At 31.6% G+C, this 144179-nt stretch overlaps 14 protein-coding genes, 2 long non-coding RNA genes and 2 pseudogenes across 30 annotated transcripts; 10 read left to right on the top strand and 8 right to left on the bottom strand.

Annotated features, from left to right (window-relative positions):
- The first annotated feature begins 4472 nt into the window (after window positions 1-4472).
- LOC124431583 lies at window positions 4473-4927 on the top strand (annotated as a pseudogene).
- A 5986-nt stretch (window positions 4928-10913) lies between these two features.
- Window positions 10914-13058, top strand: LOC124431582. The gene is made up of 2 exons (XM_046979652.1): window positions 10914-11836; window positions 11984-13058. The coding sequence occupies exons 1-2, from the start codon at window positions 10914-10916 to the stop codon at window positions 13056-13058; spliced, it is 1998 nt and encodes a 665-aa protein (XP_046835608.1).
- Window positions 13059-19517: 6459 nt separating this feature from the next.
- Window positions 19518-20627, top strand: LOC124431581 (piggyBac transposable element-derived protein 4-like). Its single transcript, XM_046979651.1, has one exon. It carries the CDS (start codon window positions 19518-19520, stop codon window positions 20625-20627), a length of 1110 nt encoding a protein of 369 aa, XP_046835607.1.
- A 5568-nt stretch (window positions 20628-26195) lies between these two features.
- Window positions 26196-27769, top strand: LOC124431580. The gene is made up of 3 exons (XM_046979650.1): window positions 26196-26483; window positions 26536-27202; window positions 27606-27769. Exons 1-3 carry the CDS (start codon window positions 26196-26198, stop codon window positions 27767-27769), a joined length of 1119 nt encoding a protein of 372 aa, XP_046835606.1.
- A 664-nt stretch (window positions 27770-28433) lies between these two features.
- LOC124431579 lies at window positions 28434-30172 on the top strand. The gene is made up of 2 exons (XM_046979649.1): window positions 28434-29284; window positions 29488-30172. Exons 1-2 carry the CDS (start codon window positions 28434-28436, stop codon window positions 30170-30172), a joined length of 1536 nt encoding a protein of 511 aa, XP_046835605.1.
- Window positions 30173-41410: 11238 nt separating this feature from the next.
- On the bottom strand, window positions 41411-50718 carry LOC124431447. Of its 2 annotated transcripts, XR_006944011.1 has the most exons (3): window positions 49783-50718; window positions 43852-49383; window positions 41411-43733 (listed from the first exon to the last, which is right to left on the bottom strand). XR_006944011.1 is itself a non-coding variant. In XM_046979380.1 (2 exons), the coding sequence occupies exons 1-2, from the start codon at window positions 50716-50718 to the stop codon at window positions 49129-49131; spliced, it is 1191 nt and encodes a 396-aa protein (XP_046835336.1). In that variant the 3' UTR covers window positions 41411-49128. The 2 variants fall into 2 exon arrangements, 1 of the variants encoding a protein (XP_046835336.1); XM_046979380.1 differs by having other exon boundaries at window positions 41411-49383.
- A 2923-nt stretch (window positions 50719-53641) lies between these two features.
- On the bottom strand, window positions 53642-54160 carry LOC124431578 (piggyBac transposable element-derived protein 4-like). Its single transcript, XM_046979647.1, has one exon. It carries the CDS (start codon window positions 54158-54160, stop codon window positions 53642-53644), a length of 519 nt encoding a protein of 172 aa, XP_046835603.1.
- Window positions 54161-56289: 2129 nt separating this feature from the next.
- LOC124431577 lies at window positions 56290-59192 on the top strand (annotated as a pseudogene).
- Window positions 59193-59685: 493 nt separating this feature from the next.
- On the top strand, window positions 59686-66274 carry LOC124431477 (telomerase reverse transcriptase-like). Of its 3 annotated transcripts, XM_046979443.1 has the most exons (12): window positions 59686-59871; window positions 62521-62573; window positions 62692-62748; window positions 62831-63003; window positions 63073-63623; window positions 63712-64034; window positions 64109-64311; window positions 64565-64821; window positions 64895-65088; window positions 65170-65400; window positions 65487-65746; window positions 65826-66274. In XM_046979443.1, the coding sequence occupies exons 3-12, from the start codon at window positions 62696-62698 to the stop codon at window positions 66005-66007; spliced, it is 2427 nt and encodes an 808-aa protein (XP_046835399.1). In that variant the 5' UTR covers window positions 59686-59871; window positions 62521-62573; window positions 62692-62695; the 3' UTR covers window positions 66008-66274. The 3 variants fall into 3 exon arrangements, with proteins under 3 accessions (XP_046835399.1, XP_046835398.1, XP_046835397.1); XM_046979442.1 differs by lacking the exon at window positions 62521-62573 and having other exon boundaries at window positions 63076-63623; XM_046979441.1 differs by lacking the exon at window positions 62521-62573.
- A 3698-nt stretch (window positions 66275-69972) lies between these two features.
- On the top strand, window positions 69973-70796 carry LOC124431576 (histone-lysine N-methyltransferase SETMAR-like). The gene is made up of 3 exons (XM_046979646.1): window positions 69973-70091; window positions 70186-70246; window positions 70347-70796. Exons 1-3 carry the CDS (start codon window positions 69973-69975, stop codon window positions 70794-70796), a joined length of 630 nt encoding a protein of 209 aa, XP_046835602.1.
- Window positions 70797-79001: 8205 nt separating this feature from the next.
- On the bottom strand, window positions 79002-81616 carry LOC124431446. The gene is made up of 3 exons (XR_006944010.1): window positions 81494-81616; window positions 80343-80558; window positions 79002-79767 (listed from the first exon to the last, which is right to left on the bottom strand). It is a non-coding gene; the product is annotated as an uncharacterized LOC124431446 (long non-coding RNA).
- On the top strand, window positions 81513-84629 carry LOC124431444 (haloacid dehalogenase-like hydrolase domain-containing 5). The gene is made up of 3 exons (XM_046979379.1): window positions 81513-81737; window positions 82458-83275; window positions 83350-84629. The coding sequence occupies exons 1-3, from the start codon at window positions 81690-81692 to the stop codon at window positions 83660-83662; spliced, it is 1179 nt and encodes a 392-aa protein (XP_046835335.1). The 5' UTR covers window positions 81513-81689; the 3' UTR covers window positions 83663-84629.
- On the bottom strand, window positions 84167-87762 carry LOC124431445. Its single transcript, XR_006944009.1, has 2 exons — window positions 86068-87762; window positions 84167-85523 (listed from the first exon to the last, which is right to left on the bottom strand). It is a non-coding gene; the product is annotated as an uncharacterized LOC124431445 (long non-coding RNA).
- A 3610-nt stretch (window positions 87763-91372) lies between these two features.
- LOC124431478 lies at window positions 91373-96326 on the bottom strand. Of its 2 annotated transcripts, none has more exons than XM_046979444.1 (4): window positions 96257-96326; window positions 95591-95884; window positions 92876-93849; window positions 91373-92347 (listed from the first exon to the last, which is right to left on the bottom strand). In XM_046979444.1, the coding sequence occupies exons 3-4, from the start codon at window positions 93843-93845 to the stop codon at window positions 91815-91817; spliced, it is 1503 nt and encodes a 500-aa protein (XP_046835400.1). In that variant the 5' UTR covers window positions 93846-93849; window positions 95591-95884; window positions 96257-96326; the 3' UTR covers window positions 91373-91814. The 2 variants fall into 2 exon arrangements, with proteins under 2 accessions (XP_046835400.1, XP_046835401.1); XM_046979445.1 differs by having other exon boundaries at window positions 96304-96325.
- An 817-nt stretch (window positions 96327-97143) lies between these two features.
- LOC124431451 (patched domain-containing protein 3-like) lies at window positions 97144-102185 on the top strand. Its single transcript, XM_046979388.1, has 12 exons — window positions 97144-97357; window positions 98155-98401; window positions 98482-98552; window positions 98627-98839; window positions 99409-99986; window positions 100069-100692; window positions 100775-100905; window positions 100973-101134; window positions 101198-101468; window positions 101547-101668; window positions 101754-101925; window positions 102008-102185. The coding sequence occupies exons 1-12, from the start codon at window positions 97257-97259 to the stop codon at window positions 102031-102033; spliced, it is 2718 nt and encodes a 905-aa protein (XP_046835344.1). The 5' UTR covers window positions 97144-97256; the 3' UTR covers window positions 102034-102185.
- Window positions 101946-103137, bottom strand: LOC124431453. Of its 4 annotated transcripts, none has more exons than XM_046979391.1 (4): window positions 103005-103129; window positions 102754-102838; window positions 102604-102685; window positions 101946-102520 (listed from the first exon to the last, which is right to left on the bottom strand). In XM_046979391.1, exons 2-4 carry the CDS (start codon window positions 102823-102825, stop codon window positions 102186-102188), a joined length of 489 nt encoding a protein of 162 aa, XP_046835347.1. In that variant the 5' UTR covers window positions 102826-102838; window positions 103005-103129; the 3' UTR covers window positions 101946-102185. The 4 variants fall into 4 exon arrangements, with proteins under 4 accessions (XP_046835347.1, XP_046835346.1, XP_046835348.1 ...); XM_046979390.1 differs by having other exon boundaries at window positions 102945-103123; XM_046979392.1 differs by lacking the exon at window positions 102754-102838 and having other exon boundaries at window positions 103005-103137.
- Window positions 103138-103299: 162 nt separating this feature from the next.
- Window positions 103300-110327, bottom strand: LOC124431336 (hemicentin-1-like). Its single transcript, XM_046979118.1, has 6 exons — window positions 109371-110327; window positions 108288-108417; window positions 106648-106847; window positions 105606-105923; window positions 104464-104964; window positions 103300-104174 (listed from the first exon to the last, which is right to left on the bottom strand). The coding sequence occupies exons 1-6, from the start codon at window positions 109783-109785 to the stop codon at window positions 103624-103626; spliced, it is 2115 nt and encodes a 704-aa protein (XP_046835074.1). The 5' UTR covers window positions 109786-110327; the 3' UTR covers window positions 103300-103623.
- Window positions 110328-112163: 1836 nt separating this feature from the next.
- Window positions 112164-127182, bottom strand: LOC124431322 (calpain-A-like). Of its 8 annotated transcripts, XM_046979072.1 has the most exons (16): window positions 126836-127182; window positions 126604-126736; window positions 118888-119064; window positions 118612-118799; window positions 118080-118383; window positions 117823-118004; window positions 117344-117594; window positions 117118-117275; window positions 116832-117049; window positions 116723-116765; window positions 114898-114942; window positions 114593-114722; window positions 113574-113708; window positions 113090-113217; window positions 112809-113004; window positions 112164-112732 (listed from the first exon to the last, which is right to left on the bottom strand). In XM_046979072.1, the coding sequence occupies exons 1-16, from the start codon at window positions 126913-126915 to the stop codon at window positions 112647-112649; spliced, it is 2454 nt and encodes an 817-aa protein (XP_046835028.1). In that variant the 5' UTR covers window positions 126916-127182; the 3' UTR covers window positions 112164-112646. The 8 variants fall into 8 exon arrangements, with proteins under 8 accessions (XP_046835028.1, XP_046835029.1, XP_046835032.1 ...); XM_046979073.1 differs by lacking the exon at window positions 114898-114942 and having other exon boundaries at window positions 112189-112732; window positions 126836-127181; XM_046979076.1 differs by lacking the exon at window positions 113574-113708 and having other exon boundaries at window positions 112189-112732; window positions 126836-127180.
- Between the last annotated feature and the right edge of the window lie 16997 nt (window positions 127183-144179).

Genomic DNA, 144179 nt, shown 5'->3' with positions numbered 1-144179 from the left:
TTTCATTTTCACAAAAAAAGAACGAAATTACTTTCCGAAGAACCCATTATTTATATATAAAATTGTTAGACAGAATTCTTGATGCACAAGGATAGCATACACTGGCATTCATTTAGCAGAAGAATTTCTAAAAATGAAATGTCATCTTATTGGTACATAAAAGTTAACCGAAAAAGCATATCTATGCAAATATGAAAACCAAAATTTTCAACAAAAAAAAACAGTTCCGTACAGAAAGGATAACATGCTTCTTGCGTGGAAATATAAGAGAATCATCACAATGCTCAGCAACTACAATACTTCAGGAATGCAATCTACCCTCAGAAGATTACACGGTGAAAATAAAAAGTGTTCCAAGATTTGAATTTGCCACCATTCGTGCAGTAAAGTCTTGGCAACTCTATTAAGAAACCATTTGACAGCTAATACTATAAGGTTAGTAAAATATTACGTCCCAGATGGTCGGATGAACAATGAAAATTTAAATTACTTGAGCTGCTAATACGATCAGGTCAAGGATTAAAACCATTTACTCCGTCTTCGCAAACTTTTCTCATTTTGACACGTAGCTCAGGGTTGAGAGTAGTAATTTATTCCTTTTTATAAAAATGTCTGGTATCATAAAAACTGTCCACTGTTGCTATCAAGATGGTTTGTTGAAGTCTCCTTTGACTTACCAAAATAATCCACCAGTAAAAATTTATTCCTTGAGTTGCCTTTCCTTGTGCCCAGAGACCCTTGATTACCAAGAAAAAGCCGAATGGGAGAAGGTTTGGGTGTTGACGTAAGTGATGAGTGATGTACACGTAATTCCAACAAATAAAGTATATAATTGTTAATAAAATGATGTACACAAAATAACAGTTCATTTTTATTTATGTTAATATTTAAATTATCGATACCGTACACGAATGAGTTTATTTTATTAATTTAAATTAAATTGTACTCTTAAACTCTTCACTTAACCAAAATAATGTTTTGTTTTCACTCAAAACCTGATATTCTACGTATAAAGGAAATATTCGATTAGAACAGATCAAAAACTAAAAATTAACTTATAAAACATAAGAGTCATAATGTCACTTCTTCAAAATGATTCCAAGAATAATTCCTTTATTCGATTCGACAAAGAACTGATCTTAATTCATAGGAAATACTGTCCAAAAATAATTGTTAATAACACTCTGATCTTCCTTAAGATCGTTGTAAATTCGTAAGAACTTTACGTAAAAATTAACCAAAAACTTCTTAAGTCTTTTCCCTAAGACTTGTATTTTTAAAATTATTATTTTTATTAGAAACTATCTGAGACTTTTCCCTAACACTTTACTTTTAGACCAGAATATTTCCAATATTCATAGTAAGAACTTATTCCGTATGCTTTCTGAAAACGATTTGTTTCGAACGCTCGCTGAAATTCGACTAAGTAGTATTGAAAATATGTGAAGTTATCGACACTTTATTCCTGATTTAAATAATCTTTACCCTGGATATAAGTTCATCCACGTCGTCAGGCGCCTACGTGACACCTCCCCTCTTAATTGAGTCGTTCTTGATCCTCGTAATCTGACGATTTTTGATATCTGCAAAAAGTCAGTAGTCGCTGGGGGCCAGATCTGAAGAGTACAGTGGATGGAAAAGCAATTCGAAGCGTAAATCATTCAATTTAACCATCATTTTCATCGACTTGTAACACGGGGCATTGTCTTGGTGAAACAACATTTTTTTATTTTGCATGTGAGGCCGTTTTTTCTTGATTTTTACACTCAATCGATCCGATAATGCCATGTAATATTCGCTATTGATAGTTTTATCTTTCTCAAGATAGTCAATGAACAAAGTACCATACGCATCCCAAAATACGAATGCCATAACCTTGCCAGCTGACTTTTGACTTTTTGGTCGCTTTGGACAACTTTTACCGGCTGCTGTCGACTCAGCTGGCAATCTTTTTGATTTAGTTGATTTTTTTATCTATTTCAACACTACCATGTAATACCTTTACTGTTTGATACTCTGATGATTGTAACAATTGAACATATATGATATTGTTTGAGTTAGTAGTATCCATGTTTCATCCATTATCACATACCAACGCAAGAAATTCTTTTTATCTCGTTTTAACAACTCTAAACAGCACTCTGAATCGTCGATGCGTTGTTTTTTTTAGTCCGGTGTGAGCAAACTCAACACCCACTTCGAAAGTAACTTATGCATGCTCAAATTTTTATGTAAAATTGTAAACACACTACTTTCTGATATCTTTAAGGTGTCAGCTATCTCACACAACTTCACTTTACAGTCTTTCAAAACTATTTTGTGGACTTTTTTTATGTTTTCCGGAACAACTTCCGATTTTGGGCGACCAGAACATTCAGCATCATCGGTGTTTGTACGACCGCGTTTAAATTCAGCATATCAGTCAATAATAGTTGATTTCCCTGGTGCAGAGTCTCTGTAATGCTTATCAAGCCACTGTTTGGCTTTAACAGTATTTTTCCCCATCAAAAAACAATGTTTAATCAACACATGAAATTCTTTTTTATCCATTGTTTTGAAAATTAAAAAACTGGGGTTACTAAAACCACTGTAACCTGTAAACTAATTATCAGAATATCATGAAATTTTGACATGTATCGTTTGAAGGATGAGATGGGTCTGTCAGCAATGTTGTCAGATATGTGTCAGACCGGAGACTTATTGAATATATATCTAAATCAATCAATTAATACTCTACGTCCATTTACGAAACCTTCATTATAAATTCTTACCTTAAGAAAACTTTTATGTCAAGAACCTTTTTTACAATACCAGATTTTTTAAGCCCTTCATTGTTAGTACAGATGCTTCGAATTACGCAATAGAATGAATTCTGAGCTAAATTGAAATCAGCAAATATCGCATATACCTTAAGACTCTTAAACCAAGCAAAACAAAAGTATTCAACGAGTGAAAAAGAACTATTCACCATAATTTAAATTATTTTTAGGTATTTTTAGGTATTTATAATATAAATTATTTTCGCCAGTACTTGTATGAAAATCAATTTAATTCAGTGGCAGATCACAAACTGTTAATCTGGTTAAATTCAGTAAAAGATTCAACTTTTAGATTGATTCGTTAAGGTCTAAAATCGCCAAGTACGAATATAAGATTGTTTACAATGCCAGTAAGAGAAACATAAACGGACGCGCTATCGAAGAATCCCGTAAATATGCGTATACAAATACTTCTGATAGACGATGACGAATGACGAATGTCTGATGACGAATTCTACTCCCCTAAATAAACGCGAAAAATAAAAATCTATTTAATAAACCAAATGATGAACGCAATAACATACACGTAGGAAATAATTCTGAAAACAAAATCGAAAACGATTCCGAGAATATCAATTTCAATTGCGAATATAAATGAAACTAAAGATAATAGTGATAACGAAAACAACAAAGACGAAACAGACCTCAAAGAAATACTGTACACTAATATAAAGTCAAATTTTATAAATTAGAGACTGTATAATCATACATAACATACACCGCGCGTATTTTTTAACAACAATTGGAACACCCATAGACATAAGTGCGAAATAACTAGAGGATAACGAAAAGTTATCTTCAATAACAAATATAACATTGAAGAGAGTAAAAGTAATTAAACGAAAGATATTTCATAGAATTACTCGTCAAGGAAAAATTTCCAAAAATTGAAAACTCTCGATGAGCCCCTTCATTTTCTTCTGGACGCAATTCTTGAACTTCAACTGGAAACAGTAGCTACAAGAACGTATATAAATTTAAGACAACAAATTTTTATTTCGATTATAATGTATATATATGTAATTTGTAATTTAATACATACATCTTTCTATTCAATTTGTTATTTCGTAATAAGTAAGATACATGTTTGACCTTTTTAATATTGATTTTTCGGGTATCGATTATAAACAAAATACGACTTTTTCCATATTCACTTCTTTCGAGCTCCTGAAAGGAGCGGTCATTTGATTAAGACGATCAATCGAACAAGTAATTTGTAGTCATATCTTTCAACAGTATAACAAAGATTTATTAAAAATCAGACAGATATAGCCGTCATTTGCGGCAACGTGTTAAAATCAATATATCACGTTGATTGCCACGCGAGCTTACAAGAAAATATCCGTCAAGCTATGCACTTCTAAGATTGATGTAGATGTGTTAACATATTGGGTTTATTGTTTTTAAGAACAAAATGCCTAAGAATTTCCATTGAATTGAAAATTTATATTGGAGAATCGTATTGAGCCTATTGTTCTTTATTGTAACAGAAGCATGTTTAAAACAACATTTCAGGATAAGCATTCAATTGAAAATCTTTCCTCAAAAACGAAACATCTAAGAAAGTGTGTGAGATTCAAAAATTATTTTTTCTTTTTGAAATATTTTTTCTGTAATGACGAATTGTTAAAATTTTTATCCTAATTTTTTGGAATGTCAAAAAGAGAAATGGAGAAGTTATTTCTTAATGAATCATATAGAAGTGAAGAAAAAACCTGTTACGAGGCTTACAAAAATTCGAATAGTAGCAATGAGATTTTTCAAAAAGAGACATAAATAGAATTACATCGTCAGATTCTGATTCGGATACTGATAAATGCAGTGATAGTGAATGTGATATAGATATTATTGATCATATTTTACAAGAATTAGTTGTTTAGGAAGAAAGAAAAGTTGATACTGAAGAAAGTACAATCCACTTTAGTGAATATAACGAATTTAGTTGTCGGCAATCATCATTTTCTTTCACTGACACAGCCGACCTTATTAGGGAATTACCTGGCAATATCAATCTCTACGATATGCTTACTTTATTCGTTGATGACGAAATTATATTATGCCTGCTGGTATTAGAAATAAATAAATATGCTGAATATCAGAAAATTTAGAGAATTATTAGCTATGAAATTAATAGGGCTAACTATATATTGCTATTCGAAAAATGCGACTGGAGCACTTAGCATTAGACGTGCTTGTAAATTATGCTACTCAAATAAAAGACTTTATATGGACCGATCAAAGGGATCAGAAAATGTAAAAAAGGTAACAATGTTTTGTCCAGATTGACCTAACCAATTGCAATTTTGTATAGAATGTTTCAAAACATTACATTGTAAATAATTTTTTTAATAAACCATGTTTCTATATTACTTTTATAACAATAGTTTTATTTAATAGTTTTATTACATCCTGTGAAATATCTTTCTAAATACCTTCTAACTTACCTCGCAAGTAGTCAAATAAGCGGCAGTCAATATAAGTGACAATAGTGTGTTTTTTGTTGTTCTAAGTTTATTTACGGCTTATTAAAGTATAAGTAAATCTCAAAATTTGCTCCCAAATTTCGAAAAGGCACAAATTATGATGCTACGAAAGCAAAATAAAACATTTACTGAAATATCTTCTATTATTAATAGATCAGAAACTGCTTGCAAACAAAGTTGATATAAATTTTTAAAGACTGGCATATATTCTGATTGGTCAAAAAGTGGTAAACCACGCAAAACAACACTGAAAATAGATCGCAGAATTCATCGCTTAAGCGAAAAGAATCGTTTTTTCTCTGCAATCGATATTGCGACTGAAAGATAAATGTCTCCTGGAGAAACCCTGGTGGCGATTAACAATCAGGGTAACACTGGAGCGTTAGATGATGGCGACACCCTATTGGAATACATCAACATGCATGAGAATTGGTATGAAAAGTCAATGAAATTGGATCAAGATTGGCAAGCCAATAGAAGCACCGATACAAACCTTTATACGAGCGATGGTTTTCTTTACATTGCTCAAATATGGAAGATCGAGTTGAGAAGTTCGTGTAAATCGGCTTGGAATGTTTACAAGTTTTTTGTGCGCGCGCGTTTGTATTGAAGCAAAGTAGTAATTTACCAATCATAGTTATAACAAATATTTTATTAATTATAATTAGGAAGAAAACAAACGAATTTATCGAAGACAAATCTCCGCAATAGTAATCTAGAAATTATATATATTTGTTTTATTTTATTTGCAGATCTAGAATTGGTGTGACAGTGAAAAAGAGAAACATTTCAATAAAATCTTTTGTTGACGTTGAATGGAGAAAAATTCGATTTAGTCATTACGATCCCTTCAATCTTTCTGATTATTCATCCTTAATAATTCCCACCGGTAAGAACTACCTAGCAACGCAATATATCCGACTATAATGCTTTATCTTCAGTAAATCTTCAGCTACAGTTTCTACGAACAAAAAATTGTTAATATGTTATTTCCATAAGGTTAATTTGAATAGTTCAGATGGTCTTTCGTACTATTTTCATAATTTACGCAAAGAAGAATTGCATTTATCAAGAAGGCAAATGAGCGGAAATATCATGGTATTGGTCGCAATAGATTACAACGGAAGAAGCGAAATAAAATTTGTTACAAATAGTATGAATGTTGCAAAATATATAAACATATTAGAAAAGCAATTAACTCGACATGCCAATAGCATTGGTTGCAAAAATTATTTTTTTCAATATAACAATCCCACTGTACATACAGTAAAACACGTAAAATAATCTTTCCAAAATCATAATATACAAATTTTACCATAACTTACAAGACTTAATATAATAGAAAACTTTTCGGGATTGTTAGTTCGTGCTGTATATGGAAACGGAAAACAGTTCCTCATTGTGGAGAAATTAAAAACTGTATTAGAAAGTATTGTGTCAAATTTAGTTAAGAACAAATTTAAAAATTATATAAATCGATTCTGCAATGTATAATAGAGGCCATAAAAATTCGTGGATAAAATACCATGTACCTGCTTCTGAGCAAAACTTGGAGGTTACCACTACATCGCGTATATCTCATCATGATCCGGTTGACAGACTTTCCGATCACATAAAGCAACACCAACTAGTACTTATTTCTAAAAGAAATAAACGAAAACGAAGAAACTGCCATGTATGTTCCAAAAACAAAAAAAGAAGAATAACAAACTTAATGTGGAGTTGCGTTACATCTTGGAAACTACCCCCCTGTGGGTAGGAGGTAGTAGAATATTCCCACAGTACTTCCTGCTTGTCGTAAGAGGCGACTAAAAGGGACTGTGTGAATGGTGTGTGAATATTCTTGAATAGGTATTCCTTTTTTTGTTTTTCTGTCATATCTTTTTCTATTCTTTCTCTCTCTAGCTCCCTTCCGTTCCTTTCCTTTCCTTTGGGGAGCTTAACTCCCTATAATACTAATTTTTGCAGAATGGATAGTACAGCTAAAGGAATAAACGGGCGAGCGTGCTACACGGTCCTCATCTCGGTTACATCCGCGTACCGCACAACCGCCACGGAATCTCTCTGCGTCGTAGCAGCAGAGCCCCCGATAGACCTCCAGCTATGTAAACGAAGGAGAATATATGAAATTAGGAGAAATAGGGACACAGAGATAGCTACGCAGAGACTGAAGGCACGAAGATTAAGCGCGCGATACAGAGACAGGTTGAAGAAGAAATTTTCAGGGATTGGCAGTCTAGATGGGAGAACTCCCCCAAGGTAAGGACAACGTACGCGTATTTCCCGGACATCAAGGAAAGGATGGGTGCCCGTTTCGTCTCTCCTAACCACTTCACATCTCAGCTTATTACAGGACATAGAGCTTTTAAGGCCAAGCTGACATCACTGAACATCACCACGGAAGGAATATGCGAGTGTGGCGAAGAGGACACGGTTTCGCACCACATCGTCGACTGTCCGGTTTTTGGACCACAGAGAGTGGCTTTGGAAGAAATTCTCCGTGGAAGAAGATGGCCAGAGGTAGCGAGGCATCTTGTCTCCACGGCCGAGGTTTCTCCCTCTTCGCGGAGTTCTGTAAGGAAACCCTCCTTATCAAGGGTTGTTAGTTCGCAAGTCCTGTTCAGCTGGGATTGTCGAAGTCCTGGTGATGGGAGTGGGAGCTTGTAATCTTCTCAGGTAAACCCATTCTCGAACAGGATAGGGTCGGAGATGCTCGAACGCAACTCCCTATTTTTTTTTCTCCTCCCTATCACCCAACTCTCTCCCCTAAACCTACTATCCTTCCAAACCCATCCCATCCTACGGAACAAGTGCCAAGGATCGTGGCACTGTGAGTGGACCTCCCCGTGGTTCCCCGTGGGCGCGGCTGGCATCACCGTGGTGATCCGTTGCTGCGAGGATGCTGGTCGTGGCTAAACTGCTCACCCTGCCCACTGGCAGGAGTTTTGGGTTTTTCCGAGTCGAGTCACTTGGCCGTGGTGGTTGCTGCTAGTGGATGGTTCCGTAGCGTATGCCCGAATGGGCGAGGTAGCATAGGTGCAGGCACCCTACGGGTGTCCACCTTCACAATATACTGTCCCGAGGGGATGAGCGGCCTTCCAGACCTTCGCAGGGCGGTTTATACGTACAAAGGAGGATACGTGCTGAGAGGCGCAAGGAACGGATGCAAGAAGATTGAGCGTACGGGTGTGTATGTAGACAGGAGTATGAACGATAGGCCGCATAGGAGAGTAGCTCCAGTGCAGCTACCTCGGGCAAGGTTCCGAGCAGCTCAGGCGGGGTCTGGCTCACGCGTCGCCTCCCTCTAGGTGTGAGTGTGTGTATACATACAGTGTGTGTATACAGGCGTAAATGAGCCTGGTCAGAGCACCATGGGGTGGGGATCAGGTCAATATGTATGTATATAGGCAGAGAGTAATTGCGTCTCTGGGGGCTCGTGGGCCCCTGTCGAGTGCGCCGTATTTAGTTTTGGTATGAATGTAGATGAATGAATGAGAGCAAGGCGTATACCGTCCTGGCTCACCGAGGAGGGATACTGGGCGAATTTGTAATACGCTTATGCGCGATACCGCCCACCCCCTCTCTCCTCAGCCAGTTAGTAATAAGTATCGGGAGGTTTTTTAGTCGGTAGGCAATCCGAACCTGAGAGTATGCTCAGGCGATTTGAATCCGACACTCCCTTGAGTACCGGCCTCAGGGGGCCTATGAAGGTTTTTCCTCCTGACGAAACAAAAAAAAAACAAAAAAAAAACAAAAAAAAACATCTTGGAGACTGTTTTGCTGCATACCATATGAAAAAGAAATACTAAGTACCAAAGAAAATGCAAATAAACAAATATATAAAACAAACAAATTTTGTATTTATTTACGTATGTATATCTTCGATATTTCATGAAAGTAGGGGAACAGGGTTGAGAATTTATGAGAACTAACGATGAGGTTAGTAAAACTTAACGCTTTATAATCTTCCAATAATGTCAAGAACGGCCGGCGACAAGCCAAGTAATCCGAATTAGCGCTGCCGGCGCCAAGCGAATAAATTTTTACGAGAAGTGCGGACGGCAAAGTGTTAATAAATAGAAAATATATGTTTTCATTGATTCCTTTCCTATTTCTCTATCCGAAATATGCAGTGTCTTATACAGTCCCGGATAAAATGATAACACGCGTGTGTTATTTTTAATTTCTCAAAGATAGCTCAAGATTTTTTAATTTTGAAAAATATTACATGTAACGATGCAAGACAAAAAAACTGGCATTGAATCGGTCGAATTTGATTGCCCTTCCTAGTACAAAATGTAAACAGACAAATGTAAAGAATCTTATTTGGAAAATAAGACTCAACTTCAGACAAATAAGCAACAACTAGTGTCGCGTATTTTAAGCATTTTGAAAAATGGGCCGAGGTAATAAACTCAATGAAAAAGAGGTTGCAAAAATTATTACTTTAAGAACTCAAAACTTGACAATTTCAAAAATTTCGAGAATAGTACAAAGAAGTCGTAAGGTCATTTATAATTTATCCGGATAATTTATAAAGATCCGGATAATTATGAAAAAAAAGGCCACCAACCTTATCAAACTGTGAAAAGCAAGCTATTCTTTTATTGTCAAATTCAACTTGTACAACAAGAAAAATTGAGAAATAATCCATTAACAAAATAATAAGGAGCAACGTTTGCAGTTTGCAAGAAACTGAGTACAGTGGAAAAAGAAATGGAGAAAAGTATTATTCACTGATGACAAAAAATTTAATTTAGATGGCCCACATAGATTTGTGTGCTATTACCACAATCTAAGAAAGAAAGAAGTTAGAAAAACTAAGCAACAAATGAGTGAAGGTAATCTGATGGTTTGAGCCACAATAGGATATAACTGTAAAACTGATTTGCAATCAACTCAGGGGAAAATGAACAGGTAAAAATACTTGAGATTAATTCAAAAACAAATTAATAAGCACAATGAACAAATAATAACAAATAGTTTTATCTTTCAACAAGATAATGCTAAATTCATTATGTAAAAATTATTGAAACATATTTTGCGGGAAATATATCTTTTCTGCCATGGCCTGTACGCTTTCCAGATTTAAATATTATTGAAAATATTTGAACAGAGCTTGCAAGAGTAATATATAAGAATAGTAAATAATTTAATAATATTCACGAGCTAAGAAAATCTCTTAAAATAGAAAGGGACAATTTATCTAAAATAAAATCCGACAGTTATTTAAATCATTACCTAAACGTATGATTGAAGTAGTAGAAAATAAAGGAGGTTCTACACATAATTAACCCTTTCGCGACGGGTGCCGTCTATATACGGCAGTCACTTGGTGCATCATAGTGGCTGATGCTTCCCCTGTGGGTAGGGGGAACCCCCCCTGTAAGTATGGGGCAGTAGAATACTCCCACAGTATTCCCTGCTTGTCGTAAGAGGCGACTAAAAGGGATGGTATGAATGATGTGTAAATGTTCTTGTATGGCTATTCCTCTCTTTTTTGCTGTCCTATCACATCTTTCCTACCCTTTCTCTCTCTCTCACTAGCATTCTTCTTTTCCTTTCCTTTCCAATGGGGAGCCTGGCTCCCAACCAATAATTAAAATATATGATGAGTTGTTTAGGTAAAGTAATCAGCGGGCGTGGGAGGGATACCCATGCCACGGCGGTGTCAGGTGGTGATAGGGCAGGCCACCCTCCGTCGTCAACCAACTGCCAGGAGCTCGGGGTAGGCAACCTGGCCCCAGCTCTGGTCTCTGCGTCAGGAAGGGCATCACAGGTAGGCGACCTGGCCTGTGGTGTATCTAACATGCCAGGAAGTTCAAGACCAGAAGAGGAAAACCTGGAAGAATGGCAAAAGGTTGCCAGGGCCGTGTATAGGGTGCGGCTTTCCGGACAGAGGTCTCCTATTAGCTTTAGGAGGAGTAAGCGGGCGAAGCCTGTGACCTACTCCTCTGAAGAAGAGGAGACAGGAGTTGACGTGGTTGGGTGGAGTACGGAAGTCCCGACAGTGGCCCAGCTACCTCAAGTGGAGACCTGCAGGCTATTGGAGATTGCAACGAGGCAGATCCAGATGAATGACGCCGAGAGAAGGAAGTGCGGAAACATCAAGGGATCTATCTCTGGGAAGATAAAGAGCTCCAATAGCTACGTAGTGAAGATCCACCAAACACTACTGGACAGATTCCAAGCAGGAGATGGGGACCCTCCGTCAACACAGGAGGCAATTGTGCAGCTGAAGGCTGAATTGAGGGCCCTGGAACTGCGGAAGAAAGAGATGGCAGAGGAACTTGCCCGCCTTAAGAAGGAAAGGGCGAAGGAACCAAGACCAGTTGCTGCGAGGAGCGAATCAACGACACCGGAGATTCAGCAGCTGATTGAGGCGATCAGGCTGATGACGGAGTCATTCCGTTTTAATCAGCAACACCCGCAGCAGCCGCAACAACAGCAGCAACAACTGCGACAGCAGCCGCAACAACAACAACAGCAGCAGCAACAACTGCGACAGCAGCCGCAACAACAACAACAGCAGCAGCAGCGAGAGCAGCAGCAGCGACAACAGCAGCAGCAGCAACAGCAACGGCAGCAGACAGCGAGTGGATCAGCCAATGGAGCTGGCGGGCCACATAAAGGCCCTACAGTCCGTGCTGTATCCACGCGTCCTCCTGCGAATCAGGTAAGTGTAGCTAGGACACTAACCCCGCAGGGCGACTTTGTGCAGGTACTTGGCCGAAAGGAGAGACGGGCCCAGAGGAGGGAGGCGAATCCACTCCCCCGAGCTGCACTAAGAAAGGAAGGCAACGATCCTCAACCCTTGCGGGGACAAGTGGCCCCCAAGAAGGGAAAGAAAAAGAGGAGTGGCGCGCAGCGTAGGAAAAGGAACAGGCAGAGAGAAAGAGAAGTTGCGGCTGTTTCCCTGTCCTGCACCGAGGAGATGACATATAGGGATGCGCTTGGCCGGGCGGTAAACGCGGTCAATTTGAAGGACCTGGGGATCACCAATCTGCCCTGTAAGAGAGGCCTCACAGGTGCCTTTATCTGGAAGATACGAGGCAAAGGCGCGAACGAGAAGGCTGACCGAATGGCGGAGGCCATCAGGAATACTGTCCCGGGAGCGAAAATTACTCGCCCCGTGCGCACGAGCACCATAAAACTGGTGGGCCTGGATGCGTGGGCAAACAGGACCATCATTAGGAACGCGCTTCTGGAAATAAAATCCGGAACGGACCCCAACCTGATCAAGATAGGGGAAATAAGAATTGGCAGGGGTAGACTAGGCGAGACCATCGTCTCCGCGCATGTGCCTATCACGCGTGCGGCCCTGGATAAGGGCAAATTACAAATAGGGATTTCGACGGTGAGGGTGCGTGAGATTAGACAGTCCCCCCTCAGATGCCATCGATGCCTCGCACGAGGACATATTGCGGCGATGTGCTCGGCTGAAAAGTCCAGGACAGACGTCTGTTACGTCTGCGGGAAAACGGGACACATAGCCAAAATGTGTACGGACAAGGCATCGTGCCCTGTCTGTACAGATGCCGGCCGGAAGCCGACCAACCACCGTGCCGGTTCTTGGGAGTGCCCGGTAGTGCCTCCCAGGAAATGGGTGGACAAGGTGTATGCAGGGGCACCAGACGTTTGCCCTGAAGAAACAAGAACACAGGGAGACTCGAACAAAATCGCTGACAAGTGCGGGAAGAAAAACGGTAAAGCGACCGAGAAGAGACAGGTGCATGATGAAATGGAGGTGGAATAAAGTGTTCCAGGCACCTAAGTAAAGGTAGTTACAGTGGAGGATCTATAGACAATGGCCTCCACTGTAATACAAGTGAACCTGAACCACGCACGCCGTGCACAGGACTTGCTGGCACAGCGCATGCGCGAGGACAGTGTGGAGCTCGCGATCATTGCGGAACCATGGTGGGTTCCTCCGAGGGATGAGAGATGGTTCTCATCCCTAAGAGGGACCGCACTCTTCGCGGTGCTCGTGGGCGAGAGTAGAAGACCCTGCAGCCTGGTGCGTCGGAGTCTCTTTTACGTAGCCATTAAATGGGGGGACTCGCTGGTAGTTTCAGTATACTTTCCTCCCAGCGAGAATATCACGATGTTCAATAGACTCCTTGATGAGCTCGAAGAGCTCCTAGGAACATTCCCCGCTCTCCCAGCGCTGGTGGCTGGCGATTTTAATGCCCGGTCCAGCAGATGGGACCCAGAAGGCAGGAGCAACCGTAGAGGTGAGTTGCTATGCATCTGGGCCAACAGAGTGAATCTGGATCTGCTGAGCCGGGCTGGCTGTCCCACGTGCGTTCGACCACAAGGGTCGAGCGTTATAGATCTAACGTGGGGCACGCCGGCGGCCGGCGTCCGCCTCTCGGACTGGAGGGTGGAAGAGGCTGAGTCCCTTTCGGACCACCTATATATAAGATATAGATATAGGCACGAGGCTGCAGGGGTCCGAAATTCTCGTCCACGAGATAAAAAGCGCCTTCGATGAAAGGTTAACGCTTTAGATAAGGACTACCTTGCTGCAGCCCTCATCTCAGGAGAGTGGACAGGTGGAAATATGCACGGAGGGAGTATGACCGGAGTGGACTGTGTGGACAAGATGGTGAAGTGGGCACAGTCCACAATGAAAGAAGCATGCGACATGGCCATGCCCCGGGTGAGGGGGCAAACCCGCGTTAATAAGTGTACTTACTGGTGGTCGGACGAACTGTCCAGAGCCAGGAAGAAGAAGAACAGTGATGAAATAGTGCAGTGCCTGGACGCTCGAAGAGACGCAAAGAGGGCACTAACTAAGGCGATCAGGGAAGCCAAGAAGAACTCTTGGAGGGACCTGTTGGACTCCATAGAGGATGACCCATGGGGCAGACCCTATAAACTGGTATTAGGGAAGCTTAAACCTTATGCCCCACCAGTAACTGAAACCCTAGAGGCTGAAGTACTGGAGAATATCCTCTCCGAGTTATTCCCAGGAGGACCGGGAATTGATGAGCCGCAGGATCCCGCACCATCAGAGGTGGTTATCTCTGTGGAGGAGGTCTTGGCTGCCGCCAGGAAAGGAACAGGAAGAAAGGCTCCTGGACTGGATGGAATACCGGGTGTGGTTGTGCGCGCTGCGTCGACACACTGTGGGAAAGGGTTGGCGCGGTGCTTCTCTGCATGCTTGTCGGCAGGAAGGTTCTCGACACCGTGGAAGATAGCGAGGCTCGTCCTTATCAGAAAGAATAGGGACGCGTCCCCGGACTCACCAGGGTCATATAGACCCATATGCGTGATTGGCGAACTGGGGACTATTCGAGCGGGTAGTTGTTGGTCGAATCAACAGCTACCTAGAGGAGACTCGAACCCTGGCGCCATCACAGTATGGGTTTAGGACGGGAAGATCAACCGTGGATGCCATCCTCGAGGTGAAAAACTTCGTGGAGGCATCGACGCGAGACAGGAATGTCGTCATACTGGTGAGTTTGGATATCTCGAACGCCTTCAACTCCTTACCGTGGGCGGTTATTGTGAGGGCGATGGAGCGTGAGAACTTTCCATGCTACCTGGTGAATATCATCAGGAGCTACCTGGACAATCGCGCCATAGTATACAAAGACAGACATGGCTGCGAGGTGGAAAGACACGTGTTCTGTGTAGTACCACAGGGATCCGTCTTGGGCCCTACGTTGTGGAACATTGCGTATGACAGTGTCCTCCGAACCCCGATGCCAGGAGGCTCCCGTGTTGTCTGCTATGCGGATGACACGGCCCTGCTGTCATCGGGATGGGACCTGTCACAGGCCATCATGAACGCCGAACGGGACCTTGACGTAATAGTCAAGGAAATTGAGGGATTGGGTCTTAAAGTGGCACCGCAAAAGACGGAGGCCATGGTCTTCCCTGCCTCTGCCCTCCGTAGACGCAGGAATGTCCCGCCCCCTAAGATTTGCCTTAGAGGGGTTTCCGTAGAAGTTAAGACCAGGGTAAAGTACCTGGGAATAATTATAGACTCGAGAATGTCGTTCAGGCCCCACTTCGAGGCCCTAATCCCTAAAGCGGAGGGTATTCTTCGGTCCCTTAGGAGGATCCTTCCGAACCTTCATGGACAGGGGGAGAATAGGCGACGGCTATACGGCAGCGTGATCCACTCGGTGCTCCTTTATGGGGCGCCGGTGTGGTGGCGTGCTGTCGCGGAAGACACGAGAATCGGGCGGGCTGTTCGGAGCCTCCAGAGGAAGGTTGCGATCCGGGTGTGCTGTGCATACCGGACGGTCTCCTTCCATGCGTCTATGATGATTGCGGGGATTATTCCTCTTAAGCATCTGGCACCCCGACTGGCGGAGACGTATGCGGCTATTAGAGACGCGGAGGAACCTGTTCCCCCGTGTACTAAGGCGGTATTGGGTGCTCTTGCCAGAAGGAGGGCAGTAGAGGCATGGAGGGCTGAGGAGATTGAGCTTCTTGAGTCCCCGGCGACAACGGGAGAACGCGTGCGGACGGCTATTGCCGAATGGTTGGCTGAGTGGATTGAAAGGCCGTTCTGTATAAGAACGACATTTCATACCACGCAGCTGATGACCGGCCATGGCTGTTTCGCAGCGTATCTGTTTAAAATTAGGAAGATCCCCACCCCGCAGTGCTTCCACTGCGGAGAGAGTGAAGATACGGCAGAGCACACCCTGGTCGACTGCCCAGCGTGGACGGATGACAGGAGTGAGTTGGTGAATGCGATGGGGGGAGGGCGGCTATCCCTTCCCGCGATTGTCAGGGTCTCCCTGACAGTTCCGGGAGGATGGGCTGCCTTTCGAACCTTCGCTGGACGGGTTATGCGTGCCAAAGAGGACGCTGAAAGGCGCAGAGAACGGGCGCGAAAAGGGCGTGTATGTGAGCGTGCGGAAGTGCGTGATGACGGGAGTGCGAACGATAGGCCGCATAGGAGAGTAGCTCCAGTGCGACCACCTCGGGCAAGGCTCCGAGCGGCTCAGGCGGCGCCTGACTCAAGCGTCGCCTCTACATAGACGTAAGGATATGAATGGGCCTGATCAGAGCACCATGGGGTGAGGATCAGGCCAATATGTATATAGTTAGAGAGTAATTGCGTCTCCAGAGACTCGTCGGTCCCTGTTGAGTGCGCCGTAGTAGTATAAATGTGGATGAGTGAATGGATGCGAGCAAGGCGAATGCCGGCCTGGCTCACCGAGGAGGGGTACTGGATGAATTTGTAATACGCACACGCGTAATTCCGCCCACTCCCCCTCTCTCCTCTGCATGGTAGTAATAGGAATCGGGAGGTTTTTTAGTCGGTAAGCGATCCGTCCCTGGGAGCAATCCCAGGCGGGTTGAATCCGACACTCCCCTGAGTATCGGTCTCGGGGGGCCTATGAAGGTTTTTCCTCCTGACGAAACAAAAAAAAAAAAAAAAAAAAGTGGCTGATGCCATCTACATACGACAGTCATTTTTTGGCACACGAAGGTTGACGCCATTTATACACGGCAGTCATTTATTAATTTATAGCGGCTGACGTCGTCTAGATACGGCAGTCAGTTGTTGGTTTATAGAGGCTGCCGCCAACAATATACGGCACAGACTTTATTGTTGGATAGATAAAAAGGAGATTTTTATGTTATCCACTATGCACTTAGATAAGTTCGTAAGTGTACCAAAATGTTCTATAAAAGAAAAAATAGTACGAAAACCAGCTTGTATACATGATTATAATAATTTCATAGGAGAAGTTGATAATACGGACATGGTATTAAACACAATTGCTTCAACACGTAAAAGTACAAAATAGTACAAAAAATATATCGTGCACATGATAGATATGTGTATATGGAAAGCTTATTGCTTATAGAAGTTGAAGACTGGTGTAACTATATCTATGGTGAAATTTTATTTAAAATTAATTGAGCAATTACTTGCAAAATATCAAAAATCAATATAGTGACATTCTTTTAATACAAGTTTTAATTCTACTGATGATAATTCTACAAGACTCACAGAAAGACACTTTCCTACTTCGTATACATTCGAAGGGAAAAATAAAGTACGAAGATGCGCTGTTTGCAGTAAAAACAATAGGAAACGTGAATCACGTTATGAGTGCAAAGAATGTAATGTTGGATTGTGTATTTATCCCTGTTTTAAAATTTATCATACTATAAAAGATTATTAAAAAATAACATAGAATAAATACTATTAAAATCATAATTATATTATTATTTTATTCCAATAGCGAACTCAAAATAAAGCTGTAAATATATTGGATATATAAATACATTGTACAGGAGCGCCGTTGCGAAAGGGTTAATGTAAACTCAAAGGCAAATTATGTTTTTGGGATAGATATAAATATATATAAGTGTGCTATCTATTGTATTCGCCTTTGATTTTTATCTGTTTAGGTTGTGTACTACCTGTACGAAGGTCGTTGAGATTTGTCCGATTCAATATTATTTTTTTTCAATTTGCGTTGTTATATTTATGTATTATTATCAAAAATTATAAAATATTAAGCCATTCATGAGAAATTAAACATAATACACATGTGCTATCATTTTGTCCGGAACTGCAGTTTTGTCGCACCTTATATCATAGAAAGATAGATATTCTAATGAAACATCTATTTATGCAAAAATGTGAACATTTATACTATAGAAATTTATATATTTTAATCAACTATTTCTGATGATAATATATATTTGAACGAAAAGTTCAATATAATAAATATAATCATTAAAATTAAAAGTGTCTTATAGGTTCGTCGCAGAGTGTATAACAATGCATATAAGAAAGAAATGGTCCTGGAAACTTGGCATATAATTCATCCTCAGAATTGCAGTTGTGAACATTACAGTAGTGACAAAAAAGAACATAAAAATGAGTTTAAAAAATTATTAGTTATGAAATTATTAGAGCTGCAGATACAACATAATCTCGTCCTCATTTATCAGTATAATATTGAAATTAAAAAAAATTTTTCGGGTCAGAGTATTGGACATAGATACAAAATATATTATACATGCAAACTATGTTATGCAAACAGAAAACGCTGTTCAAAGGCATGAGAAAATGTAAAAAGACAACTTTTTCTCCTAATTGCCCTAACCAACCTCAATTGTGTAATTTTTATAATTTTACATTCAAGATAATTTTCTAAATAAAACTATTTATACAGTAGTCAATCAGAAGTTGCCCGCTGTTTTAGTATATCTCTACAACTGGTCAGTGTTTGGAATCATTGAAAAAAAGTTCAAGACAATGTTAATCGTAAACCCCGTCAAGAAAGTCCCAAAAATTATCAAAAGGATCTCAATCGTTGATCCCCGCAAGTCTGCAAGCCAAATTATTCGAGAAATACAATAGAATTATGGAGTACAGTAGAATATTTCCACTGCAAAACGTCATATTAAGGATCCAAAATAATTAGGTCGCCACTTTAGCAAAAAACATTCCATCAGTGCAAAAAATAGGAAGGCTAGGATTGATTTTATAAAAGCCTATCACAACTGGACAATCAAAGAATGGTCTAAAGTATTATGGAGTGACAAAAGTAAATTGTATTTACTTTTAGAGATATCTTCTAATAGTATACAATATGTTCATCGTCCTAAAAATGAGATATAATTCACGATATAAAATCCTCAGTGTAAAATATGTGGCAGAGAACATGTCATGGCTTGAAGGTGTTTTTCTGCTAAGGGCACTGTGTAGAAAGATACAATGAAATGCTTTTTTTATTGGGATATTCTAGAAAAACAGATAATATCTTACCACAGAACTGGATATTCCAACAGAAAAATATTTTACAAAAAGAAAGATCAACATTTTATAATAGCCAAGTCAAAGTCCAGACTTAAATCCTACAGAGCACTTGTAGGAAAAGTTGAATAAACATATTAGAACATAGAATTACTCGAATCAGGATAATCATTTCAAAGCTTTCGTGAGTTCACGAGCCAATGGTTATCGGTTGAACTCATGTACACGTGACTTCGCGCAATCATCAGTTACCGGCTGGGTTCATGTATACAAATATTTGCAAAGCGTCAATTGCTTATTGTTCATCCATTGTTTATCTATTGTTTATCTACTGAATTTTGTTTGTCTACTGGGTATCGGTTAGGACTACAGAGTATCGATTATTATATCTACTATAATATATCTATCTGTTTATGTCCATCTATATACCTACCTATTTATATTCGTATAAATATCCAATCCTCAAAAATGAGTAAAAGTGACGATGAGATATACGCCGATAACCTGTCAAATGTTAGTGCGCCAGAATCAAATGACAGCGAAGATTCAGACAGTGGAAGCGAAATTTTTGTTAGAAAATTGAAAAATTTGATGAAGCCGGTAATAGATTCTGATGAGGAGGATAGTAGTACTTCCGACGAAGAGGAAATGGAATGGACCCGAACAAACGGCACCGGTAATATGCAAAACTGTAAGGAACAAGCAGGAGTGCAAATATCGCTTGATGAATGGAGCATACAATCAGCTGTAGACCTTTTCTTTGGTGAAGAATATTTAATGAAATTATTCGTAACTGAAACGAATCTATATCACAAACGGCAACAAATTGATATCGAAGAAAGTAAAGATAGGAACTGGACGGATACAGACGCTGAGGAGATAAAAAAATTTTTCGCTTTAATAATTCTGATGGGATTAGTAAAAAAGTCAGAAAAAAATGAATACTGGTCAATAAGTCCATTAATTTTCGGAAGAGTCACGCCAAGAATTAGATTTCACCAAATTTGGAAATACTGGCATTTCAATGATAACGAAAAATGTCAAGACCGATTGAACAAGATTAAACCCATGACAGACCATTTCAAACATAAATTTCGAACCGTCTATAAACTAACAAAAGAATTATCATTAGACGAAGCTATTATACCATGGCGCGGAAAGCTTTGCTTCCGCACTTATAATCCTGACAAGATTGTCAAGTACGGAATATTAGTACGCATGTTATGCGAAGCACGATCTGGTTACATTTGTAACTTTGATATATATTATGCCCGGGGAATAAAACTAAAAGAAACCATATTGTCGGTACTGTCACCGTACCTTTACTTGTGGCATGATATTTATATGGATAATTACTACAATAGTGTAGCAATCACAGAAGAGCTGCTACAAAAACAAACAAATGTGTGCGGAACATTACGAAAGCATAGAGGTGTACTACACTGTTTGAAAAATATAAATTTAAAGGAGTCCGGCACGGACTTTTGCAGGAAAGCTAATATCCTTGTGCAAGCATTTCGAACTAAAAAAAAAGACATTATATATGATTTCAAGTATACATACGGCAAATATGGTTGAAGTCACAAGCCCAAGAACAAACAAGACCGTGAAAAAACCTACCTGTGTATAATAAGTACGTGAAGGGCGTAGACCGTGCAGACAAATACTTGTCGTATTACTCAATTTTATTAAAAACAAAGAAGTGGACGAAGAAAGTTGTACTATATTTTATAAATGCAGCCTTGTTTAATGCATACCAAATTTATGTAAAAAGTTCAAAAAGTCAGATTAGATTCAAAAAATTTCTGTTACATGTTTTGAACATATGGTTAAACACGAAGATTGAAATGGAGGAACCAGAATCAGGTATAACTAATAATTATATAATTTGCACGTATGGCACTAGCTATTCTTTTGGTCTAGGACCCTCTTCGATGTATACCCCAAGAGCTCCAAAATGCGATCCGGTAGATAGATTATGTCCAGAACTGCGGAATCATAAACTTGTCCGCATCGTAGGAAGAGGGAAAATAAAAAACCCGCGAAGACTAATCAAAATACTAAACTAATTGTTTAAAAACCAGTACGCCGAATAATTATTATATGATTACATTTTTATTTTTTTTATTTTTATATTTAGTTATCATATTTTGTATATTTATATAGTATAGTATATTATTATTATATTTTAGTTTATTATATCACTGTTATATGATACATTTTAGTTATTAAATACTGTTAATCGATAAATTATGTGACAGTATATCGCCAGCATGCCTTCCTCAAAAGCCTGCCAATTTGTCACAAAAGTGACAAAATGTACCGGCGGCAAGCACAACTCTTTTTCCGAAACGTGCGGCCACGAGATATCTCGTTTTCATGTATTTTCGACTGAATCGATGACTTATGCAACCAAAGACAAATGTTTTTATTACGTTACCAGAATAATGAAGCCTTGCGCGTTCTTATGACAAATGATTGGCGAAATAACTGAATGTTGACATTCCGAAAATGCAAAAATAATTAGTCAATATAGCATCAGTAAATCTGTACCGATCGTCATACGTACCGTACCTTATGAAGTGTTTTATTATTGTACATTTTGGAATTTCAAAATTCGTGTTTTAATTTATAAGAAAACAGCTTTTTAAAAATCATTTATATTTTCAATTTGTTATTGATAATTCATAACAAAAATTATTTTATATAATAGGCCCTAATTTTATAAAAGTAGCAAAATGACACAGACGTAATGAAAATGAAAGTCAAAGTGAATTGTTGTTTGATGATTTATCCGATGCACCAAACAACACTTGCGACGAAAATGAATTCAGTGATAACAGCAACATTCTTGAATTAAGTGATGTGATTAGACATAGAAGAAGACTGAGTAAAAAATATAATGTTTCAAGCGAAAGTAAAGGTTCGGAGATGGAAGCTGATGAGAATAATTAAAGAATGAGCCGATGAGGATATTTTTCCAAATCTAGAACCTTTTAAAGAAATTTGTGGTACATCATTACAAAAAAAAACTGCACTGTGAAGGAAGCTGTTGATTGTATATTTGATGATAAATTTTTCCAAATTATTTCTGAAGAAACAAATCGTTATCATTTACAAAATGAACATAAATATAAGGTTAATTCTAAACAAGGAAAATAAAGAAATGTCTCATGTTCAGAAATAAAAAATTTATTCGGAGTATTTATTTTGATGGGACAAATACGAAAGGAAAACATAAAATAATACTTTTATTTTAGTTTATACTCCTCATTAAAACCTGTCGCTAGATGAAGTCATGATCCCTTGGCGTGAAAAATTAAAATTTAAGACGTATAATCCACGAAAGCTCACTAAATATGGAATACTTGTACGAATATTATCGGAGAGTCAAACTGGATATATATGTAATATAGAAATTTATTGTGGACAAGGCAAAAAACTCCAGGACACTGTAACAACGATTCTTACACCGTATTTCGGATATTGGCACCATCTTTATATGGATAACTATTATAATACTTTGAATATTGCTGAATTCTTATTACAAAATAAAATGCGAATATGTGGCATAATACGCGCTAATAGATTGTCAAAATGTTTGAAAATAAAGTCATTAAGTCTAAAAAAGGAAAGAGTATTTTCAAACGAAAACGTGATATTTTGTTGCAAATTTGGAAAGATAAAAGAGAAGTACGAATGATTTCAACAATTCATAAATTTGAAGTGATTAAATGTACTAGAAAATATAAAACCATGCAGAAACCGAAATGCATTGCAGACTATAATTTAAACATGAACGATGTCGATTTTGCTGATCAGTATCTATCATATTACTCAATATTGAGAAAAACAATTAAATGACCAAAAAAGGTAGTATTATATCTCATCAACTGCGACCTGTTCAATGCATTCAAGACCAATAATTCGTGTAGTAATGAAGTATAATTCGTAAAAAATGAAATATAAAGATTTTCTACTTCCTGTGATAAAATTATTACTATTGCACGATGAAATATACTTTACACTCTGCAGATATCACACTCTAAAGCATTATTCAAGTATGTGAAATAAATAATAGTTAAAATGTAAAAAATCTTATATAATAAATAGAAGTATAAAATATATAATTATAATTAAGAATAGTTTATGTAAATATATAATATCAAATGCAAATTAAAAATGTGGACATACGCATCCTATTGCTTACAAGTAACATGGCGATCAAAGTGTTAAACAAAAAAGAGCAGAACAAAGGACAAGAACGTCGACAATAGAATGTCAAGTAATCCCGAAAGATAAATCGGGATAAACAGAACGAAAGAATGACAAATACCGAAACCGAAGTCCTACGAAAATTAAAAGCTGGACATGTTTATTTAAACATATATTTCAATATAAACATCGAGTTTATACTGAATTATAGATAAAAAAATGAGAGACAAATACTTCATCCTCTTCCAATGAATATAGCCGAAATAGGAACGGATCGGAGCGAGAACAACCTAGATAAGAAAGGCCAGAAAGGCCAAAAAGGCCGTGGAACAAATCGAAATACACATAAAATCCAAAGAGATTTTCCTACCTGTAGTGCAAGAATCACACCAACATCTTCAAAAATAGACAAATGGAAAGAAATTGTTGAAACTACTCTGATGGACAGCATGCTCGAAAAGGGAATTCCGGACGATAAACTAGCTCCAATCTAGTTTCTCAAAGAAGACCTTTCAAAGATATTCTTACAAGTGAATGATGTTCATGTTCATAGAAATGAATCGATGAATATCTTCAGAATGAAAGGTGAAAAAGCGAAAGAGCATAAGGTGTGCATTGAATAAAAAAAGTAAAAAGATGAAAACTTAAAGAAAGTAGTATTAATATACACTCATGAAAATTATTTGAAGAAAATCCAGACCCACTGGAAAAGTATGATAAAGAGAATGGCGCCTGGTACAAATATGGGAACGCGAATGTCAAAACTGACAATGTTCGTGAGTTGTATTAAAAATTATGAAGCATAAAATTTAAGTTACACTCCCTAATTTAGACCAGCGGAAGTAGGTAATTAACATCAAAAAAGTCCTTATCTAAATAACAGTAAATGAGATAAGGAAAAGACTCATTCAAATAAAATTTGAACCAGCAACTGGCCCCGATGGACTAGAAAAGGACCAATTACTTTACGAAAATGATATAACAATTCTTAGACACTGATATTGTTCGCATAAACTGATCTATTATTGATGCGAACGAAATCAATAGATATAGAGCAAGAGGGAAAAAGTTTCCATCTTGGATCTAGGTCCGTACACAGACAAATCGATGAAGTCCCTTATTGATTATAAAATGGCCAATGTATGGTTATACAAGTCAACACTCTTAACCCTTTGCCCTACAACCACGAGTCAGACTCGTGGTAAGGAATTTGTGCCATAAGCGAAAACCACGAGTCAGATTTGTGGTGAAGAATTTGTGTTATTAGCAGTACGCAGGAGTCGAAGTCGTAATACTTTGTTGTCGTAGTGCGTTCGAATCAAATATAAGCAAGTCAAGCCTTGCTCATGGTGTATTTTTGGAGCAAACGAAAACAAATGAGTTCTACAGGTAGTTCAACTGCTCTTGATAATTTCTTACTTTAGTTAAGTTTAAATCTTCATTGCGTTAAGACGTTTCCGAATATATTCTCTAGAAGAAATAAAACATCCCTTATACCCATCATGTCAGCAAAAAAAAATCTAATCTTGATAATAGTGGAGAGAAGTGTGTTATTATTACGGATTATGGTTCGATAGATCATTTTGATAATGATAGTGAGGACAGTGATATTGTGCTTCCTGTAAGAAAACGTTCACGAAAATTAATTATTGAAAATGACTCCGACGAAGAAGATAGCATTTATCAGCAATTATCGGAGGCATAGTTTAAGCAAGAAAAAAATAACGAACCAAAAATCTGGGAGTATATGCAGAACAGTAATTTTAGACCAGTTAGGTAAAAATAATAGAATTAGACTTTTTTAATCTAATGTTTGATAATGTTTTTCGGAATATTATTGTCCAGGAAACAAATCGGTACACAGAAAAAACAATAAGCTATAAACATAAAAGAAAGAGAATTGATGAAACTTGGATCCCAGTAGATAACAATGAAATTAAAATATACTTTGCATTATGCATAATAATGACTCAAGTAAAAAAACCCAAAATCCAGATGAACTGGTCTAAAAGAGCCAGTATAGAAACATCCATATTCAAAAAAAGTATTCCACTGAAAAGGTTTTTGCAAATCACTAGATTTCTCCACTTTGCAAATAACGAAGAGACTGACAACAGGGATAAATTACGTAAAGTGAGAACTGTAATAAACTATTTAAATAAAAAATTGCAAAAAACTGTAGCAAAAAAGTCGTGGCATATTGTAAAGAAGACTGTGCTGGTTCAACCTTTCTTTGTTTAGAATGTTTCAATACGACACATCGTAACGTGCGCGCATAATAAAACTATATTACATGTATAAATAAAACTATTTTCAGATGTTTTATACTGCATTCATTTTCTCACACCACTACATCAACGATGATAATTATAAAAAATCATTAGGTTAGTGCGAATGAAATGTCGGATTCTTAAATGAATATATTAAAGAAAATCCGACATTTCATACACACCAACCTAATATAAGTATTGTCATTTGTCTACATTTTTTATTTTTTTTTCAATCTGGGCACGCCGGTCACCGGTGGCACCCATGGCGTCACAGCCAAGTGCCGGTCACCAGTGACCCCCGTGGCATTCAACCTGTTAATAACGAGACTACACTTCATTAGATACCGAAGCCCATATAACCACAGCAAACAGGAAACATATCGTATTAAAAAAACAATTAAAGCAATTAACACTATAACGTCCAGTTTTAGTGTTAATCCACCTTGGTGCCATGCGAAAAATATCGGATAAGTGCCGGTTCCACCTTGGTGCCATTCGGAAATTATTGCTCAAGCACCAATGGCTGCATTGTGGAGAATTTAATTCAAATTCAAAACTGGAGAACGAAAGAATATTGCGTGTTCTGTAACTAACTAACTTTTGTAAGTAAATTACAAATGTAGCAACTTTGTGTTTTCATAAAAACCTGTGCCCTTCGACAATGGCAAACGAAAAAGAAGATACAATTATACGTGATGAGTGTGTGGACATCTTGTCTGATGTTCCATCCGAATTTCAAGATTGTGAGGAACTAGAAGACATTACATCTTCAGAAAAGGAAAATGAAGCAATATCTTCGGATGAATCTGAAATATGTAGACAGAGAATTCGGCGGACACTACTGTTACCAAATGATACAGAAGAATCAGACGAAGATAACAATAGACAGTGGTCAGATTTTTATTTACCAAGAAACAATAATGCTTTCAAAGGATCTTCTGGTCCTAACGTACTTCCCAGAGATACAAATAATATCGAGGATGTCGTAGAACTATTTATAGGGAACGACTTGTTTGAATTTATTAGTACCGAAACGAACAGGTACTACAATCAAAATTCCACCAGGAGAAAGCCCGATAAAAAAAAGTGCAAAATTTTTCAATGTTACGGCAGTCGAACTAAAAAAATGGTTTGGACTGATTATTCTTATGGAAATCGTTAAAAAACCAAGGATTGAAGATTATTGGTCGACAAATCCACTTTTAGAAACACCAATATTTGGTAAAACGATGTTCCACAATAGATTTCGGCAAATATTATCGTTTTTATATTTCTCGGATAATAGTAAAATACCTGCCAATGCCGACCGACTGTTTAAAGTACAAGGTATAATTTATTATTTTACAAAAAAATTTCAAGAAAACTTCAATCTTGGTCAAAATATTACAATAGATGAAGGAATTATACCATGGCGTGGGCGATTGAGTTTTAAAGTTTATAAACCCTCAAAAATTAAAAAGTACGGTATACTTATCCGGATGCTGTGTGATTCCGTTACGGGATATATTTCGCGTTACAAAATATACTCTGGCATTAAAAAACCTTTAAAGGATATAGTGATAAAACTATTGAAAAATGTTACTGGAAAATGGCATCACTTGTATATGGACAACTGCTATAACAATGTGGAACTTGCGGAAGATTTGCTTACGAAAAAAATTCGCGTTTGTAAGAATAGAGGATTACCGGCAAAGTAGAAAAATTGCAAACTAAATGTATTTGAAACCAAACATCAACGAAGAGGAACAGTACTGGTGCAAGTATGGAAAGCAACGAAGACGAGAATAATAAAAACAATTTCTACCATACACAATGGCGGTTTAGTTGACACAGCAAAAAAATGCAGAAAAATCAATAGTACGATTAAAAAACCTACATCTATTTTGGATTATAATAAATATATGAAGGGTGTAGATCGAGTTGATCAATTTTTTAGCTATTATCCTATATACCGGAAAACCATAAAATGGTCAAAAAAAGTGTATTATACCTTTATACCTCATTTATATATCATTATACCTTTTCAATTACGCTTTATACAACGTGTTCATACTGCAATAACATTATACAGATTCCAAGAAACTCCACTTTCATGATTTTTTATTAAAAATATGCGAATCTTGGATAAAAGATCATTCATCTGTTGGTAAAGAGAACTTGGAGGTCCCGAGTACATGGCGTGCTTCCAGTCGTGAATCAATCAACAGATTTACCGGCCTCGTAAACACCAGCTGATGCATATTTCCGAAACCAACAACCAAAAACGCAGAAGGTGTCATGTGTGTTATAAAAACAAAAAAATTAAGAGAACTAATTTAATCTGTAAATCTTGTGGAATTGCGCTTCACCTCGGAGATTGCTTTGCTTCGTTTCATTTAAAAAATAAATACTAAGTTTTCAACAAAATATTAATAAATAAACAAAAAATCTGTATTACAAAAAATCTTGTATTTATTTACATATGTATACCCTCACAATTTCGAGAAAATCGAGAGACAGGATTGAGACATGGGAACTGACGATAAGATTAGTAAACAAGAACCTCGAAAAACTGCCCGCGATAAGCGAAATTATGTAAGTCAGTTCCACCGGTGCGACACGAAAAAATCTAGATTAGACGTGCAGACGGCATAGTGTTAATAAACAACTACAAATAGAAATATCAAAATCTGTTACATCATATTGGTCATCAATAGCCAAAAACATAAACTACAATGAAGCAAACGAATTTTTTCCGACCATCAACAAATATTTAAGATCACAAAAACACACAAGTATTGAAAATTCCCGACTTGATTTAAACAAAAACGAATTCAATCAAGAGATTGGTAAAAAAATGCCGTAATTAGTTTATGAAAATGAAATACATATCACTGATCCAATGATAAAATTAGAGGTCATGGGCACGTATCTAAAGAGAATCAATTCGCCAAGATACACTAATGAAAATACCATCAATAAAAATAAAGCAGATGATACCGCACACAAGTACCATGATATTTTACGAAGAATGAGGAATACCAAATCTACCTTCATGACTTTTTCTGATCATTTTCCAGCATATGATCCGCTACAAAACAAGAATGAAATAAAATATTTCATCTCGTTCACCGAAGTCGGAACAATTATCAGGAATTTGAAAAATAAAATTTTTTATTGTCTTGACAAAATCCCATCAATAGTCATCAAAAATTTACCACTATCAATAATTACCGAGTACAGAATTATTTTCGACAACGCCATAAATCACGTATACTATCCAAATAGATGGAAACAAGCAAAAGTCCTACCGATTTTAAAAAAAGGGAAAAATCCAGAAAAACCACAAAGTTACAGACCTATTATGAACACAAGTAAAATATTCGAAAAAATTATCAAGAAAAACATGGATCACATTAATGTTCATAACATCATTCCGAATAATCAATTTGGATTTAAATCTAATTTATCCACTACTCACGCTATATACAAACTAACTTCCGATCTGAATAACTATTTACATAATGAATACGCCATTGGTGCTGTACTGTTGGACTTAGAAAAAATGTTCGACTCTATATGGAAAAACGGACTTATACATAAGCTAGACGACTATAAATTTTCTGTGAGTTTAATTCTACTAATTGCTAACATGATTGAGGGGAAGACATTTCGCACGTGGAATGGCACTAATTTCTCATCGAAATCCTTCAAAATATCAAAGAGGTTACAGCAAGGAACCGTCACCGATCCTATTCAACATATTCAACAGTGAACTAATCAACAAGTTTGGCATGAACAACTCATAAATTACGCTCAATCGCTTACGCAGACGACTTAATAATTTATAAAGCAGAGAAGGACATAGATAAAATCAGATACACATTATAGGCAGTAATCAACGATATAAATAGTTCATACAAAAACTGGAATTTAAAAATCAACCCAAGTAAAAACGAATTAATTTTTTTCAGAAGATCAGTTAAACAAATCAAATACTCTGCAGTTACAAAAATAGATAATTTAAAATTAACAACTATTGATATCCACACCAACGAATTAACTGAGATACCGAAGAAACGCATCGTAAAATATTTGGGAGTTCATATAGATCATCTGTTAAAACTGAATAAACACTACTCGGTTCAATTAGATAAAGCAAAAAAAGCTTTCAAGCTGAATTCGAGAATTTTTTACAGTAAAAATCTTACTACTAAAGCCAAAATAATATGCTATGGACTACTGGTGAGATCTATTTTAACTTATGCAGTTCCTATATTATGGAATACAGGTCCAACTATAATTGAAAAAATAAGAAGATTTGAAAGATTTTGCTTGAGATCATGCCTAAGAAAGCACAGAACCGCTGAATCAGATTATAAAAGGAGAATAAAAAACGAGACTGTTTACAACAATGCCAACATCAATAGAATTGACTGTTTTTCTCTCAAAATAACCAGAAAATATTTTAATAACATTGATGGTACAAACAATAGCTTAATTACAAACCTTATTTCACAAGAAGAAGACTCAATTCTGAGTAAATTAAATTCAGGCTACTTTCCACCGGAACTATTCATTTATTGTGACAAAAATGGTCTAATCCAAAACCACAATAATCTTCCACTAAAATATCACCGCCGAAGACACTCAGCATGAAAACAAATTAATAGTATCCATGATGAAGATAATCAGGAGAACTACGTTTTCTCGAAAATACTATCGAATAGAGATTTAAATGATACTGATAGATTATGTAAAAAATACTTCTGGCTATGAGAAGATGCAAAATACACACCTACACCGAAGAAAAAAATTTAAACAATTTTAATTATTCATTACAGATCAATAGTAATCATAATACATCGATAAGAGATATCTTCTACTCTAAAAAAAAAAAAAAAAAAAAAAAGTGTGAGAGATTTATAACGTATAGATTAGTTGTACATAATGTATATATGTTTCCATTGTAATATGCTCTCCCTGTAGATTAAGTTACCTCAAATCACCCAGTCCTTATCCTATTCCCCTATCTTTAATTCTTAAGTATTATAATTTACTATAGTTGGTAAAAATTTTTTTATATTCACTATTTTTTATTTTGCTCTCATGTATTACCAATTGTTTTATAAACACTATAACCCAGTTACAATATTATTTATAAAATTCTATACATTGATTGCTATAGAGATTTATCTAATGATAACTAATAGCTATATTTTTATTAAAATAATGTAAAAAGTCTTCTAAGTAAGATTATACTTATATACCTAATATAGGGCTGTGTCAAATAAACTTACTTTTAAAACAAAACAAAAAATCCAGCTGGAGATACTGATTCATAATGTACCAATGCGCTATAAATAACACCTTCTAAAAACAAGTCCGACTATATCTGTCGACATGACAAGATAAAGAACTTTATTAGAAAGAACAATAACGAAGGAAGTCATATTACAAGCTTCTTCTGGCGAGAACTTCAAATCCGATTTGATAATAAACAAGCAAAAAGTCTTTGTGATTGTCCAATCTGGTAGTAAAGAATTAGCATAAGGGGCTTGTTACAGTTCGTCACAAAAAAATGATATTGTGTGAGGATTAAGCAAAGAGATACAGAAATATAGTCCGTTGTCGCCTCTCCTGCAATGAGAATATGGAACAACCGATGCAGATTGTGATAGATACAAATGTATCATGCTCAAAGAAACGATCGAAACTGAACATTACGGATCGAGAAAAGCTGATCGCCACATCCCTAATGGAGTTATATAATTCCATTAAAATTTATTACTAATTCAAGGGTTACAATGAGGCTTATGCATCTCTTATAGAAGAATGTAGCTCCGAACACGTGGCAAAATTTCTCGACCAGCAGATGAATTAAGAAGCATGAATCTATTTATTATTTTAATATTTTTATTTAATTTTATTTTGGTTTTATTTAAAAGGACCAAGCAAAAGCGATTTTAGATATTCCTAACAAACTGAAATGGTAAGAAGATTCTGTACATCTCTTCAACAGACACTCAGAAATCTGATTGGCACTCAAAAAGACTAATAAACTATTAACTAAAGGGAGAAGAACGATAAACTTATTAACACTCCCTTATGTGTAAATTTAGAGTGCCAAGCAACAAAACTACTTGAACACAGCGGCAAACTGAGACAATACTGAATTGACATCTCCGCAAGGATTTCTCTTAGAACTGCGATAAACCTATAATATCTCATTTTTCTGAAGTAAAGACAGTTTTTACATAATTTTTGGCGAATGACCAAAAATGTGTGGGGCTTTGCATTATCGTGCTGGAAAACAACACCCATACGATTTGTCAATTCTGGCCGCTTTTCTTGAACTCCATTGCTCAGTTTGGCGAGTTGTTGAATGTAAACGTTTGAATTAATCGTTTGGTTTTTTGATAAAAGTTCAAAGTGCAGAATTCCCTTATAATCCCACCAAACTGATAGCATAATCTTTTTTTGGTGAATCTCAGCTTTTCATGTCGTCTAGACTGATTCATCCTGCATCACCCACGATCTTTTCCGATTAACATTGGTATAAACTATTCACTTCTCATTGCTAGTTATCAGTCATATCAGAAATGCGTTGCGACAAAAGAATTTCCTTAAGCTGAAGAGAGATCCATAAATCGAGTTTTTTGACATAGCCAAACTGATTTAATATTTTTTGAATGCATCTATGCAATACATTGAGTTTCTCTGCAATTTCACGTGTTGTACTATGACGATCTGAATTGATATGGGTCTCATCAACTTCAACTGGACGGCCAGATCGTTGCACATTTTTCAGACAAAAATCACCAGAATGAAATTTGGCAAATCAATTTTGACACTGTCTTTCTTTTCTAGGCTCCATTCCAATATACGGCACATAACTTCTTGTGTGGTTATGATGCGTTCTTGCCTTTTCGGAAATAATACAATAAAATATGTCTGAAATGCGCGTCTTATTCATTTTTAAATTGGGATAAAAACGAAACTAAATAACTAATCGGTACAATTTTTTTGTTAAATTAAAGGCAGAAGTTCAAACAACAAGAAAACAATATAGGTTAGATGTTTTAAGCACAGAACAAAAGAATGACAAAACAAAAAGCTGACGATACAAAGAATATGCTAAGACCATCTATTGACAAAATTTACAATCACTCAGTTACCAACCCAATATATTGAATTCAGACATGAAAACACATTTTCTGAAACATATTAAAATAAAATCATACCAAAAAAAAATTCATCTATACATTTTATACAAGAATTCACTTGAAATTTTTTAGTAGATTCATTTAGTTGTCTTCAGCTATATGCGAAAAGCAATAAAATATAAAACATAACCTTTACTGTCTGTTGAGCTTTATAAAATATTATGTATTATAACCTGTAAAATGAAAAACATTTATTAATATAAAACATGCAAATGTAATATTGTACTTGCAAAAATAATATGCTCGTAACTATATATATAAGGGTGGTGAAAAATATAAAGCTCTCGTAATTAAAAATATTTGTCAAAAGTTTTAATAATACCAATATTGTGATAAGAACTTAATGTATACAGTTCCTGGTACTATCAACGTTACTTAAAATATAATAATAGAATAAAAACATACATTTAAAAATAGAATGAGTGAACACCATAATATTCTAAAAAATACACTTCAGTGATATTCGATATTATTAGAATTTAAATTTTATTACAAACTGAAGTTAGTTAATAGAACTTTTCTTATTACGTTGTTAAATATGCATACAAAATCAATATTTATTTAATTAATAACAAATATAATTAAAAAGGTGACCATTAAGCTTGCTACAACTATATATTATTTTTTATTTAGAGCCATTATTTCAAAGAAAATCTTTACAATCTTTATATTGCACCTTATACACACGATCTAAATTCCCTAGACTTATATAACAACTAAAATTAATATAGACATTATATTAAGTACTTACGAAGACAATTACATTGCACAGATCTATTAAATATAATCCCTTAAACATATATTTCACTTATAATATTTTCGTTGACAGCGAAAGTGTATTCTCTGAAAAGAGAAAACAAATATTAAATTATATCACACATATATTTGTAAAATATAACATTAAAATGATAAAACTAATTGATTAAATCATGTCAAAAGAGAAGTCAGAAAATTTAGTGATAATTTATATATTGCCAAATATTTCCAAGGGTAAAAGACTTTTTCAAGGGTAATAGAATAAAATTATTGTTGCGATAATAGAAATAATATATAGAAAATAAGAACAGCTTACACCAAAAAAAAAAAAAACATTACAATGAAATGAAAAAATAACGTTAAATAGAAGTATAGTATAAAAATACTTATTAAAATACTATTCTTTTTTCAATAATTATTTTCATCATTAAAAATACTTTCCTTTTTTATTCAATTATTACCAATACAATTATTACAAATATTCGACAGAATCAGAAACAATCAAAACGAATTAATTATATTAAGAATATAAATATAAGCAACAGATATATATGCTATGGTAAAATATATTAAAATAATTAAGTTTTTACATTTAATTTCGTTCTAGAATCATTCTAGAAATCGTTCTAAATCTTTCAATTGCGATATTCTATATACCATGCCAAATTTGTCTAAAATATTTATGTATAGAGTATTATAGTCTTTATTATAGAAAGAAAATAAATACAGTACTATGAAGTATTATAACTCTATGATAAATTTTTAAAAATTAGAAATAATTTTACGCCAACATATAACGAATGAAACAAATTTTTACAAATGTCAACTAATTATTTCTGTAATCGTATTTCATCTGTTTCTTAATATACTTTCTTAACTAGTTACAGACAAGCAATAATGGGAATATACAAATAACAAATGCTTGTAAAGGACAGAGTAATAAAGCAATCCTTACAAAAATAAACGTGTGAAAAATAATGAAAATTTGTAAGATATATGTAACAAAAGAATATTACTCGTAATAAATAAAATCAGAAAGTATGCAGAAAAACATTGTTAAATAATAACACATTATCGATCAAAAAACCAACTAAATAAATGATAATAATTTGGAAGTCATACATACAAACCAATAATAGATAACATTATATTTGCTGTTAACATAATAGACATATGAATAAAAGAAATTTTTCGCTATAACTTCTCATCAGAATCTAATAAATTATTAGATTTTTAAAAAAATTCTTAAAAATGTTTAGATTAGAACAAAAATATATAAATAATATATTTAAGGTCTTACCCATTTGAATAAAGTGAATGAACAGGATAAAACACAATGTAATTCTTTTCTCTAAACAGAACAACCTTTCTTTTCAGAAGCTCAACAATAAATGAAATCAATGTCCGTAATGTATTGATAGTCCTCTCTTCTCAAATGAATATCCTAACGGATAGCCTATTGGTCTGGATCTATAGACCAATTATCAATCGATGGCTCAGAAACATATCATTAAATTGTAGCACCCTATACATAATTGTTTATTTTTAGATCCAAAATATATTTATTATCATTTTTTCATTCTTTAGAAAGCGGTATATAGCGTTACTCTAACTTACTATCTTTAAATAAGGTCAATATTAATATTTTCGTTTCTATATACGCGTTTCTATTAATTTTAAAGCCGGAAAAAATATTTTTCATAAGTCGATCAAATTGCTCAGACATCTTTGCTGAATGGGGTTGAACTTTTCATAATTGAAAAAAAAAAGGTAAGATTTTTTATTTTTTCGAAGTGTAGTATCGTTTGACGTAATTTTTGTAACATTCCATATAACCAAATATTACAAACACTTCAATGTCGATAAGTCAGGTAATTTTATACCGAGAAAAGAATACATGAATGAAATATTTTGCATCCCCAACAGAAGTACAAAATCATCGTTGAATGAGAGTACAAGTTATCACTGTTATAATGTCCAAGTCAGTTGTTTTATATCTTTTGTTCTTCCAATTATCCAAAATAAAAATTTTTAAACAGAAAGATTCACTGATAATATACGACTAATTATAAAAATTCTTACTATATGTATATCTAATCATAATGAAGGAAATAGTTTAAAAGTAGTTTTAAGCTATGTAAATTTTTCAAGATAATATTTTTCAAACATCTTCAGCTTGGCATGTGTTAATCATTGCAAAATCTACACCATTAATATCAATGTATCAATGATATCAATTAATATCAATAAAGTCGTCAGTATCACAAAATATAATTGACATCGAAGCGACTAAATATTATATGTTATATGTTATAATATGAAAACTTATAACTCCCTTGCATTTGAATACAATCTTAAAAATGTTTTACCATTGATTATCTTATCATTCTGCTTTCTCCAGTTATTGTTCAGATTTTCTGGAAGCATTGTTTAATTTTTTAGCAAAGTATTTCGTTAATGTCAATGGTTATTCTGTGCATGATGAATTTAAAATAAGAAAAAGAATAGTAAAAAAGGGAAAGAAATAAGATTAGAATAGCATTTATATAGAATCATTTTATTATATAGAAATCATTTATTCAAAAATTGTCTCAATATTCTACTAAAATATTTTGGAGCAATACTCCACATAAAAGTCTCTACAGTTTGCAAACAAGGTCAAATAGGACACATGTTTATATGAACTTTCCTTGTTATTATACTGTGTTAAGTCAGCTTCTACTGCACTTCCCAGATAGTTATGCGTCTCGCACCAGACCAGCGTTGATAGTTGGTTTGCATGGAGAATTTCTTCTGTTTCTTCCTTGTTGTCAGAGTTATAGACCCATTGGGCGCGATGAATAGGGGCGTTAGGCTAGGGTAGTTGAAGGCCATTAGCAAACTACCGCTCGCTGCGTTCCCGTAAATTAATGGGAGAACGCGCATTCTTTTAAAGGATCCCATGAAACTTACGAGGTAGATGCGCGATAATAAATATTGCACGAATTGAAGCTATGACAGTGTAATTGTTGAAATAAGAATTGTTGATGTGTTTTCTGTAGTGATGCTATTCCTGAAGGAGTGATAGCTAGTAATGTTTAATAAGACTTGAGAGTCTAGATGCCGTGAGCCTGAAAGATGTAACTTAATCTTTGGTCATCTTTAGAACTATCCGTGAAGACTGTAGTGCAATTAGGAAAGGGAATAAAAAGGGTGTAGTTGAAGTATGATCTGAGCATGGAAAGGGAAGGAATAGATTCCCATAGGTCGGATTGGACATCTATTAAGATAGTTCGTTGGAACGTTTAAACATTCCATGTGCGCTCCTTTGTTTTAATAATCGTGTAGACTGAAAAATGTCAATGAATATTTCAAGGCTAGACGTCTACTTTCACTATTTATTTATTACCCAGTTAGACGTATTATTGAAGACTAGGTACTTAAATAAAAATGCCTAAACCCGGATAAAGGTGAGCAATGTATTTTTTATCTATACGTTTTCTTAACAGATATTTCTAATAGTGACATATGATCCTTAGAAGAAAGTACTATGAACAATTGAGAGATGCACGTATACGTCAACATATTCCTTCACCCATTCTTCAATATTTTCCCGTTTTTATCCCATTTACGTAGTTTTTCCTGTATCTAAACTCTATCATAATTTCTACTTCCTTCCTTTATCCTTTGCCGCCATTGCTATCCTCCTCTATTTCCATTGCCTCTTTTTTCCTCTCAAATTAAATCCTGCTCTATCCACTTCTCCTTCCCTTTCAACATTTTTTTTCCATTATCTCTCAAATGGTTCACTACCTTTAATTTTGTCACTATCATTTTTATCTCATCTTTTTATCTTTTTTACCTCATCATTCTTCTATTTTCCTATTTGCTGCCTCTTTTATTATTTTTTTCATCTTGTTTTTATCCTTCTTCCCCTCTACACTTTGACTTCTCTTATAACTAAATTCCTTTTCTTTTCCTTCTTCTTTCATGTCTCCATCCTTCTTTCTATTTCCATGAACTTTTCACCCTTTCATTTCATCCCCAAAACTATTCTCCTCCCCAGGCTTCTTCTTCCCATCTTTTTCTTCCAACTCCCTTATAATTTTTTTATCCAGCTTTTCCATTCTATTCTCTCTTCTTATTCCAGCTTTCCTTCCTCTTCCTGATTTCCTCTTACAGCTTTTCAATCTCTTCTTTTATCTCTTGCTTGACCTCTTTCAGACTCTTGATCATTTCCTTTCTTATAAAGCTTCCCAATATTTTGTTAAATCTTTATGTATTTATTCCCCCCTTCTTTTACAGGCGACCTATTTATTTTCCTAGATTTTCTAAACACTCAAACCTCTCTTTTATTTCCTCCTTCCTCTCTCGCAACCACTTTTTCTTATTTCACATCTCCTTTACCTTCCCAAAACTCGTAATTATTTATCTTTTTCCCCTTTCTTACCTAGACTTTTCATTTTCGATGATTTGCCTCCCTTATTTATTTCCTTCACCTTTATATTCACTCCTTTAACTCTTCTATTTCCTGAAAATATTTCTTACTGCTTCACCGACTTCTTATATTCTTTGCTTTTCTTTACCAGTTCTAAATATCTCCGTTACTCTTCCACTCTTTTTTCATGTATTATTTCTCCAATTCGCTTTCCAAAACTTAGTTTTAAATCTCATCGTTTCTAAGTCCTTTTAACTCCTTTTTTTCTCTCTCCCTTTCCTTTCTCTTTTCCTCAACCTTTTTCTTATTATCTCCGCACTGTTACACACTCTCTTATTCTTCCAGCCCTTCTTCACTCGCCGAGAAACTCACTAGTTTACATCGTAAATTTCTCATTCTTCTCACCGGAAACAGAAGCTTCCTTGAACCATTTATAGATTTGATAATATTTATTTTACTTATTGCGCTGAGATAAAGATATTTCAATAAAATGTAAAATGCAGTAGCTTCGATTTCTTTGGTATTAACAACATTTTAATTCCAGTTCCAGAGACATAAACGGTTTAGATCTTCCAGAGACATAAACGGTTTAGATCTCGGATTAATTTCTTCCCTTCCAAATACGCACTTCAAGGATTTCCACGAATCTTGGGACCACCCAGACCGCGTTTCTTGATGCAATAGATCTTCTGTTAAAATATGAAATCAGAATCCTAATAATAAAATTATTATTTGATAAGAAGCAACTTTTATAGAAGTCAGTTAAATGCATCTGCAGAAGGGGAAAATTAAAAGGAGTCAGTCAGAGGAAAACTGTGAAGGCAATCAGTATTTGTCTTTTTGTAAAACTGATCACTAATTAGCTAGTTAGTCCGTAATTAATTCTAAGTCTGTATTCGGTGAAGTCGGCAATTAAATAATAAGTTCGTATTTTGGAATCTACAAAATCAGTAATTAAGTAATAATTTAGTATTTTGCATTCTGTAAAATCGCAAATTAAGTAATAAGTCCGTATTCAGCGATTCATAAGGCAGTATGTCATAAGACTTATAATAAGTCTGTATTTCGAAATTGATCGAGAGTCTAATAAATTTATAAGACTACATCCAAAACTCGATGAGTCTTCAATCAGTAGAATATCCGGTATTCTCTTAAAACGCCGATAGAACATTGTCCAATTTCATCATTGAACCTGGAAGCCATCTTGATACCACATTTATAGGAAAGGTAAGCAAATTGGAATTACTAGTGAATCTATTGGGTTTTTCTTTTCCCATTTTATTAATCAATCAAATATTCTTCTATTTTATCCTTCTTGCCTCCTCGTGTAATCGTTTGTCTTTGAATTCACGTTCTTTAAGGTCAATCCCAGGTAAAGGCTTTGCGGCCTAACAAATTGACCATCTTAAATTATGCTACAGAATAAGTTAATATAACTGCAAAATATAAAAATTAAATGTAAAAATTTAATTATTTTAATATATTTTACCATAGCATATATACCTGTTGCTTATATTTATATTCTTAATATAATTAATTCGTTTTGATTGTTTCTGATTCTGTCGAATATTTGTAATAATTGTATTGGTAATAATTGAATAAAAAAGGAAAGTATTTTTAATGATGAAAATAATTATTGAAAAAAGAATAGTATTTTAATAAGTATTTTTATACTATACTTCTATTTAACGTTATTTTTTCATTTCATTGTAATGTTTTTTTTTTTTTTGGTGTAAGCTGTTCTTATTTTCTATATATTATTTCTATTATCGCAACAATAATTTTATTCTATTACCCTTGAAAAAGTCTTTTACCCTTGGAAATATTTGGCAATATATAAATTATCACTAAATTTTCTGACTTCTCTTTTGACATGATTTAATCAATTAGTTTTATCATTTTAATGTTATATTTTACAAATATATGTGTGATATAATTTAATATTTGTTTTCTCTTTTCAGAGAATACACTTTCGCTGTCAACGAAAATATTATAAGTGAAATATATGTTTAAGGGATTATATTTAATAGATCTGTGCAATGTAATTGTCTTCGTAAGTACTTAATATAATGTCTATATTAATTTTAGTTGTTATATAAGTCTAGGGAATTTAGATCGTGTGTATAAGGTGCAATATAAAGATTGTAAAGATTTTCTTTGAAATAATGGCTCTAAATAAAAAATAATATATAGTTGTAGCAAGCTTAATGGTCACCTTTTTAATTATATTTGTTATTAATTAAATAAATATTGATTTTGTATGCATATTTAACAACGTAATAAGAAAAGTTCTATTAACTAACTTCAGTTTGTAATAAAATTTAAATTCTAATAATATCGAATATCACTGAAGTGTATTTTTTAGAATATTATGGTGTTCACTCATTCTATTTTTAAATGTATGTTTTTATTCTATTATTATATTTTAAGTAACGTTGATAGTACCAGGAACTGTATACATTAAGTTCTTATCACAATATTGGTATTATTAAAACTTTTGACAAATATTTTTAATTACGAGAGCTTTATATTTTTCACCACCCTTATATATATAGTTACGAGCATATTATTTTTGCAAGTACAATATTACATTTGCATGTTTTATATTAATAAATGTTTTTCATTTTACAGGTTATAATACATAATATTTTATAAAGCTCAACAGACAGTAAAGGTTATGTTTTATATTTTATTGCTTTTCGCATATAGCTGAAGACAACTAAATGAATCTACTAAAAAATTTCAAGTGAATTCTTGTATAAAATGTATAGATGAATTTTTTTTTGGTATGATTTTATTTTAATATGTTTCAGAAAATGTGTTTTCATGTCTGAATTCAATATATTGGGTTGGTAACTGAGTGATTGTAAATTTTGTCAATAGATGGTCTTAGCATATTCTTTGTATCGTCAGCTTTTTGTTTTGTCATTCTTTTGTTCTGTGCTTAAAACATCTAACCTATATTGTTTTCTTGTTGTTTGAACTTCTGCCTTTAATTTAACAAAAAAATTGTACCGATTAGTTATTTAGTTTCGTTTTTATCCCAATTTAAAAATGAATAAGACGCGCATTTCAGACATATTTTATTGTATTATTTCCGAAAAGGCAAGAACGCATCATAACCACACAAGAAGTTATGTGCCGTATATTGGAATGGAGCCTAGAAAAGAAAGACAGTGTCAAAATTGATTTGCCAAATTTCATTCTGGTGATTTTTGTCTGAAAAATGTGCAACGATCTGGCCGTCCAGTTGAAGTTGATGAGACCCATATCAATTCAGATCGTCATAGTACAACACGTGAAATTGCAGAGAAACTCAATGTATTGCATAGATGCATTCAAAAAATATTAAATCAGTTTGGCTATGTCAAAAAACTCGATTTATGGATCTCTCTTCAGCTTAAGGAAATTCTTTTGTCGCAACGCATTTCTGATATGACTGATAACTAGCAATGAGAAGTGAATAGTTTATACCAATGTTAATCGGAAAAGATCGTGGGTGATGCAGGATGAATCAGTCTAGACGACATGAAAAGCTGAGATTCACCAAAAAAAGATTATGCTATCAGTTTGGTGGGATTATAAGGGAATTCTGCACTTTGAACTTTTATCAAAAAACCAAACGATTAATTCAAACGTTTACATTCAACAACTCGCCAAACTGAGCAATGGAGTTCAAGAAAAGCGGCCAGAATTGACAAATCGTATGGGTGTTGTTTTCCAGCACGATAATGCAAAGCCCCACACATTTTTGGTCATTCGCCAAAAATTATTGAAACTAGGTTGGGATGTGTTGTTACATCCATTATATAGCTTTGTCCTTGCGCCTTCAGATTACCATTTATTTCGTTTCATGCAGAACTCCTTAAACGGTAAAATTTTTAATGACGCTGGTGATGTAAAATCACATTTAATTCAGTTTTTTGCTGACAAAAATCAGAAGTTTTATGAACATGGAATTATGACACTGCCTGAAAGATGACAAAAAGTCATCGATAAAAACGGACAATACCTAATTGAATAAAGTTATATTTTTAAGCAAAAATTTTGAATTTTCCTTCTTATTTAAAATCTGCAATCATTTAGTTACCAAGCCAATAGCAAAGTAATACTATGACTGTCTAAAATATGCATAAAAGTGAAAGCGATGAAACTGTTTAAAAATATCTGTACCGATCCTATGGGCTATGATAAATACGTATAAATTAATAGTTTCAATAATAAATATTTCAATAATATACCTACGATTTTTCTACACTGATTGATACTAAACAATAATCTACTAGGAATTTCTCCATTCCTCTATAAAAAGTTTTGTAGACAAGACGTTCGTTCGTATCGCTCGCGAGTTGTTTATAAACAAATATCGCCAGTAAGCTTACAGACACAGTTACAGCTTCAGACAAGCTGTTGAAGCTGTTGTGCTAATTTGTGACTCGATATCCACATCAGCACGGAAATCAAGTCAGAAATGCTACCAATGTTAAAAATCTCAAAACTTGGAAATACTTCTCACACAACATACCTGATACAGTAGAACCTTGATTATCTAAACTAATAGTATTCATGACGATCAGATAATCGAATTTTTTGAATAATTGAACGATTTACATAACTACATTTCACATGAAAAATTATGATTTATGTAAAAAATCATAATTGTTTACATATTACATGTTTAATACATTTGCTTTAATCATCTTCGTTCTCTCAATCTTTCTATGCTGTTAAATTGCATTTTTCTTTTAAGTTAATAATTCCACGAGATTACTTTCTTGTTATGCTTCATACTAATTGATGATTATTTCTGATGATCATTTTCTGATGATGTTGCGAATTCTTCAGAATATGTAAGAAGATTATTGAATATATCGTCTTTTTTTACTACTTCTTTCGTTGAAGATTTCTTTAATCTTTTTAAAAATTTCTTCATTACTTACGTTCCTTTTATTATTTTTAAGCCATTCTATTACATCACTTTCAATTTGTATATTCTGATATGTTATATAAACTTAAGAATTTCATTGACATCGCTCGATATTTCTGATATTTGATCGTTATCTACAATATAATCTATGTTTGATATCAATTTATTCCATCCATTTTTTTACGTAGAATTTATAATATCCCACGCTTTAGCAACAAGATATATACATTCCTTCATATTTAAATTTTTATATGCATTTAATAAATCGTTCTTAGTGTTATTACATCTCTGAATAAATTTACGCATTAAGCTTTTCTTATAATATCGCTTGAAACACTCAATTACATCTTGGTTCATAAGTTGTATTAATAATATAACATTAGGCGGTAGAAAGAAAATTTTTATAAACTCATCTTTTTTATTTAAGATATCGCAATATTGTAAGAAAAAATTTTTAAATAATGGAAAAGATGGCACATTCAATTTTACTCTACTGATAGGTAGACGCAATGCTAAGGAAAACAATCTTGAGCTTGACTGTAAAACTATATTTAACAAACATGAAACTATAAAAACCAAAATCACGCGTTTTTTGCTGGTCTTTCTCGCTGTTTCGCTGATACATTTATTTTTACTTCGCTGATCGCTCCCGTTGCTTCGATGGTACGTTATTCGTTGATTGGTTTTGCTGTTTTGCTGGTTCGCCAGTCGCTGGATATTCTCGTTGTTTCGTTGGTGTGTCATTCGCTGGTTGCTCTTGCTGTTTCGCTGGACATTTTTGTTGTTTCGCTGGTACGTTATTTCGCTTAAAATTCTGTCACATACTCTCCCCCCATATCTCAGCTTCTTCTTTTCTTTTCATACATATGCACCTCGTAAAATACAAAGCACGCTCTGTAAACCAATTTGTTTCATATATTAGGGGGACCGGAAAGTAATGTCGCTTTCTTAAATTAAATTCATACGAATAAATTTTTAACAAGTTTTTATTTTTAATCAATAATGTAATCACCTTCGTTATCAACAACTTTTTTCTATTTAGTATGCAAATTTTCAAATTTTTTGCCACTAAAAAAATGTTGTAGCGATCAGAATAAATGGAAATCCGAGGGTGCGATATCGGACAAGTATGGTGGGTGTGGCAGTATCTCCCACTCCAATTTATTAATTTTTTTCAAGGTTCGTCTTGTACAGTGCGGTCTTGCATTGTCGTGTTGAAGAATAACGCCTTTTCTGTTGACAATTGCCGGATACTTTTCGATTAAAGATTGGTTCACTCGATCCAATTGTTCACAATAAAGATCTGCATTAACAGTTTGTTCAGGTTTCAGCACTTCAAAATGAACAATTACGTATACTCCACCAAACACACAGAAGCGCCTTTTTGGAATGTAAAACCGGCTTCGCAGTACTTCGTGGTGATTCATTTGGAGAGAGCCACTGCCTTTTGCGTTTTAAATTATCATATAGGAACCATTTTTCTCCAGTGATCAAGCGATCAAAAAACGTTCTGTATGGTGCCGACCTTGTCGTTGAGGTAACGGCAGCCCTTTATCGAAGTATACCCCGAAGTATCTAACGGAATTCCTAAATTTAATATTATTATTCCCTATCTTTATAGTGGGAGGCCTACTCGCTAGGTCGGTCTTTTTCGCCGTTTTCCGTTTTCTATCCGGACATTGTCCTCCCCTTCTGCCGATGGGTTTCCTTTTTACCCTATCGCTCTTAAGGACGATCGCTTCCGTCTTACGCTCGGAGATTGTCAATTTCGCCGACGTGCACCATCCGGTGATGCTGTTAACTACGCGATTTCTTTTCTCTTCAAATTCTTTCCTGGAGTCTTCATCTACGATGACGAGTAGGTCGTCCGCGTACGCGATCGCGTTGACTTCCGAGGATTCCTCCAGGATCCTGAGGAGCTGGTCGAACATGAGGTTCCAGCAGGAGGGCCCGAGGACCGATCCTTGTGGGCATCCTCTCGAGACCTGCTTTGAAACCTTATGTTCTCCTAGAGCAATTTTACGGTCTGCGAAATAGCTTGTCATCACTTTAAAGGCGTTCCTCGGGCAGTCCCGATCTTGAAGAGCCTTGATAACTAGATTCCACCAAACGTTGTTGAAGGTTCCCGAGATGTCGAATAACAACGCGATGACATATCTTCGTGAAGAGGCAGAAACGATTCGACGCATCTCTACGATTGCGTCTTCTGTGGAACGTCCTTGGACAAACCCAAACTGTTTGTCCAATATTTTTCCTAGCGCGAGGGAGGTTTCGGTGAGGTGCAACTTCAGCAGCCTTTCCAGAACCTTCCCTATGACGGAGAGAAGGGATATCGGTCGGTAGGACTTGGAGTCTTCCACGTCTTTGTTGTCGCCCTTCAGGAGTGCTCTTAAGGAGCTCTCTTTCCAAATAGGCGGGAAGATATCTCATTGAAGGCATTCATTGAAAAGGTCTACGAATTGGGATGGGATGACAGCGAATGCTCTTTTGAACACACACACCTCGATAAGATCTGGTCCAGGGGCTTTGCCGTTTTTAAGGGACTCTATGACCCGCGCGACCTCTTCCTCCGTGAAGAGAGGGACATGCGTATTGAGGAGGACTCTAGCCGTTTCTTGGACGTTCATTGTCTTTTCTCCGTCTCGTTTAAGAGTATTAATTAATCTTTCGACGCGTAGTTTGCCCGCCTGTTGTTTGTAAACGTACCCTCACGGTTCCGTGTTGCCCTGTTCCGTGACGAATTCCCTCCAACTAACTAATTTGGCACGTCGCACTTCTTTACTGTATACCCGCATCGTAGAACGATACTCGTGCATTAACTCGAGGCATGCCTGATATTCATTTTCTCGCTGGAGCACGCGTCTCAACCTAGCTACCGGTTTTTTCTTGTTCGTTAGCGCTGATATCCACCATGGTTTGGACTTCCAGTGAGCCTTTTTCCGGGGCATGGATTCAGAGCAGGCGGTTTGTAGGACACTAATAAGCATGTTGGCTCGTGTCTCTACTTCTGAAGCCGATCCTAAACTGCTTCCCTCGAGCCTTGCCGCGGTGAGAGAGAGCAAACGCTCAGCGAACAGGTCCCAGTCGGCTCTCCTGGTATTAAACCTCCTGTCCCCACGCCCCGAGCACCGTCCCACCGACCCGACTCGGCTTTCGGGTGATATAACGCGATGTCTATTGAATTGTGGTCGCTGGACGTCCAGCCTGTTCTTACTTTCCATTGGCCAATAAGTCAGCTCATGGAGTGCGACGAGAGGGTTACGTCGATATATGAGGAGCTTCTCGTCGTCCAGAATGTGGGTGGCTGCTTTACGTCGTTAATAACTTTTAGGATGAGGACTTCTAACTTCGAGTCTCTTTCGTCTGTGCCCTGAAGGCCCCAGAGAGGAGATCGCGCGTTGGCGTCCAGTGATACTATTACTCTCTCTCCCTTTAGGGCAGTACAAAGTACAAAGTACTGTTTCCAAGTGCCTAAAGTGCTCCTCTATTTCATCGCTGTACTGAAAGTAGTGCGAGACGACGTAAAAGGAGGGGCCGGGTGCTTGTACTTCTGCACAGACGCAGTGCGAAGTGCTGAGCTGCCAGATAAACAGCAACGTGATGTTTGGCTTGGTCGCCGCTACCACAGACCATGGTCTTTCATCGCAAATGGCACCAATTCTTGTCCCGTTGCCTAATTCTATAATCTCGTATCCTGTCCCTTGCTTTTGGATGTATGGCTCCCGTAGAAGCAGCGCGTCCAAGCGCTTTTGGCTAATCAGTTTGCGCATTTCGCCCGTTATCATTTTAGAAAGTCCCATATTTAGCTGCAATAAATGAATTTTTGAGAACGCACGATTTACGGGAGGGGGGGCCTTAGCCGAAGTCATTTCGATACCGCGGGTGGATGCGCCGGTTTCTGCTAAAGTGACCCGCGGTGCCTCGAGTTGAGGATCCGCGCCTATCGCGGCAGTGGTTTCGAGTGTGTTGTCCCCTTCGAAAGTTGCCGATGGGGCGTAGCCTATTTCTAGGGTTGTTTCTGATAGTTCCCGGGATGTATCTTGGTCTTGCTCGGCGTCCTCCTCTATTATCGGAGGTAAGGATCACCCCGGGACAGTCAGGGAGACTATCAGACTAATAGTTCCCTGACTATCATGGGAATGATTAGCTACCCTCCCCCCATCGCACCAATCAGCTCATTCCTGGCATCCGTCCACGTCGGGCATTCTACCAGGGTGAGTTCCGCCGTATCCTCACTCCTCCCGCAGTAGAAACAACGTGGGGAGGGAATCTTTCTTATTTTATATAGGTACGCCGAAAACAGCCATGGCCGGTCATCAGTTGTGTGGTGTGAAATGTCGTTCCGATAGAGAACGGCCTCCCAATCCACTCAGCTAACCATTCGGTAATAGTCGCCCTCGCACGCACTCCCGTTGCTGCTGGTGATTCTACGTGCCCAAGTTCCTCACTTTTCCACGCTTCTATTACCCTCCTTCTGGCAAGAACACCCAATACAGCCTTAGTACAAGGGAGAACAGGTTCCTCTGCGTCCCTAACAGCCACATACGTCTCCACCAGCTGAGGTGTCAGATGAACGAGAGGAATAATCCCCGTAATCATCATAGCTACGTGGAAGGAGACCGTTTTATAGGCACAACACACCCGGATCGCCACCTTCCTCTGGAGGCTCCAAATAGCCCGCCCGATCCTCACGTCCTCCACGACGACGCGCCACCACACCGGCGCCCAATAAAGGAACACCGAGTGGATCACGCCGCCGTAGAGGCATCGCTTCTTCTCCCCCGGTCCGTGAAGGTTCGGAAGGAGCCTCCTAAAGGACCGGAGGATACCCTCCGCTTTAGGGATTAGTGCCTCGAAATGGGACATGAACGACATCCTTGAGTCTAATATTATGCCCAGGTACTTAACGCTGGTTCTAATTTCTATGTGAACCCCTCTAAGCCAGATCTTAGGGGGCGATGCATTCCTGCGTCTGCAAAAGGCAGAGGCAGGGAAGGTCATGGCCTCCGTCTTTTGCGGCGCCACTTTAAGACCCAATCCCTCGATCTCCTCTACCAAAACGTCCAAGTCCCGCTCGGCGTTCATGATAGCCTGAGATAGCCTGAGGACCTATCCCAATGACAGGAGGGCCGTGTCATCCGCATAACAGATAACACGGGAGTCACCTGGCATCGGGGTTCGGAGAACATTGTCATAGGCAATGTTCCACAACATAGGGTCCAAAACGGATCTCTGTGGGATCCTACAATACACTTGTCTTTCCACGGCGCGTCCATGTTTGTCTGTATATGTTATGGCGCGATTGTCTAAGTAACTCCTGATTATGCTCACCAGGTAGCGTAGAAAGTTTTTTCGCTCCAACGCCCTAACGATGCGTTAGAGATATCCAGACTCACCAGTATAACCACTTTCCTGTCCCGCGTCAATGCCTCCACAAATATTTTAACATCGAGGATGGCATCTATAGTGGATCTGCCCGTCCTAAACCCATACTGCGATGGCGCCAGGGTCTGAGTCTCTTCTAAGAAACTGTTGATCCGGCCAACAACTATGCACTCGAATAGTTTTCCCAGTTCGCCAATCACGCATATGGGTCTATTTGATCCCGGTGAGTCCTGAGGCGCGTCCCTTTTCTTTTTGATCAGGACGAGCCTCGCTATCTTCCACGCTGTCGGGAACCTTCCTGTCCTCAAGCATGCGGAGAAGCACTGCGCCAACCCTTCCCCACAATGTGACGACGCAGCACGCACAATCACACCCGGTATCCCATCCAGTTTAGGAGCCTTCCTTCCTTTTCCTTTTCTGGCGGCAGCCAAGACCTCCTCCGCAGAGATAGTCATCTCTGAGAGTGCAGGTTCCTGCGGCTCATCAGTTCCCGGTCCTCCTGGGAATAGTTCAAAGAGGATATTCTCCAGTACCTCATCCTCCAGGGTTTCAGTTACTGATGGGGCATAAGGCCTGAGTTTTCCCAAGACCAATTTGTAAGGTCTGCCCCATGGATCATCCTCTATAGAGTCCAGCAGGTCCCTCCAGGAGTTCTTCTTGGCTTCCTTAATAGCCCTAGTCAGTGCCCTCCATGCGTTCCTTCGGGCGTTCAGACACCGCACTATTTCCTTCCTGTTTTTCCTTTTCCTGACTCTGGAAAGTTTCCTTACTGTGGCCGTCGCAATGGCCCTAAGGTTCGTTAGTTCGTCTGACCACCAGTAAGTACTTTTACTACCGCGGGTTTGTCCTCTCACCCGGGACATGGCTATGTCGCACGCTTGTTTCAGTGTAGACTATGCCCATTTCACCAGTTTGTCTGCACAGTCCACACTGGCCGTATTCCCCCCGCACATAGTTCCACCCGTCCACTCCCCTGAAATGAAGGCCGCAACCAAGTAGTCCTCATCCAGGGAGTTAACCTTCCAACGAGGGGGCTTTTTATGTTATGGGCGAGAATTTTGGACCCCTGTGGCCTCGTGACTATAGCTAAATATAACATAGAAATGGTCCGACAGGAACTCAGCCTCATCCACCTTCCAGTCCGAGAGGCGGACGCCAGCTGCCGGCATACCCCACGTTAGATCTATAACGCTCGACCCCTTCTTTTTTTTTTTTTGGCCAGGAGGAAAAACCTTCATAGGCCCCCTGAGCCCGGTACTGGGAGTGCCCGGTAAGGGGAGTGTCGGATTTAACCCGCCTGAGAATACTCTCAGGTTCGGATCGCCTACCGACTAAAAAACCTCCCGATCCTTATTACTAACACACTGAGAAGAGGGGGGGTGGGCGGGATCGCGCGTATGCGTATTACAAATTCGCCCAGTAACCCTCCTCGGTAAGCCAGGTCGGTATTCGCCTTGCTCTCATTCATTCATCCATCTCCATTCATACCAATACATCGCACTCGACAGATACCGAAACTGCGGACAGCCTCCGTCAATAACCTCACCGACTCGATTACCTGCTGCATTTCCGGAGTCCTTGTTTGGCTCCTCTCAGCCAAGGGGTTTATCGATGCTTTCTTCTTTTCTTTCTTGAAACAGGCAACTTCATTCTTCAGCTCCCTAATGCACAGAACCTTGGCCCTAAGTTCTGCCTTTAACTGCGCAATGGTTTCCTTGGCTGATGGAGGATCATCTGCTCCGATTTGAAGCCTCCCACTTAGAGTCTTAACTGATTCCAGCGTTTTTTTAAAGGAACGTTTCATAATCCCTGAAATGTCCCCTTTAAGATTGCGGCATTTCAACCTAGCGTTTTCGGCATCTAAGGTAACTTCCCTGATGTTATCCAGCAGCCTACCAGTCTCCACCTGAGACAAGGGGGTCTCTGCCGATCCTTCCCAACTTAGCAAGGGCCAGTCTATCCTCGACTCCTCTTCCTCAGACGAGTAGATCACGGGCCTCGCACGTTTGTGCTTTCTTACCTGGTTTGGTGACGTCAAGCCGGAGAGCCGTATGCTTTCAACGGCCCTGGCAGCTCTTTGCCACTCCTCCAAGTGGCTTTCTTCGCTACTTACACATCCACTTCCTGGCGCTTTAAACACACCGCAGGCCAGGTCGCCTACCTGTGGTACCCTTCCTGATGCAGTATCCAGAGCCGGGGCCAGGTTGCCTACCCCGAGTTCCTGGCAGTTACTGGTTGACGACGACGGATGGTCAGCCTTACCACCACCTGACACCGCCGTAGCGTGGGTGTCCCTCCCACGCCCTCTTATTCCTTTCGCTATACTATCCATAATGAATAATAATAATGTACTATTGGGAGCCAAGCTCCCCAAAGGAAGGGAAAGGAACGGAAGGAAGCTAAAGAGATAGAGAGAGAAAAAATAGAAAAAGATATGACAGAAGAACAAAGAAATGAATAGCCGTACAAGAACATTCACACACCATTCACACATTTCCTTTTAGTCGCCTCTTACGACAAGCAGGAAGTACTGTGGGAGTATTCTACTACCTCCTACCCACAGGGGGAGTAGTTTCCAAGATGTAACGCAACTCCACAAGACTTGCACATTAAGTTTGTTATTCTTCTTTTTTTTTTTTGGAACATATGTGGCGATTTCTTCGTTTTCATTTATTCGTTTCGGAAATAAGTACTAGTTGGTGTTGCTTTATGTGATCGGAAAGTCTGTCAACCGGATCATAATGAGACATACTCGATGTAGTGGCAACCTCCAAGTTTTGCTCAAAAGCAGGTACATGGTATTTTATCCACGAATCAGACACTTTCAATAAGAAGTCGTGAAATCGGAGACTCTTGTGTTCTGTATTGAAATATTGACATGTATGGAATGCATTAAATAATGCGCAATTAAAGAGGTACATGTAAACCTTTTTTGACCTTTTTATAGTTTTTCTGTATATAGGTTAATAATTCAAATATTGGTCTGCCCGATCCACTCCTTTCATATATTTGTTGTAGTCTAAAATACTTTCAGGTTTTTTTATTATGTAATTGGTTTTTCTACATTTTGTTTGAGTGTTAGTCAAAGTGGCATTATATATTGTAGAGATCATTCATATCGTTTTAGTTTTCGAAGCTCTCCATACCTGTGCGAGTACTTCACCTTTCCGTTGATGACAAGTTTCAAATACATTGATATTTGCGCGCTGTAATTTTTTCGGAAATCCTCTATTTTGTCGTATCGTTTCACAAACTCGAATTTTCTTTTCAAGTAAATTCCTTGCAAGTTCTACACTGTTATAATAATTATCCATGTAGAGGTGATGCCACTTTCCATAAGAAGGTGCCAATAATTCCATCACTGTTTTAGCTAAAGGCTGTCCAACGCCGGAGTATATCTTGAATGAGGAAATGTATCCCGTAATCGAATCACACAGCATCCGAATGAGTATGTCATATTTCGTAATTTTCGACGGATTGTAAATTTTAAAATTTAACCGTCCACGCCACGGTATCATTCCTTCATCAATTGAGATGTTTTGACTTAGATTAAAATTTTCTTTAAACTTTTTGGAAAAATAATCAATTACGAATTGCACTTTGAAAAGCCGGTCGGCATTATCCAGTTTATTGTTGTTGTCAGAAAAATGTAAAAATTATAATATTTGTCTGAATCGGTTGCGGGACATCGTTTTGCGAAATATCGCTGTTTCTATCAACGGATTCGTTGACCAATCATCGATGTTTGCTTTTTCTACAATACCCATAAGTATAGCAAGCCCAAATCATTTTCTAAGTTCAGGTGTCGTAACGTCCACAAATTTGGCATTTTTTTATCCAGTTTCCTTCTATTGCAATTTTGATTGTAGTACTTGTTGGTTTCATTGCTAATATATTTAAATAGATCGTTCCCAATATATAATTCTACGATATCCTCGACGCTCTGTGTATCTTTGGAAAATATGTTTGGACCCGGAGATCCTTCAAATTTATTATTGGTCCTCGGTAAATCAAAGTCTGACTACTGTGCACTGTCTTCTTCGTCTGATTCATCCGAATCAGTTGATAACCGTAGCGTTCGCCGAATTCTTCTTATAGGTATTTCACTATCTTCCGACGATTCTGCTTCACTTTCATTTTTTTGATATCCATTGTCTTTTTCCCAATCGACTAAATCATCAGACAAGACGTCCACGCATTCATTGTAAATAATCGTATCGTCTCTTTCGTCTGCCATGATGAAAGGGCACAAGTATTTATAAAAACAAAAAACTTGTTGGCATATGTAACTTATTGTTACCTAAACAAAATACTAACAAAATGCAAAAGATACTTAAGTGCTATCGCCGGCCATTGAGTGATACTATGCACACACCATTGTGGTGTTGCCGGCCGTTGGCCGCTATTTCGCGTACGACACCATTGTGATGTCGCCGGCCATTGACCGCTATTTTGCGCACGACACCACTGTGGTGTCGCCAGACGGCATAGTGTTGACACATTAAGGATTGCAAAGAAATCTGTAAGGCATACGCCTGGGACCGCACGTTTTTGGGCAAACTTGTACGTTCTAAAATCATCATAACTTTGTTATTCATGAAGCAATTTTTGTGAAACTTTCAGAAATTGTATAATAAGATGCATTCTATGTATTATTGAAAAAAATTATGTTTTTTAATAATTATAACTTTTTTACTTAAAAAAATAATTTGTACGAAATTTTTAGAAATTGTAGATTAGGATGCACTTTAGGTATTATTAGAAAAAATTGTCTTATAATAATTATTATAAAATTTTATTTAAAAATAAATTTCACCGAAGTTTCTAGTACTTTTTTAAAGTATAATATTGTGTGAAACATTTTTCTTTATGAAGAGGAACCATACAAAATTTACATTGATATCTTGATTCGCTTCGTTTTCCATGGGCGGCACAAACTCTGCAGGGTCTCGTAGGAAATTTGTTTTTTCCATTCGCTGCTATACTAGTAGGTTGATGCTGTTTCATATCACCTGACAACCTTCTGGGTGGATCTTTACATGGTGCTCTCCCTGCACCTCCAGGGCAAGGATTCGGCAGATCTCTTTCTTGTTCTGGAGAGCCTTCATTGTTGTCGTCCGTTATCCAGTGTCTTACCATCGCAGAAATTGTTTGTACTTTATTTTGTTGTGTGGACTGAGTTCATTGTATACTCTAAAGGAATTGAAAAGTCCACAGTTTATAAGATAGAGGACTACTTTTTTTATCCATTTCATACTTTTTCTCAGAATGGGGTAATACGAAAGGAATTGATCCGCACGGCAACGTCTTTCATGTAGTTATTATATTCATGGATGCAGGTAGGTTTTGCAATGTTCTCTCCCGTTTTTCTATTTTTTTTCCAGTTGTCGAGACGGAAGTATCATGAATGGTCGAGATCATTCTGATAATCCGCTTGTCTTTCCATGCGAGGAGAAAATTTCACTTTTTCTAGAAAATATTATATCGCCTTTCTTCATCGTTGATGTTTTTATTTTCAAATTTGGCGGTAAGCCTCTGCTCTCTCTAATAGTCCCACATACTCTAGTTCTGTTTTGGAGCAGCAATTCAGCAGTAGATGTACTATTATAATAATTATCTTGGTAAATATGGTGCCATATGCCAAGATAGGGAACAAGAACTAAAAAAATAGTTTGCTCCAATTTTTTTCCTTCAGCAGTGTATATGTCCATATTGCATATGTAGCCGGTGTCACTCTCGCACACCATCCGTACAAGTAAACCATATTTTATCAGTTTTGCTGGGTTGTACGTGCGAAACCTTAGCCATCCTCTCCATGGGATCATTCCCTCGTCCAAGGACAACTGTTGCTTTGGTTTGTATATTGTTCTGAATTTATGCAGGAAATAATCCAGCACGGGTTGAATTTTGAAAAGTCTCCCCGAGCGACTGTCCATTTTCGTATTATCATTGAAATGCCAAAATGTCCATATTTGTTCAAATCTATGGCGGCTCATTGTTTGTGCAAATATAGGGGTAAATACCAAAGGTGGACCAATAATCTTTCCAGCTATCTTTTCTTGTTTGACCCATCAGAATAATTAGACAAAGGAATTTCTTCATGTCTTTCGGTGTAACCGGAGACCACTTGAATGTTCTGGATGGTGTTTTACGTTTCATTGCGGTTTGATCGTGATAGCTGCACAGCTCTTTGCAAAACATTTCAAATAATTCTTCACCAAAAAAGAGATTAGTCACAGAGGCTACAGAGTTACACTGAGATGGAAATGTAGTGATCCCAGGATGACCCTCAAACATTTGTAAGCATGGTGATGTGTCATTTTCAGACCAACAATTATCATTATCTTCGTCAGTGTCGGAATCATTTGAAAACATTGCCACCTCACTCTTCTTTACAGGTCTAATAATTTCACTGTCACTGGAATCGTCCTCGCAATCTTCAAAAGAGTCATCTGCATTTTCGTTCTCACTAGGAACGTCTGACAAATTATCGTCAAAAACTTCCGAAAGTATTTCAGCTTCGTTCGTTTCCATCTCTTTTCGAAAGGAGGCCATTTCTAAAAGGGCAAGAAACTTGAAGACGAAGGCTATTCGAATCACCAAAATGCAATCCAACGTGTCGAATTCTCTTTGAGACTAAGCTGTTTTTATTTTGCGTTCGTGCATTTATACAGTTTTCCGTAGCTTGATCTGTTCGGATTCCCACCAATGAGATCGTCTGGTCACCAGCCTTGGAGGTAGTAGGATACAATGTATGAAAGTAAGTCCATCCGTAACAGACGGAATGCGAAACACGAGAGAACTCGTGAGCGGTCTTTAATGTGTTAAAATAATATGATATATTTATTCACTAATTATTTGTAAGAAAATATTCGACGAATTACTATTTTTTGTCACAGATTTACATACTAATTCTTATATATGTCTATTATATTTATTATTTTGTATACATTTATCGTGAAATAAATGCGTACCGATATCGTATCAAACTTATTGTTATATACGTGTGAAAGGGAAATAGCCAATAGAAGCTTATACACCGATACAATAGACGCATGATGAAACAACATTCCCCATTTGTATTTGTAGTTCATTTTTGTCCATACCTATCGTCGAAGTAAGACTTCGCTTCGAGTGAAAGATAATGAACAGCCTTAAAATGTTAAATTTAACCAACAGTTCAATTATTGGTAATAACAAAGGTAGTAAATTTGTAATTTATTTTATTTTATAACTACTATGATGCTCCAATTACGTGCACTTTGGCGCTGTAATCGCAATATTAAAAAAAGAAGTACGTTGACTGAGCTAATTTCGCCATCTAGTGCTCGAAGAAGAAATAATTGTGAGTTTTTGAAGTGTAGGTTTTTGAAATCTATTCTATGTTCAACTATCTAACTATGAAATATAGCGTAAGTGATCATAGCCGGTGTGTATTGTCAAGATCAAATAATAACTTTAGGAAGTTTCATTTATTTGGGTAAAATAATTGTTGTAATTTTATTTGTTACATAGAAAAACAGATTCGATTAACCATCACCATAAACAAATCACAAAAAATGCCAAAAGTAGCTAAGGTAAAATAATTTTTATACATTAGTATATTTTATTTTATAATTATAAATTATACCAGACGCTCCACTTATAATTGTAATACTTATTCGCAATTTAAATCATTTTTAGGTGAAAAATAAAGTACCTGTGGAAATTCAAATCACAACAGAACAGCTATCAAGAGAAGCAAAGGAAAGAAAGTTGAAAATGTTACCTCCTGTAAAAATAATGATAAAATCTTTATATGAAGGTTAAACCTGTCAATAATTTAACATAGAGAATAATTCATTTATATATACTTTCTTTTAACCATCTAAGTAAAAAATATCAAATCCCCATGAGTTGGTTGATTATCAACATCGAAAACAAAAGATGTATAAAGATAATATACATAAAAATCGTATGGTTATAACGAATTGAATAAAATATGCCGAATAAGATAAAAGTTAGAAACAAATACAGAGAGCAAGGTACTTTATATACAAAATTAGTAAATTTTATAGTATTAGTTATGTTAGAAATATTTCAAGGTTTTATATGTCCAATTTATTTTAGATCTATATATGAATGTGCCTTAAATCTTGATCACAGTAATATTATATATTACATAATATTATTATGGTTGAAGTATATTGAAATGGAAATGCGTAATAGACAAATAAATCATAATGCTTGATTCGATTATGTGAGAATAGTAGAATCCAAAGGAAATCCTAATATTGTAAGAGAAATATATAAATGAACTACAACAAATGTCCCTCCTAAGTAAGTTAAAATACTTACATTTTAACAATTTTAAAATTATACTTTGAAGTTTTTTTCCATAAAATAAATTTTGTACAGGAGAAGCAATATTGGAGATATCTGTGGATAAATGATGCTTTATACGAAGAACTTGACACGGAAGGTATAGATATATGTTGTCAAATTTACAGGTACAGTTTATTTTATATAAAATTATTATTATATATATTATAAGATATAATATTTATAATATTTTATTGTTACATATAAAGATATAACTTTCTATTTTTTATTTTTTTAAACCTGTTTAGAACTTATTCCACATAAATGCATTTTCTAAGATATGACTATTTTATACATATTTCAAAATACGACATAAAATTTGACTGTAGCGAGAAAAACATTGGTATGCTATTATTATAACAATTTTTTTCTTATTTATAAGTTTTGAATTATTGTATTTTTAAATATTTTATTTCATTTAATTTAGAGTATGGCACTGGTGTTTGTCCCAAAGATAAATTGTACTGTGATTACATTGATTTAGAGATACAACTTAGAAAATTTAATAGATGCAGGATTCTGTATGAAAAATTCCTTGAATTTAGACCTGAAAACTGCATAACGTAGATAAAAGTAAACTACTTTTCCTATAGTTACATTTATCTTATTTTTCATCTTACTTATATTTATTTACTTATTATAATGCCTATATAGTATAAAAAATTAAAAACATTATTAAGAGACATTAACCATGCTAGAACTATTTATGAACTAGCTGTATCTCATCCAAGATAAGTTATATTTCTAGAAATTGCAATTAAATATAATTAAAATTGTATTTTTATTTTATTTTTATTTTATATCAAAAATATATTTAATATTTCTATTATTTTTATTATTATTTAAATTGGATGTGCCTGAACTTTTATGGAAATCCTATATAAATTTTAATATATTTCATATATTTAATGCCAGGCTACTATTTGAGAGATCATTAGAACGAACTCTTCATGTCAAAGTAAGTTTGATTTTGTGATATGAATATATATATTAAACTTAACAATTTACAAATATTTTAATATATTATACTACAGGTTTGGATAGAATATGCTAAATTTGAATTAGCTAATTTTCTATCGGAAGATAATATTGATAGTGTCCTTAGTTTGTAGAACTTTTGAACGTGGATATGATGCATTACGTTAAATGAAGAAAACGAATTGTTGGAGAAGGTGGAGTATGTAGATTAATATTAAATAGTTTTGAAGGAACTTAAATTAAAACAACATTAATCTTTTTTGTCATTTCAGAATGATGGATGGGAAGAAATATTCGACTTTGTATTTCCGGAAAATGAATCCCAAAAATCAAATCTTAAATTCTTGGCATTAGCGAAAGTATGAATGAAACAAATCATTTCTAGTGAAAATGTTAAAAATGGAAATAAATAATTAGAATCGGACAATTAAAAATAAGCTATATCTTTTATATTATTATAATATTAGGGTGTCCCATAAGTTTTTTCTGCGCCACACTATGTATGACCTCGAGCCGGCTATGTTAGTAAACATGTAGGTTTATCTATTGTCCGTTTATGGCATCAATTTTAGTCATCTCACAGCTTTTTCAAAGTACATTTCATTGGTGACAAAGTCTCCTTTAAAATCTTTTTCTACGCCGTTCAATATGAATAGCTAATAGAAGCATTTGCGGCATGTTATGCTTCATTACTTAAAAAAAGGTCCTGCAAAGGACACTGTAGACGAGATATGCACCGTTTAAGGGAGTGGTACTACAACTATTAGAACCGTCCGCAATTGGTTTAAGAAATATAGAGCTGGCAATTTTGATTTGAAAGATGAAGACTGCAGCGGCCGCACAGCAACGATGGATACGGATCTCATCAATAGTATGGTTCTTGAAAATTCGCGATATAGTGTGTGCGAGATAGTGGATGTCATTAACATTCCCAGGTACATAATCATTTAATCAAGATGAGATATGTGAATCGGTATGAAGTCTGAGTTTCACGCCAATTGACGGAGACCGACCTTATGAATCTCTACATGCAATTTGCTTCTTCAGCAACATGAAAAAAATCCTTTTTTAAAGAAATTTGTCACTGGAGACGAGACTTGGATTTTATATCAAAATGTGCATCGAAAATGCACTTGGTTTAAGGAAAATCGATCTTCAATTGTTACGAAACCAGGACTTCATCCGAAGTTCTTTTGTGTATTTCGTGGGTCTAGAAAGATGTAGTGTACTACGAACTCCTTCCACAAGGTGAAACGATCAATTCTGCAAAATATTGCAATCAACTCGATAAATTGAAAGCCGCCATAGCTAAAAAACGGCCAGAATTGGTGAACTGACGAGGTGTCGTTTTTCATCACGACATAAAGTAGCATATTCAACGCAAGACCGCATGTTGCATTGGCCATAAGACAGAAACTCTTACAGTTTGATTGGGACGTTCTACCTCATTCTCCGTACTCCCCAAATCTTGCTCCATCCGATTATTACTTGTTTCTCTCGTTAAAAAATTCTCTCTGTGATAAATGTCTCAAATCCGAGAGCGAAATAAAAACGCACCTCGATGAATATTTTGCAAATAAGTCTCAACAATTTTGGAAAGAGGGCATAATGAGGTTTTCTAAGAAATGAAATAAGGCAATAGAGCAGAACGGTTCAAATATAATAAAGTAAATCAACCTTAAACTTTATATTATGTAAAATAAGTAATATACGTATTATGTACAATTTTATAGTTACCTAATTCATAAAATGAAAAAGATTTAAAATTATCCATTGATATTTTTTTAATGCAAATACAGTTTATATCTTATAAATAAAAAATAATTTGTTGTAATTTATATTTAAAATCTTTATATCTAAAATCCTCATATTTAATAACTTATATTTAAAAGTGATAATATAGGAGTTCTACAATATATTTAATTACAAATATTAGTAAACGATTTGATATATTTCTATCATATAACACCTCTGTTGGTTAATTCTCTTTATAATTTATTATTTTGTGTGGTTCTGATTAAATTTACGGTGGTAAAAACAGATATTTATCATTATTACTATATTTACCATCTGCCGGTAAAGAGATTTCTTAAACATATAACAGTTGGTAATTGTGGTTTATTCTCCTAATCGGTTGATAAATGCTTCCATATAATCTAGCCACATGTTTTTTGTTGATGATGCGCTTATCGTTTTTGACGGATTGTGGAATTTTAATTTCCATGATCATGCTTTTTCCACGAAATTTATTTTCATTTGCTGTGGAAGTTATTGAGTAATGCCAAATGACAATCATTAGAAACACAAGGTAAGAATTTCTATACAATTTTTTCCTATTAAATAAACGTTTAAAATTAATAGAACATAATAATAATGAGCTATCAAATTAAAACTCTGATCATAAAAATCATCTTTTTGGAACTGGAAAAACATAATTTTTGGAACTTTCATATTATAAAAGTAAACATTAGCATAAGAAGATTAGTATTTTCTATGTTTATGTAAGAAATGATATATAGCTCATCTCGTTATTATTCTTAAATTGATAAATCTTTAAGCATAATATAATCATTCAATTTGAAATTTTGTTCGTAGATAAGATAATTAACCATAATTCAATTAACATTAAAGCTATCATTTTGTATGCATATTAAAATTATTTTCTATAACAATAAAATATTTGATGAAATTAGATTAAGTCCTATATTATATGAATATATATATATATATATTTAAATATAATGCAGCATGTAAATTAGAAACTTTTTAGATTTTGTCATTGCAAGTTATTCAAAAATGGATTTAAATTATGATAAAATAAAATTATATTGTAATTTCATATGCTATATTATATCAATCAAATTTATTTTGAAATAGTAAATACAATGTGATGACTGAAAGTTTCATGGCTTTTACTTTATATTAAAATTTCTATGTAAAAGTACAATTTTTGTATAAACATATAGTCTATACAAAAATTTTTCATATAAAATTGTTAATCTTTGAATTATTAATGATATTAGAAATCATAACAATTGTAAATAATATAGGATGAGTACATATATCAGAAAGCAACAAAATAATTTCTATGGATTGGATTTATATTGGATTACTATTTCATATTGGCATATTAGAAACACTTAGCTCAAAAATTATGAAAATGCATTTTTTCTAAATTAGTAGTCAAATAAGTTTTTTCAAAATGAAATAGTACGTACATCAGACAGTTAGTATAACTATATACTATGTATCAGAATTAACTGTTTAAAAATGTGATATATATATTTAATCTATTGGTTAAATATGAACTTAATCTCAATCAATATCTGATATCAATTTGGCTATAGATATAAAGATGTACAAAATTATGTACATATACATTCTGTAATATAAACAAGTACTTTTTTCTCTTCTAAACAAGATCTTATTTATTTCTTAAATGTAGCTAAATAGGCTCGTTTTTCATAGTATATATGATAATAATATAATATATATAATGTAATAAAAAAGCAATTAATCACTTTTTAATCTTACAGAATTTCCATACTAAATCATTCTGTTACGTTTTAGATAATAAGACAATAAAATTTTTGATAATAAAATTAAATACAATAAATAATAAATATGTAAGTTCTATTATCAAATAATGTTTGATAATAAGTTTCATGACCTGTATTTTCCTATGATAACCTATACATTATATTTTCAATTTCAACATAATGATTATTATATTTCTGTTAGCTTTGGAATAAAGTATCAAAAACATTTTCACCTCTCACAAAATTATTTTGTAAAATTTTAATAGAATCGATTTGTTTATTCGATTAATTTTTAACTATATATTTTTAATAAAATGAATGTCAATTATGAAAGTGACTTATTTATTAGTTTAAAATTATAAAAAAAGAAACATTTTTCACGTTCTGCAAAAGTTAGAATTTTAATAAAATTAATTCAAATGTTTTGTTAATTTTTAATATAAACATACTTGTAATTAATTAGTTGCTATTTTAAAAACATTTAAGTAAATTTAGTTTGAAATTTTAAACAGCACTTGTCTCACTAATCTGAAGAAGAAAAATATATATATGGCATTAAAAAGTTGAATGTTCTTAGAACGTAACAGAATACGAAATTTCATTGAACTTCGAAATAATTGATAATTAAGTTTTTACTTTAATAAATTTTATATTATCAAAGACATATCAGCGATGGGTGATATAAATTCAAAATCAATTTTTTTGTTAATTGTCAAATTTAATGTAGACAAAGTTTAAAAAGCGCGGATAGGATTAAAAAACTCATATTTATATAAATTATTTCTGCGATGTAATCGATCATTAAAACTAAATTCTTTCATTTACTTTTATAATTTTTCTTAACTCTTTTTGTAATTTTTCTTAACTCTTTTTTTTTTCTCAACTAAATTTTCTAAGTTTTTCCATCAATAATTGTTATCTCGCTTTGCGATCTTTAACTATTAAACCAATAGTAAATATCAAAGTCAAAAATCTTTTAAATATTATTTTCTTTTGTTCTACGACGCGATAAATTCTATTTTTTAATTGGTAAGAATCGATTATACGATACTTTTTCTTCTTCTTTTGTTTCTTTTCTTGCGAACGTTAGGTAGTAAGTTCTTTCTTTATTATATTCTGTGTTCCCCTAAGTTTTACGTATTCGAGGTGATTTATCAATCTCTGAATTACTTTTTTCAATTAAATCTATAGATTGGTTAAGTTTATTTGAATATAGATATTTTATATAGAGAGTATCCCATTTAAATCAATTCCTGAATATCTGTAATAATACAACAAATATCTGCGATGATATAAAAAAGATTTTTTTTTATCAACAATTACGCAGATATTCGAGAGGATTGATTTAAAGGAGATACATTCTATTATATTATATAGATATTGAATATAAATTAATTATAAAATGTACACATTTCAAGTGAGAAGACAAGGCTATCTACCACTGCGTCAGTCACATTGATGAATAATATTTGTAAATAATATTGCTAATTATTAAGTAATTAATGATTTTCGTCTTTTTTTTTTGCAAAAGTTTTTATATATAATATCTAAATCTTTTATACCTTTGTTCTATGCTATTGTATTTTCAGAAAGATGGAATGTATTTGGAATGAATTAGAAAAATTCTATGGATCACAAGTAGCAACGTTAGTTAAATAATATTTTTACTTAATCAAAAATTAAGAAATTTTCAAATTTTTTAATAATATCGTTTTTCTTTCAAATCAGATATTGTAAAAGCAAGAACTTAATACTTGAGAAAATAAAATGTGGTGCAATTAAATTGCATAATTGTGCGGATCTTATGGAATGCTCAAGAATTTTACAAGATGAAAAAGAACAACCCTTATTTTCTGATTTTTTGGCATCACAGTTTGGTATTTCAAAACTGCCATCGAAAAGTAATAAATCAAGAATAAATTCCAGTATCATTGAAATTTCATTCGATTATAATATTTTATTGTTTTCAGAAGAAACTTTAAGTAATGAGAGAAAAATCAAAGAAGAAAATAATCCTTATCTTAGAAATATAAATTTAAAAGTTGTATTAAAAGAAAAATCTAATTTCATATCAACTAAACCTGTTTCGAATAATTGTATTCTTGATACAGCTCTATTTGTTAAAGACATATATAATGATATAATTAAGATGAAAGTGAATAGATTTGATGATACAGAAGTCGACCAGAATTATTCTAATCAGTTAATGTTTATTTTGAAAAATTTTCAAAAAAACCATAAGAATTATTCATATAATTTTCATTTAAATAATATATTGGAAAAGAAAAATACAAGAAGATATTATGGCACATTAACACAGTCATGGAAACAAATTGATGAAATTGAAATAGAAATAAAAAAAATTAATTATTTTTTTAATAATATTTTAATTAAAGTAGTGCCTTTGGAATTATTTGGTTCCTACAAAAACATAGAAGTTATTCGCAAGCTGATTTATTGCATTCTTAAGAGTGCAAGATTTCAACCAATATATTTAAAATCATACATTAATAGGTTAAATGTAAGCTTTCCTCATTATTTCAACTATATTAATAGTTTCAACCATGTATAAAATACTTAGAAGATTATATAAATATTTTATGTTTCAGATTGACAAAATTGAGTGGTTGAAATCTTTTAAAGAGGAATCGGTTAAGTGGCTCATTATCAGTAAATTAATTTATTGGTTCATTAACAAATATATATTATTAATTGTTAATAGGAATTTTTTTTTAACAGTACATCCTGCTGCCATTGGCAAAAGGTTGTACATTAAAAATGGTAAATGGAAAACTATAAGAAAACATTTTATCAAAGATAGAATCAACAAAAAAGTTTTTATTAATGTTTTTGAGAACAAATGGCTTTCTCCAAAAAGCGAGTTCAGGCTTTTTCTAAAACACTCTGGTTTGAGACCAATAGCGAAAACTAGGTATATTTGGATCGATTATTTTTATTTATGTGATTTTTGTATTTTACATCATTAAGTAAATTTACAACTTATAGTTATACTAGCAAAGAAGAAGATCATATGATTATGTTATTGAAATTCTTAAGACAGCTGTGCGTTACACATTACGGGTTGGCATCAATGTCACAATTTCGGGATAAATATAAAGCTATTGTTTATAAAAGAAATAATTATGACTGCAATAAAATGTGGCTAGTATCTTGTGACATAGATGATGCTTTTAGTTCAATACGATTAGGTACAATTATAATCTTCTAGTTATTATATATGTTATGGCCTAAATAATTAATACAGGTATTATAAATATAGACAAATAAAATCGAGCACTATAATAAACTTATAGAAAACTCTAAAAAAACGTAATCTTAACATTACAATTAATTACAATACTTGATTTTGTTTGTCATTATTCATAATGACTGTATTAATAACTTAGTCCGTAACATATATACTGATTATCCATATATTTATTATATATATATATTTTTCAGATAAATTAAATAATATAATCAAAATTTTGTGCGAAAATCTTCCAAATAAATTGGGCCTTAAATGGATGGCATTTTTGCCTATTAAAAGTAAAACTGGAAATTTAAGATTTGAACAATATTTTATTGATTTGTATGTAGCACTACCGATTGGAACAATTCATGCTCCTACGACTATAAGTATGAGTAAAACGCATATTACTCATATAATGAAGCAGAATTTGTTAGACGATATAAATAAGTGCATATTTGGTCAAAAAGTATGTAATAACAAATCGTTCATCTTTATATGTAATGATACCAGAATTAATAATTTTTTTCTTTTTGTTTTAGATAGAAATAAAGAAAAAAAAATATTTATTAAATAAAGGTATTCTGCAGGGTACGATTCTTTCAAATGTATTTTCTGATATATATTATAATTACATATATCATCAGCGAATGTCTGAATTTATGCAATCCGGCATATTATTTCGATATGTAGATGATACATTATATATTAGTGAAAATAGAGAGTCTGCTGAGAAGTAAGATAAATCAAATATAGTTAATAACAATCCTATATTATGATTACTGTATCGTATATTACGATTTATATATTTTTATAGATTTATGGAAACAATAAACAAAGGATTTCCTGAATACAATTGCAGCTTCAAACAATCCAAAATACAGACCAATTTGCCTCATAAAACTAATTATACTACGAATGAAATAAAATTCTTAGGATATAAAATAAATTGTGATAGCTTGGAATCTTTACCATATTTTAAAAATGCTCATCCTTCTCATTTGTTTACACTTGCTATGAAAAATAAGAAATGCGAAGATGCTACTACGTAAGTACTATTTACAGCTTTTAAAACATACTTAAAAAATATTTCACAGTACTTTGAATAATTAAACTTTTTATAATTATTCATAGGATGTTCAAACAGAGAATTACTAATCACTCATATCTTAGATTATCAAAAATTATATTATATGATCCAACTAAGTGTATACATCGTTTAACAGTATTTGTAAAACAAATATCTATTATGCAAGCATGGCGAGCTCTTATGTTTATACAAAAACTATTTGGTGATACACATAAATTATACACAAATTATCAAAAGATTTTTCTTATTATTAAGATAAGTAATAGAAAGATTGTAACAGCCATTTTAAATCATTGTACGGAAGGTACGTTAAAAAGTTCAACTACATGAGAATTGAAGATACAGATTTTTAAGCTTATTTCATATATTTTTATATTAAACAGATATACAAAAGAAAAGTAATTTTAATGGAAACAAAATGAGACAAAAAATTTTTATATCATTGTGGACTGCATACAAACGAATATTTTCCAATGATACAGTTATATATAAGATATTTGTTGATTTAATTGAAAAAGAAATGGAAGGTCGGCGGAGATACATCGGAAAAAAATATATGGTCTAACCCACAAGAACATATCAGCGATTTCTTCATAAATATCATTTTTTTTTTATATAAGAAACTTTATATGTATCAAATGTACATCTAAAACCCTAATACGTTTTTATTTAATAATAGATCCAATCTGCTTTATTAATTATTATAGCTTGATACTATCTCAACATAATTTTTATCAATTTTTTAACATGATACAAATAGTGGCACAAGTAGTGATATTTGATGAATACAATCTATTAGAGTTATTAATATTAAAATATGTTTTCCGTTAAAGTTGTGTTTCATTCATACGTTAACCATTTTGCATACTCAATGTTCAACTCGAAGAACTCTGTTCTTTTTCATGACATAAACAAATCTGAGAGAATCTTAGCAAACATATATTGGAAAAGATTTTATATTTTTAAATTATCACAATCACTCTCTCAGTAGGTATCAGTTGTCAAAGACATCGCTGACGCGCTCTTATGAAACAGATTGTAAATATATTTATTAACATATCAGAAGATCAATTGATCACTTAGAATTTTTTGGATATCCATCCAAAGAAGACGGAAAAAATTCCAATCAAGTAGAATATGATTTATAGTTATATGAACTATAATATAAATATATATGTATATATATTTATATATATATATATATATATATATATATATATATATATATTATTTATATATTTATATATTTATATTATTTATATATATATATATATATATATATATATATATATATTATATATATATATATATAAGTATTCACTAATTATTTTTAATAAAACATTTGATGAAATCTTGTTTTTTGTCGCAAATTTATATATTAATTAATACATGTGTATAATAATGCGGAGAGACTCGCGTTATTCGATAATACGGGAGTCATTGGTGCTATTTCGTCATTAAGTGCGATTTCTAATGGGATTCAGCAAAGATAAAAACTGAGCAATCTCTGTGTATCATACCAAAATTGTTCAATTTTCCAAAATTGTCCATCCAACAGAATAATTGGATGCACAGTTCGATAATTGATGAATCCTGTAGCCAAAATATTAAGTAATTCCACGCTTTATAGTCTTCCAAAGAGCAATTTTCATGGATGAAAAATTTAAGTTAGCTGCGAAATCTGACCAGACTTTATGTCGACTATTAAAGAAAGTTAGTGAAATTTGTAACAACTGTATTTTTGAATCTGCACATTGATTATAAAGAGATTGTTGCCGATTTCATTTTCGATTGAACACGAGTGTCAGATTGTGCGGTTCTGCTTTAGCTACTAGATCTTGCACTATCGACAGTGTATCTATATATTCGTTTTTAAAATTGAATTTCTTGTCCAAATACTTTGTCCAAGAAGAATTGTGTCCAAATACGCGTCCGCATCTAGATTCACAAGTCGTAATGAAAAAGGCACAAAGCTCAGATACGAATTTTGTCCTTTACAAAATACATATAACGCATTTCTATAAATTAATGGAAGAACGCAATATTCTTTTTCTGATTCTTGGAGAAACCGTGAGGGAGATACGTGATAAAAGGCACTTTGTGAATTTAAAATTGTAGCAATACATTTGACGTATTGAAATACAATTATTACGATATTCGTATGTCATTAATCGTGCATCATTAATTATACTGATTATTTTTAACAATTAATGAAAGTAGTCATTGCCTTCGCAGGTTACGATTGTGGTAGTGCTTCATTGAAAATGATTAAATTCTTACTCGATGTAGCAGATTGAAAAATATCGAACATTCAAATAATAAACAATCTATGTACATTTATTACAATTCTCTGAAAAAAAACTCGCTAAAAGAATAAAACACATGTTGAGACAGATTGAACGATATTCTACTGTAGGACACACTCGCAATCATCCATAATAGACGAGTATACCTTTTTCTTACTTAGGCATCAACTATGCCAACAATTACACTCCATTAGAAACTTTTGTGAAAAAGTTGGAAATGTGAAAACGCTTAAGTTTTATTAATGGAAATGTTCAATCTTAGAACTCATTCTAAAAGTATATATGTACATACAAATTTCATTAGCACGTAACATCGTTAAAAGAATAACACAAATCTCGCTTATCTGCACATCGTTATGAGGATATTTAAAAAATAAACGACCTGCCTAAAATTTAGAACAGGAAATAAATCTATGCCTTTCTGCATTTACGGATCAAATTCTCGTTATCCTATCGCGTCTTTATCAACATTCTATTATTCCTTTAACCTTAGGTAATCCATGCGCTTATTTGATACCTTTGGAGATATAAACAAAAGTTCAATATCTTTATATACTTCAATATTTTAATTTTGCTTATAAAAATACATTTCTTCAATAAATTCATCGAATCTTGTGACTGGAACTTTGCCTTGTAATATAATAAATTATTATATTAAATTTTAGATCAATTAGAATTGTAGGGATAATATTATTATCCAGTAGGAAACAAATCTTTTATCCTTGGCAAGATTCGCAAGTAATGACCTAAGATTTATGGAGGGGGAAGTCAGAAAGAATCAATAAAAAAAATCTGAAAAATCAGTTAGTATTTGTCATCCTGTAAAACAGGTTACTAATTAACTAAACATTGATGATTAGTTCTTAAGTCTATATTCTGCATTCGATGAAATCGATGATTAATCAATAAATGCGTATTTTACATTCTTAGAAACTGATAACTAAGTAATAATTCCGTATTCTGTATTCTGTAAAATCGATAACTAAATAATAAGTCCGAATTTTGTATTTTGTAAAACTGACAGTCAGTTAATAAATCCATGTTCCTCATTTCATATAAAAATTTATTAGACTGCATTCAAAAGTCAGTAAATCTGCAATCAATTAAACAATCCGTATCCTCTTACTAGTCCTACTTAATCCGACTAACTCATTGAGATGAAAAATCACTCTTATATACCACTTACAGAAAAGATAACTAATTTGAAATCTTTATTCTAATATCCTGTCTGCTGCCTCATTCATTCCCAACCTATTTATCTATTAGATCTCTATTTATTTCATCCGACCTGTGTCTCCCTATTTTGTCGCTCGTTATTAACTTCATGTTTCTTAAGTTCAACTCCTGGTAAAGATTTCACGACCTGACCAAAAAGTGAATTATGCTACAAGATGTTACAGCAAGAACAGTAAATTCTTGTTATTCTCTCGAGTCGCGTTGCATCAATTGAAATAGATTTCAGTCAAATCAGACAAAATTTCTACTTATCGAATCTGTCGATGATTGTGAAACTCAAAAATCATCGTTTTTTCCAGTCGATTGAAAATTTTTATCTAGAATCTAACTAAACGATTTCTTGATTCTTATATATTTCAATTGGACAGATCGATTGAGATTGTTTCCAGATTTCTAGGAGCAGTTCTTTTTTTAACATTTCTCTAGCAGTTGTCGATATTAGCGAATAGGATCTTTGGTATATCTTGCAATACCGATCCCCGTTGATTTAGGCTCGCAGCATTTCGTGCATCTTGTGATTAATTCTGCTGATTATTATTGGGTTGGCAACTAAGTGATTGCGGAAAGTGTAAAGTCCATCTATCGATAAAATCCGCAATCACTTAGTTGCCAACCCAATAAAACTGTTCATTACCTCTGGTTTTTTAATGAATTACGTCATCAATGAGAACAAGCGTAATTCTTGACCAATTTTAATGAACAAGGTCTCATTTTAAAGACGAAAGTTTTATCTATAGTGTTCTTTCTGTGGATTTTTAAAAAGCTTTATTTTCTTTAAAAAAATCGTGTTAAAAATGGCATTTCTTCAAGTATAGTTTATGCACAAACAAAAAGTTTTTTTAAAACTTCACCATAAGGGCGCCGTAGATTAAACCATCGTCCTTAAAATAAGACCTTCTTCATTAAAATTGGTCGAAAATTACTTCTGTTCTCCTTGATGGGGTAAATGCTGTTTTCAACATTTTTCGCGAGGAAAAAGTTTAGTATTATGATGCCTCTCGAAATTTGCGGCAAAAGAGATGAAGCTCGTGATTTTCATATATTGTTGGGGAAAAAGAAGTCCATTACTTTTTTGGTAGATGGCTGTAGTGATCGATATCTCATAAAGTATCGATCAAACAATTTCAGATTTATGTTCGTTGTCAAAGTGACATTTCACACTAAAAAAATTCTTTTGCTATTTTTTGTTTGGTTCATTCAGTTGTGAATTACAGGATGTTAAAAATAGAAGTCAACAAAGAGAAAATTTGGTACATTTTACGGTTTTTCTTTGATAAATGCGAAAATGCAAGCCAGGTGGCTGAAATTGTGAATGGTGTTTATGGTCCCGATACTGTAACAGTTAATTACGTGCAATTTTAGTTTCGTCGATTCCGTTCAGGTATTTTTGATGTTAAAGATGCACTTCGCACAGGCAGGCCCGTCGTCGAAAGTGTCGATAAAATTACAGAAATAATCGAAGTTGACCGGCATGTTAGTAGTCGTAGCATCGCCCAGGAACTAAAGATCGACCATAAAACAGTTTTAAACCATTTGCACAAAACTGGATTTAAAAAGAAGCTCGGTGTTTGGGGGCCACACCAATTAACACCAAAAAACATAATGGATCGAATTTCCATCTGCGAAGCCTTGGCCAACCGGAATGAAATCGACCCATTTCTTAAACGGATGATGACTGGGGATGAGAAATGGGTCACATACGACAATTTTGTGCGAAAACGATCGTGGTCAAAGCGCGGTGAAGCAGCTCAAACGATGGCCAAACCAGGACTAACGACCAGGAAGGTTCTGCTGTGCATTTGGTGGGACTGAAAAGGAATCATTTATTATGAGTTGCTTCCATATAGCCAAACACTAAATTCGGATCTCTAATGTCAACAACTGGACCGTTTGAAGCTAACGATTGACCAGAAACGGCCAGAATTGGCCAACAGAAGAGGTGTTGTCTTCCATAACACCAGGCCATACACGTCTGTAGTGACTCGCTAGAAACTCTGGAAGCTTGGTTGGGAAGTTTTAATGCATCCACCATATAGTCCGGACCTGGCACCAAGCGATTACCATCTTTTTCTCACATTGCAAAAATTCCTGACTGATAAGAAATCGGCATCAAGAGAAGATTGTGAAAATCGATTACTAGAGTTTTTCGCCAATAAGGACCAAGACTTCTATGAGAGAGGCATTATGAAGCTATCTTTAAAATGACAACAAATTATAGAACAAAACGGTGTATATTTGACCCAAATCGAACAATTTGAAACATGTTAACCCTTTGAGTGCGAATACTCGTGGCTTATGCAGTCCGTACAGACGGCTTGCGGCTGGCGCTGACGATCTCCAGGAACTGAATACTTTTTTGCGCAATAGAAACAATTGCCGAACATATACATTTGGCCATAGTACACTGATCATTTTTGCCAGGCGCGTATTTGCGTCCATAGTCCATATTGATAGCATTTGTCGAGCGCGTATTTGCGTCCATAGTCTATATCGATAGCTTTCACTAGACGCATATGTGCGCCCATAGCACTCAAAGGGTTAAATAAAGTCTTGAAGTTCACGCAAAAATAATGGATTTCTTTTTCCCCAACCTAATATACTCTTGAATAAAGTATGTTTTACATCCGTGAAATAGCGATTGCCTGCTTTTTGTTGTGTACGTAAATAGCTGATGCTTAAATTTTTTGAACATTTCCAAACGCAAAGAAATGGGTTTTACGGATGGGTTTTGCTTGTATGGAGAAGCTACGAATATTCACTCGATCATTTTAATGAGCTTTGGTCAGATGATTCTATGGCAATAATAAGGAAATACATGTCCTGTCGTTTATATCAAGGAATCTAAGTTTCTAAAATATTATTAAATTTTGAAAAAATTTGTAGTTTCATTTAATTTTATATATTAAAAAAGACAAGATTTTTACAAGCAGTGTTTAGTACATTGACAAGCTTTTAGATTCGTAATTCAGAAATTAAGTTCGATGCTAAAATTACTCCAGTAGTTTTTGTTTATTGTATCGATATAAACGAAAATAATGAATTAATTTTCTTTTTTTCCTGTTTGGATAATTTAGTAAGGTGTTACTATCCAATATCTTATATTTATTTACTGATCGTTGACATGAATTTCGTGGTGATCTATGCTAGATAGGACATAGCAGCGGTATAATTTTGTTCAATGACAAATGCATCTAAAGTATATACATTTGTCGATTATTTTTTCAAAATTAATAATTATTGAAGATATATATTATATTTTATTTTTAATAAAGATCAAAACACGAGTTCGTTTCGACATTATCTACGAGATTTTTCTGCTTTTTTATGTTTTATTTTATTATGGTTTCTGTAGGAATTTATTTCATATTATTACTATTATTACTACTACTACTATTACTATAATAATAATGTTATGTAATAATATAATAATAGAAGCAGTAATAAGAAGAAGAAACAGAATATACTTATATTATATACATCATATATATAATGACGGTAATTTATGATAACAAAGAAGGAAAAATATTTCATTTTACGTGGTGGTTTGACGCGCGAATTCTCAACAAATTATGTCTGATAATTTCGACACATGACCGCCCATCTAATAAAACGACATATGAAGAAAAGTATGAAACGTTTCTTTTGTTTTCATCCGTTATAGTTTCTCTTTATCTTACTATCTTATAATTGTTATGCATTTGTTTCCACATAGTTTCTTACCTACGATCAGTCGAAGCTAATTATCTTTACTATTATAAAATGTATTAAATAATATCTAGATGTATATAAATAATATTTAAATACATTTTTATTATTATTATTATATTATATTATATTATATTATTATTATTATTATCAGTAATAGTAATAGTAGCATATTATTATTAGTAGTAATAATAGTCGAAGTCTTATAGAGTGGGCTAGTCCTACAGGGGCAACCACATAAAAAAAACGCTTGGAGTTCTACTTCATAGGTAGTGTGGAAATTAACTCATGTTTTATTTTGTATTAATCGCTCATTTCTCTCTCTCTCTCTCTCTCTCTCTCTCTCTCTTTCTCTCTCTTTCTTTCTTTCTTTCTCTCTGAACATAAAACTGTTCGAGCTGAATCAATACGATCAAAATTTATATAAACCGATCATTTCAATGTTTATATACAATTCAAATCGAGCCGTTTCTAGATCGGTTTGGTTTACCTAGGTCACTATCTAAAAATTAAAAATAGTTTTGATAATTAGTACTTTGATTAAAAGATGAAATAAAAATACAAAAAGTACTTTGTGATAATCAACTTTGAATTTTTATTCACCATGAGAAAATTAGAAATAATCATTACCGTAAGAAATAATATGATTACAGACTTTTAATAACAAATTTAAGTAATGTAAGAGACCGTTCACAGCGATATGTGTATATGCTGATAAATCAACGTAACTCCCGCATTCCTATTAGATCTTGCTGGATTCTTTAGCTTAAAACATATAATTGATGTGCACATGATAAAAGATGAAATAAAAATACATAAAGTACTCTGGACTAATCAATTTTGTATATTCATTCATTAAATAAAAAGAAAAAGTTTACTAGAATATACAGGATAAATTATTTAAATATAAAGATTAGAAAAAGTATAGAATTTATATTTATATATCTATATAGAATCTATATAAAATTTATTAAGTGTCACGTCTTCGTGTATAGGTCAACCAGAAACTATGAAAGACACTTTAAAGAAGAGAAACCCTTATAGGCACAAATACGTGTGCAATGTAGAGCAACGTACATTTACCATTTTTCATTTGTTTTTCTTCTATCTTTCCCATAAGTAAAAATATAAATATAATGCAGCTTATAGTTAATAAATAATTTAAAACTATCTATAAGACACGTAGTAAAGAAATACGAGAAGACAAAGGAGAACAAAAAGGACTGTAGGAATGCAGGATGTAGATGCGTCATGCCTCTTCCACCCTTGGCAATGGAGCGTGCCCAAGAGCTACACGTGCAGAGATAAAGCTGACCAAGGAAGTACATGCAGGAACAGCAGAACGCAATGGCTTATCGTCTTTGACGACAGAAAAACGCGCGAGAACACTCGTGCAAGGGGCACGTGTAGGTGATTTGCGTGCACAGAAACGCGCCTAGCGATTAGACGCCTTAATCTAATGTCTTTATCGTGTCTTTATTAACTTCAACCGGTCTTCCAGAACGTGGTGCATCTTCGACATCAAAATTGCCGGATCGAAATTTTGCAAACCAATTCTACGTACTGTCAACACATCTTCTCCATACACATCGGTTAATTTTTTTCTGGCTTGAACAGCATTTTTACTTTTTCTATAGTAAAAAAGTAAAATATGACGAAAATGTTGCTTATTGCTCTTCATATTTAAAAGGGCATCAACCAAAAACTACTGCGTAGAATCAATTGGACTTTTTCACACACAAGCCTTGCTATATCAGCTCTCAAAACATATAATGGTATTATGCAGCTTAAGTGTGAAGTTGGGTGCAAAAAATACAATTAAATCCTCTGTCTGAAAAAACGAAATTACTTTCCGAACAACCCAATATAACGCTTCCTCTTCATCTATTCCTTATGTGTAGATTATTCTTTCGCTTACTTGATATTTTTTGATTGTTATCGTATATGCATGCCTTACAATGACGTAATAATAATGTGTAATGGAATAGAACCTGTACAATCTAATAAATTAAAACATATATTCTAGAATAGGGTTGCTATCCAATAATTCCTCGTTATTACTCCCATATTAGAGCCATATGAGATACGCCAATGCTACACAAACCAGGGACATTTTGAAAAACTTAATAATTTGCGAATATAAAAACGTTATTTTTATTGAATGACCAATTACTTCTATCAAATGAATAATTATAACAGCAGATTAGGCTTAAAAGACTTAGCAAATGCTACAATATCACATTGATAATTTAAGTTAAGTGGGTTTACTGTATAAGTAAACTATATAGTTTACTGTATAAATTCACATATTATACTGTTTAATTATTTAGAAGTAAAATTTAAAAAAAAGAAAAAAGACTAATAATTGTGGGATCGTTTGTTTGAATCCTGCGCTATTTTTTCTTTTTATTGATTAATTTTTTTATTGATAAATGTTTACTCATTTTTAATTTAATCATTATCATTCTCAAATGTCAAATTTATCAAATCTACGTTAATTAACAGATATTTATCTTTTTTTTATAGAAAATGTATATTCTTAAAATAATTTTTAAGAATATTTTTTATAATTTTAAATATTTAAAATAAATTAAATTTTTTGAATTTGTATATCAAAGATGTCGGATAAGAAAGGAATATATTTTAGTTCCTGAAATTATGAGTAAATCAAATAAATAATATGTCATATTTAATTATTATATATTCCATTTTCTATTGTATACATTAGAAGTATACAATAGAAGTATACATACCAAAGATCCAAATAATACAGACAAATATCTAAGTAATTAATCATCGCTTTAACTAATCTGTATGATTCCACATTAAACGTTTTTAAAGAATCCATGTTTTATGGAATTACCGCTTTCAATAAAAAATTCGACATTTTTTTCAAGAGATAATAAAAATAAAAAGATGCATTTTTATATAAAAAATGATAAATATCTATTAATTAATGTAAATCTGATAAATTTGATATATGGAAACGATCTAAGTATTCAAATGAATAAAAAACAAAAGAATGAAAAAGAATTGTACTGACTGAAATTTGTATCTGCAATCCGATTATACATGCTCCACATGGAGTCATGCATCTCGTTATCAAAATATTAACACTGCTAGCACGAAGAAGTTTCAGGAAGCTGGCTGAAGAGTACATAAAGAAACTGAGATAGTTATCAGATTAAAACTACAATAGAAAAATTAGAACAAATGTTTAGAACAGATGATAGAACCGGAGTTTAAAATTAGTGTTTAATTAATAATAAAATAAATGAAAGTCAAATATATTTTATTTCGGTGAAACAAATTTTTTAAGTTACGTAGTGCCTGTGGCATGTTATAATTTTTTAATAAAGTACTAATTAACCTTTGACCGTAATTACTGAAATGATATTTTCAAGAAAAACTGATTATTTTAGTGTAAATGAAGTTAATTTTCTTTCAATTACACGCAGGTGTCAATTAATCTTTGCAAAAAAAATAATCGATACACGAAATAAATGTAATAATATAGTGACAAAGTTTCATCATATTCTACGCATGTTTCAAAAAGATTTGCAAATATGCAACTTCAAGTATTTCAAAAATATTTAAAAATTATTTAACTTTTATTTGTCAAATTTTACATATAAGAAAAGCGATTTTTCCCTATTTTTTTATTGTTCTAGTAGTTATTTAAGAAAGATAACATTAATTAACATTAAGACTTACTCCTTATATACTATTATACATTATATTACTTGGCTTTTTTCTAAATCAATTTTTCGAAAATGCCCGAGAAGTCCATGTTACTGTTGCGACAAATTAAAGTCCGTGTGAAGATCTTCACGTGTTATAAATATAAAAAATTACGAAAATTCCGTAAGATTACAGGTTCCACTACTTCCATTTGTGTACCCTTCAATAATGAATAAGTAGTAATCCCGAGTAGAATGAATTAACTTACCAAACTTATACATCTCATTATCAATATTCATACGTATAAATAAAAGTATTTATCTTTCTATAGCAAATTACAAGTTTAATTTCGAAAAATCTCCAATTCCCTTCGAGGAATACTTGTTACGATCGTAAGACATAGCACAGATCATACAATTTTTAATGCATTAGTCGATCTATCTCGGTATTCTCTATAAAAAGATATTAATTTATTTATGCTGAAAAATCATTAGCTTAGGAGATATTTTAATTTCAATATTGCTAAGAAACTCTGTATACAAATGTTCAGTAATTACTAAAATATAGAAAGAATAGTAATAAAAAAGCGGCAGTTTTTTAGCAATATTTAAATTAAAATATTTCTTAAACTAAGGATTTTTCGACATATATACTTATTTTTTAATATTTAATACTTTTTTATAAAAAATGTTGAACTGCATCAACTAATATATTAAAAAATATATAATCCTATTTTCAAAAACAAAGTTGACCTTCACATGACCTTTATGCATCCAGCTACAAAAAAAACTAATACCATCAGAGTCATTCAATTTTTATTTGAAACATTTTCTGCTATGGATAATAATAATAATGGAAATCAAGATGTACATATCAGTTGATATATATTTTTAATTGTAATTAATTTTTTTTACATATATTAGAAAAATGAGAATATTAAGTTGTTGTACATACATTTTAAAGGGTAGAATTAGAAGCTATAATATCATCATTATAATTCATAAAATATTAAATATATACAAAACAAAATAGTAACAGTTAATTAGATTTACTATAATATAGTATTAGAATTACGAATACTTTTAATACTTATATATTTCTTCATAGAGATTATCTAAAAGAATCTCGTTTTTTCTCTTTTTATAAAATATTCTATATGTACACACACGTGCGCGTACGCACACACAAATATATTCTTAATAAATAATTAATAAATTATAACTATAACATTTAAATAATAAAAAATAGAAGCATAAGAAATTACATTATGTTTACCTTCTTGTATGTTAATAATATCGTACTTGTAAGTAATGGTATCATGTAAACAAACGCAACAATTCTTTGACTGATAATCTACAAATTAAAAATATTGCATAATGTTATGTATTTAAATGCTATTATATATATTAATTATCGTATACATAAGACAACGATCTTAAGAAATGTAATAATTATATAAGTTTAAAATAAAGCGCAGACCAGTATTAAAGTTATTCTTAACTTTTTCTATTCTTTTATAGTTTCCTCTAAGATAATCTAAGAACATGGTCAAAAAATATAAAACTTCATTATGTAAAAATTATATATTTTCTTATCAAAGGCACTTTGACAAATTTTGTAAAATAAATTAATTGCAAATTCCTTATTCTAAATGGTTCAACTAAAATAAAGAAATACAGTCCCAAAAGAAAAAAGAAAATCTAATACATTAAGCATAACATAAATTATAAAAAAAGAAAAGATATAAATAACAATATAAACGAAAATATTTTATCAATATAAATATATTTGCATGTAATATAAGCAATGGACTGTCAGTACTGGCATTAAATAGCCAATTATAATTTTATATTTAATTTTAAATAATAATTAAATTTATATAATTTATAAAATAAAATCAAATTAATATTTAATATTATACTATTACGATAAATAGTATTACGTTTTTGTCTCATAACATTATGAAAAGTTTCAACAATATATATAAATCTTTGATGTTGATCCATAAACTGTCAAATTATATTCAATGAGATAAATGAGATAAACTTCAAATATGATATAAACGATAATATTCATGAATATTATATCAAAAACTTAATAATAATATTTAATAATAATAATATTAATAATATTAATAATAATAATAATATTATAAAAATAATATTTTGCAAAAAAATAAGTCTTCTTAAATTTTTCGAGTGGTTGTACTAGAACTATTATGTCTACCGGTTGAAGATAACGTATAATAATACATTATACATTATAGATATATAAATATAGATAATTTAATTGCTTTAAAACTCGACATATGTTTTATATAATGTGTTATCTTATTAATATAATGTAAAATGTATAAATAATGATAATAATAATACATAAACCATATTGTGCTTATAAATAAATTACTTAATTATGTTTTATTTTCCATTATGTATTTCGAATAATATCAATTTTTTAGTAATAATGTAATAAAGTACTATATAAGTGAATATATATATATATATATATATATATATATATATATATATATATATATTCATATATATATATATATATATATATGTAAAGAAAGTATACTTTCTTCAGATAGATTTGCCGCGCGTCTCATAGCCCGCCCTTCCATTGTCCTTGTGTGACCTACAAACCGAGCTGTTAAGATTTGGAAGAGAAACGGACAGTATGAAATATAACGTAGAAGAGAAAAGTAACACGAGAGCTATAAGAAAATTTATAATATATATTAAATAAAATTTAACATTGTGAATAATAAATGTAAATTGTCGTTTCTTTGTTCATAGGTAAGATTAATTAGAAACTAAGCATTAACTAACAAATAAAGATTTATCACTTTGTTCACAAAGAAACATATTTTCGTTTATCACCTCCCATAAACAATCCGAGATATTATATATATATATATATTGTGTGTGTGTGTATATATGTATATAAACGTCATGCCACAAAATTAATCAATTATTATTATTGAATGGACTATGAAAAGCTATCAAATATAACAGTATCGTGTTATATACAAAGCACAGCATTTCTGATAATTAGCACTTTAAAAGTGACTTTAACGACACATGTCACTGAGTAACCATATAATTTTAACATTCTGGAACATCTTGCAAAAATCTCGAACGAGTGATGAGTGAAACTAAGTAGAAAAAGAATGTCTTCGGTTAACAATTACAAAGGTCAGTCTCAAGGAAAAATTACGATCATCTTGTAACTCTACACTTACCTAATTTTAATAAATCTATCTATATAAACAATTTATTTATATAATAATCTATTTATATAACTTCCTAATTAATGATTTTTGCAGACACAATATAGAAGATATGTACAGTATAAATGAATAAAAAATGGATTGGATTAATCAATGCAGTTCAATCTGGAATTAATATAAATATAATATATTTTTTCAAAAAAATGTTATATATTACAAATGACGATACATTTCAAGCTGAGATTTTAGATTTGTAAATTATGTTAATCAATTAATAAGTTGTTCTTTTGCCTTTCTGTAAAAAGTAAAGTATTCATAAACGTATAGATTAATTGGCTATCTACATAAAGGGTTCACTAAAGATAAATAATTCTTAAATGTATTTTGATTAACTCATTAACTAAAGAAATTTTCAGTTGACATGGATGTATGAAATTTATTTTGAATAAAAATAAAATAAGACAGAATAAAATAGAAAACTTTGGATAAATTAACGTATCGTAAAAAGAAGAATTGAATAATATAATACTTCTTTACTAGAAGTGCAAAATAAATGATTTATTTATTCTTTCATCAGAAGGAAATTTAAATCTTTGTGACAATTTAATTTGTTTCTTATACATACTTGTAATATTACTTCATTAATACTTTTACAAATTAAATCAAAAATTTATTTTGATGGCATTAATACTGTGCATATTTTAAACATATTTTCTTTCGTTTTATATTACTTTACCAACCTTGTTCTATTCATCTCATTCTATCACATTCTACTATTTCCAAAATCAATGACAGTACTTATTAATCAAAATAGAATCATTATTACTTTTCACTAGTGTGCGACACAAACACATGCTTATCACTTTCCACAACAAAAAAAAGAATGTGTTTATAACGGAAGCAGCACATAACATATGCTTTTATAGCATATCAGAGTGACATCTATGTATTATCGTCTAAAATTAAAAAATAAATATATAACATATATATAATAATATATACAATATATATTTATAGATATGTGAAAATAATATATATTTAAATATATAACAATATATATTTATCTATAAAAAATATACTTTTTACTTTTCTTTAAAGTCGGAAATAGTAACCTCAATCCTTGCAAGAAAACCAAATACACTTATCAATCCTACCATATATATTATTTGTATTTTAGCAAATAGAAAATATATTATATATATTAAGTATTTTAGAAATTATATATTTTTCGATTATAATATAGACGATGAAATTCAAAATGATAAAAACATATGGCAAAAATAAAACCTTTAAATTAAAGTTGCAAGATATGAATATGAGGGGCATTTGTATTTTATTTTCTCATAAGGACCATAAAAATCAATGTAATTATTATTGATCCCGATTTTTAAAATTTACAAATATAAATAAAGAATAACATAGGGTTGCAAAAGAAAATTCATGCAGCCGTTATTAAGATATCAATTATTTTCATTTTCCTAAATCTATTGTCATGTATATACATATATATTTCATAATAACAAACTTTGTTTCTTATTTAACTTTACGTAACATATGAATATGTACGAGTAAAACAACTCACAAAACTTTTAAAAAAGAGATTCCATAATTGTGGAAAAATCAATCTTATTTCTTTATAAGATGTTTATTAGATATAATAGAATTTGATATGAGCTTCAATATTTTTATATTATTATTACTGAATTGATTTATTTTCTATATCATACATATTTTCAAATTTAATTTGCATTACTATGTTTATTTTCTGTAATATTTCCTGAATAGAATATGTTTTCTTTTGAACTTTTTAAAAATATTGCATACAATCTGTACTATACTCGAATATGCTTCCTGTATATATATTGAGAAAACACACTCTTACGGTACTCACGAAAACTATGATCACAACGTAGTGTGAGTTTGGTTGATTTTCTAGATCGGCTATAACCTCAAAGTTTTGGCACTATGAATAATACACCTGCGCAACATAGTGATTGAGAGATAAACTTATAAACAAAAGATAACTTTTTAGATACTCATAAGCCCTCGTTTTTTATTTCTTAATTATTGTGGTTGAATTAGTAAAAATGAAAATATTATTACGATCGGGTATCGCGAGAGCTTTCGGAGTCAGAGTAAGTTTACGTTGTCATCATTCAATTTGTTTCGTCTCCTGCCCTACCCTTGAATTCGCTTGTTTTTATTTTTAATTTTTTGGCATTTCCCAACAATATATCCAATCAATGATAACAAGAATCATATTGTTATTTGAAATCAACTTCAATCATTTCGAGTAATTTTATTTGTATTATTCTGTAATATTTGTTTGCTTCTTATCTTTATTTATGTATCATTATGTTATATTTCTTTTCTATTTTATATTTAAATGTCTTTTATCTTTTTAATTGTCTACTTTTGTTTCTCTATTATTGTATTTTAGTATATACAGCATTGTTTTGTAACAATATTGTAACATAATAAAATGTATAATAAAGTAAAGATGATAAAATACAAGTAGAATTACTGACATAATGACCTATTTAGTTCTTTAAGGTTTTAAAATTTATTATTTTTTCTATTTGTAAAAATGTGCATGGGTATTTGGACTTTAACCATACCGTATATGTGTGTGCGTATATATATATATACTCACACTGTATGTATTTCGCCATTTGGTATAAAAATATACTTACCTAATGTCTCTACCAACAAGGTAAGTATATTTTTATAATTGCCTATTGGCATTGAAATGTATTTCAAAGTCTTATTCTAACATAAAGTATGATATAAATACAATACAATCTGAGTAAATAATCTTAACTTATGTAAAATTTATCTATTTATTTTATTTTCAGAACTTAAGCTCTAAACCAAAATTTGGTTTATTATTTGACATTGATGGAGTTATAGTGCGTGGTAAAAATGTTTTACCACCAGTTGTAGAATCCTTTAAAAAACTTAGAGGAGAGGATGGCAAATTTCGTGTTCCTACTGTCTTTGTTACAAACAGTGGAAATGCTTTACGTAGTCAAAAAGCAGCTGATTTATCCAAATGGATTGGATTTGAAATATCAGAATCACAAGTTATCTTAGCTCATTCTCCATTGCAAATGCTTCATGACCTTCATGATAAGCAAGTTCTTATATCAGGACAAGGTCCAGTCAGAGAAATAGCCAAAGAGTTGGGTTTCAAAAAAACTATGACAATCGAAGAACTCGTGAAAAACTTTCCAAGTTTGGATTATGTCAATATGTTAAAGAGAAATCCACAGTGCGGACCAGTAGATCCAAATTTTCCAAGAATAGAAGGTATCCTATTATTCAGTGAACCGATATCTTGGGAAACTCCATTGCAATTAATAGTGGATCTTTTAATGACCAATGGAATGCCAAGTAAATTGCCCAGTGATATTCCATATCCACACATTCCAGTTTTGGCATGTAATATGGATTTATTATGGGTATCAGAAGCACCAATTCCTAGGTATGGCCATGGTGCCTTTCTATTGTGTCTCGAACAATTGTACAAAAAAGTAACAGGAAAAGATTTATTGTATACTGCTCTAGTTGGAAAACCTAATGAAATTACATATTATCACGCAAGCCATATGTTGATAGAACATGCTAAAACCATTGGAATAGAACATAATGTTGATACTATTTATGCCATTGGGTAAGATTTATAAATTATTTTATATTTATGATGCAATATATTAACAAATTATTCATATTTAAATTCTATTTCAGAGATAACATTAATACAGATATTTTTGGTGCAAATCTTTATGATAAGTATTTATCTCATTATGAAGCTGGTGAAGGTACTAAATCTCGTAGCTTAGAAAAATTGTTAGGGAAAAACATGAAAGGACCTAGTGCAAAAGCATGTATCAGCATTTTAGTTGAAACTGGTGTACATCAACGAAATTCACAATTTATAACCGAACATAGTCCTAGAGATTTTTTACCTGTAGAGGATGGCTTATGTAAACCAGCTTTCATTGTTGATCACGTTGGTGATGCAATTGATCTTGTATTTAAAGAGGAAAAATTTGATTGAAGTAATTTGTTCCATTATCTCTAATCTTCCAATGAAAGATTTGGTGATATTAAATTGATACAAAAGCTAATATAAGCCTTTTTCAAAGGCAATGTTCCAAAGCAATATAAATTTGATAAGGGAAAAAGGCTAAGGGTACATAAACTCAATATTTACTATGATTTCTTAAGTATATTTTAATATTTTTTAACTATTGTACCCTTTTTATTCTAATCATGCAAAAAGAAAAAAGATAATGACTATTTTAATTGAGTGAAATTATCATCAAATATATTTAAGGTATTCATTATATCACAAGATCTATAATTCCACTTCATAAAGTATATACAAAGGTACTAAATAAATAAACATTAGAACCACTATATTTCCTAGATAAAGAATTGCAAATTCTATTGATTTATATAATTCATAAGTATAGTAAGAAAGCACTTCATGACTAACATATAAGTCTAAGAATATATGATCTGTACAAAAATGTTTTGCGCACACTCAATTAAGTTACAGTTACTGAATTGCAGTTTTTTAATTATAGATTTAATTTACGCTCATTATATGCCAAATGCTCATCAATCTTTCAATAATCAGAGTTGTTATAATTATGTATAAAATTAATTCAGGTATCATTAAGTACAAGCTTTATCGATATGAAATTATGCAAGTTATGTAGCTATATGTAGTGCATCATTAATAGGTAAAAAGAAGAAGTTGGACTTCACAATCATATAAACTGTAGTATATATTGCTAAAATAGCATCATGCATTAAACCAATCTAGTCTTACTGAACAGCTTTTATGTTGTTTTTAACATTATTGTAAAATAATGGGCATTCTAGTATTCATAATTTCTATGAAATACAGATTTTAATATACGTTACATCATTATCAAACGATTGAAAAACTGTTATACATTGTTGCATATAACTGTATTGTTGTTGCTATTAGAAAAATTGAGAGAAAAAGAAGTAAATTTGTTTTTTCTTATTTTATAATTTATCATAAACACATCATCACATGCGTATATATTTGTTTTATAGTTCCTAGATTTATTATAAAAATAGCAAGTTATATCAAATATAAATCGTACATTATACTTACATAACAGAATATATAAATTCATATATAATGTTAAATTATGTTTAAAAAAATTAAAATTATTTTAGTAGAATCAATAATATGTGTTAAAATTAATAATTCGTTTTTTTTTTATCTTGCTATTATGATTAGTACACATAAAAAGTTTCTTTAAGAAGTCCAATGTGCATAATAATGAACCATGAATTTTAATGAAATATCTCATTAGCGAATACATGTGAAAAGTTAACGAATGCATAGAACATTACGATTCAATAAAAAATGTTTTTTTTTTTTTTTTAAACTAGATCTTTCGATTTATAAAAATTTCTCTCAATAGAACCTGTGACTTTTATGGAACAAATTAGAATGTATTTTAGTAAATTGTACTTCTATTTATTATACCTTTCTTCCTCTACCTTTATTCTCTATGAAAGCCACAGGAGTTTATGAAAATAAACTCTTTATGAGCATTACTATGACAATGTTCATGACTATAAGATAGAAACGAATTATGTTCACACATGTCGACTTAATGAACGCTCTAATTATTATATATAAATCTTGATAATTCTAAACAATTCCAAATTTTGTCGGGTTAAAATAATAATTTACAATTTACTACACACACATCTCAACTCAATAAAATACTAGTTGGAGATTTATATGTTGTTGAATCATTTTGTTGAATGATAGCAGCTTTCAAAATCTTTTTGCTGCTACTTTTAATTTTTTGAAGAATGTTTAGTTTCCATCGCATTCTTTTGTACTCTATACTCTTGGATTTTCTCTGCAGAAAATTTCAACATTGTGAAATTTGTAAAATTTTGTTATATATCAGCTTTTATTTATTTACTATATCAAGTTAGCATGCACATATGTATATATATGTATATATATATACATATATATATATATATAATTATATAATTATAATTTTATAATTATAATTAATATTTAATATTTAATTAATATTATAATAATTATATAATTATAATATTATATATATATATATATATAAATATATATATATATATATAATTATATATATATATAATTGCTTAATATATAATAATTACAAATAGCTATTTATATAAAAAGACTATATTGTTAATTCTTATAAGTAAAAAGGTTACTAATGAAATGAGACAGAAAAAATTGCTTTGCGCAAGATGTTATGTTTAAATGGTTAAATATAAAATTGGAATATATAATTTTTATAGACATACATAAGATTAGCATATAAATAAAATTATAAATTGCATTCAAAAACGAAAACATACCAAAACGTTCTTTTAGAACTAATTCTAAAAGTTAAATACTTTTAGATTTACCTTCAACTTTATTTTCATTATTCAACAAAATATATTCATATCCACCAAAATTATCATTTATAATCACATTTGCAAGTTTTTTTGATGACAAATCATCAACTTCTTCTTTTATAATAAAATAATTTGCTATAAACATTGAAGGAACTATTCCAGGTTTAATTACAGATTAATTTTTTCCAAAAGTATTATATCTATTAATATCCATTTCAATAAAATGGATAGAATAGATATAAATAGATGATACATCATCGTTTAAGATAAATTCATGAACATTTAACCACATTTGATATAAGTCAAATCTTGTGGAAAACCAAAATTGATTATACATTATTTTCGGTTATTTATTATAAGAAATTTATAAAATAATATAAATATTTCATATGAACTCTTTTACCTGTGTAATGAAATATTTTCAGTTTTTGATGCTTTTCTATTAGACAGATAGCACAATTTACCCATCTTTATAAAAAAATTATATTTATTTGGTTGATCCAAGCCAGTAAATAAATCCTTACTTATACCTCCGAATCTTGTGAATCATCCATGCTAGTGAATAATACAACTAGATTATATGTACTTGATCCACAAATATTTGATATAACTGGAAGGTTATATTGCTCAACGCATGCTTCCAATGTTTTTTTCTTTTCAATTTACTTTTTGGAAGTTTTTTCGATGATTTATTAACCTTTATCGTTCTCGAAAGACACTAATACATTGGTTGCTCTTTGTTTTGTTATATTAAAATTTACATTATAGTAAAATTCAGAAAATTTCATAATTTTCAACGAACACTTGTCAATATGTTTAATTAAAAGTAATCAGCCTATGCTACATGCCAGGGTAGCCACACACACTTTCTAAATATTAACAAAAGTATTTCATGCCGCAAAATGTATTATATTAAATTAAGGTTTTTTTTCTTAATTAAAGTTTATTTTCAAAGTTATTGAACATATTACATTATATTTACTGATATTTCTAAAACAAATACCGTGAACATATAATATATCTATATATATAATATATATATATTATATATATATTATATAACATATAATATATCTTAATATTAAATAAAATATAATATATCTTAACATATAACACTCATTAACATATAATACTCATTAGCTTTCTAGCTCTCTTAGCTTTCTAAATTACTTTGATATTAAATTTCAAAGTAAAGCGCTTAGCTCTCATGACTTGTGATTGCTTGTCTAGAAGACGTAAATCGTAAAAATTTCATCCTTACAGAATTTTTTGATTTTACGTTTTAAGTTTTATGGACTAAAGTGAAAATTACGATGAGTTCAATACTCGATTGGGTTTTCTTACATTTATGTCTTACGTCTTTATGGAATTTTGTGTGTGATAACTTTCAGGGACGTTCGATTCGATTCTTGTGGTTATAAGATCGCTTTTTTAAATCGAATCTTTACTATTCCATTTTTTATCCTAAGAATCGAGAATCGATTTTTCTTTCTTTAATTTAAATTTTGTTACCGTAACTACTTGATTGTATGTTGAAGAAATGATGCTATTTGATGGTCTTTTTGTTAGAAAATTAATTTGCCATTAACAGAAAGATCAATTAAATAATCTGATAATTTTTAGACAATAATCAATAGCTGAAGTATACGTTCTTTCTAATAATTTATTTAACACACAGCATTTATTATTTTTAAACTTATTGTAATGGCAATTGGAATTAAAGTAAATAATTAAATATTTCTTTATCTCAAAACAAAAATTATTTATTTATATGATATGAAATAAATATTTTTTTATTACAATTATAAAATTTTAAAAAATTTTACGGCTTTGATCATTTAATCATACGTATATGTGTGTGTATGTATAACATCATCCTTATCTTAAACTTACAGATGTGCAAATTTCTAGTTTGCAAAAATTTAATATGAATATTTTTCAGTGTTTGTAACTATATTCAAAGTAATTGAATCTACATGTAATAATGCAATAATGATAATACTCTAAGCTTTTTTAGAATTATAGAGTTTAATATTTATAAAATTTAAGAGAATAGAGTTTAAAATTTATAAAATTACATATCTATGACTTTGGATTAAGAAGACAAAATATACAAACACGCACGCGAGCGCGCGCGCGCGCACACACACACACACATACCTCCATAAGAAATATATTTTAAAAATTGAAATCAAAAAATCAATCTAAAAATCATAAAAAATTATATATATTTACGATTTTTAGATTGATTATTACAAAATCGTTTCGTCGATTTCGATTTTTTAAGAGTATCGATTTTTTTAAATGAATTGAAATTTTTACTATGTATATGGATAATACCTACTGCAGAAGCATGTAACGTGTGAAATAGAAAGAGTAGGAATGTTTCTCCTTCTCTCCACTATCCATTTCTTGGTCCGGAAACTTTTTTGTCCCGCTCTAGCAAACAGGTTATCGCGGCTAAAGAAATTTTAGAAACTACAATATACTTTTCAATAATACAATAGAAAAATTGTTTTAAATTTTTACGAATATATTAAATTAATGAATTTCTGATTGCTTTAACCAGCGAATAGCAAGTAAATTTAGCATCCTAAAGTCCTTTGCCAAACAAAGAGAATGATATTGTCTATACCGTGATATACAATACGCCGCTAGATAACCCTTTGGTCTTTCTTTCTCTCTCTCTTTCTCTCTCTCTGTCTAGTTATTTCTTTTCTTTTTTTATTTATAAAATATTATATGTATGACCTATTCAAAGATACAGAATTAATTGTTTAAATTAAAATAGTATTGATACACTACTGATACTTACATTAAAAGTAATGGTACACAAATATTTGCTAGAATAAATTAAAATATGATGATACTTTGAAAATAATTACTGAAAAATTTCACTTTAAATAATAAATAAGAGAAAAGTCGGCAAACCACTTGCTACATATTTATTTTTCTCACCTTTCTTCTAATGCTCCTTTCTGTTGTCTTTGCATGAACTATGATTTCTTTCTCTCTCTTTCTCTTTCTCTCTTTCTTTCTATACCTTCTCTTTAAATAGTTATATTTCTCGTGACATTTCCTTTTTCGTCTCGATGTTAAAAAATCACTTCGAACGCAATTAAAAAAGTTGCACTACAAAAATATAACTTTTTCTCTGATAGATACATAATATAAGAAATTTTCAGAAAAAGAAGAAATTTTCGAAATAATCTGTTATATTACAAAAATAAAACATACATATCTATAAGATAAAGGAGATGTATGTATATATGGTTTACGTAATTGAAAAATAGATTCATACCTTGCAATTAATTAGTATCATAATCTAGTCAACTCAATTATTATACAAATTATATGTATATGTGTGTGTGTGTGCGTGTGTGTATTAGATTAGTCATTATTTTGCATTTAATGAATACCTTTAATTCATCTCGAAATAAATAAGAAAATAAATCACGTTCAAATTTTAGTCCTTTATCTTAATATTAAAGCGTGTCGAAAAGCATATATTTTCTTACATTTAAATAACATTTCAAATACTTTTAGTTATCATTTTCTAGAACAAGGAACAAAAACAGAAAAAATTTCACTCTTGTACAAAGATATAAAAGAGATACTTTTTTGTCGAATGTTTTTAGATTCATGTAACAATATTTCACATGTGTAAATATGAATGAAAGAAAACGGAAAAAATTTAACTCCTATACAAATTTCACGTGTATTTAGGCTATTGTGTTTTACTGATATAATTCAAGATTTTTTATTCCTTTGCATAAAAATTCAATTGAAACCATGTAAAACTGATGATTAACATTTTTTAGAAAATTTTAATTTATAATTCATCAATGTTTATATAATATTTTGTTCTTATTTCTATAGTATTTATAAAATACACTGGTGAAGTTTGATCGCTTAAATTTGGGATACCCTATATATAATTATACGTATATATGTAATATAAAATATATAATATATATATATATATATATATATATATATATATATAATATATGTAATTGTTTACTTGATTAATTAGTGAAAGAATTTTATGTATATAAAAATATTTTATTATTATATTTATTTTATATCCTTTAATATAAATCACATATATAAAATTAATAACAGTAACAATTCATATAACTGGTCAAGATATATTATACTTGCATATATATATTTTAATTTTCAGACAATATAAATAATCGTTCAAGAAAATAAAAAATCTATTATTTATTTAGATGTTTTAGATGTTAAAGCTATACTATACAATTATACAATATCGGATAGTATTTATGAAAATCTTCGCGAATAGTGGTATATAAAAGATTTTTCTTCTATTTATTACGTATGTAAGAATAACATTTAATTTTTCAGGATGAAGACAATTATCGATTAATAGTTATTCATTCAGCTTTTATTATTATCTTATTATCATTATCGATATATTATTTTCTTTACGGTGCTCAAATAAAGAATAGGTCGAAATTAATAATCATTCTGGTTTGTCTGGCACAATATACGATGCCTGGATCTCATGACCTGTAAAGTCGAGCCGTCAATTGTTCGATTAAATAATTCTATTATGGTAGATATGCGGAGAGATTATTCAAGCTGGTACCACTTGTATATGAGGATGAAATTAAATTATAACTACTGACGCATATGCAAGTACCGCGTTATCTATAACGATGATCTCGATAAATTTATTTTTATGTGGAAGAATATGTGATTACTTTCTTGAAATTATTAATCGGACATAAACTTGTCTTGGTAGATATAGTATTTAACCTATATTTATATATAATATTTATCTTAAATAGATTTTGAATATTACTCTAAATTTTTATACCATGAAACAGTTTGATTTATTTACATATACACATATGTATGTATATGTATATAAATAGCATAGATTATGAAACAAGAGTTGATAGATAGTTCGATTAATAGATAGATCGATTACATTGGATATATTTAGTTAAGATCATTTGTGGATTTGCCTGTTGAAGAAAAAAAATCTATTAAAATAGCTTATCATCCGATAGTTTATATAAATTTGATCTACTATCGTTTTTAATTTTTATTTTACTTTTCAAGAAAAGTTCTTTGAAATATTGCAGCGTTACAATTTTAATCGTGCATATACATTCGTGAAAGTATTCAAGATTGGTCCGACTGTAAGAACAAGGTCAATTACATCAGGCCGAGTATTAGTAGTAGCGTAAATTGGGCGATAGCTCGTAAGATCAAAAGAAAAGCAAGATTAATCGAAAAAGATAAGAAAGTTAAAGATAGGATTAATTGAAGCACCGTCTTATCAAAATCTAATAAAAATTTATTCTCCAAAAATTATTCTATTCTATAAACTGCTAAGCAAATCTGATTATAAGTAATTAAATACATTTTATTAGTAATTAAATACATTAAAGTACATATATACATTGTCCATATTTATCACATAGATGTAGAATAAGATTTTTTCCAAAGAAAAATCAAATATTGCATCGTAATTTTTCAATTTGATTGTTTCATCGACTTATACTGAAATACTACTCTATCAACTTATAATTATCCCTGATACGAGTTCGTATATAGTAAAACATAAATTGTTTTATGTAATATCCCGACACGAAATGAAAATAGATCGAATGTTGATTTTGGGCAGTATGAAAAGAAGAAAAGGAAGAGGAAAAAATTTATGAAACGGACTGTCACTGGGTCTCGGTCAATGAACGGCTATTTACTCGAGTAGTAGCGTTTCAACACTCATCTGTTGTAACTTCTTCAGTTTTCCTTCTCTTTCTTTCATAGCATTCCATGGCTCGTTGTAGACGTTCAAGGTATTCTTGAAGATTATCTACATCCTGAAGATTTCTCGAATCGTATCGCCCAAATGATCGCTTTTGTACAAGTGCCATAAGCATCACAGTGATCATTGGCAGTGTCATACCCAAGAGGAATCCTGGTGTCATGATATTTTTTAAACCATGTTTCGTGAAACCTCGATAGAGCTCCGCCCAAATTCCTCCGTCTTCGTGTTCAGGGTACTTGCCCAATTTGCCATAAAGATGGGGCTTAATCTTGCCAGTCTTAGTAATATAATTGTAGTAATGGGGATCGTAAGATTGAGCGTATAATTGGGAGTAATATACGTCGCTGGATGGAGGTGGACCATTCGCATCAGGGAACCAAACTTTAGAATCTTCGTAGGAAAGCCCATGATGTGGAAAACGATGATATCCAGGTGGTTTCGTGTAAATTAATTCAACCGGACCTTTACGTGGGAACGGTGCTATGGAAGAAAGAATGAAATCGCTGAAATTTTCGATTATTTTATACGAAACGACTACGTTTTGAAATTTTTTTTTACCCTTTTAGTATGTCGATGATTGATCGATTTAATATATTTTAATTAGCTTTATCTTCAAAAAAAAAGCAATTTATATTACTACGTGTTTTATTGGCCAATATGACGGTAACGAAACTTTATTTATGTATAATATATTTTATTAGTTTTATGACTAATAATATACTTAACAGCGAATGGGCATAACGAAAACTCAGATATGATAATAAATTGTTGATTAATTTATGATATTGCAATATAAAAAATTAACTCACCTTTAATTAACATATATCGGTACTATTAGAATGAATATATTGATATTTGTATTATAAATATTAGAATGAATTGTACTACGAAGTGTTAAAAAATGAAGAAGGACAAAAAATATTCCGAAACATAATCATTTTTAGATGGAATAATCTGATTTATTTTCTTACTACCGTTTTTTTTATCAAAGTTTTAGATTTATCTTACCTACGACAGGACTTTTTGATAAGACACCACCGATTTTAGGCTGAGGAAAGGGATATGGTTGACCTCGAATCCATCTGTTACGTTGACGCCACATCATGGGAGTAACAACATCGCTCCTTGCTTGAATTTCTTCAAAAGGATCCGAAGAAAAAGGTGATTGTTTCAATATTGTTTGATTTGGTATCACTGGACTCATTTGAGCATTCTGAGAAGGTTGCAATATTTGAGAATTGGTTGTATATTGTGCTGCATAACCATAAGCTTGTCCAGGCATTTGTAACACATGTTGAGGCTGTAAAAGCACTTGTTTCTGCACAGGAGCTACCACCAATTGTTGTTGTTGTTGATTTATTTGTTGATACGGTGAAATTTGTTTTATTACTTTCGGTATGGTTCGTACCAATTGTTGTTGTGTTGGTTGATCATTTTGCGATACAATTTGCATCTGCTGTTGTTGATTTTGAGGAACAATAATATTTGACGTTGGCCATTGATTATTTTGGGATTGACTATTTTGCAGAAAAAAATCCAAGGACAATTGAGACTCCTCAGGTGTCTTGGAATTTAGAAATGTATTCAATGCTATTTCCGCAGGTGTCTTGACTGTGTTCGTTATGGTTTCAAGTATCTGAGGTTTCTGCACTTTGCTGTAAACATTATCTGAAAGTTCTCGAGCTGATGCAACATTAATTGACGCGGATATTCCAGCGTGATTGAAGTTATTTTCCAAAATTTGTCGATCGGACCCGTCTTCTTTGAGCATCGTATCTTTTAAAGCAACATTCTTGCTCTCATGAAAGATCGGATACAACTTTTGCGTTCCATTCGTTGATGATTTAACGATCTTTGATGAAATTTGCGACTCCTCGGCCGTGTACTCCGTATTTTCTGTTAACGGATTTCCCTCATAGTTGAGCTGCGTCTGAGCAATTCCAATTCCGAGGATAACGAAAATAATTATCTCTTTCATGATTCTAAAAACAAAATGCAAACGTTAACATTTATATGATCCTCATTTCTTGACGTTATATTTTGCTTTGCGATACTTTATATGATAATTAATAATTATGGTATATATATATATATATATATATATATATATATATATATATATATATATATATATATATAGAAAGGAAAACCGTCTTCATTGAAGGTTCTCAATAGCTTTTACGTGAGTTAATTAGAATGGAGCTCAATCGTACGTAACTTCGTGTTGTTCTGTTGTACTGTGCCACTTACACCATTTCATACTGAATAATCGAGGAACAATAAAGCATTTGCGGATATATCTTGTGTCATGAAAAGAATTTTAAGACAGAAACATTCGTATGTTATAGTATTCTCATTTACATGTTTTATAAATCGAATATTTAACTTAAATTAGTTTTTAACATGGATTCACGCAGAAATTATTTCTTAGTTATAGCGAAAGAGACTGCTTTACTTAATTCATATTAATGACAAAGTGGACGTACCTACGCATCTACAAGTCAAGATCATTCAGTCTATTTTTTGCAATGCAAACTTTTGTAAATTTCTTTTGTGAATGAAGCTACAAATATGTTTATCTTCTTCGAGATAAAAGACTGTTAACATCTTAAATTAACATATGTATATCATGTATTATATTATACATATATTATAATATATATAAATAGTATACATATATTATATTATACATTATATTATATATATTAATATATGTATAACATTTATTCTTTCAGATCGTATAACTGTTAATTGGAATATCTTTCAAATAATTTTAATTAACTAGATAATTCGTTAGATTTAATTATTATATGATACATTAATTAATTATTATATGATACATTAAAAGATTATTAGATGTTATGCTTCAAAAAAAAAAGATAAATGTTTTATTTAATATTAGCCTTCTATTTCATCACGGAACAATAGAATGTTCGAACAACCGATGTTGATGACTAGAATGATCGAAATGGGAAGGAAAGTTGTCCCAATATTAAGAGAGAGTGTTATAGGAAGGAGAGTCGTCCCAATATTAAGAGAGGAAGTTCAGTCTTGTATGACTGAACCAACTTCAAGGTCACTCACGAGATTGTGATTTGCTCAATAGAAAGTATGCTACCATATAAAAAACGAAACTATGGTCGATTCAAATGTCGTCATCGTAGTTTTCATCGTCGGACTTTGTTTCAAGATTACATCAATTTCAGGTATTTTTTGAAACACTAGAACTGGATACAATTATGGATTTTGTTTTTTCTTTTCTTTTTGCCTTTATTTACCTATTTGAATTCAAATTTATTTATACGAGGTTGAAAAGAAAAAGAATAATAACAACGTGATTAAATAAACAAGAAATAAAAAAGATGTTTTAAAAATATTTCCAAAACCTATATGTTCCATTTATTTATAAATGCGACCGTGATAAACAATCAATAATAAATACCGAATTTTTATTTTACGGAGTGAATCTCTCCAGAGATTTATTATGACGTATTCGTTGCTATATATCTGATGGCTTTCTAAAACCGTTAATTCATTATGAATTCAATGTTCGACCGAAATTTGAAAAAATTTATAATTTTGTACAAAAATTTTCACGATTTTCGTGTCCTCTTTTCGCCATAAAAATCATTTTTGTTTTAATTCGAACAAAATAGTTTTTTTAATTGTTCGGGAAGATAGACGGTATTTAACACAAACGTTCAACGAACCCCGTTTACTTACATTGCTCGAGTAGCGTCACGCGACTGTCTTCTCTCGATGGATCAACGAAGCGTGACTAGTCCGTAAATCAGCACCGTTTAAGCTATTATCCTAATATTTCTTGACTTGATCTTCACACCTTTCGCTATTTCAATCGTGAGTAATGTAGTACGCGTGAGGTATCCGTCCATCGGTTGGAAAGAGACCAGGAAGACTAAGAAGGTCCACGCATTATGAGAAAGGCATTCACTTCGAGGACCCCCTACTTTGCTTGCCACACGCCCCTCTTTACTTTTACATCACCTGTTGCACGATCTGCGCTTAACATTACGTTAGTCAAGTTCACAATTCTACATAAATTGCTGTCATTCATAAAATACATCATTACTCGGATGTCTTTTACTCAGTAAATATCATTGACAAATTAAGGATTGTATTAAAAATGTAAGAAACGATTGAAAAAATGATTTAAAAAATTCTGTACTAGTTGGCAATTCCAATTTAACGGCAATTTTCGGATTAACATAAATGATTTAAAGAAAATGAGTTTATTATGAGTAGTGTAACGGTTAAAAACTAGAAAGGTAAATGTAAAGATATTTTCCAAGGAGGAGAGATCAGTAATCTGCCGATAAATGTACGAAAATAGTTTGTTGACAATGCAGAAACTGAATAACGGTTACTTACCGCGAGGGACCTACTTCCACTCTCGCGGTTGTATTGAATTCACTTACTTTTGATCTTCCATCGATGGAAGATACGGACTTAGTGATTTGCTTAACCTCCATAAACGATATAAATGAGGGCAAATGCGAATAGGATTTACAGTGATTGATCTTCGATCTCATTGCTCATAAGCAATACATAACATTATAATGTCGATGCTAATAGATTTTTTATACACGTTATATATAGGTATATTAATTTTTGAGTTAATTAGATTGCCTATAGAAAAAGTAGTATTAAGTCATAGTAGTAAGTATTATCTTATATAGATTAATATATATGTTTGTATGTATGTATGTATATATATATATATATATATAGGTATGATGATGTTCCATCTAAATCCTGACATATTTTATACGGTTGTCGTTGATTTATAATTTACTTCTATTAACATGTTCACACAATAACACAATAACGATAGTCTATAATAAACTTATAAGAATACTGTACCAACATTAAGTTGGTTCTTAATCAATCAATTTTTTATTATCAATGTTACACAATTTAAATAATAAAAGATATTAAAAAATATTAGATATTAGAAATTTTAGTAAAAAAGAAAGGAGAAAAGAAGAAATTGGTAACTACATTGTCTGAGAACTATATCATATTTTTATATCAAACTTTTGATCAAAAAAACAAAATATATCGAGTGTGTATAATAAAAGCATAAAAGACAAAAGGAAGCAAACAAATGGATCTCTTTAACAAATCTCGTACATATCTCGTTACACCTACTTACTCGATGCCCTTCGGGGTAGAGTAACGTCCATAGGAATGAAACGAGAGAAAGAGAAGAAGAAGAGAGACCAACGCGAGTTATATAATTGTAGTAGATTACTTCCATCGTTCGTCACATGCATGCCATCGTGCTCGTATGCCACGTTAGAACTTACGTTGTTCTTCAGTCAACATTTGGACACGAAGAGTGACCGAGCCCCAACGATCGGACGCCATTATGGAAAATGATTCAAAGAGTTCGACCGTAAATGTAATATGGAAACGCTTGAAAGAATCGATTCTTAATTTCCAATTAAACTCCGATCAAATATTTTATCGGTGAGTTGAAAAAATTCCTGGATTAATCGATTGTTAAATTCTTCCTTAATTTGTCAAAACAAAATAGATTTCGTGCATGATATATGTCCTTATTTATCATGAAATTGACGCAATCTTATGTTATAACAATATTAGTATTTGTTTTAGATATTATTCCTGTCTCAAGCCATAAAGTTGCTTTTTACTGAATTTAACATAGAGAAAGTTTTTCTTCGCGAATAATTTTCGGAGAACACGTATCAACTTCTGTATATGTTATATTGTTATTGAATCATAATATGGTACATTTATTATAATCGCTCATTAATACGATAAATAATAAATAATCAGCAATAAAATCGGTGAACATTTTTTCGAAACATAATTCTGTCTAAAGAGTTTAAATCTAAGAGATTGAATGTAACGATACGTAGATGTACGAAGGCTTTAACGAGTAAATTGCGACGAATTTGAATTATTTGACAAGACTTCGACAACGAAGGAATAAATTTTTCCGAGAGATCGGTGTTTTAATGCATAACTTATAATTATATTGATATAAGGAATAGATCGTTAAATTTAAAGAGCGTAGTTCATTGTCCAAGCATATTTTAATTAACCGAATTAAAGATAATTTGTCGTTCTATGAATCGTCGTATTCTTAAAGCACACACGTACACATAATCTTTCGCTACTCGCTACATCGACACTTCGATGTTAGTGTGTGCTTACGATTTAACTTTTATTCATTTCAAAAAGAAAAGGTTAATTTGCGAAATAATACGAGAGATCATTTGTTCAAACAATTTTTCTTTCAGAATTGGCCTCAGTATAGGAAAAAAACCATGGATTTGGCTACTCGTGTCCTTCATCATCAATTGCATATGTTGTCCTGGAATGATATTCTGGAAAGAAGAAGTCGACGATTTAGAACTTTGTGTGCCAATGAATTCAGAAGTACGAGCAGATGCAATTTGGGTCCAAAAACATTTTAGGGATGATCTCAGATACGAAAGTATCATAATTACTGCACCGAACATTTTGGAACCGGAAGTGTTGCAATCGGTATATAAAGAAGATCTATAATATTTCTTCCATGATGGCATACTAATTATACATATGACATGTACACTTTACAATCGTAGATCAGTGAAATCGAGAATGCAGTGAAAAATATAGTGGTGAACAATTATACATGGAAGGATGTATGCGCTAGGTGAGTGTTTGCGTGTTTAGATATCGATTGATCGATCATTGATTTAACACGAAACATCACGATCTTCATTATAGTTTTTTAACGTGGTTCGAGGAAGATGAAAATTCGCTGCTTGAAGATACACTAAGTTTCGAGTTTTCCGACGAGATTATGCAGAATTTGAACAACACCATGTTGAAGGATGGATGTATATATCAATCCCTTTTAAAACTCTGGCAAGGAGAGGATATATCAGCGTTAACGAAAGAAAAAATATTAAAAGATGTCACGAAGGCAATAAGAGATAAGTGAGTTAATGTGCTATTTTGCATACATACTTATATCAATATAAATTGGAAGGAATTCGTGAAGATACTTAATAACACTGTTGGGCCAATTCCATACGAGAGCCGAAAAATGTTGACGAATTAAACGCGTGACGATTAAAGAATATAAGCTGTTTCATGAAATCTGATCATAAAATCAAGAAATTATGAATTCAGCTCACAAAAATAGTAATAACGTTAATGTAGACATATTCTTTATGTAGCCATCTTATTATGATACCAATTATTTATCTTTCATCATAAAGAATCATTCATTCTTTCCGATTTGAAGAATATCAGTTTGAAAGACTAGGAACACATGCTACAACTGAATAACAAAGACGATTGAAATATATGTTCACATGAACTATTTTTTTTTAATTATTTTTCTGTGTTGAATTCTTCATTAAAGTTATTTATAAATGCGCGAACGAATTATTGATAAAGATATTTATATTCCATTTTTATTGACATTGACATTTTCCTTGGCTCTAATATAGAATTTAGCGCGTTTAAAAAGAGAAAAGAAAAATATATCGTTATGTGCTCAGGTCTAGAAACCACATACTGCATAATATCGTACCGTTGTTATCGGATATCGAATATGACGAAATGAATAACGTGAAGTCTGCAAAAGCAACAATACTGAATTGGATGCTGAAAAAATCAAATCCACATTCTTCCGAATGGGAATTGCAATTTATTGAGCGTGTTCTCCATGGAAATCATAGTCTACCTTCGGGAATGGAGATTTATGCGGTTTCCTCAAGGAGCTTTCAAGATGTCTTACATGAAGTGATGATAAACAATATGCCGATACTATGTTGTGGATTATCATTGATTACTATTTATGTACTATCCATGATCGGTAGATGCAATGTAATCGAACAAAGATTGTACCTTTCCCTTATGGGTGTTTCCGTTGTTGGTCAAGCGTTGATATCCTCTTACGGAGTATGCTATTACTTAGGATATTTTTACGGCCCGTTACATCGTGTATTACCGTTTCTTTTACTTGGTATTGGTGTTGACGACATGTTTGTTATAATGCATAGTCTTCAGATGCAAACTGAGAGCGACAAAGCTTTAGAGATTCCTCTGCGTATTGCCAAAGTTGTTCAACACGCAGGTATGTCAATGGTGATAATACTTCTAAAGATCGTTTTTTTTTCGTCTTAATGCGATATAAATTTACGTTCTTTTGTTAATAGGCATGTCCATTACCGTGACATCTTTCACGAATCTAGTTGCTTTTGGAATTGGCATGACGACAATGATGCCATTTCTCAAATCATTTTGCATGTTTGCGACTATGGGAATATTATTTCTATACATATTCGAATTGACCTTTTTTGTTAGTTGCTTGGTATATGATGAGAGACGACTTGAAGGTAAAAGGGATGGCTGTTGTTGTAGGCCCAGATCCGAATGGAAACCGAATGACTGCAGCAAAAAAAATTTGCAACAAATTATTTTCGAGAATTATATCGGACCGTTCCTAATGAAAACATATGTTAAAGTCGCTGTGATAGCTATCACAGTGTGTCTCGTATGCGTCAACATTTGGGGTATATTTCAGTTGAAGCAAGACTTCGACCCACTCTTGTACTTAAATCAAGACTCTTATCCGATACGCTTTAACGAAAAGTTAAAGGAACATTTTCCCGCATATGGTAAACACGGTGCCGTTTATATGACTGACGTAGACTATTATGAAGATCATGATTCTTTACTTCAATTGGTCGATGCTTTAAAAAACAATTCTTTTATTAACAATCTTTCTTTGGATCCATGGTTTGTGGCATATGATAAGTGGTTAAATAATACCAATAAAGGTACTAAAGATATAAATTGTGGAAAAGTATTTTTTTAGTAAAACGTTTTGTAAAATGTATTTCTTTATCATTTTCCCCATAGGACATGATATTGAGAGTAAAGATGAATACTATGGTTTCCTTATGGAATATCTATTGTTAACTACGGAAGGTCAAGCATATATAAAAGATATTATATTTGATAAATTACCCATTGGTGATTACAACATAACGGTATATAAATATTTTTATTTTTCATAAAAATTAACATATATTTTATTACAAACTTTCGATGTTTCAGACCTCCAGAATTCCAATACAGCATGTACTTGTTAATAGAACGTTAGATCAAATAAAAGCAATGCAATCTATGAGTGAATTAGTAAAAGTTACTAATTTATCTCAGGATCATTCTCATGTAGTGATATATTCTCCGGAGTACATATCATGGACAGCTAACAAGGCGAGTGAAATATGATCTTTCATATGAGAAACTTTCAATTTTAATAACATTATTATTTTACAGATAATTGGAGAAGAATTAGTCAGAAACTTGAGTTTAGCAATAGTATCTATTGGATTAGTAACAATACTTCTATTGAGAAATTTAATAGCGTCATTTTGGGTCATTAGTTGTGTAATATTTACACTAATTGATCTTTTAGGTTCTATGCACTTTTTAGGCTTGATCGTTGAAATTTCATCTAGTATTCTTGTTCTTCTCTGTATTGGATTAGCAGTAGATTATGCTTCACATGTTGGATTAGAATTTATAAGAAGAAAGGGTTCTAAAGATGGTATATGTGATACACGTCATATATAACAACTTACTAAGAGTATTTTTTATGAATACTGCAAATATGTTTCAATTGCAGAACGGGCTATTACAACATTGAAGATTATTGGGCCACCTGTTTTTAATGGAGGCTTTAGTACTTTTCTTGCGTTTATTTTACTAGCTTCTAGTAAAGCATATCTTTTCAGTGCCTTCTTCAAAGTACGATTCAATATTTACATACATTAGATAAAATACATGTATAATATATGTATTTAAAAAAATTATAAAATTTTTATTATTTTAGTTATTTACTGCTGTGGTAGCATTCGGATTATTTCATGGATTGTTATTTTTACCCATTATTTTAAGTTTATTGGGACCTAACGAAACAAAAACATCATATAATATTCCAAAGGAATGCGATATAAAAGAAAATAATGGGTATTACACTGTTCATTTACCAAACAAAGCAGAAGGTATTAATCAACAGAAATAGTAAAATATTAAGTTTCTATATTCGATACCATTACATTAAATTGTACTTAATTTTCTTTACAGATGCAGGAGGCGGGCGTGAAAATTAAGTGATCCAATTATTGCAAAGACTGAATAAATAAGAAATTGACTATAAGAAACTTTGATGCAAGAAAAATAATAAAAGTATACTACAATAAATCTTTTTCTTTTCTTTTGTAATAAAGATTTGCATCATGCAAGTGTCTTGAATCATTGGAAATTATTTTTTCCGCCTTGGCTTTACTTGTGTCCATTCTGTATCTTCAGTTTCCATACTTTCTTCTATTTCATCACTTTCAGAACCACTATTATTTTCAAATGCAATAGATTCCTTATTAATTTTCTTTGGTAAACATGATACAATCCATGGTTGTAATGGCGGCAATTTTTCAAACTCAATCACAGCCTGTGCTTCATTACCCTCAACACAATAACGATAAAATTTATATAACTCTTCTGCTACTTGTTTACAACTTAAATCTTGAAGTTCTGTATTAAATTGTTCATCCATGAAGTCTTCTAGTTCGCACGCAATTTCACTGCTGCACAATCCTTCTAAAAACCAATATCAATCTATGGTATTTGTATATACAAAAACACATTTTATATTTCTTAGTAGAATATAAATTTCAACAAACCGTTGATATATATAAAGTCGGTAATATAGTGACAAAATAGATCGGCTTTATCTCTGGATCCCATACCATGTTCGACAGCCAGCTAAAATAAAATTTTCAATAAGTATTAGTTTTGTGTTTAGATATGAAAATATACAAGCAATAGCGTACTCTCAATGCTGTCCAGTTACTAAAAACACGCGTTGTTACAGAAAGAAAAAAATCCTTGGTCTTTTCCATCATAAATTAAATATTCCTATTTAAAAGATTACGAAATAGAATACTTATTTCAATTATATTTAACACACACTCATTTTTGAGGTTATGGTTTATGTTCAGAATGTGAGTAGAAAATATCTTACGATGATTCGTTACTTTTAGTTCTAATAAAGCTTTATAACTTTTAATAAAGAATTACGCACACTTTACAAAAATTATATGTTATTATTAAACAATGTTGTATTTTTCAAATATTATAACAAACAGTTAAATAATACACGAAGGCATTCCCTTCGAACATTAATTCTACCATGCACTTCGTCGTCAGCGATAGACTGGCCATCTAACGGAAAAATTGTTATTGTACTTTTGATATCATTGAAAGGTATCTTTCAGTGGGTATATAAATACATCATATGGTACATATATTTTACCGGTATACTTGATAAACTTGTCATCTAGCGGAGGAAAATTCGTAATTACAGAACATTGAAAAAATCGAAGGAAAAATAATTTCTCTTTATTTTAACATATGTTCGTTAATTTCCAGAAGGAAACTTTATTTTTGACAATAGATTACAAAAAATATACGATATATTCCTTCGTACGAATATATTCCTTTGTACATTGATATTAAAAACTTTTTTTTAATAAAGTCTTTCTTTTAAAAACATAAAAACTCGATTGCAAATGACTGCAATTCTTCGATAAACACCTTTTATATTTGTAATACTCATTGTTTTGTTAAAAATAAAATATCATAACTACAATATATAAGGTATTTATTAAAGAATTTAATCGAAAAACGAATGTCTCAATCGTTCACACCATCGTGGGTGGTTGTAACACAGCCGGAGCTCTTCTCACCTTCAAAGCTTCTGGACTCATAGCTCGAGCTTGTTTCGCTATTTGATCGTAATCGTATAGAACTGCCAAATTCCCGTCCTGAGTCGATTTACTTGCAGAACCTTTGTTCGTTGATAACGTTTTTGTTGTTTTCTGACGATCCATCGAAACATTATTACCATAAAGAGCATCAGCTGCGATACTACCTTCATCCTCTTCACATCTATATCGTCTTTGTTTCATTCTCAACAAAGAAAAAATTCCTATCGATATCAAAAGGAGTAGAAATAACAAGCCAATGGCCGAAGCGGCAGCGATCACTTTCATTTCCGACGGATCGCGAATGATCAATTTGATATTCGTCGAATCTCTACCCTTTTCACTCTCCACTAGAAGAGTATACATGCGTGAGTCTTCTTTTTGTAGATTCTTGATCTCCAATTTAGCCCAATAACAATTCGTCACCATTTTATCCTCAATTATCGGCTCCAACGGCAACGCTTCGTATTTTGGTTGTATGCTTTCACCTGAAAAATAAAAAGGAAGTTTTAAGCATGATCGAAATTTTCTATATATATAAATATAAACATACATAAATAAATACATATAGCGAAGCAAAGACATCCTAGCGTTTTTTTTTTAATGAAATAACTTTTTTAAATTTTACGTAACTTCATAAAAAATCCATAAAACTTATCATATGTTTTATTTGAATATTTGAATTTTTTTTATCCGCCGGATAATTCGAAAGCAGTTAAAAAATTGTAAGATTAAATATTTCTATAATCTATTATATATAATTCGAGATATATATACCTGCTCTAATATGAGAACTCCCCCATTGCCAAGCAACGAGTCGAGGTGGTGGTCGTGAACAAAAGCGAGACTTTAGTCGATGTACGGGTTCACCAGCCCATCCTATCGACTCATAAGACCCATTTTCACCGGAACCAGACGGTCTGGCTTGTATCTCCGGAGGTCCGGTAACGTGTAACACGTAACGTACTTCGCTAGGTGTTTCCCTTCTCGTTCCACTTATCATGTTAAATGCTACACAACGATATTCCCCTTCGTCCGACCACATGACATTTTCCAGACGTAAACGCTTCCCAGAGTCCTTAGCACGAGTTGGATTTTCAATAGTCTTCTCGGTGGTGCCACCACGCAAGTGTAACCACTTATAGCGCGGTACTGGATTGCCCTCGAATTCCGGACATTCGAACGTCTCCACATTCGAGCTAAGCTGTGCTGTTTCTTCGATTTCCATCAGGGTTTCATTATCGTTAGAATCTTCCTTTTTTTTTGCTCGTGGTGCGACTGTATGGAAAAGAAAGTAGTAGAAAAGTTAAAGAGGTCAATACAATAATAGATCGACAAATAAGCTATCAGAAAAATTTTCCAACTTTCATTGGAAGTTATATGTTGTACAATTAGAATTTGTTTTTACAATTATATGTACAAATAACAAACGAATATATAACAATACAATATATATATATATATATATATATATATATATATATATTATATATATATATAATGTTTATAATTATTATGCTACAGGATAGAAATAAAAAAACAATTAAAATTTTTCCTTAAGCTATAAATCAAATAGGATCTTTTGTCAGGTGACTGTTTCGACAACTAATTGCGAGTTATTTATAGGCCTCTCGTCATTCTTTCCGTTTCAAATCTATATAAATCGAAACAATATCTATGATACATTCAGGATCTAATACATGTTACATACACAATTATATTTTTGGATACACTATTCGTTTGTTATTTGTACGAAATTTAATTTGACAAATTTATAATAAATAAAATAAAATTGTAAAATGAAATAGTAAAAAGGAAATAATATAAAATAATAAAATAACGAAAATAAATTCTAAGTGGAAGATGAATTATTTCTTTCAAAGAAATTGTAAAAAAAAGAAAAACAAAGTTGTACGAACATTGAACATCAAGTGCATAATTAGCCGGTGGGCTTTCACCGATGATATTAACCGCCTTGCAAGAGTAGAGCCCGGCATCGTCCCTCTTAACCGGCTCGAATCTCAATTCAGACACCGTCGAGGTGCTGTTACTCTCAGTTCTGTTCTCCGTCAGCAATAGAACGTTCTCGCTACTTATAGGAGTCGAATCTTTAAACCACTTGATCATCGCGCTTGGATTGGCATCCGCAACGCATTTCAAGTTCATAAAACTTATCGAATCCTCAAGCGAGCTTGTCATCCAACGTGGACTCGTTTGAAATCTCACTTCTGGAGAATCTATAACGTTTAAGTAATAAAACAAAATAAAAACACGTCATTAAGCATGATTATAGAGCATAAAGCGCTTAGAATTGGTCATTTTAACAATTGTTTTTATTTTTAGAGAAATTGATATGTAATAATACGTAAAGTGTTCTAAAACCTATCAAGTTACGAAGAAATAAAGATGTATACCCAGAGACAAATTTTTATATGTTTAGCATTTTTTGCAATTGATGACTATTATTAACACTACTAAACCTGTCTAAATGATGAATTTTAAATATCGTTTTTTTTCAAATGACCGAAATCATTATTATTAGAATAATGTTAACTGAAAGCTATTTTGTTATATTTATTATTGTAAAATAAAATAAACTAAAAATAATAACGAATAAAGTATTTTTTTTCAAATATATGTCAAATTGACAGATGTTATGAAAATAGATCGATAGTTTTAGTATTAAAAATATTAGTAAATCATATGGATCAATTAATATAAGACTCCCAGTATTATAGTTTAGCAAACTAAACTAAAGTTGAATATAATTATTCGATTTTTAAAATTAACACGATTTTACTATTTCCAATAATAAAACGGTTACTCGAATTACTTGAAATATATTGGATTGCGTATATACATACATATATACATACATACATATATATATATATATATATATATATATACATATATATATATATATATATATATATATATATATATATATTCTGAACATACAATGAATGTTCAACTGGGACTCAGTGGTAGCTGGTACTGGACTAGATGGATGAATGGTGATGCATCGAATCATTCGACCGTGATATTCTCGACGGCCACGAATGCGTAAAAGACTGTGGGCAGCCCAAGTTTTAGGATTATCTACCTCGGTGGCATTCATTTGTTCTCTCAGTGGCTCGACTTCCTCGTCTCCTATGAACCTGCATCAACAAACGATCGCTTTTTAATAATTCATGAAGATTTGGACGAGAAGAAAATTGTTCTCTGCCGGACTCGAAATCATCGTTTTTGTCTTTCGTTTTATCGTCACTAAATCGTTTTGCCACTTCGAGCGAGCAGTACCGTGAAATGATCCTCGTAATATTTCTTTCTTTCCTTTGCTTTCTTTTTTTTTTCTTTTTTTTTCAAGCACAAAGATCGTTTACGTAATTATATACATACACAGTGTTTCATACTACATGGAAATAATTTCAATGGAAAACGTACGTAGATGATATAAAAAAAAAAAATAATACTACAAATAATTCCGGTTAATATCATTATTAAAGATGATAATTTTTCTATAGATTGTTATATGTTAATTATAGTGATCATTGAATAAATCACTTGGAAAATTCGAAGACAAAATTATGTAGGATATACACGATATCCATCTAAACTTTCTTCGTAATTTTTTTTTTTTAATTTTATTCGCATATTTAATACTTTCATATATTATGAAACACCTTATATATATAACTGAATGTCAATTTCTCTAGTACTATATTGAGCGACCAATAAGATGCAACTAAATGCGTCAGACCGTGAAACCAAAGAGACGAACTCTCTAGAATCGCTTTATTCCGCATAAACAAAACGTTTCGTGATTTTACCTTAAATTACCGTACACAAATATAACGTAAGTATTCCTTGAAGAAAAAAAAAATAAATCGTACATCGTTTTCTATCTTTCAATTTATTATCTAAATTGAGCGCCATAAACGCAACCTTTTTATATTCTTTATGTAAGAATACGTAGATTTATTATATTAATTGCAAATGTCTTAAAATAATATTATATTACAGATTTTACAAGCAGCTCCTCTAATTCACCGTAGATATTAGAAAAGTATGTTTAGCTATTAGCACGTCGTGTTTCCTTTTTCTTTAAAAGCTTTCTTCTTCTTTTTCTCTATCTTTTATCTTTGATGCATTCGTCATAGGAAGAAAATGTTATATCTTGTAAAACTTATCCAAGGGTCACGCTAATGGCTCCCGAAGGATGCTCGAGAAACACTTAAAAGATTAACTACAATACTTCGGAAAGCATTAACATTGAGATTATCCTACGATTGTTCAGTCATCGTTGAGCTTTGAGAATTAAATCCTAAATTTACGTATAAGAGTATGCTGTTAAAAAATGTTACAAGTATTATTTGAAAATATTGAATTAATTACGACGAAATCATAATTCAAATCTAATTTTTTTTTCGATCGACTTGTAACTTCGAACTACGAACAATACGTGAAACAAAAGAAGAATTTTCAATATCTGTTAAAAATGAACATTTATGAACGAAAAAGCATTACATTATACCAATGTTGTACAAAAGTCAATAAGTTAAAAATGAAGGGAACGTACATAAGCATTATTTACTCACCACTTTATAAGGGCTACTGGATTTCCATACCTAGACACGCAGGAAATCGTTACTTCCTGTCCTTCTCTCAACGTTAGAGAGGTATTTAAAATCGTACCCCCATATTCTAAACTCGGTTTCCTCGGTTTCACTGAAACAATCATTTTCTTTGTGCATTAGGAAGGGAATAAATATCTATTGATAAAACGTAACCCGATACGGTTTAGAAAGTCTTGTAGTTAGATTAAAAAAAGATGAATATTCTTTTTTACTGAGATTCTCTCCCTGCTGTTTCTAAAAAGTATTTTTTGATTTAGGCACAACGGAAACGTACTTTCGTACTCTGAGGGATTTAAACGTTCGCCGAACAAGAATTCCCAATTACATGTGATTCTTTAGGAGATACGGAGAAAAGTAGAACGGAACCACGAACTTGTCCGTCTCGAACGAATTTTAAATGAGTTTAGAAAACGTTTATTTCAACATTAACACGATTTATGTGTATATGTGTGTGAATGTAACACCTTCCGATCGAAGCGTAACAGCTTCTTTCGTATAAATTTGAATTTTGCGCGCATTTAAAACCGTTCGTTTAACCTTACGTTTAAAAATTTTAATCTTATCAAGTTCGAAATGAACAACTTTTTAATCGTTATCCTTTCAATTGTTGTGCAATCAAAGAGAAAAATAATATCATAGAATAATCTATGATATTTTAATTTAATAAGGAGATCTAAATCTTCGATTAAAAGAACTAGAGAATTTTTTAATTGTGCATTTAGCTATTAGATAATTGATGTGAAAGAAATAATACTATAGAACAACCTCTGATATTCGAACTAATAGTTAGACTTAAATCTCCGAATAAAAAAAGTAAATAATTTTTTAATTGTTATGCATTGAACTATTAGGTAATCGATGAGAAAAAATAATATTATAAGACAACTTCTGATATTCGAAGTAACAGTTAGACTTAAATGTGTGTAAATAAAAAAATTTTCGAACAACAGAACAATTTTGTTATTGAACATTGGCATTTACTTAAAAAAAAAGAAACAAAAGAAGAAAAAAAATAGGAAAATACCGAGGAAGTAAAACAATTACCTCGAACGAGTAGACGTGCTGGCAATGATGTCAAGGCATCTTGTCTCATAAAATCACCGGAAGTTACTTGACACTCCCAAAATCCATCGTCGAACTCGAGAGATGCTCTTCTGATAAGAAGAGTGCAATCGTTACTACGTAGACTTAACCACTCGTATTTGTCCGGATATATTCCGACAGGTTTCCGATCCTTTTGCCAAATACATTGTCCCTTTTTATCTTGCACTTTACAAGGTAATTGCACATCGTGACCAGCCGAGACTTCCTGATAAATCGCTGGAACTTCCTTAAATCGTTGTTGTGCGCGTACGACAATCGTAATCGCGAGGACGATCGTTAAGCGACGGATCGTCGAAGCGACGCGCGGGAATTTCATCTTCGTTCGAACGATGAAAGCGCGCCTCTTCGACTTCATCGATTATTCATCGTGTAAAGCTATGTATTTCGTTATCGAATCATTTCGATCAATTTATTAAACGATAATTATTTCTTTCTTTCAACTTGTCACGAAACAATAATATAGATAGTATTAAATAAGACGATAATACTGATATATACGGGGGAAAAAACAAGAAAAGAAAGAAAAGAATGTCGATTTGAATCTACAAGCACGTTTTTCACTCGCCTTGGAGTTGCGTCCTTAAACGAATCTGACTGGAGAATAAGCAAGTTCAGGGTTTTGCGGGGGAGCACGTTAGATACACTACCGCCATCGAACGAAGAAATCACGAAACATTTTTGAAAGGTGTTGCGTTTAAAAATGATAATCTTTCGCGCGTTCTCTTACAATTGGAACCAATGTTTTGTTTGTTGACTCTTAATTAAACAAAAAAAGGAAACGTTAAGAAGTCTCGTGTTAAAAAGAAATAGGTAAATGTATTCGTGTTTGAAATGAGAAGCGTCGTCGAAGGTGTTCAAGTTGAAACTGAGCCACGTCCGTAGTTAGAAGCAGAACGTACACACTCGTTCGAGTGGAAGCGGAAGACAGGCCCCGAACAGCGAAGGCACGCGTGCGTATCCAACCCTGTATCCTCTCCCGCTATCCTTATTATTCGAGCGTGTTATCATTATGCCACGCTACGCCAAGTTTGGCCGCCCATATGTTCTATATTTTCCTTTATTTCGCGCTAGCCAAGCGTCTTGTCTAACATAAGACCTAAGCAACGCGCCTTTCCCAGGCGCCACGACGTGGCCACTCGAAGAATTTACGTTTTTTATTCTTTTGCGAAGGGTTCTTCCAATGTTTTTCTCTCCCTCTCTCTTTCTGTATAAGTCATATACACATATATATATATACACACATAACTTCCATACTAACACTTTAAGGATAAATTAAAAATACACATTTGTATGAGTGAGTTAAACAATGCATAATGAAGAAATTTCAATATTCTTTCCATATCGTAAGCATATATATATATATATATATATATATATATATATATATATATATATATATATATATATATGACTTATACAGAAAGGGAGAGGGAGAGAAAAACATTGGAATGGAAGAACCCTTCGCAAAAGAATAAAAAACGTAAATTATATAAAATATAATATATATATATATATATATATATATATATATATATATATATTCCGTTAATAATAATAATAAATTTTAAAATCCAAATTATAAAAATGTATTTCTTATAATTTCATTGTTGAAGTTATCAAAAGATTTATTAGTCTTGCCTTTTATAACATAATGTAATAGTTTTATAATAATAAAATAATAGATTTTCTAAAATCCAAATTATATAAAGATCTACGCATCTTTTCCTATAATTTTATTTTTGAAATCATCCAAAGGATTAATAGTCTTGATTTATATAATACAATATAACAAATTTTTATAATAATAAAATTATAAATTCTTTTAAATCCAAATTATATAAAAATCTATGTATCCTTTTTTTATAATGTCATTATTGAAATCACCAAAGAGGCTTATTAGTTTTGATAAGTTCAATTCAACAATTTATGTAGAAGACAAGGCAAAAATGCTATTATAGAAAACGAAGCAATATTTCTCTAGAGTATGAGAAACGTTGCTTTACATTCATAAAAATTCATTCTATAAGAAAATTGTCATGCGATTCTAGTCTTCCTTTCTTAAAGTGGTACCTCGTGCTGGTGAATGAAGTAGTGTAAAGCACCGGTGCATCGAACCGTGCAACTACCGCATCGTCGTCGTCATCGTCATCATCGTCGTACAGCGAAACGCGATAAGCGCTTCGTTGAAGCGATCTTTCGCTTAATGACACCACAACCCGAGACGAAAAAATTATTTATAAAAAGCTTTTACTTTCTTTCTTCAAGCGAATCGATTCGGAAAGCGAAACTAAATCGATAAGAAATTATCTAAAAAATCAAAACAATATTTATCAAAGTTGTACAAATTTTGTAAAACTTTCTAATTAGTACGTATTAGATTTTTCTTATATTAGAAATTTTTGTAACGAATGTTATAGAACGTATTGGACATTTCAAATGTAAATACGTAATTATCTTTTTATGAAGAAGTATATAGACGATACACGAAATGAATGTCTGTGTCATATTTAAATAAATTGCAGATGACGCTGTTCGGACAAAAGATTTGAATTTAAAATTGTTAACATAAAGAAAATTTTTAATAATTTATTTGCCTAGCTATAAAATTAAAGCTGAATTTTTGTGAAATTAAAAAATATAGAAGAGAAAACAATAACGGTTTTTTTTTATAAATCTATTTTATTTCACTTTAAATAGAATTTCTTAAAAATTTAATTATATAACAAACTAGAGTTTTTCAAATAATAAAAAAAATTTCTTCTATTAACGATATAGTTATTTAATATAATTCTGTTATGGTGTATGTTAGAATGTATTCCTGTATGTCTGAAGAATTATAAATTCAGGTATGCAGAAGAGTGGCATTATCAACGAGTAAAAATTTGAACTTCATTAATACTTTGGCTTTAAAAATATATGAGCTTTAAAAATTTATATTGGCATCTTAATCAGAAAAACTGCATTGCCTACATTAAAATGATTTTTTAATATGTATTAACATTAATATTTAAAACTTTTTATGGGCAATTAAAGCTCATATTGATACTTTCATAATATAATATTTAAGTATATATATGCCAATTAGTTTAATATTTTTATATAATAATAGAAAAAACAACAACGAGGAATAATTTTAAATTATTAACTTATCTGCAAATCTTAAATAGGCACGTAAATATCTGGAAAAATGAATTTGCAATAATAAGGCACAATATTTTAAGAATATAATGTTTTCTCTATCCATTCTTCCATCGTAAATGTAGCTGAATTAGTTTGATCAGGATCTCTCTCTCTGAACATGTCTATGGAAAAAAGATATTATTTATTTCTTTTATTTCTTTTCATTATAAAATATCACATTCAGAAAATAATAATTACCAATCATTGTTTTCAATCGTACAGCACACATTATGTAATCATCAAACATTATCTTTCCATCCTTAGTTCCATAACGATGTACCAAAATATTTAAAATGTGATTATTGAGCCTGTATCCTGCACTATTCAAAGCTTGTCGTAATTCAAACGCATTTAAATATCCAGACTCATCTTTATCATATAGTTTGAAAACAGCCTAAACGGATAAAATAGCAATGATGTTTCAGAAAGCATGACAAATGATGGATAAAATTTTTCTTAGAACTAAACAATAAGTTTACCCTCCATTTTCTAATGTCATTCCACAAGGTTCTGAATTCTTCAAATCCAAGCTTTCCAGAATGATCTACATCTAACATAGCTACCATACTCCGACATACATCCTTAGTAAATCCTCTATCTTGCGTATCTGTAAACATTATTCCTTGTTAAAATGTAGTTACTTTATAAAAACATAACATAAACACAATTAGCAATATTATGAAAAAACATTAACTACACAAATGATGATGCGACTATACAATAGCATTTATACAAATTGCTTTCTAATATAAATATTTTTAACCAATTTGTTAATTTCGCATGTCTTGCAGTATGCTATATAATTATCATGCATTCTTATCGTAGCGTCGTAACCGTATACATTTTATATATTCATATCTTATATAATTATTCTCTCTTCAATGGATTTCAATTCTTCATAGAATTGTCCATATACCACGTTGTTTACACCACAATTGTATTTTATCAATAGTAATCCCTTACCTACAGATTTATTGTATTGTTCATTATTACAAACAATGCCGCACAGCAGTGAGATGACAGTGTCGATAAAAGAACCATTTCCTTGCACTGATTCAGGTTCATGTGCCTCGCTACGACGCGTCGACTGTGGTAACTCTACCCGTAACATACAGCTATATGTTAACATTAATGTTTGCATATATACACTTGGGTCAAACAGATATCTATTAGATAAAACAAATAATTGGATTAGTGGTACCCATGTTGTTTTTGTTGCTTTAATCACTTTTTGCTGTTAAACTGATACAACCAAAATCAAATTTTAGTTGGACGATTTCTAAATTCAAATGTATTACCACATATTGGGCGATTAAGTGCACTTTTTTATATAATGACAAATCAATATTTTTTATAATCATATTATAAACTTAAAAATAATAAGAAACTTAATTCTTGCGTGGTGACCCAATTGTATTTATGTGTCGCAGGCATGAAAATCCAAGAAACACAGCCGTGCACATTAAAGAAAACATTAAAGAAAACAAACAAGATCATGTTATTTAATTCATATATCCTTAGTGCGATGACTTTTATAGAAAAATAATAGAACGAACCAAAAATTGTGAGTCAAAGAAAAAAACAAAAGCATCAAATTGAATTATCAATTTAATATAATGTTATTGTTTCTTATATGAGGAAACTGTGACAAAATCTGAATGGTAATAACTATAGCTAGATATGAATATTATTACGGTCAGTAATTACACAAGTCATACGAGAACATTAAATACCCAAGCATACAAAATATAAAGGAATAGAAATATAGGGAAACAAAGTTAAGGGAAGCAGAAAGATAAGCATGAACAAAAGAAACGCTGTGATGAAGTAAAACCTGATATAACTATTTAGAGAATTTATAAAATTATGATTAAATTTTTTCAGTGAATCAAGTTATTAAAATATTAATATTACTTTAGGCTTTTTTCTTCTCTTATTTAAAAGATGTAGTTGCCATAAAGGTAACTTATCTATTGATTTACCTTTCCTCATTGCAAAATCCAAGATTTCTTTGAGTTCCATCCAATCCACTTCCATATCATCACCAGCGAGCTTTTTAAAGAATTCTCGTACTTTTTCGATATTTCGATCAGGTTCAGGTTCTTCACGGACCTATTATGTATCAAGATAGATTTTATCAAATATGATCTATTACTTTAGGTAGTATATAATTATATTAATTCAAAAAATGATGTATTAATATATTTATTATCCAAGGTTAATAATATTAATTTGATTTTTATTTTGTATTATCAGGTAATACATGACACACATGCGTTTCACTTACTTTTTCATCATCTGTTTCCGTGTTAGTGCCTTTGGGATTAATCACCTAAAAGCCAAGCGTGAACATGCGTACTTAACAAATTAGTGCCCCTTGTGAGTCATACATAATAGTAGATTTTTTTTTCTTTTTAGTGAGATGTGAGTGAGTAATAATATTCAATAATTATAGATTAAATTTTTAGCTGATTATAATCATTGGAAAAAGCAGACAGTGTAAATATGTATACATATACACATATACACACGAGATGGAGTAAAAGTTTAAATACAATCGAATATCTCGTAAAAATGCAATTTTCATAAGAAAATTTACAAAAAAAGTTGTAAGGTTTACAAAGACACATTGATCAATAATATCTATTTGATTTTTGGCGGCTTTACCAAGATCATGTCAAGGAAAATTTAATTTTTTTTTAAATAACCCTCTACTTTTTATTGCATATTATTATAGTTGACGTTTTCATTATGATATAAGGCTCAACTTCGTTAAGTATTTTTCAAGTTATTGGTTGAGACATATTTCGAATTTATACTTTGCATACGCGTACGCGCACTTACGTGTTGTAAATAACCAAATAAGTTGAATGAGTATCCATATTTATATATATGTTAATAAATGTTCGCTCATGCCGGTAATATTTAAAATCTAACAGTCAATAACTCGAAAAATATTTAATAAAATTGAGACTTATTATATTATAATGAAAACATTTCAATGTCAGTTACAATAATGTGAAATAAAAAGTGAGGAGTTGCTTTTAAAAAAATTAAATTATTATTATATTAGTTTTCGTAAATTTAAAAAGTATTGTCTAAAATTTTTTTTTTAAAAGTGCATTCTTTATAAGATATTCGACTGTACCCAGACTTCTAGTCTACGAATGTATGAGTATACCCATAGATGTCCAAACAAATATCTCGCGACTGGTTGAGTTACAAGAAAGTTGTTTATTAAGAAAAATTTACACTGTTCTGAATTTATTTTAAAGTGCATGAAAATATTTCTTTTTTATTCATGACTTTCTTGAATTATGAAGGTCAATATAATTTTTTTTTAAGCGGATATCTATAATTTTTTTTTGCATTTTCATATAATAGTGGTCATCAACAATCAATTTCATAGAGTAATATAATTTTACTACATAAATATGTAGTAAAAAATTGCTATTATGGATCGTTTTTACGAGATAATTGGAATTTTAACAATTGATTAACATACTCATACTGATTCATACTCTATATTATACAAATACATTATTCACAAATCAAATAGTCGTGTATTTTGACGAATCGAATTTTGTTCGAGGCAATGGACTTCAAAAGATTATCTGATAATTGTCCTATGAAAAACTAAATACTATAATACTTAAAATATTGATTACCTTGTAAATGATGCAAAGTAGCAATTTTTTCCTAGATATGATTTTCATAATAGGTATAAAAAAAAAAAAAAAAAAAAAAAAAAAAAAAAAAAAAAAAAAAGTTGATCTTCATAATTGGAAAAAATGTTTAAAGCAAAAAAAATATTTACATGCACTTTGCACTTGATTTAGAGTCGTGCAAACTTTTTATTAAACTTTTTTGTAACTTCAATCAATTGCAAGATATTTGTTCGAACGTCTATAGACGGATATCCTGTATACATAGTGATATTTAGAGAATTTAATTAAATTGGTCAAATGTGTTAAAAGTCGCAGTTAGATATGTGCTTTGTGATCACACTTATACCATCACAACCGTGATCAAAAGAATTATTCATTAATTGTACGCATTCAATATATTCATAGCCACATACATAAAGTAATATTAAACTTTCATACTCTTACCCTATCGTCAACTTCGCCAACTCCGACTTCATCATCATTTTCTCTGCAGAGAAAAACGTTCGTAAATATATGTATATAAATATTCGAGCAATCTAATATCAATACTCACTCCATATTATTTTTATTCTCTGAGAATATCCTCAGTAAAAATTCACCTTCTTCGTTAGGATCGAAAGTGCTCGGAACTATACAATAAACTCCTGGTGGTAATTTGAATCGGCATGTAACTTCACGCAAATTAATGAAAGCTGGTGATCGTGCTACGGATGCATTATACTTGAAGAAATTCATATCCAATGGTTTTGGTAATCTTTCAGGATGTTCCAACTGTTAAATACATTATTAATTAAGAATTATAATGAATTGATGGTATAAATTAAAAAAAATGTACACACATAGTATACAGCAAATCCAATAGTAAGACAATCTGCACCCATTCGTCGTTGAGCTCGTCTATTTTTTTGCATCAGAGCAACTATAACCGTACATTTATCATCATCCTCATCAGGATACTCCAGTGTTATTCGATATTGAGGATTGTGCCAAAACGTTTCTACAAATATGATATCATTAATAGACTTATTTATCATTCCTAGATTATTTTTGAATTCAACCGATTACCTAAATAATTTCTGCAACCGCCGGCTGTAACTCCACGTACCCACTCTCCTTCAAAAACGCTCATTTCCCATCGTTTCTTTCCGGCATTGATATCACCTTCTGTCAAGGAATCTGGATTTAAGTTACAAATCTCAAGTTGTGTAAAGTATCGTGTAAAATCCTGGAAGGACATCCAAAATTCGCCATCTATGTCGAAAGTTAATCCTAGTTCATCTTTTTCGTGATCAGGAATAAATCTCCATTCCGGTGACCTAACATCGAATAGTCTTTCGTTAATAAAAAAAAAAGGAGACTATAACGAAAAATGCGAAAATAATCGGTTCTTAAAAAAAACAAAAAGCAATATATTAGTTCTAGAGAGCTAATTACTTAAGCAATACATTACTTCTAAAGAGCTAATTTTTCAAATTAGCAATTTGAAATTCTGTGTAATAATTCTGTATAAAAATTCTGTATATAAATAATTAATAATGACTTACTTATCGCTCCAGGGACCGTTCCATTCTGCTTCATTACCCCATGGATTTCGTAATCTAAGCAACGGTATTCTACCATATTGATTTGGCGTCTGAATTTCTACATGCTTAACACGAGTAATACTGTAGGCATGACCTCTGATTAATCCTTGAGGCGTCTCTGCTTCTAATACGTTTGGATCAGGCTAAAATTACTAGCATATAAATACTCTGCCTTTGATCGTTTGAAATATCAAAAGTAACGAAAAAATTGTTTTTACCTCGATGGAACAACCCATAAGCGAATTTCTTTCGAATGCCTTTAAAAGAACACTGAATAAGTTCGGCGGAGCTTCCTCCATCTGATACATCTCGGTAACACCACCTGTAAAATCTTCCATTGCTTCGCACGTTGTACCCCCTTTCAAAGCTTCGTAGGATCCATGAAGTTTAGCATAAGCTTTCTCTAAAAGAGCGCTCCAAAATTCATTGCTTTCGGCGGAATGCATGTATATCAATTCACCGTTATAAGTAGGTAGACGATCATCGATGACAACATCCACCCATCTACCATATTGCCAAAATCTGCAACAGATATATAAAGCAACATTTTTTATACCGTTTAATAAGATAACAAAATAAGGGTCAGAAAATTAATTTGTTTCATTTTTAAAGAAGATATAAAACACAAATACATATAGTATATTATTTAAAAATCTTAGAATATTTTTATGTAAGATGATCGACGATATTACGGAATAAATTTGTCGGAATTTCAAGAGAAATATGAAATAGAAAGAAAGAAACATTAACCTGAAGTGAAAAATTCCAGCGTAATTTTCCTGAAAGCTTTGGTCTTCTGGTACAACTTGGAAGAACAAATTTGAATCCATCGTAAGATTTGCAACTGCTGCGAGTAACCAACAATCGCCTAGTTCTCCTTGTTGAACGTCGAATCTTGAGAAACCTTCGACAAAAAGTTGCGGGTCGTCCGCGATTTCCTGCAAATTATAACGACAACTCGTCAATCTAAGGATTAATTTCAAGAGAAAATTTGAATTTTTTTTGTTTCTTTTTGGTTATACTTGCCATCGGTCTCCTCCATTCTATGTATCTATCCGGCCTTTTAGAAAAGTATAGAGATGAATCAGCCGCTAGAAATTCTGGATCCTCAAAGAGCCGTCCGGTTTGAAGACATTCCAATCTTAACGCGTTAAAATCTTGAATTTCACCGCGTGCTCTGATACCTGAACCTTTTTCTCCGAGCTAATGGACGAAAAGAAAAAGATCAGTGTTAATATTTAATTTCACAGTTTTATTAGTAATTACGAAAGTAGACTGAATACAAAAATTAAAAAAAATTTAACTTATTATCATATACATTCAATTTAATGTAATTATTAACACTTATGCTAATATGAAATAATAAAAAAATGTATATGCGGGCAATTTTCATAATTTCATCAATAATCGATACATTGATCATGCATCGAAATAAGTAGTTCTCCTTACATTGTAACAACACTTCCCAATAAAATTCGTTGTACTTTTAACGCAATTAGTATTATAGATTAAATCGCGTTTCAATGAATTTATATTCGAGGAATTTAATGGGGGTACCGCGGCGATTTTGTTAAAATAATCCTTTTTTTGTTGATAGGGCGATTGCAATTTCGAATATATGTTGGATTTCATTGGCGAAATGTGAAGCAACATATTAGTCGATTGCAATGAATTTTTATTTTTCTTAGCATTTTCAAGTGTCGGAGAAAGTTTTAGCACAGCTACACCTTCCTCCAAATATGTCGAATAGCGATAATTCGCACATGATGCTGATAATATCGATCTTTTGTTCACTTCGGACATTTTCTTTTCTTTTCTTTCGTCTAATTATTTAACTTCTTTATAATAATTCGCATAAACCGTTCCCGAACACATGCGAATTCATACTATTATAAAAGGAATGCTATGGAGAATTATTATCATACATACAAATCGCAATGTTATATCAATTAACCGGATAGCAATTAACCACTACTAAGAGTATCGTTAAGTTAAAAGAGACCGCAAGATAGACTTACATAAATTTCCGCTATTAATTAACACAACTAAAAATTTATTTCCGTGCTTTTCAATTTTAAAAGAACACTTTTTTTGTTATTGTTTTTATTTTATATTTAATTTTACAATAATTAATAATCAAAAATCTCATTTAATATTAATCTTATGTTATCGATATTGTTAAACATCGTATAATGTTTTCGATAATTATAGAAGTAGAAATCTAAAATTTATCATTTGGGCCAGTTTGATAGTGTTAACGAGCATTGTGCATCGTGTATTGTGCATCGTGCATCGTGCATCGCGACGATATCATTTTAAATTTTGACCAATCACTTTTTTCAATAAAGAAGACGAATCATGTTCCGTAATTCTTTTTTATTTATTAACTTGTACCTGAGAGACAATTTTACAATTATCAACATTTAATGGTTCAACCGATCATCTAAAATATGTAAACATAAATACATATGTACCGGTAATTGTGAAAGTGAGTTAAATTATATATTTTTCGATTTGAGATATTTTGAGTTATATATATGGATTTATTAAAAAATATTCGTTTAGTATGTATCAAAATATTTCATAAAATACTTGCTCTTTTTCCTGATTGTAAAGTTTCATGTGTTGTTTATAAAAAAAATATACTTTTTAAAACTTTGAATAATTTTGAAACCATTTTCAAATTTAATTGTATATATTAAAAGTAACTTGTAACGATTAGAGATTATGAACTTTATTAAAAAAAAAATTGAAAGAAACGAATATTCATTAGCATTTTATACTTATAAATATAATTAATTAAATAATTTCCATCATTTGTTTTTTTTTTGTATTCTACGATAACAAAATTTTTAATTTTTAATGCTTTGAACGCTTAAAAATATTTTTGATAAATTTACTGATATTTATAGCTGCATTTTCTATTCTCTCTCAAAAGTTCTGAATCTTTTTTGTTTTACCAACTATTTATGAACTGATCCGTTATGAACGTTCTATAATTATCTTGTTTTCTTACCTTATATTTTGAATTTCCAGATTTACATTTAATCCTTTATAACCCAATTTTTTGTCATGTCTACAAAAACATTATATAATGTCAAAGTTATAATATCATATTAAAAATTTTTTAAAGTTTACAAAAAACACAGAAATATAAGTTTGTGATTTTACAATTACATAGTATTATAAATAATTAATATGCTTGTAAATTAATCTTAACCCGATTTATCTGTCGACGTTAATTGTCTTATTTGTTTTTATTTTTTAGAAGCATTATTTATGTTTCATATTAATATATCTGTCAAATAGGTCGTTTAACTCCATATACTCGAATATACATTTTGTAAAGAATATTATTTTTATATCATTACACAAGATTAACTTGTTTGAATTGTTATCTGATAACATGATAAAAGAATAATTATTTTCTTTTTCACAAATTACAAATTTACTGGAAAGCAGATTCATAATTACACAACCTAATTTAACAATTTAATTTTGCATTATTTTACTAAAATAATTCCGTATTATAGTAATAAAAATGGAACATTCAATAAATGAAAAATTCATTTCAAACCATTTTCATAATTATATCAGCATATATAATATCCTTGACATTCATTTAATAAAGATTTTATTGTTTGAAATAGTCGTTTATTAAAATCACAAATGTCCTTTGTTCAATCTATTATGAGTAACGAAAATTCATCATTAATTCGTTGCTAAATATTTTTTAATTGTAATCATATTTTTTAATTAAGATATTTTATTTATTAACTATAGTATTTGTACGCACTTATAGTCATCAGAAATATGTAATTACGATCGTATTGAGAATACATTCAAAAGTAGCTCAAACAATTGTATTATTTTTCAAGAAACCAGACAAGTGTTTATTATTGAATTAAAAATAATGCATGTCACGTACAATATATATATACATATATACACATATTGTCATAATATGTCAAATGAATGCTGCATTCAAATGTTTCTTTCGAATTATTAACTCTTGTTATGCGCTTCAATTATGCATAATTAACTCTTCACACTTTTATCATTTTCTGCTCTTGCAATGCAATTTATTTATTCATTATCATTTATATTATATATTATATAAATATAAATTATTTCTATTTAATTAATTAATTAATTAATTTATTTATTTATTTATTTTATTTATTCATTCATTCATTCATTCATTCATTCATTCATTCATATTTATACTCATATTCATACTCATATTTATATTTATATTTATATTTATATTTATATTTATATTTAAAAACAATCATGTTACCTTAATATCTTCAATATTAAACTCTTAATTTAAGCTATTTAAATTATTAAATAGTATCTATTTTATCAATTATATAAATTAATTAATATAAATAACCATTATAAAAATTAAAAAATATATAAATATAAATAAATTTAAATATAAAAATTTATTCAATATTAATAAATTAAATAAATTAAATAAATTAATAATAAAACTTTTCTTTATTCTATAAACAAATATATACTCTTAAATAATTAATAAATTGATTAATAAAATCATCTTATGCATTTAGAAAAAGAAAAAGAAGAAAAAAATAATAACGATTCATTAATAAATAAATCATAAGTCCATCGACATATATCCGTTATTTTTAAATATGCGTCACAAAGTGAATGGGACTTATAAAAAAAAAAGAATCTCATTAAAACGACGTAATCGTTCAGATCGTGAAAAAAACGTCATTACAATTATTCTTCAATTCATGTTCTCTGACACACATCATTCCAAGGAGGAACATGCTTGTATTATAATCGTTCTAACTCATGTCGTACTGCGATATTTATATTTGTAAAACAACGTCACTTTCATAAACCGCTATTGGCGGCAAATTTGATAAGGACTAATGTAGAAAATCTAACCTTTTTATTACAAACGATAATTGTATTTGATTCTCCCTATCCTTTCCCTTTCTCACACACAGACACTCTCTCCCCCCTCTGCTTATGATATCCTATATATAGAAAAATGCCTACCACTTTGATATTGAACAAAGATGGTAATATCCTCTTCACTTCAACAGCCGTTTTAACAAAAACGTCATCGAGCACGTTTCTGTTACATCCATAGTAATCCATTGTTGTATTGTGTTGGTTTTTGTTATCACTTTTTGATTTTATTAGAACTCGCGAAGACACACTTACGTTTTTCCTTTTTTTTTTTTTTTTTTTATATATATATATATATGTAAAAACGTTTATATCTGTTTATATACGAAGACGAAAAAAATGCGAATGAAAAGAAACGTGAAAAGTTTCGTTATATTAAGCACGAATGATAAATTTAACCTTGTTTCCAGAACGCACAAGTTGCATCGAAATAACGTAAGAAGGCCTTGCGGAATACATAAAGGTTATTAAAAAATTGCAGGTCGAAAGAAACGTGATATGGAACGAGCAGATGTTTTCAAATTGCTTGAACGCACTCTCCGTTCTCTCCCGGCACTACACTAGACATTTTTCTATAGTCCTCGCCCATATTTCGTCACACACGACGATGACGCGACTCGATGCGTTGCAAAATACGAACGATCTTTATAGATTTCTTCTCTTAATAAATTATATGCTGCTGTATTGTTCGGTTCTTATGTCGATCCTATGACGTTCCAGTTGCACGCGACTCGAATTTTCAACGAGAGAAACACCGAAGTCACGAATTTCTCTATATACTTTGATATGCGTGCTTCTTCTATTCAGTCGCGTGGCAGGGTACCGGCTTAACCAGGTCCGTAACAAGGATGACAAGTATTATATTCCGTTATTCGTTTTCATTATTCTATTTTTTTTTTATTTATTTATTTTTCTATTTCCAAATTTTTCTAATTTAGTTAATTAATTTTATTTAGGACAAATTTTTTTTTAATCCGATCTGTGATTAATTACGAAATCGTTTTTGATACATAACGAAAAAAAAAATATATATATATATTTATTTTTAAATCTTCAAAATTAAAATGACGATATTTCAGACATGTAATTCGAAATCAAACTTTATTTCCAATTTTATTTTACTATTCTCAGGAGTGTCGTTAAAGACATTATTACGAATGTAATGAAAATGCAATTACACGACAATAACTTTGTGACTCTATTCCTTCGTTAATACAAGAAAAAATGAATGAAAAAAGCGTAGGGCCTGAAAACGAGTCGATCGATACCTGGCGCTTGATTCGGCTAAGTTCGACAAACTTCGTTGCCAAGAAAGTAGGAGAGAGAGAAAAAGAGGGGGTATTAGAGTTACTCCAACTGTATATGCTTCCTGTGTATCGGGAAAAATATTTTCGCGCGGAAAGTTTGAAATCCATTAAACGACCTTGTAATTAAATTGTTCTGCTCGCTAGTCGTATAATACGTATATACATACCGGTAAAAGATGATTCACACTACAAAATTTAATCACGTGCATTCTATACTCACTTCATATTCTTTCTTTTGCTGCCGTACTAACTTTGGTTCCACTACTTCTGGTTTCCATCCAATATTAAAAGAACTTTTTCCGTAATTATTATACATGACTTTCGATTTTATCTTATTACAACCTTGAATTATAATAATCAATAAACGGTCTTTTACACTTAGACACCGAGGCGTGTGTCACGCTTGTTTGATTTCTTCTCAAGGCACGAAGTAAAATTCTTCAAAGTGATTGAACTGGAATCTTCTAGAATCTCTTAGATCTTCTAGATGTTTGTGGTTTCGTTGCACAATATCAAATGTTATGTTACCGAAGATCTGTCTTTTTTTCTATCGTGACAATGTTAATACCGATGCGTCAGAAAGCGTCGCTTCACGACGCTTATCTCGAATGATACTAAAGTAAGGTCGATAGAGTTTTTTTATGAGCACTACCACACAAGTCACATACAGGAATACTCCTATAACAGAAATTGAAATGCGATCTTTGTTCTATGTAAAACAGATAGATCGATAACAATTGTTTCGCCGTTGTTTCTTTGACAGCTAAGACTATTCTTCGAAAACAGCACGAAAGAAAAACTCAATGATGTCGTTTTTCCTTTTTCCAGAAGGACAATCTCTTTATCCCCACTTATTGTAAAATATATACGACTATCTTGTTTTTAACTTCATACACCTTTGAATCATTCTGAGGATGACTCGGCTTATATGTTCAGATATGTTCAACTTTTTCTTCTTAACGCTTATAAAATCCTTTTACAGTTTTCCCAAAACACTATATTGTTTCTTTATATGGTATGTCCTTCGTAAAGTGAACGTCCAATCATTTTCAATGTAATCGATTTTTCCTTCAAGAGTTTCATTCAAGGACGATCTGTATATTTTTTATACAAATTATATATATACATGCATTTGAAAGTATTTCACGAATGAAGTTCGTCTTCATTCAAAACCGTTCAGTGGTTCCACATGATGTATATATTCATAAGTGTTGTCAAGGAAAACTATATGTTCCTGCTGCTACTTGGTTTCGTTGAATTGAAACGACAAAGAGCAAGAGATGCTCCTATGAGATTATACTGAGCAAGGATACTATTTCGGGATCGTGAAAGAAAACTTAAATATATATACCTATATAGGGTGTCAAGTTATTACCGATCGATCCATATAATGAAAAAAAAAGAAAAAAAGATTTGGGATCGAAGTTTTTGTCGAAAAGAATTTGGATCAACGATTACCAGAGCACGTATTCGAAACGTATGAACAACTTCGATGGTTTCTTATCTACATATACTTTTTATAGCTTCTATAGCACAAGATTTATACATATGCGTAATGAGTTTAAATTATTCGAAGAAAATCTTTGACGTTTTGTTCCGAAACGAATTCGGAAAACTCACAATTATTTTCATTAAGTTCTACGAAGAAAAATATTATTAAAGCACCAAATTGATGCTTTAATTCGTTTAACATTGGGATAACCCAGATGATTGAATTATTTATTCGGAATTCAATATATCAAAGAAGGATTCTCCCAGTGATGTTGTACTTATTTATATACGTTCGTTAGTTTTCGTTAGTATTAACGAGATAACATCTTGTCTGCCGTTCGTTTCGGCAAAAGAAACGAATGCTAAAATTATTTCACCTTCGTAATGTTTTGTAACGACGATTTTCCCTCGTTTCATTGCCTCCACAGAACGGCCATTAACCATAGTTTATACCAAAAATTTAATGGTCCGTTCTATGTGACTTATTTCTATCGCCATGTAGAAACGCTTCAACGAAAATTGACGATGAAAAATCATTGATATTTTGTATCATGTATAATTGATAACGAGTAAGTTGTCCAAAAAGAAAAAAGAGAAAGAAAAGGAAAAACCCGAGAAAAGAAGAGAAAAAGAAATACAAGAAGGTAGAGCTGGATAAAAAGAAAAAAAGAAAGATTAATCATCATAAAAAAACTTCCTATATATATATGTGTGTGTGTATATAAATGTTATGTAGTTATAATATTTCCTATCAGACTTTGTTTATCTCTATTATATAATCTATATAATACGTGTACATATACCTATATATATGTATTCATATACATATATCTATATACAAACAAATTTATAATACGTATAATAAGGATAGCAGATTATATTATGCGTAAAGAATGAGCAAATCGTATTATTCGCAAAGAATGAAGAAAATCTTTAGTCAAAATAGCTTAATTCTACACAGTGGATTTGATACTAGGAAAAATCGCTGATGGCGGACCTTGAAAGTAACATTAGCAGGATGATGAATGTCTCCGGAACCGGAAAGTCCTCCTCTAAGTAATCTCGAACGAAGCTCATATCTTCCGATAGTCGACCAGACATCTTTAGGTGTCTCTTGTAGTTTGGTGTTTCTACAAAGAGATCAGGTATCGTCGATACACACACCAGAACGAATTCCTTGATATTATCAGTTTAATGATTTTTCTTCAGTCTCTGTCCTCGGAGCTTACCCCTTTAAGAATTTATATGTCTTTGGATTCTCGCTACCATCATCGATGGTCTTGACGTAATAATAAGAATAATTCATCATGGCCTTGAAAGGAGAAAGTCAATTGGACACGTTCACGAGAAACGAAAATACTCTACATACGCGTTTCACAGTTGACACAGAACTGTATCACGAATTTGTTACCGTCGTCGTCGTCGTCGTCGTCGTCGCCGTCGTCGTCGTCGTCGTCGTCGTCGTCGTCGTGCCCCTTCTTTCTTCCTCAGCTTCTTCTAAGTACCTTGTCTTGTCTGCCTATATCGGCACTGACTAACTGCTAACTCCTTTCGTCGTCCGCTATCCGAATAGCTATAATGTTCGAATGTGTATGCGTATATTCATAGGCTTATATATATAGTCATTGCCATCGCTAAGCGTCAGAGCTACCAGGGGAAGCAGAAGACGACGAAAAAGAGAAAGAAATAAAAAGTTTCCCTGATAGCATAATGAGTCGATTAGATGAAAAATTTCAATTTGTCTGATCGATTGTTTTTCAAAACTTTTCATAAACATATTTCTTTATTATTATCGTACATAAGAAAATACGATGATTTTTGGTAAGGTCGGTGTGGTGCGATGTTTACATATACGTTAAACACACGTGTACGAGATACATTTTTGTTTCGTTCTTCTTATTCTTGTAAGAAAAGTAAAGAAGAACTCGTGTGCTCTTTTTCTCTTCGTTAAATATACGAGACTTCGTTTATTTGCAGCGGCTGGTATTTGAATTTCCACTTCAAGGTAGAATTCAAAGGATACGAAAATGGCGCGATTTGCACATTCAAATAAAATAATGATCGACCTGTTACGATACAATCTTGTTATTAGATCAGCAAAAGATACGTTTCGTGAAATTGTCTATATTTGTTTTTCTCTTTTTTTCTTACTTTTGTGAGGTTCCTTTTACATTTGATGCTTTATTACGTTGCTTTTATGGAAAAGAAATTATCTTGGTTTATAAATTTACGATGGTACTATGAATGATACGATAATACTATTGAATTGTGTGTATCAATAAGAACGATCTAATTATTTCGGTACGACATTCAAAAATTAGTTCCGTGTATTGGTATATTTTTTTATCGCATGTGTTTTGAATGGGTATTGAGGACAGCTGTATCGATTGGACATGTGACTTTCTATACATAAATCTTACTATACACAAATGTAATAACCGGCCTATTGCAATGTACTGTCTTATCAATTACTATTATGCGGTTGTAATATAATTTGTAATTTGCAGAATTCAATACTGTATATTTATAGTAAGGTACTTGTTCTTTAAGAAGATTGCTGTGTTCGGTCAATTCTCGGTGGATTATGATGGCTACATTTGTGACAGTAAAGATAATCGATCTGAGAGAGTCTACTATATGCTCTCATAATATACTGATAATGTAATGTAATAATCCAATGTAACCCATGACGCATTTGTATCCATTTTATTACGAAATATGTTCTTAGAACTTTAATCTGAGTATTGTACAAAGTTTTTTGTACAAGTGTATTCGAGACTATCTTCATTTTTTTACATTTTTTGGATTATCCTTATAGCAATTATTCTGTCCTGATTCAGTATATAGAGTACTTCTTATTCGAGATGTATTATCGTTCGTAGATCCATTTTCCTTATTTCTTCTGATACATATAAGCTATATTATTGGTAACATTCAGCGCGATAAGTCACTAGACAAAATTCTATTTGCATTTTTGCTAATTCTATTTGCTAATTTTAGATTGCATGTAACCATCTATCATCATAAAGAAATCATCATCATCAAGTTATCTTTAAAGAAATCGATGGAATTTTATATTTTTTATTTATTTAGTAATATCAATTAATGCGTATATATTTTTTGTTTAAACAGATTCTATATTATTTAGCTAACTCATATTTGTATGCACACTGAGTTACACGATCTGATCCCATAATTGTTATTTCACAATCTCAAGCTGGTAAAATGTGTGGTTTATTATGTCGAGGTCCTAATAAACAAAAGACTCTTTAAATCATACAAAAAATTCGCCCTTATAATACATTTTTAATAAGTCATTTGAATAATTCAATTTCTTAAAAATATACTCTACCTATAAACAATAATCAATTCTTGATTGATTCGGTGATAGTAGTAAAACTAGACCGATCTTCCGGGTATTAGTGCCAACAATGCGTCATTATCCTGTAAATTGAATTTGGCCAACGGGTGGCTTTTCATAACCAGAATTTTCCCCCACCAGCCGTTAGCATTGACATTACCTCACGATTGGCACGATTAATATATGGCATGTATCCAAAAGACATAATTTCCCAGAGAAGGAAACAGAAAGTCTTACAAATCAAAATCATTACATCATTTATTATTTGTATCTGTAAAATGTAGACAATATAAACATTACTTAAATTAGAGAGATCATCTATTAAAATGACGCCATAAAATTAATCTTGATATAAAATCAGTCTGATATAAAATTTTATTTATAAGTTATTTAATTTTTTATGGATCAAAATGTTAATAATAATAGTAATACATAATGAACGTTTGAAATCATTTTCTTGAAAAACATTGTCATTGAAACTCACCAGATATCATATTTCGTAATAAATATATCATCTAGAAAAATTTCTCATGACGTCAATTTGATAGGTAACATATTTATACCGTTTTTCATGTAATAATTTTTTTTATAGATATCTCTAACTATATCAAAGTGCGCGATGTTTACTATACGATCAGATCTTTTATAAGTGAATATAAAAATTTCATGCGGCTATATCACGATGTATGAAACGTATCTCTTCCACGTATTTACGATCATTCGCAACATTGTAGCCACAGATTATCAAATCATACATAGTTAACGTAGTAAGTAACGTAGTAGAACGATCCTGATGATAATAATTCATGAAGTTAATAAATAAATTGATTTTTCCCTTTTTTATTTTTATTAAATGGACACATAAATTATAGATTAACTCACTGGTCTTCGTCTTTCTTCACGAAGGAAATTTTTCAAATCATCACCAGCTAATAATTCTAATACGATATATTTTGGGTGCCTGTCGAAAAAGACTCCAATAAAATGTAATATGTTGGGATGTCTGATTTTACTCATGATAAAGCCTTCCATCATGAAATCATCTTTAGCTTGAGATGTTATCTACGAGAGTAGAATTTTAATAGCTACTGAGTTGCTCATTGCTATGGTTTGAAAGACTTCACCAAAAGCATTTTGTTCAGGTGGTCTATTTGCATTATAAATTTATTTAATTATTGAATGATTCTTTTATCCAAAAAAATGAAATATTAACTTCACCAAAGAGATATATATATATATTCACGTAGAATCTGAGGTAAACCTATAAAATTATATACGTTTCTAATGAATCCGTTATTCGGATTAAACTTGGTTATCATCATGTTTGAGATAGCTTCCAAGACTATGAACTCCACACCATTTCCAAACATCACTTACCGATATTATAAAAGATTTTTTCGATTCTGACAGCGATTATCTACGGGATAAAATTTATGAAGATTAGATATTATAACATATCGATTTTCATCTTTGAAAGAGAATTTTAATTACTTACAAAGCAGCAGACAAAATCCGGTGAAAGTCAGTAATAAAATCGTACTAGCGATTATTAACAAAATTATAAATGCTTGGTAAGAAACCTTTGAGTTATCAGAGACTATAATATTAAGTTCTCGTTAGAAAATATTTATTTCTAATAATAATGATTATATAATAATGATAATTAAATATTAGTAACGTATCACTTACTGATACACGATCTGGAATCACTGCTGAGGATCCAAGCTAGTAGACACAAAAACCTTGTTGTTAGATATAAATCAGGAGAAACGCAACGAAAATTGCAACCACAACCTCTTGTGGTAACTATTATGTAAACTTTACCAGATTTAGGATTCATCAACTGAAAGTGAACGTGTAGTAGAATAAAGACAGCATAAGAATATCCACCGTAACCTTTACAGAAATGTTTAATCAGTATTATTTTTTGTATAATATTAAGAATACAATAGGTTATCTATTTTGAAATGATCTACATTTGCAAGAAATTCCTTCCAATTCGTTAATCCAAATGAGAATTAAAATTTGTCGAATACATAAATTATTAGACGAAAATATCAAATTTTATTAGAATTCAAAATCACTTGAATTAAATTCTATTAAAATCTATATTTATTTTTTTAGCTTGAAAATCTTAAAAAGAATTTGTTAGTAAAAGGAAAAAGTTATCTTTACCCATATAACCTTCACCTTCACCTCCTGCTAAACAATCACTACAATTGCCACCAGATCAGCCATTATCGTAACTTTCTTTTTTCGATCTACAGCCACCATTACCAGTTCTTTCAAAAATCAAATGTTTTCCGTGTATTTTTTGGGACATAAAATATGCGTCATCCCGAACATTAGGATTTGTCGAAATTAAGATTTCATCAATTTATTTTTCTTTTTATCAATTGCAATACTTGTGTGTCTAATAATCGATAAGTCAGAATTAATTGATTTTTTAGGAGGGTAGCACCTTTCCCATATTGTTTATTATCATCCTTGGATTGTCTTACACATAATCCTAATCCACCACGACCGACAGCGATGAGTAACAGTTGCTGTTCATCATTGTTTTTTAGCTGTGAATTAATGTTAATTTTAACGTAAGATTTCTTTCGCGTTTCATTTCGTCACATTTGATCTGCAATGCAATTTCACGCTCCCTTATATAATATTTTCGTTTACCCGAAATTTATTTTCATTCTAAATGCACGATACATAAATTTCTTGAAACATAAACTCAAGGTCCTGTATTTTTTCTTACCACTCAGGATAGATAGATAACCGGAAATTTAGACTAAAAAACATTTTCTAAACGATACGGTATGTTTTTCTTGAATAAAGCTAAATCCTTATATCCTAAAATTTTTGATGAAAAGGTGAACCACCTTTTTCATCAAGATTCAAATATCAGATTTTCCCCAAATTCCTTTCATTCATCTACATTATTAGATTTTCCCTTTAATTCTTAAGAATAATCGTGCGCATTCTTATACTTACTCTTTGACATCCTTCACATATTCATATACTTACACTTTGACATCCTCTTCATTCTTTTGGTTATTTCTGCCTTAAGCGCGAAACAAGAATTTAATAATTCAAATTCTTAGTTATATGGGAATTTCGTGTAAATACAAACGTGTTCGTGTTTCACGCATAATAAAACGTTTACTTACAGTGATGATATAAGTATTATTACTACCGATTTCTGCCTTCATTTTTTTACTATCGTACAATTTCAATGTCCTATATAATTCATACCATAAAATTTTTTCTCAAATTTGAATAGAATAATCTTTTGTCTGCCATTTCTAAATTTTAAAAATTGGTTAATAGTTTTTTACAACTTCGCGTATTTGAAAACATCTTATCTCTATTTTCCTAATTATTTTATACGAAAGAGTGCATATTAAATGATTACGATTACGATTATAATTATACTATGCCATATTATTCTTCTTATTTGGAAAAACAATTCAATTACATCGTTTAATCGTAATAAATAATAAATAATTTATTGCTAGAAAAAATTACTTTATCGACTGAACGTTATGAAGAAATGATGTAATAAGAATCGAATGAATCGTTAATAAATGTTTATTTTAGGACACCCGTCAATTTCAGGCTGTCCAAATATGTAATGATCACTCTTTTCTAATTCAATGACACTCTGTACAAATGCATCCAATGTATTTACTTCCCGTATCGGCAGCACTTTGCACACCACATGCATCCATTTCAATTAAATTATTAAAAAAGAAAATATGATTACGTGTGTAAAAAAACTTGTATTATCTAATTAACTATATATAGCAAAATTTCTTACGTATAGTATTCATTATATCATGTAGTCCATTTCTAAATAGTTAGATAAAATTTTCTTGAGAAGAATTCGATGGTATTTCAATCAACTGGACGTCAGTTCTATTATTTTCCTCTATGTTTTACAGTTGGACCTATTCGGTTGATAGCACTACAAATAACAATATGAAAGACTGAGAAAATACGAAAAAATGGATATTTGATCTCTACGCGCGTTAGAAATGAAACTTGTGAAATCAATGTAATTGTACATTTATTTTTTCGTAAGAATATTTTAATTTAATGTGATAATATTTATTTATACATACTATTTTTATATATCTTTTATATTTCTTTATACAACATTTGTGTAGACATATTATTATCCAACTCGAAAAATTTAAATTTACACCATGGAGTACTGCTAGCGATTTGTATATAAATTGAAATTGCTCCAACGGGAAGTAATTGTTGCTTGCAATAATGATCTTTATTCTGTTAAAATTTGTATCGCAATTGTCGAAGATTTGTTTAACTCTTGAATCCATCTATAACAACAGTTCAGTAATGACTATACTGATTTTATCTATTATCAGCAATTGAACATATTTGAAAAGTGCTTTATATAGCTATTTTACTTCAATAGATAATAGTATTAACCTTGAGACAAGTATTTTCAAAGCGTTATGAACACTTACAGTGATTGTATCATCAATTGCTACTTGATTGTAGCATAAATTGCTACTGCATCTTTGCCAGTTGTTGCGTAAATAATATAAATATTACAATAATCGTGTAATAATTATAAATTTGTTCAACTTTATTAATTCTGTTAATTAATATCATTTAAAATTAATATAATATTAAATACACAACGATACAATAATTATTAGAATATAAATTAAAAATATATAACGCGTCACTAAACACAGGAAAAGAAACGTTTATGTGAAATATGTGAACTCACTTTACTAACTATTTCCCTACCATATTAATTGCAAAATTAATGATGATAATAATTGCAAAAAATACATGGAATGTAAATATTAATTCGTATCATACTAATCTTATTATCCGTCTATTACGTATTTATATCTGATTTTTTGATCATTGGTCTCGATGATGTTTACTAACGAACTAACGAACGGAATGTACTCGGTTGACTCAACAGTTTTGCTCTATAATAAATCTTCTTATTATTTGATTAAGCTTTCTTAATTAATCACCTTTATACGTAAATGGAATAAAACAAATGTCACAAAAATAAGAGTTTAACTAGTATTAATGCTTCTTTGATGCTTCAAGCGCTTATGTCTCGTAGATGATACAATCGCATGATTCGGTGAGTGAGCACCATACTACCAGTTCTAACTTCGATGACTCGAATTAATCAATTTCCGGAGTGAACTGGAATACTCTTTTGAGCTCTTACTGAGAAGGCAAATATTCAGCGTTTTTGATAAGTAATAACTCGCTTAAATTCGTACATTCGAATTATAGTTCTGCTATTTGTCATTAAAAGAATTTGAGATAATTAAAATATCACATATGCCAGAATCTTTCTGTTAATTTTCTAATAGATTGTTAATAATTAATCGATTATCTTCTATCTCCAAGAATGACGGCATTAGTATAGTTACAATAAGGAAATATCGATTCCAAAGTTTCAAGTCTTGAAAATTTCGATAAATTATGACTTCACGAGTCTATGAGTATTTATTACTTTACTATTACTTACTACCTTCGTAGTAAATAATAGCAACAATGGACTCTTTCTGTGATCATTGCAATATATATACCGTTACATGTTCATTACTTATTTAGAAAAAAATTTTTGGAAATGAAATTTTTATAGTATGAGCTTCGTAGTGAGTTAACTAAAAAGAACGAGATATCTTAAATGTCTATATAAGTATATTTATAACAAAGGTGTACTTATACAGATATATTATATTTATATAATATTTTTCTTTAATCTTTGTCGTTTATTTTTCCTCAGAATTTCGATTGCGCTCTTATAAATTTAGGCCTCTAGAATAGCGAGTATAAGTTGATAAGAAGATGAAACAGAAATAAAGTGAAACGAAAAAAAGTTAAATGGAAACGAAACGAAAAAAAGAACGGCAAGAGAGAGGCAGAGAGATAGGAGTGAGATAGAGCATAAGTTGCACGTTTTACTTTGCCGGATATAGTCTTCAAGAGGTCCGGGACAATTTATTATAACTATCTCCTCGAAATATATTCTGTTCGATGGTTGTTACTATATTGGCAAATTCGAATCGCTGAATTTGGTCGTCGAATTTATTTAATCTTTCGTTATTATTTTTTAATCTTTTATTAATCAAAATCTTGGACCTTAATTTGTAAAACGATGTTTTTAATGTATGAACAAATTTGAAAAGTGTGATTGCGTCTTATATTAATATCTTATATTAATAATATATTTAAACAAATTGTTGCTTAAATCTTATCTGAATTTAGAAGTTTTGAAGATATGAATATTTTCATATTTTTTCAAAGTATTTTATCTATCAAAAATCATGCCGGAAGTAAATGACTTTCGTTAATGGAGTAATTTTTAATAACTGATCATCGTCGGAGAGTCACATGTTTTATAACAAGTTCGTTAGTACTATCTAAAAACGTACATTTTTAAGAAATTAAATAATATTCATTTACCGAAAGCGTTGGCCAGATAAAATATTTATAGTCAGCAATCTTGAGTTTCTGCCGGCTTGCGTTATGCAATGACGAATTGTTATAAATATTTGTTTATAAAGAACCCTTCTCGATTATTTTTATCAAGGGCGGATTTTCCCTTTTTATCTATTGTGAGGGCTGTAACGATAGTTAAAAGAAATAAGCACAGAAGGCGGAACATTCCTCTAAAATATGTTTCGCATTTTAAAAAAATATATTTAAACTGCATCATCAATCAACTGCACATAGTTAGTGGCAATTGATAGTGATCATTCGGTCTTAAACTAGTGAAGTATACGAACCTATTAATATTGTGCTGTCACAACAGATTTGAAAATTGAGTAATGATAAAGAAAGGCACCTCCGATAACTTTGACCTTGACCTTGACCTTGATATATGTTCTTATGACGTCTTCATATGAAGATTGTTCTATTCAAATGTATTATTGAATTTATACGTTAACACATTTTGCACTGGTCACATAAAAGTACGTCTTTTTCATATTGCCATTTAACCATCGATTACGTAAAACTATGTTTTTCAATGTAATCATAACTTAATACTTTGCTAAAATTTCAAACCAAAATATTGAGTACTTTTTCAGTTATAACAATTTTTCTAAAATGCATTTATAAATCAAAACATAAAAATTATCGTCGATGGTTAAGCAAGTTCTATAGATGCGGCGCAAAATGTGTTAAGAAATACTATGAATTATTTCATGTTGGCTCCTCTTTCTAAAGGAGAGCCAACACCAGCTTTCCAATTCGAACTTTAAAAATAAACTATATGAAAGAGTGGCGAGTATTTTGCTTCTTGGCGCAACTCTTTTCCATGAAAACTTGAGAAGTCTCGGCAGTGAGGAAAATATATCTATTGAAGGAAAGTCCGTGTTATTTCGATCGATCGTTGACTCCGGAAATCCGAATTATTCTACCATTTACTAATCATGTAAGTGATATAATTATTGTTCTAATTGAAAAATTTAAATATAATGCCCAAGAGCTTTTCGAACATAAGATCTTTCACTGATTTGGCCAATGATCACAATAATTTATCGATTTTATCGGCAATTTCTGTTTTTTGCATTCGATGTGCTCGAGATGTTCGATGAACAAAAAATTACATAAAAAGTGGACAAAAGTTCTAATGCTTTACGTGACTCCATTGAAATTCTGGTTTCAAAAGCTCTTAATCTTACATATTTACATAATATGGATATTGGACTTGAAGACAGTGATTCTTAGTGAATCAGAATTATAACGATTAGTAAATTTCTGCAAATATCTGGCGGTACACTTAAAAATGAAAATTCAGAATTTCTAGTATCGATATTTCCAATCCAGTTCTAAATCGACGCGTTTCTGTGAAACTCATTTCATTGTATATCTAAAATTTCTCCTATAGTATTTCTCGACTTATAGCATCTCTCGATTTGAATGCGAATCAGGAAATTACGGCTTACGTTAGACAGACATTTAAAATTAAATATCTCGATAATAGAATCAGACAGATAACGTTAGTAGGCTCTGTGAACGCACTTTTCACTCTGTCATATTTATATTCTTCCTTGGTGGTAGTGTTATCTTTTTGACAAGATAAAATGTGGAAAGTTATTCTGTCATTTTGACAGTAATGTCTTGATGCAAAGTGATTTAAACGACCGCAGAATAATGTTTTCTATCATTCTAATGTCAAAAAATTCATTTACTAGTTCCAAATAAAAATTATGTAGTATAAAAGCTATCATTAATTAAAAATATTATATACATTATAAACATTCTACATTATAATATTAAAATCAATAGTTGCGTATTACAATTCAGAAAACTAGAATAGATGATCATAAGGATATCTTATTCGCGACTATTTATTTTTATTGATTGATGGTCTTATTTACGAATAGATGAAAAATATAAAATGTTTTATCTGAACATTCCTTTATTTTCGGAAAATTTAATACGCGTTTGAACAATAGATATTAGCTATAACCTTTTCGTTGGTTATTGGGTTTTTCCAAGTTCCCAAAATAAAGTGAGTCCGCATATGGGCCGACGACGACTTCTTCTTTGGAATCGCTTAGAAAAAGATAAATTTTTGTTACATTTATCTGTTTCAGACAAGACGGTATAAATGACTAATTATTAATGAAATCTCACTTTTTCCTTATATCGATTTAGTATTTGATACAAATTATAATTTTATGAAATCAATAAGATTAAATCCTAAATTGTAAAAATAATAAAATCGATATAACAAAAATCGGAATAATAATAAATGCGAGCATTACGAACTGTTGATATAATTGAAAGATAGAAAGACGAGGAGAAATGAAAACAGACGAAAATAAAAGGAACAATTCGTGTTTGTCATCGTGTCTCATTAGTGTTAAGTATACCTATCTGTAGATGAAGACACGATTTGAGAATTCATGCGTAAAGCCATTACGCGAAGTGATACATGGATTGCAGCCAAAATGGAAAACAGAAATCATTGTGAGATACTAACTAGTGTAAATTGAATGTATCAAATTTTGTTTTGTTAAATGATATATATATATATCATTTAAATTATACAAAAAGTAGCTTTGAAAACTCTGGCAGATTACTAGTGTGAAAAAGAACTTATATTATGATTTTTTTGAAAAGAATAAATTAATTGATTATGTTAGTTTACATTGATTCAATAAAAAAAAATTCTCAATATCATTCGGCCTCAAACCTAAGATTATTTAATCATAAATCTATAGATGTTTTCCATTCTACTAAAACATTACTTTTCTATGTCTCAAGTATATAAAGTATAAAAGGAATTATGCATATTTCTAAAATTTAATAACATTTCAGAAATTAAGACCCATTAGCATAAACAACTGAACACGAATTTTTTTATTTTTATCAAAGAGTCATTTATCCAAAGCTTATTAAAATTCTTGGATAAGTTATCGTAATTTCTCCGTGTAACATTGCGAAATGCGTTTTCTTGCTTTTGAAATGGATTAAAAAATCTAAGAATCATTTTACGCACACATACAAGCAAACAATCGTTTATTTCATAGAAGCAAAACATTATTTAAGCATGCATATGAAAATTTAGTAGTGGAGGTATGAATTTATTTTCTTTTATCACAGATATCAAGAGACACTTTTATACAAAACTTATTTTTCATGAAAAATGTCAAAAGCAGCGTTTTCACTAATAATGAATAATTATTGATTGATTATAATGAACAAAAAATGAAGGTTTAAACAAGGAGAATATTTTTTTCAATACTAAAAAAAGCTTTATTTCTATGCATAGAAAATCCGAAAAACACGATTTTTTGATACCATGTTTTTCAAAGAATATATAGTTTCTTCAAAAAATCATAAAGTCATCTGCTCTTTTAAAACTCCATCTTTAAAACGAGATTTTATTCAATGCGATAAATCACAGAACGAAATTCAATCTTTCTTTGGTGCACGTGACCATCAATCAACGCAGTCTATAAAAAAATCGATAGAATTTTGTATTTTTTATTTATTTAATGATGTTAAACAATGAATATATATTTTTTGTTTAAACAAATTATATATTATTTAATTAACTTACATCTAAATGTACATTGATACATTCTGTTTCAGGATCCAATCTCATAATTGTTATTTTACGATCTCAAATTGATAAAATGTTATAATTCGGTGTTGCATGGTTTATTAGGACGGTATTATAATGACTAAAAAACTCTATAAATTGTAAAAAGAAATTCTACGTTATAATTAATTTTTAATAAGTCATTTGAATAATTCAATTTCTTAAAAATATACTCTATATGCACAAAATAATCAATTCTTTCGGTAGTGATCGTAAAACTAGGTCGATCTTCCGGACGTTGATGCCAACAATGTGTTATTAGACTATAAATTGAATCGAGACAACCGACTAGCTTTTTCAAATGATCAACAGATGTTGATATTACCTTCGATCATTGATCATTGATATTACCTTCCGATTGACACAGCCAGTGTATGGCATATATCCAAAAGACATCACTTCTCAGAGAAGAACACCGAAAGCCATTCAAATTAAAATCATCACATCATTTATTAGTTATATCTGCAAAAGTCAGATAGTATAAACTTACGACTAATGATCGTTTATTACAATGATTCCGTAACATTAATCTTGAAAATCTAAAGTCTGATATAAAATTTTATTTATAAATAAATATATATATTATATATATATTACTTTAAAAATTTAATATATAACTTTATGTAATAATCACTTCTGTAAATATCTCTAGCTATACCAAAGTTTGTAATTGTGTCTTCAACATGCAAGTACCTCTTTCATGTATTTACAACTATTGTTGGCTGATCATACATAGTTAACATGGTAGAAAGCTCCTGATGATTATAATCCCGGACGTGAATAAATAAATAGTTCATTTCCATTTTTCTTGTCACATAGATACAAATCAGAGACTAACTCACAGAACTTAGTATATTTTTTCGAAAAAAATAATTCAAATCACTACCAGTTAATAATTCTAATACGATATATTTTGGATGCCTGTCGAAAAAGACTCCGATAAAATGTACTATGTTGGGACGGCTGCCTTCCATCATGAAATCAACTTCGGCTTGGGATATTGCCAATGAGGGTAGAGTTTTAACAGCTACCGGATGATTCTTGTTATATCTTGAAAGACTACGCCGAAAGTACCTTGTCTAAGTGGTCTACTTGTATCATAAATTTATTTAGTTTTTGAAAATTCTTTCATTTCTTTTATTCAAAAGAATAAAATACTAACTTCATTAAAGAGATATATATATTCACGTGGAATCTGAAGTAAATCAATAAAACTCTATTAGTTCTTAGTGAATTCATAATTCGGATTAAACTCAGTCATCATCGTGTTTGAGATAACTTCTAAGGCTATCTTTATCAACTCTGTATCGTTTCCGATCGTCACTTGACGAAGTCATAAAAAAGATTTTCAATTCTGACAGCAATTGTTTACGAGATAAAATTTATGAAGATCAGATATTATAATATATCGATTTTCATTTTTGATAAAAGGATTTGATCGCTTACGAAGCAGCAGACAAAATTCAATGAAAGTTAATAATAAAATCGTACTAATGATTATATCAACTAAATCATAAAAAACTTTTGAGTAAATAAGCACTACAATAGACATAAATTTTCATTAAAAAATATTTACTTCTAATAATAATTATTATATATTAATCTAGGATAATTTTTTCTGCCTGGGAGATATAGACTAGCGAAACTTGGATTATTTACTCTTAATTAATAAGCATTTTATTAATGAATGTATTACAATAGTTACAATTCTCTACTTTTAGATTGTTTTTCTCATGATTGTTCTTTACTCTGCATTTAGTGCACTTAAGACCTTTTCTCATTACTTTTCATTTGATCTACTCAAGATTGTTCTCTGTTGTTCTTTTTCTTACATTTGCCCCGTAGCTTTTCTCATCTCCACTCATATTCGTGCATATGTATTCGATAATTCCTACCTTTTTTTGTCCTATTCGTTACTTTGTTTCGCTTGTTGCTTTGTTGCTTATCTCACTCATGCAACACTTTCATCTCATTCTCACCTCCAATATCTTAGCCCCTCTCTTTTTCTTTCATAAACAAATATCTCATAAAGAGCAGATCATACTTTTGTTCTACCGTCTCATACATATGCACACACATCTAACTAACGCTAGAACCTTCCATCTTTTATTCAACTGCCGATCGATTTATCTCATACGCATATACACAGACAACTAATGCTAGAATCTTTCATCTCACATTAATGATAATTAAATATTAATAATACGTTACTTATTGATATAGGATTTGGAATCACGCTTGAGAACATATTTAATGGACAGAGATCTTTTATTTCATTTAGATATTGATCGAGAGCAATGTAAAGAAAATCACAAACATAACTAGATATTATGCAAACTTTATCAGATCCAGGTCCAGGTCCAGGTTGAAAATAAACGTGTAATAAAATAGCTGAAACGTAAGAATACTTATCTTCGACATTACCAAAAGTGTACTCCCTCATGATATTAAAAATAAGATAGCAATACTTCGAAATAATTTATATTTGTAAGAAAATTCTCCGAATCTGTTAATCTAAATGAAAATTAAGAGTTTTTAAATATATATCAAATTTTATCAGAGGTAAAAATCGTTTGCATTAAATTCTATTCAAGTCTATATTTATACCTTAAGAATCATAAAAAGAAATTAGCTAGTAAGGAGTTGCTAGTTACCTTTACCTATATAATCTTCGTCCCTACCATCACTTCCGACAAATCTGTCATTAATATAACTTTCTTTACTACAGACAGCATTTTTTCTCGACAAGCCAAAGAAATTCCAGATGCTATTTGTAATATATTGTTCGAACTTTCCAACCACCATCAGGATCTGTTCGAATCAAATTTATATCGTTAAAGAAAATGAATATTTTCAGCACATTTAACTTAATATCATTTGTCCATCGCAATATTTGTGTTTTCAGTAATCATCAGAATTAAATGATCTTTCAGGTGAAGCAGCATATTTTCTATCATCCATGGATTTTCGTACACCTAGTCTTAATCCAACCCTATTTTAATAATTTTAATTAAAATTGTATCGCGTTTAATCTCGTCGCATTTGATCATTTACTTATAATGAAAATATAGGTAGCGTCATCATCGCCATCTCCACCATTTATTACCTCTATTTTTGTCATTTGATGGCATACTGTCTGCCTCTAATAGTCCATTGGATAGAACTTGATTCTCCTTCGTTTCCATTTTCTAATTCTGCAAATTGGTTAATAGTTTTTTACCATTTTGATTATTTGGAAACGCTTTATATTTATTTATCTCATATGAAAAAAGTATATGGATGTATTAAATGATTACGATTTATTATTATACTGTATCACATTATTATTCTTATATTGTTAGACTTTATCAACTGAATACGGAGAAATGATATAAGAAGAATTTAATGAAATTTTAGTAAATGTTTAGCTTAGGATACGCGTCAATTTTAGACTATCCAAATATAAAATAAACTTTTTTAGTTCAATAATACTTCAAATAAGTGCACCCAATATATTTCCCATACTGGCAGCATCTCGCCTACCACATGCACCCATTCCAATTACATTATTAAAAAAGGAAATAAGATTACATGGATAAAGAAATGTATTTTACTTACTTAACGATATACAGCAGAGTTTCTGACTATAATATCCACATGCAATTCACATCTGAATTTTAGTTAGATTAAAAACAGTCTTCCTGATGATATTTTAACCAACTCGACGTTAGTCCTATTATTTTCCTCCATACATTATTTTAAAGTCTGACGTGTCAATGTTGGTGTCAGTACCACCACAAGAAGTGATGATTGAGAAAATATGAAAAAAATATCAATTTAAAATGAAATGTCAATAAATGGTTGATTCAAAACCATCTACTTCAATTACATCAGTTTCATTAACGAAATCAACGTACTGCTTTGGTATTTTTTCAGACTCTATTATAGGATTATAATAATCAAAAGTTTTAACGACTTCTCGTAGTACTCGTAAAGATTTCAATATTAATAGTATGAAAATAAAGAAAATAAATAGATAAAGATTGCGTCGAAAATTTATAACCAATTTAAAAATCAATTACTTTTTTTCGAGACTTTTTAAATTAATTTTTTTTAGATTGTGACATTGCAAGCTTAGGAATTTTTGGCCCATCCCGTAGTATTTATAACTTAAGTATACCGAATCATTTTAGACTAAGAGGAATATCATCAATAATTGTATGACTTTTTGAAATATGTTCTTTATTTGCCTCAAATTGCAAAAAATATCTGGAATATAAATATTAACTCGTATCATGTTAATCTTATCTTTATTATCCCTCTATTGCATATCTATATTTGATTTTTGGAAGATAAACTGACTGAATATCCTAATCGTCGTTTTTATCACCATAATAGTTTAAAATTATTTTGATACGGTTTCACTTGAACCAAGTATAATCCGAGAGAACTTCTCTGTACATCGTAATAATGATAAAAAAATCGGATCTATAATAAATAATAAATAAAAAATAGATTGAAAATTGGAGATTTACTCTTGAATAATCTTTGAATTATATATTTATTTGACAGATTTGATAATAAGGACTATTAACATTATTATTATAAGGTAGTGTTAGATTAAACAGTAGGCTGTAGTATATTTTAACTGCCATATTCTATTCCTGTTACTATATTTATATAATAGAAGAATCTTAGAATAGAACTATCAAATGATTAAGTATTGTTACCAGCCGGCCTAGAGGAAGTCGGATTAAGATCGGAACTAGTAGGCCGTTTCTAAGCATCGAGAGAATTTGAGTTATAATAACTGGTTGCCGTCGATTTTCAATTTTGAAAACCTGAGAGAACGTGAGTCACGAACATTCCGAAATATTTATATATTTTTTTAAGAGAGTTCGTAAAGCTGTTAATTGTACATAAGTAGTCCTTTTTTTTTGTTATTAAAGTTTGGTTAGGTTCAAACGCGTGATTTTACGTAACAGTATTTCTGAAAAGATTTAAATTAACTACTATGATTAATATTAATTACTATTAGCTATTATGTTTTTAAATTAACTACTATTTAAATTAACTTATTATGTTTCGATAAATCAACAAAGAATAACCC

Source organism: Vespa crabro, chromosome 21 (genome assembly GCF_910589235.1).
Source record: "Vespa crabro chromosome 21, iyVesCrab1.2, whole genome shotgun sequence".
NCBI classification, from domain to species: Eukaryota; Metazoa; Arthropoda; class Insecta; order Hymenoptera; family Vespidae; genus Vespa; species Vespa crabro.
Note: the sequence above shows the minus strand (reverse complement) of the source record. Positions and strands in the feature narration are given on the sequence as shown.

Coding starts and splice junctions, on each gene's coding strand:
- LOC124431444 (XM_046979379.1), top strand. CDS start 81,690: ATGAAAATATTATTACGATCGGGTATCGCGAGAGCTTTCGGAGTCAGA. Junction 81,738..82,457: donor CGAGAGCTTTCGGAGTCAGA/GTAAGTTTACGT, acceptor TTTTATTTTCAG/AACTTAAGCTCTAAACCAAA. Junction 83,276..83,349: donor GATACTATTTATGCCATTGG/GTAAGATTTATA, acceptor ATTCTATTTCAG/AGATAACATTAATACAGATA.
- LOC124431576 (XM_046979646.1), top strand. CDS start 69,973: ATGATGCCTCTCGAAATTTGCGGCAAAAGAGATGAAGCTCGTGATTTT. Junction 70,092..70,185: donor AGTGATCGATATCTCATAAA/GTATCGATCAAA, acceptor TGGTTCATTCAG/TTGTGAATTACAGGATGTTA. Junction 70,247..70,346: donor AAAATTTGGTACATTTTACG/GTTTTTCTTTGA, acceptor GTGCAATTTTAG/TTTCGTCGATTCCGTTCAGG.
- LOC124431477 (XM_046979441.1), top strand. CDS start 59,849: ATGACAATCATTAGAAACACAAG. Junction 59,872..62,691: donor ACAATCATTAGAAACACAAG/GTAAGAATTTCT, acceptor TTGTATTTTCAG/AAAGATGGAATGTATTTGGA. Junction 63,624..63,711: donor CATACATTAATAGGTTAAAT/GTAAGCTTTCCT, acceptor TTTATGTTTCAG/ATTGACAAAATTGAGTGGTT.
- LOC124431578 (XM_046979647.1), bottom strand. CDS start 54,160: ATGGACAGTCGCTCGGGGAGACTTTTCAAAATTCAACCCGTGCTGGAT.
- LOC124431580 (XM_046979650.1), top strand. CDS start 26,196: ATGGCAAACGAAAAAGAAGATACAATTATACGTGATGAGTGTGTGGAC. Junction 26,484..26,535: donor AAGGATCTTCTGGTCCTAAC/GTACTTCCCAGA, acceptor AACTATTTATAG/GGAACGACTTGTTTGAATTT. Junction 27,203..27,605: donor TACGAAAAAAATTCGCGTTT/GTAAGAATAGAG, acceptor AACATTATACAG/ATTCCAAGAAACTCCACTTT.
- LOC124431447 (XM_046979380.1), bottom strand. CDS start 50,718: ATGTGTGAATGGTGTGTGAATGTTCTTGTACGGCTATTCATTTCTTTG. Junction 49,384..49,782: donor GGACTCCGGAAATGCAGCAG/GTAATCGAGTCG, acceptor GTATGCCGGCAG/CTGGCGTCCGCCTCTCGGAC.
- LOC124431336 (XM_046979118.1), bottom strand. CDS start 109,785: ATGAAGTCGAAGAGGCGCGCTTTCATCGTTCGAACGAAGATGAAATTC. Junction 105,924..106,647: donor GTCCCAGTTGAACATTCATT/GTATGTTCAGAA, acceptor TAAACGTTATAG/ATTCTCCAGAAGTGAGATTT. Junction 104,175..104,463: donor GAGTTCTCATATTAGAGCAG/GTATATATATCT, acceptor TTTATTTTTCAG/GTGAAAGCATACAACCAAAA.
- LOC124431322 (XM_046979072.1), bottom strand. CDS start 126,915: ATGATGAATTATTCTTATTATTACGTCAAGACCATCGATGATGGTAGC. Junction 118,800..118,887: donor TAGAATGGAGGAGACCGATG/GCAAGTATAACC, acceptor TATAATTTGCAG/GAAATCGCGGACGACCCGCA. Junction 113,709..114,592: donor GGATTTTGCAATGAGGAAAG/GTAAATCAATAG, acceptor TGTTACGGGTAG/AGTTACCACAGTCGACGCGT.
- LOC124431451 (XM_046979388.1), top strand. CDS start 97,257: ATGGAAAATGATTCAAAGAGTTCGACCGTAAATGTAATATGGAAACGC. Junction 98,402..98,481: donor AACCGGAAGTGTTGCAATCG/GTATATAAAGAA, acceptor TTACAATCGTAG/ATCAGTGAAATCGAGAATGC. Junction 98,553..98,626: donor TGGAAGGATGTATGCGCTAG/GTGAGTGTTTGC, acceptor TCTTCATTATAG/TTTTTTAACGTGGTTCGAGG.
- LOC124431579 (XM_046979649.1), top strand. CDS start 28,434: ATGGGCACGTATCTAAAGAGAATCAATTCGCCAAGATACACTAATGAA. Junction 29,285..29,487: donor CCTATTCAACATATTCAACA/GTGAACTAATCA, acceptor AATTTTTTTCAG/AAGATCAGTTAAACAAATCA.
- LOC124431453 (XM_046979391.1), bottom strand. CDS start 102,825: ATGATGGAAAAGACCAAGGATTTTTTTCTTTCTGTAACAACGCGTGTT. Junction 102,686..102,753: donor GTAACTGGACAGCATTGAGA/GTACGCTATTGC, acceptor ATTTTATTTTAG/CTGGCTGTCGAACATGGTAT. Junction 102,521..102,603: donor CGACTTTATATATATCAACG/GTTTGTTGAAAT, acceptor ATTGGTTTTTAG/AAGGATTGTGCAGCAGTGAA.
- LOC124431582 (XM_046979652.1), top strand. CDS start 10,914: ATGAGTTGTTTAGGTAAAGTAATCAGCGGGCGTGGGAGGGATACCCAT. Junction 11,837..11,983: donor CAACAACAACAACAGCAGCA/GCAGCGAGAGCA, acceptor GAATCAGGTAAG/TGTAGCTAGGACACTAACCC.
- LOC124431478 (XM_046979444.1), bottom strand. CDS start 93,845: ATGAAAGAGATAATTATTTTCGTTATCCTCGGAATTGGAATTGCTCAG. Junction 92,348..92,875: donor ATCAAAAAGTCCTGTCGTAG/GTAAGATAAATC, acceptor TTTCTTCCATAG/CACCGTTCCCACGTAAAGGT.
- LOC124431581 (XM_046979651.1), top strand. CDS start 19,518: ATGAGTAAAAGTGACGATGAGATATACGCCGATAACCTGTCAAATGTT.